Genomic DNA, 138589 nt, shown 5'->3' on the forward strand with positions numbered 1-138589 from the left:
CTGTGGAGCACATCTAATCTTAGCACTTAGGAGGTAGATATAGGAATATCAGGAGTTCGAGGCTAGCCTCAGCTGCATAGCAGGTCTGAGTCCAGCTTGGGCTATCTGAGACCCTGTCTTAAAAATGAAAACAAAAACCAACCAACGGAAACAGCAGCAATCAAAAGATGGGAATAAAACAATAAAACTAATTGCCACAGGAAATAGGAGCCCCGTTCCTGGGACGGAAAGTGGAAAGGTGCAGCTCACACAGGTTGTGGGGAGAAGGGTCATACTCAGGAATAGAGCCCTCAGCTTCAGAGGGGCTCTCGTTATGACAGAGGACAGTGTCGAGCTCACTACAGGGCACTCCTTCTTCCTGCAGTGATCTCCTTGCCTACCACATACCGTGGGCTGATACGGGGCCTGTGTGGAAACTATGACAAGGACCAAAGCAATGACTTCATGTTGCCCAGTGGAGAGGTCACCTCAAACGTCCACGTCTTTGGCAACAGTTGGGAGGTGAAGGTGATACATGCCTTCTTCCGATTCCCAAGGTGAGGGCTGGGGATCAGGGAGATGAGCAAGACTCTCTTTCACGGGAGGCATAAAGGGTTGAGCATAGGACCTCGTGCATGCAACCACTGAGCCACACTCCTCACCCATTACTGGGAATAAAAGTACTCATTACCGAGCCACACCCCCAGCCCCTCACTGGGGTATTCTAGGCAGGGGCTCTACCACTGAGCCATGCCCCAGCCCTCACTGGGGGATTCTAGGCAGGGGCTCTACCACTGAGCCACGCTCCCAGCCCCTCACTCAGGGATTCTAGGCAGGGGCTCTACCACTGAGCCACGCCCCCAGCCACTCATTGGGGGATTCTAGGCAGGGGCTCTACCACTGAGCCATACCCCAGCCCCTCACTGGGGGATTCTAGGCAGGTGCTCTACCACTGAGCCACACCCCCAGCCCCTCACTGGGGGATTCTAGGCAGGTGCTCTACCACTGAGCCACGCCCCCACCCCTCACTGGGGGATTCTAGGCAGGTGCTCTACCACTGAGCCACGCCCCCAGCCACTCACTGGGGGATTCTAGGCAGAGGCTCTACCACTGAGCCACGCCCCCAGCCCCTCACTGGGGGACTCTCTTCAGGTAACCACTCTCTAGCTGGATATCTCCTAGCCAGCAAGTCTTTTCCGTTCCCTTTACCCTCTGGTCCTCAGCACTGAGGCACCTTCTGTCACTTGGTCTATTTATTTGGGAACAACTGCTCATTGGAAATACCCATGGTGCCTTGTCCCTCCCTCTACCTTTCTCTGGACTTATCCTTTCTCCTTCCTGAGCCTCACGCAGCCCCTTCCCCTTCCTACTTCAGGGCCCTACCAGAAGAAGGGAGAAGAGAGGAAGAACCTGACCTTCTGCAATCAGAATGCAGCCCAGAGCAGACAGCACTCATCGGCAGTACCCAGGCCTGTAGGGTGCTGGTGGACCCCCAGGGTCCCTTTGCTGCATGTCACCAGATTATAGCTCCAGAACCCTTCAAGCAGTGAGTCACAGGCCCAGTACTTAGAAGAGCATTCCGGATTCCTGCTGTTTCTTCCGGTTTTCTTCTCCGACCTCTCTAGCTCTGCTGGCTTGGTTCTTTTCTCTCGTGACCTTAATTCCTACTGACTCCCTCACTCTGTCCGCTGTCTCTCTACAAGCAAATGGCCCACCCCCAGCTCTACCTCTAGCCCACAGACTTTCTGTGTGAGGTTCCAGGCTCCTCTTCTCTATTTTTAATGTTTTATTCTGATTTACTAGGGCCTCATGTAGCCCAGGCTAATACATACCTAAAGATGACCTTGAACGTCTGATCTTTCTGCCTCCACCTCCCAAGTGTGGGATTATAGGTGAGCACCACCATGTATACAGGGGATGGAATCAGAGCTTCATACATGCTAAGCAAATACTCTACCAACTAAGCTGCATCCCCATCCTGCTTGCTTTTATCTGTCTGTCTGTCTGTCTGTCTGTCTGTCTATCATCTATCTATCACCTATCACCTATCTATCTATCACCTATCTATCTATCAATCATCTATATATCATCTATCTATCTGTCTGTCTATCTATCATCTATCTATCACCTATCTATATCTATCTATCACCTATCTATCTATCATCTATATATCTATCTATCTATCTATCTATCTATCTATCTATCGCCTATCACCTATCTATCATCTATCTATTGTCTGTCTATCATCTATCTATCTACCTATCTATCACCTATCTATCTATCATCTATATATCATCTATATATTATCTATTTATCTATCTATCTATCTATCGCCTATCACCTATCTATCATCTATCTATTGTCTATCTATCATCTATCTATCTACCTATCTATCTATCACCTATCTATCATCTATATATCATCTATTTATCTATCTATCGCCTATCACCTATCTATCATCTATCTATTGCCTATCTATCATCTATCTATCTATCTATTGCCTGTCTATCATCTATCTATCATTTATCATCTATCTATCATCTACCTATCACCTATCTATCTATCTATCTATCATCTATCTATCTACCACATCTATCTATATCTATCTATTATCTATCTATCTATCTATCTATCTATCTATCTACCTATCTATCGGGATTTGTGGGGGATATCTACATACCATGTAAATTTGTGTAGGTCACAGATCAAATTCAAATGTCCTTCCAGAGCCATTCACTTTGGTTTTTATCTCTTGCTTTCTTTCCTTTTGTGTAAGTGTGGATGTGAATATGTGTGGCCAAGGGACCAGAGTTGAAAATCAGGCATCCTGACCTGTCACACTCTTCCTTCCTTATTCCTTTGAGACTGAACCTCTCTCACTGAACCTGCAGCTCACTATCTTTTGACCAGGCTGTGGGAGAGCAAGTGTCATTGATCCTTCGGTCCTCACTGTCCACAGAGCAAGGGTTTGAGGCATGTGCTTGGGATTCAAACCCAGATCCTCATCTTGAACAGCAGATGCTTTTACCCAGTGAACATCGCCCCAGCTTCTACTGCTGGGACCTTCCTGGTATCACAGGGTTTCCTGGGGAGGCAGTGATGGGGGCATTGGTGGTTGCGGTGGCAAAAGTACCTTACTTTTGCTACATTTTTTTCTTTCTTTAACTCTTTGCTATTTTCAGGTCTAATGCAGCTGACTTCTGGTAATTAACTCCTGCTGTTCCACAGCAGGGCATTAAGGAAAAAGGCTTAATTGCTAGGGCTGTTTGCTTTTTGGCTCAAGAACCCCTGGTCAGGCCAGAGGCTTGGAGTTTGTTTTCTCTTCCTGAGCCAGAGAGAAGAGAGAAAGGAGAGTTACCATCTTAGAAAAAACACACTCTCTGGATGTACAGGAAATGACTACACTCCAATTCCTATTAGTGCTTTTAGACAGAAAGTTCCTTGTAGATAAAATGTTACAGAAAAGGAGAGTTACAAAGGGAGGCCAATAGTGAGTTCAAAGCAGTGCTTCATTCTATCAGCTCATTATAAGTTCAAAGCAACAGTTTCACGTGCCCTTGCTTTATCATAGTGCACACCTGTGGCTTCATTCTTGGCCCTGACCTAGAATGAATGTTTTTCCTTGATCACAAATATGTTCCAAGCCTATTTCTCTTCTTAGCATAATTGTGAAAGCTCATTGTATTCCTTATTTTGCTGTATTTACTTCGTATTCTATGAGGAGGGGGCACATTCTATTCTTGATTCTGACTTTATTATGTCTTTCTGGCAAAGCAATTAAAACCATCTTCTTAAAACTTTATTTGAATCAGATTAGAAATTCTATGAAGTCATTAATTCATCTAAACAGCATTAATTTATGAAGGTTCGTCTTCAAGTTGATCTGCAGGAAATTTCCTTAATAGGGTGGGCTGATGCTATGTAATGCTGACATTAGGCGATGTCACAGGGACAGGACAGGCATAGCAGCAGTCTCTGAGGATCCTGCATTTCAGAGTGTACCCATCGCAGGCCATGCAAAATGGCGGTCCATCTCCAGAAAACTCACTTGCATGCCTTGGTCTTTCCTAGATGGCTTCTGACATTCTACCTTGTTTTCTGAGAAGAAGTTTCTAACTCAAACCCAAAGCTTATAGGCTAATCCGGCTGGCCAGTGAGTTTCAGGGACCCTCCTGTCTCCCCTTCCCAGCACTGAGACTACAAACACAAAGGCATCACCACACCCTGCTTGTTCTTAACATGGATACTGGTAATCAAACAGGTCTTTGTTCTTGCAAGGCAAGCGCTCTGTCAGCTGAGCCATCTCCCAGTTCCCAACCTCTCACCTGGGTCCTTTATCAGCAAGGCTTTTCTCTTTGGCTGCCCTCTCTAACGGCACCTGCTACATCCATCCCCTTCTACCCCAGGCGCTGTATATCGGATATGTGCACTGGCTGGAAGACCAAGGAAGAGGAGGAACTGCGATGTCGCGTCCTCGGTGGCTACGCCATCATTTGCCGGGATGCAGGTGCCAACATGACTGGTTGGCGGGACCAGGCACACTGTGGTGAGGCTCTGACTCCTTAGCCACTCTACCCCTGGTTCAATTCTGCTGCTGCTGCCCGCCGCCCTCACCACGGCCTTCTGGCCTTGGCCTTGGTTCTTCCACCCCCAGGTTCAAGACAACTGATTCCAGATGGACCCTTCTCCCACCCACTCCTCCACTGCCCAATCACATTCCTCCTCCTCCTCTGCCTCATATTTTTGTTGTGTTTTCTCTTCTTTTAATTTTTTCATATGTGCATGTGTGTGTGTGTGTGTGTGTGTGTGTGTGTGTGTGTGTGTGTTGTTTTAATGTGTTTTTGGGTGCGTAGTGCATATGTGTGGAGAACAGAGAATAGGAGCCATTTACCTTGTACTTTTGTTTAGGGGGGCAGTTACATGTATTTGTGTGTGTGTGTGTGTGTGTGTGTGTGTGTGTGTGTGTGTGTGTGTGTGTGTGCATGCACGCGTTGGTTCTCTTCTACCACGTGGGAGGGATCTAATGTAGGCCACCTTTACCAGGTCTTACTACCCACCTTGGTGTTTTGAGCCGGGGACTCTGTCTCACTAGGACCCAGAGCCTAGTGATTATGTTAGGCTGGCTGCCTAGTGAGTCCCAAATGTCCCCAGGTCTCCCTCGCCAGAACTGAGATTACCAGCCCATGACACCACACCTGGCTAGGAATTGAACTCAGGTCCTCATGCTTGAAGTACTTTTTTTTTTTTTAAAAAAAAGATTTATTTTATTTTTGAGTACACTGTAGCTGTCAAAGGGCATCTGATCCCATTACAGATGGTTGGGTCGGGCTGGAGAGATGGCTCAGAGGTTAAGAGCACTGACTGCTCTTCCAGAGGTCCTGAGTTCAATTCCCAGCAACCACATGGTGGCTCACGACCATCTGTAATCAGACCTGGTGCCCTCTTCTGGCCTTCAGGTGTATATGCAGGCAGAAAGCTGTATGATGTAGACATAATAAATAAATGTTTTAAAAAAAAACACAGATGGTTGTGAGCTACCATGTGGTTACTGGGAATTGAACTCAGGTCCTCTGGAAGAACAGTCTGTGCTCTTAACCGCTGAGCCATCTCTCCAGCCCTGCTTAAGGTACTTTTACTGGCTTAGCTATCTCTCAGCTCCTGGTTTATGCTTGGGGGTGGCTTTTTTAAAAAGATTTTATGTGACGTATACTTATGAAAGCTTTGTCTGCCTACATTCTGTGTACCATGTGCAACCAGTCATACCCACAGAGGCTAGAAGATCTCCTGAAACTAGAGTTCAGGAGGATGCTGAGCTGCTGTGTAGGAGCTGGGAATCGAACCGGGATTCTCAGCAAGTGCTCTTAACTGTGGAGCCACCTCTCTAGCTCCTGTTTTTGGCTCTTGGAGACAGAATCTCACTCCATAAACCTAGCTAGCCTCAAACTCATGGTAGTCTTTCATCTAAACAGCATTAATTTATGACGGTTCGTCTTCAAGTTGATCTGCAGGAAATTTCCTTAACAGGGTGGGCTGATGCTATGTAATGCTGACATGAGGCGATGTCACAGGGACAGGACAGGCATAGCAGCAGCAGGAAGCAATCCTGGGATGAAGTCTCTGAGGATCTTGCATCTCAGAGTGTACCCATCACAGGCCATGCAAAATGGCGGTCCATCTCCAGAAAATTCACTTGCATGCCTTGGTGCCTACCCTTCCAGTCTTCATCTGTTTCCATTTTGTCTTGTGCCCCAGACAAACTCTTCAAACAGACCTGGCCCGCTTGTTCTGGACTCCCTGTCGGCAGGGATCTCTGTTGGGTGACCTTATCCCCCCCCTCTTTCTTTTTCTTGCCCACTAGTCCCTTTATCTGTTTGGACCCAAGCCAGCCAGCTCCTAACTATGTTTCTGTCCCCTCAGCCATGACGTGTCCTGCCAATACTGTATATCAGAGCTGCATGACTCCCTGCCCAGCATCCTGTGCCAAATTTGTGACCCCCAAGGTCTGTGAAGGCCCCTGCGTGGAAGGCTGTGCCAGTCTCCCAGGCTACATCTACAGTGACACACAGAGCCTCCCAGTGACGCACTGTGGCTGCACCACCAATGGCATCTATTACAAGGTCCGGATGGCAGAGAAGCCTGGGAGCCCAGGTGCAGAGAATGGGATGCCGGATGAGTCTAGACCGTCTCCTGTCTTCACCTCCTCTCTTCCAGCTGGGTGACAGCTTCGTAACTAACAACTGCTCCCAGCGCTGCTCCTGTGCAAGCCGAGGGATCCTGCTGTGCGAGCCCTATGGCTGCAGAGGTGGAGAGTCCTGCATGGTGGCCAACTTTACTCGAGACTGCTTCCGGGGTGAGCCTGGGTCCTTCTGGTCTCCAAAGCTAGGGAAGGGATAGCCTCCCTCTCCCCCTATCCTCCATTGGCTGGGGTTCCTGCTTGGTCTCGGGAAGTCTGCACCTTCCTTTGGAGGGAGGGGTGAAGAAAAAGTATTTATTACCTGACATGCAGCGCTTGCCCAGAATCAACCTCAACCCTTAAGTGGTGGAAAGTATGACACCCCACTTTAAGAGCCATGAAAATAGGGTTGCATCCAAGCGTGGCAGTGGGCACACCTTTAATCCTGGCACTCAGGAGACAGGGGCAGGCAGGTCTCTGTGAGTGTGGTCTGGTCTGCATAGGAGGTCAGACAGGAGTACATAGTGGGGACCTTGTCTCTCTGAAAGGGGAGATTCCAAGGCTAGAGAGACAGTTTGTAAAGTGCTTCCTGCACAGACCTAAGGGACCTGAGTTGGGTCTCTACAACCATGTTTAAAAAGCTAAGCACGGCTGACAGTTGGCTCAGGGTTAAGTGCGCTTGTTGCTCTCGCAGAGGTCCCAGGTTCAGTTCCCACTACCCACACCATAGCTGCCAACTGCTTGTAACTCCAGTTCTGGCCTCTGGGGGCACCAGATACACACGTGGGACACAGGCAAACACAAGCAGGCACTCACACACATAAAGTGGATCTATACGGCTTGCCGGGCTTTCAGCCTAGATGAATCGGTGAGCTCCGGGTTTCCGAGAGACCCTGTCTCTAAAGAGGACAAAGCAGATGGCAACTGCGGACTGACCTTCACATGCACACGCACATGCATCCTAAGGCACACACACACAGAGAAGGAAACTGGAGGCTCCAGGCAAATTCTCCAGACCCAGGGTAGCAGAGCTAAGCGTAGATTGCCATAGATTGCTGAGTGAACCCCAGGTCAGGCTCCAGTGACTGCTGCCTTCTCCTCTGGGGCCTGTCCCTCTGCCAGGTGTCTCCTGCACTGTGAGTATCCTCTTTTTTTTTTTTTTAAGATTTATTAATTTATTATATGTAAGTACATTGTAGCTCTCTTCAGACACACCAGAAGAGGGCATCAGATCTCATTACAGATGGTTGTGAGCCACCATGTGCTTGCTGGGATTTGAACTCAGGACCTCTGGAAGAGCAGTCAGTGCTCTTAACCGCTGAGCCACCTCTCCAGCCCTGTGAGTATCCTCTTGGTACCCACTCACACCTTCTGCCCTTTCAGACAGCCCGTGTCTGCAGAACCCTTGTCACAATGATGGCCGGTGTGAGGAGCGAGGGGCCGCCTTCATCTGCCACTGTGACTTTGGTTATGGAGGAGAATTCTGCACAGAGCCTCAAGATGTCACCACCAGGAAAAAGCTAGGTAACAGCCACTTCCCCATATCGTAATATCTGTTATATCATAGGTTTTGATAGAGATGACATGGATAACACATAGTATTAATCTATCACAAGATATTACATATAATAAGCAAGATATCATAGACAGTGGCCTACATTATATACCATATATGATATATAAGGTATATAATTACATCTCACATATACAGTTTATGGTTATATATAAATATTTTGGGTGTTAAATGTGTAATGTATAAATTATGTTAATATGCTATATATTTTAGATAACATGAGTAAGATACTATTAGTTACGTAATATTTCCATATAATATTATATTTTACATACATGTTGTGGAGGTTGGAAAACAACCCAAGGAGAACACCCTCTTTCCTTCCATCATGTGAAACCCTCAATCTTTTTGTCGGAGCTGAGGACCGAACCCAGGGCCTTGCACTTCCTAGGCAAGCGCTCTACCACTGAGCTAAATCCCCAACCCGAAACCCTCAATCTAACTCAGGGCTCTAGCCTGGTGCCAAGCGCCTATGCCTCTGTCTCACCAGGTCATGTATTTTACACTACATAACATATGTGTAACATTCAGGGACAGTGGCACAGGTTCGTAATACTACTATGTTGGTGGTGAAGACAAGAAGATTGGGAGTTCAAGGCCATCTTCAGCTATATAGTGAGATTGAGGCTAGCCAGGTTATATGAAACCTTGTATCAGTTAAAACCCCCTAAAATATGTATTACATAATATTACATAGAAAACGTAATAGAGATGATGTCGCTGTGTGATCCCCAAAACAGCATGACAACAGTCCTCATGGTCCTTCTCCCATCTCCGAATGGAACAGTCTGGAATCTTCCCTCTGAACCCTACCACTCCTTTTGTGGTGGTGGCAGTGGTGGTGGTGGTGGTGGTGGTGGTTGTGTGTGTGTGTGTGTGTGTGTGTGTGTGTGTGTGTGTGTGTGTATGTATGTATGTGTGTGAAGAGAGGGAGAGAAGGAAGGAGGGACGGAGAGGGGGAGTGATCAGTGAGGTAGGAGGGTTGGTTGCCCTGAGCTCAAGGCCAGTCTGCCTGGGCTACATAGTGAGTTCCGGGATAGCCTAGGTGCGAGCAAGGCCCTATCTCAAAAGATCAAGACAGCATGTGTGGGAGAGCTCCACACGACACCTGGCATGGACAGCCCTTGTGAAGTCCTGTGGGGGCTGTGACTGGAAATAGTAAGGACTACTGAGTGAGAACATTCAAACCTTCAAGTCCCTAAGCCTCCTTGAGGGAAAACTAGACCCCCAGAGATCTAGGAGGACAAGATGCCTTCCTTAATCTAACAGCAAAGTACCAAAAAGAGGTGCTACTTCCAATATCCCCAGTCTCCCGCCCTCTCACTGTCCCTGTTGTGCATGGGGGAGGGGGAGTGAGTATGCACAGGCACCGTATGCATGTAGAGGCCAGGGGACAACCTTGCATATGGATGCTGAGATATCTTATTTAAGACATGGGCTCTTAGACAGGCTGGCTCAGGGGTAAAGGTGAATTTGATCCCAGGGCCCCACAGAACTGCAGGTTATCCCCTGGCCTCCACAGGAACATGCTCATAAACACACACACATGCACGCACACACACACATGCACGCACGTGCACATGCACACATGTGTGCACATGCACACACACGCATGCAAACACACACACGCATGCAAACACACACTCATGCACACACACGTGTGCACACACACACATGCACGCACGCACACACATGCACACATGTGCACACACACATGCATGCACGCACGCACTCACGCACTCACACACGCATGCAAATACACATGGTCTTCACCTCACATCTTGCTCTTGCTGGGACCACAGGCTTGCACTACCACAACCGGCTGTGGTATCTGTTCTTGTTGAGGTAACGTTACCCACCGAGCCAATGCCCTGGTGCCTTTGCTGTTTCCTTTCAGAAGCATCCAGCTTAGTGGCCATCCTGCCAGGGGTGCTTGTGATGGTGTTAGTCCCGGTCCTACTGCCCAGAGTGTATGTTTACATGGCGACAAGAACTACCATGGCGAGGAGGAGGAGGAAAGGGTAAGTCCCGGTCTGGGGAGGACGTGGGGGAGGATAGTTGATGGGTGGGGCCTAATGCACACAGAAGCCGTGCTCCCCATCTGTTCCTCACTTCCTCTAGGGAGAAACTGTTGAGACGAAGTATACTTAGGCTGGAGGACACAGGTGAGAACCAGACCTGGGGCTATGTGAGTCCTAGCCAAGAACTGAGTCCTCCTGCAACGTGGGTGTTCTTGCTTTCTCCTCAGATGTTCCAGAGCCTACCTTCAAAGCCACCGAGTTCTGAGTTGTCCTCAAACAGAGAAAAATATTTTATTTTTTTAAATAGCTTTTGTTTTAGGATTGTTATTGTGGGGGGGGATGGGCACGTGCCTGCCACTTGCATGTCTGGAGGTGAGAAGACAACTTGTGGGAGTCACTTCCTTTACTTTGCGGGACATGGGGCTCGAACTCAGGACACGAGGCTTCACAGCGAGCACCTTCTCCACCGAGATAGGCCCAGGCTTAATGTTTTCAGTATGAGTGTCTCCCTGATTGTGGTGGAGGCAGCGAGTCTGAGAGCTGAAGAGAAATGGGAAAGGGAGACACGTGTGTGTGGATCCCTGAAGGTCGAGTGCTGTGCAGGGAAGTCCCGGGGGAGAGAACCTCAGGTCTCAGGAAGGAGAATGTCACCAGTCACGAAAGCTACAGTCAGAGCCTGTTCAGCTCTGGTAGGGCACCAGCAATGGAAGGCGGAAGAGGCAGGGAGGGAAGGTTCTGGAAGGAAGAATGAGCAGGAGAAAAGACTTCTTGTACCCATCTTTTTTTTTTTTTAAGACAAGTTATTACATTGCTGAGAATGACTCTGACCTCCTGATCCTCCTGTCTCTGCCTGTTGAAATTACAAGTATATATCTCTACACCTGGTTGACGCTAGGGGCAGAACCTGGGGTTCTGTGCATGCTAGGCAGACACTCCCCCAACGGAGCCACTTCTCCAGCTCCTGTAGTGCATCTCCTTTACCCATTTAAAATACACATGTATGTGCATGTACATATACGTGTTCATGTGTGTACAAGCGTGTCCAGGCGTGACACCATCCCTGCAAAGTCAGGGACATATGCTCCCCCCCAGACAGGGAACCAACGATGAACCAGAGTAGTGACCCCCCGCCCCCTGCAGTCCAGAGTGGTGAGCGAATGAACCTGCTGGGATCATTGCAGGATATAGTGAGCGGCAATTCACGGCAGCAGAAATGACCCAAAGGTAGCTGTGATGGCTTCCGAAAGCGGAGCCCTGGTGCTCACTGCACAGCCTGCAGGCAGCTTGATGGGTTGAAGGGTGTCTCTTCCGGGCAGCTCTGCCTGTCTGAGAGTGCTTCCGGCAGTCCACGCTGTTCATATAAACTTGGGAAGGAGCGACCCAGTGCGTTCTGTCGGTTTGCATTGTTTACTTCCTGGGCCTCCAGGAGCTTCCCTTCACTGTGCACGTTTGTGACGTCGTGCTCAGAGGACAGCCTCTGCTGCCGCTCCTCAGACCCCTTCCACCTTTCTTTGAGAAAGTCTCTCACTAGACTCTGACATGGAGTTAGGCTAGCTGGCCAGCTGGTTTCCATGGATCCACCCGTCTGTCCTCCACGATCGTTAGAGTATGCATCATAATAGCGGGGCCACTTACATGGGTTCTGGGAACAAGCCTCAGGTCCTCATTTATGCGACAAGCACTTTACCACCAGAGCCATCTCTCCAGTACCCCGGTGGGATTTTTTATTTTTACTAATGCTCACACATACACGTAAAATAAATAAACTTTAAAGAAAGAGAGAGACAGAGAGACAGAGACAGAGACAGACACAGAGGTCTGAGTGTGTTGAGTCAAGGAGGACATGCCCAGGGAGATATTATTAATCTGTGTGACAAGCATAGCTTTGGAGAACTTTCCTTTTTCCTGTTGTCAGAAGACAAGTTCTCCTTTTACTATGAGGGGCTTCGGGACCAAGCACAGGTCTTTGGCCTGCTGGGCCATCACTGCCACGTTTAGGGAGCTAAGTTATTTTTTAAGGTGGCCTCAAGCTTGCTATATAAACCTGGCCTGGCACTCACTGAGCTGAATGGACTTAGCCTATGAGTTCTTCCACTAGAGGGAAGCAAGGGCATCCCTCACTCTTCCTTCCCCAGTGTCTCTAAGGAGCCCTTCAGGAGGTTACTATGGGAACTGTGGGTGGAGTTACAGGCTCCGGGAGCCATTCTCACAACCAGGTAGAAGTAACCACTGCTTCAGCCAAAGGAGGCCAAGGTGTGTAATTTGCACTCTGAGAGTTTGTGTCTCCTGGGTTAGTCCTTACTTGGGGTAATGAAGGGGAAAATCGAGGCTGTAATGAGGACAACCAGGCACGCATTAGACTGTAAGGACCTCAAGAAACAGACTTGGGCTGGAGAGATGGCTCAGTGGTGAAGGGCACCGACTGCTCTTCCAGAGGTCCTGAGTTCGATTCCCAGCAACCACATGGTGGCTCACAACCATCTGTGATGGGATTCAATGACCTCTTCTGGTGTGTTCTGAAGACAGCTACAGTGTGCTCATACATAAAATAAATAAGTCTTTAAAGAGAGAGAGACTTGGCCTGAGTGTGTAGTCAGGGAGGACACACGCCCAGGGAGATATTATTAATCTGTCTGTGTGACAACCATACCTTCGGAGACCTTTCCCGAAACCAGCCAAGCCCACTATGAGTATAGGAAAGGGCCCAGGACAGGAGTGGGGCCTGCCCTGCATGGGCCTGGTTTCACTCACTAGGACATCGTAAATCCCCTTACACAGGAAGGGACAGTGCCCTCTGCAGGTTAGCCTCCTGCCTGGGGCCGTTTCTCCACTTGGCCTTAATCTTCCTTTCTTCCCTGTAGCAGCCCTCCCTGAAGGTCACTCTATCTAGCCAGGATGTCTGTTTGGCAGTGAAAGGCAGTTGGCTGGATTAGTGTCCCCTGGGACACTCCCCTTCCTGGTAGCAGTGAGCCCCTCCCACCCTCCAGAGATATTAAATGTCACCCAGGGAAAGGAGACAAAGGACTTAGTGTGATTCATGCCACAATCCCAGCATTCCAGAGGCTGAGGCAGGAGGATAGTGAGTTCCAGCCTGTCCGGGGTTAAATAGCAAGCCCTGGTTTGCAAAATTACAGGAAGGGGTAGAGGGTTCTGGAGCCTAGTTCAGTCAGCAAGCAAGCTCTAGGATCAGGGTTCTGTTTGCAGTGGAAGAGGGGCCAATGGGAGTGGTGGTGTGGGCTTACCATTCTAGAACTGTGGAGGGAGAGAAGAATGCTAGCCCACCTGGCCAGCTGCAGGGCAATGAGAGAACTTGCAGAGTCTCTGTCTCACTCTATGCATGTGCACACGCGTTCATGCACGAGGAACTGGAGAGATGGCTCCGTGGTACTTGCTGCTTACAGAAGACCAGAGTTATCTTCCCAACACCCATGTCAGACAGCTCACGACAGCCTAAAACTCCAGCTCCAGGCAGATCAAGAATATACTCTTCTAGCATCTGTGGGAACCTATGTTCACATGGACATACCTCTCCCAACACACACCCATGCACGCGCACACACGCAGGGAAATGGTAGACAGGAACACTGCCTTCGGACCACTGTGCTGTGAGGTTCTACACCGCTCCACATTAACAGCACTGCAGTGAAAAGGCTGCACTCAATCAGGCTAGCCCGCGTCCTGACCTGCCCTTGCAGGTTTCCCATCGGCAAGGCATACCCAGGAGCAGAGGGGGCTGAGAAAACACTACAGTGGGGAGTGGAGAGGCCGGAACGGGGACGGACCCCATCCTCCTCTTCCTGTCTGGGAGGGAGAAGTTAGGAGCAGACACAGTGGAGCGGCTCCCTCTCCCCTTCCCAGGAGGCCAGGCAAACCTGCCTGGACAGCATCTTGAATGGGGGAATTGTCCTGCCAGCTCCCTGGCATATGCACATACATGTGAGGGCCCCTTCAGCCACTCCCCATCTTCCTCTTCCCCCACAGCCAATGCTGGCTCTCCCATTACCGCTAAACCAACCCTGTCTACATCTGGCCCAAGTCTGTGGACACCTAACTGGACCCCCACTGTCACCTGTGTGCCCTCACCCCCATCCTTTTAAAGTAGTTCTAGGACAGGACTATGGGCTACAAGCTTGCCTTCCCTCACACAACCCCCTGCCAGAGCTAAGGAAGACAGAGGAGGGGCAGGAGGTGGCAGCCCCACCCCGGAGGTGCCTGAGGCTCTTGGCAGGGGCAGCTGGAGCAGTTAGAACCAGCTGCCAGTGACTCACCTCCCACCAACCCAGACAAAACACCTAGGGCTGGGAACCAACACCCAGCACCTCCCCACACCATAATCCCACCACTAGACCTGACCCCCTAGGGGGGTCCCCTATTCTCAGAATTCTGGTCTCCCCAGCTCCCAGTCACCCTCGGTACTGAGACAGATCCCGTTTTCTTTTATTTATACAAAAAAAAGTTTCTTTTTAAATATAATTTAAGAACCCCCTTCCAAGCACCGGTGTCTGCCTCCTGTTGACCGCCGCCACCCTCCTGTCCCTTTTACAACATCACCCCCCCCCTTCCCTCCACTCACAACACAGCTTGGGGGCACTTAGGGGGAGGGAAGGAGGAAGGAACTGTCTGAGGCTATGGCATTTCAAAGGCACTGCTCTAGAACATGTTAACGGGTCCTTGTTCCCAACAGGAGAGATTCGAACCAGGTACCCTTCAACGCACGAAATCTGGACAAGGGGGGTGGGGAGGGAAGAGAAGGAGGAAAAAAAAAATAACAAAATAAAAAATAGTAAAACTCCAGAACCTTCAATATGAAGGCAGATGAGGGAAGGAGCATTTACAAGGGAAAATGATTGCCTTTGGTGGTGACAGCAAGTTGGGACATCAGACTCCAATGATTACATCACCGGGTCCTGACAGCCCCGTCCTGCCTTCTGGGACGGCATTTTCCACTCCCAAGTTGGCAGGCTGGTCACCTTTTCTCTTTGGTCTGCAGGGACATGCCCGTTGAGGTGGAAGACGCTTGAGGAGAGAGCCCTCTGGGAAGATGGGAGATTAGAGACGTAGGGATGTTCTTTGCCCAGTCTTGAGGGAAAGACTCACTGTTGAGTTTGGGGTTTCCCGCCTGGAGGGCACCCGTGTGATTCTTCCCATCCCATATGGCACAGTTTCCTCAAGGCTGGGTCTCCAGGATTAACAGCTCCTACCCCTTCTGTTCAAAGTGCAATCCAATGGGAAGCTGTGACGAGGGGGAGGGGCTCATCTTGTGAGTTCCCACCCAACTCTGCCCCCCTCAGCTCTGGGGTGGTGAGCCCTTGGAGGTCAGAACTGCTGGGCTGGTCCTCCTGTCCCACCGGGGGCTCCTGGCTTAGCTTGGGACTTCATATGCTGCACACTGGCTAAGATTTTCTTCTGGTGTCCTGCCAGAGTGACTCCAATTCGGAGAAGGTCCCTGTGGAAAAATAGAAGGCTGAATGAGTCCAGGGACCAGCCAATCAGGAAGTCCGCAGGAGGAGGACCTTAGAGTAATCACCAAACCTTTACTGAGCAGCCTTAGGAGAGGAAGGAAAGGGAAAGTCGTCCAAAAGATGTTAGGGGGAAGAGGCTGCAGCAGAGACTGCCTTGGAGGGGAAAGAAATACAGAAAGGGGCCACACGGGTAAAGAGCTAGGGCTTAAAGGACTCAATGAAGATGTTAAGAAGGGACTAGGGGGCTGGAGAGATGGCTCAGTGGTTGAGAGCACTGACTGCTCTTCCTAGAGGTCCTGAGTTCAAATCCCTGCAACCACATGGTGGCTCACAACCATCTGTAATGAGATCTGATGCCCTCTTCTGGTGTGCATGAAGACAGTGACAGTGTACTCACATAAAATAAATAAAATTAAAAAAAAAAAAAAAGAAGGGATCAGGGGACCTGCCTGGCCAGATGTCTTCTGGAGTTTTGTTTTGTTTCATTTTTAATTTTACATATTATCTTAACTGGTTATTTGAGATAAAGTATTAACGTGTAGCCCACGCTAGCCTCAGTTGAAACCTCCTCCTGCCTTAAGTCTCTCAAGAGCTGGGAGCACACACGGTGGTAAACTACCTCAGCCACCTCCTCCCAACGTAAGTCTGTCCCTTTCCCCCACGTCCAAAGCTAGGGTAAGCAAAGGCCTTGGGAGAGAACCAGAGAAGGGAGGAAGGAGGCACTCCAAGTACAGACAGGCACGAGAACAGTTATTTGGGAGCTGATAGAATCATAAAACCATTTATCATCGAAGCTGGGAAGGGATTTCCAAATCTTAGCCCCATCCTCTCCTTTTATGGTGGGGAAAGAGAGCCAGCGTTGACACGTTACCCTGAGAGCTGCGTTAGGAATGTAGCTAGAAGCACAAAGACAGAGACAGGCTGGAAACGGGAAAGGAGATGACCCAGGCTCGAGGAGGCTCCGGAGTGAACACTAGCCGGCCACTGCTGTTCCGGGAGGATCCAGGGGCTCGGCCTCAGTCATGGTTTGTTTGGTGGGCAGCTCTACGCAGAGCTGGGCCATCAGTATAACCAAGCAACCTTGACATTGAGCTCAGAGGTCTCTACTGAACGTGAGGGTCTGACTCAGCCTCCTATACCCGATGTTCCCAGGCACCATCTGCGTTCTGGACCCCCACTGTGGTGCTTTCCACTTACTCGGCAGAGATCTGGCTGACCACCTCAAAGGAGCCGAATCCAGCCGCTGCAAAACTTTCCTCGTATCTTCCCATCTTGATGGCTCGAAGCCACTCGCCCACAGAACCAAAAGCAGAGTAGTGAGGCTGCCGTTGGTCCAGGAGTGGATGTGAGGCCCTGAGAGGTGGGGAGGATAAAGATGGAGAGAAATGCTAAAGTCAGACAGCTATCACATCAGAGGGCTCTGGGAAGACCAACACAGACCAATCCCTATACAGTCAAAGGGATGGACTCCAAGGCCACTTAGAAGGGTTCTTGGGTTGTTCTCTGGGATCCTCACCCGCCATTCTCCCTGGCCACGATTTTGAGGCTAGCGGGATTCCGGATCATCTTGTCCAGAGCGCTGACCACCTGGGGGAAGCGGGGCCGGGCATTCCGGTCCTTCTGCCAACAGTCCAGCATGAGCTGGTGGAGGGAGGTGGGGCAGTCTGGGGGAGGGGGCAGCCGGTAGTCCTGTTCAATAGCATTGATCACCTACAACGACAGGGAGGACTGGGTGAAGCTGGCTTGAGAGAACCATTCACCAAAAGAACCATGGGTACCCTAAAGCCTAGATCCCTGGGTCCCAGGAGGATGCAAACTGCCTTGGCTGGCAACGCTTCCCCACCCAGCCCTGCACCTCTTGAGCTCCAGTCTAGCGTGTAACCTCCTAACCCTGCCCTCCCCATACCCAAATCTAACACTACTACATCCAACTCTGTGTGTTCACGTGTGGATGTGCATGTGGAGGTCAAAATTGCATGTATGTATGTACTAGTGTAAGGGAGGGTTGCACACACACAGTAGCACATGTGTAGAGGTCAGAAGACTGAAGGAATCAGTTCTTTCCTTCCACTGTGTCGGTTCTGGAAACTGAACTCAAGTTATCCAGAGTTAACTTCTAGTTCTTCACTTTCCTTTGCTTGCATATGCAATGTGTGTAGGTGCCTGTGTGTGTGTGTGCTCACATATGTGTGTGTCTGTGTATGTGTGTGTGTGAGTGTGCATGTGTGAGTGTGTGTGTGTGTGTGCCTGTGGGTGTATGTCCATGTGTGAGTGTGTGTATGTGTGTGTATGCGTGTGCCTGTGTGTGTGCATGTATGAGTGTGTGTGTGTGTGTGTATGAGCAGGTGTGTGAGTATGTGTGTATGTGTGTGAGTGTGTGTGTGCATGTATGAGTGTGTATGTGCCTGTGTGTGAGTGTGTGAGTAGATGTGTATGTATGTATGTGTGTGTGAGTGAGTATGCATGTATGAGTGTGTGTGTGCCTGTGTGTGGGTGTGTGAGTGTGTGTCTGTGTAGGTGTGTGTGCACATGTGTGAGTGTGTGAGTGTATGAGTATGTGAGAGTGTGTGTGAGTGTGTCTGTGTATGTGTGTGAGTGTATGAGTATGTATGTGCACGTGTGTGTGAGTGTGTCTGTGTGTGTGCACATGTGTGAGTGTGTGTGTGTCTGTGTGTGTGCACATGTGAGTGTATGTGAGTGTGTGTGTGTGTGTGTATGTGTCTGTTGTCGTCATCAGTCACTCTCTGCCCTATATATTGAGGCAGGGTCTCTTTTTTTTTTTTTTTGGTTCTTTTTTTCGGAGCTGGGGACCGAACCCAGGGCCTTGCGCTTCCTAGGCAAGCCCTCTACCACTGAGCTAAATCCCCAACCCCAGGGTCTCTCTCTTGAACCCAGAGCTTATTGATTCCTAGTCTAGCTTGATCCAGATCTTCTGTCTCTAGTGTCCCAGTTCTGGAATTACAGACCAGCTCCCCCACCTCCCTCATGGGTTCGAGTGAGGGCTGGGGACCTGAATTCCAGGCCTCCTGCTTGTCTTACAAACACCTCACCTACAGGACCAGCTTCTCAGCCCCCCACCTTGTCTCTCACTAAACCTGGAGTTGACTGACTGACTATGCTGGTGGGCCAATCAAGTTCCCCAGATATGTCTGATCTTCATCCTCACATGGCAAGATGTGTACTCGCTGAGTCAGCTGCCCCATAGTCCCTGCAGCCAACTCTTGGATGCAAACATCCGTGTGCCCACACACAGATGGGGAAGAGTCTGGGAACCCTATTCCCCCACTCCCGTATCCAGGATACGAGAGACTATCCTGATCGAATGTCCAGGAAATCTTGGCGTGACCACAGAACACTTACGTCCTGGTTGCTCATGTCCCAGTATGGCCGTTCCCCAAAAGACATGACCTCCCACATGACGATCCCATAGCTCCAGGCATCACTGGCAGACGTGAATTTCCTGAAGGCAATGGCCTCAGGGGCGGTCCATCGGATGGGAATCTTTCCTCCCTGTGGAAGAAGGTGGAAAAGGTGAACACAGGCAACAGCAGGAACCGGGACAGCATCCAGGAGGGAGAGGGTCGTCAACTTGACAGAACCTAGACTCTTCGGGACAGCCTGGTGCCTGAGAGGGATTATCCTAACTGGGTTAAATGCGGCGGGAGGACCCAGCCTAAAGCAGACAGTGCCAATCATTCCCCGGGCTTGGGCCCCTGCACTGAATCCAGATGACAGAGCGAGCTGGCCATACGCATTCACTATTTGTTCTATTTTGTGACTGTGGTGCGATGTGACCACCTGCTTCCAGTTCCTGCTGCCTCAGCTTTGTCACCGTGACGGGCTGTCCCTAGTACCGTGAGTTCAAAATAAAACTATCTCAAGTTACCTTTGTCAGGATATTCTTTTTTTTTTTTTTTTTTTTTTGGAGCTAGGGACCGAACCCAGGGCCTTGCGCTCGCTAGGCAAGCGCTCTACCGCTGAGCTAAATCCCCAACTCTGTCAGGATATTCTATCACAGCCATAGGAAAAGAAACAAAGACGGTCCCTCTGCTCCTCCCCTCACCTCCCCCACCCATCGGCAACTCTGCATTCCTCAACTTCCAGCCCCCACGCCCCCGTCCTCTCTCGTCTTGTTTTGTGATGTTCTGTAGAAACAGTCACGTGCCACCCACGCATGCCTCCAGCTCCCTAGCTCCTCCCCACGTAGCCAAAGACGAGCATCTCTGATCCTCTCAGCCTCCACCTCCTCTGTGGTTGGATTACAGGTGCACAGCACCGTGTCTGGTTTGCTTGTCTTTCTACCTAGGATCCACCCAGATAGCCCAGGCTCAACCTCCTTTGCTCGGAAAGGATGACAGGTGTCATCCCAACTGCTACTTCTCCCAACTGGTCTCCTGTCTCTCTGGCCTCCAGTCTCCCACCTCCGTAGCTGTTTCCTCACATCGGAAGCTGGTTTTCCTTCGGCTCGAACCTGTATTCTCCCCCGGGGAGCAAAGCTGTCAATGCTTCTCCCCGTGGTTTCTCCAGCCAACCCACCTCTCCATGTGAATGCTTAGCTGGTACCCCTGGCCCCAGGCTCACCAGGGAACTTGTGTAGGTGGGATCAGAGGAGTTCTCCTCCAGGAATCTGGAGAGGCCAAAGTCGGACACCTTGCAGACCAGGTTACTGTTGACCAGGATGTTCCGAGCGGCCAGGTCTCGATGGACATAGCTCATTTCGGCCAGGTACCGCATGCCTGAGGCGATGCCTCTCAGCATGCCCACTAGCTGGATGACCGTGAACTGCCCGTCGTTCAGCTGGAGAGGAGACAAGAGAGAGAGAGAGAGAGAGAGAGAGAGAGAGAGAGAGAGAGAGAGAGAGAGAGAGAGAGAGACAGGCTTGTTCAGGATGAATGGCCGGGGGGTACCCTCGTCTCTCCCTTCACCACAGCCGTCACTCATGCACCACCTCCAGGCTCACCCACAAGGCAACGCGGTTCTCTCAGGCAGCCCAATGGGTCTGCCTAAAGGTTCCCGGCTATAGCAACACCGTAGCACATTTTCTCATCACACCTCATATTGGGGTTTTTGCTTTTGCGACCAAGTTTTTGCTTACAGCCCTGGATGGCCCAGAATGTACGGCAACCCTCCTACATCCATCTTCCAACCGCTGGAGATACAGCCATGAATCAACCATGCCTCCTGTTTTCTTTCATTTTAAAGATGTATGTTCACCACTCCCATATTATAAAGAGATGATATATATATATATATGTATGTATATATGTGTATGTGTATATATACACACATATATATGTATATATACACAAATATATACATATATAAATGTATATAATATATATATATGTGTGTATGTATTTATGCTTTATATATCTCTGGCTGGTTAACTTGGTATTTACTCCATGGCCCAGGCTGGCATTGGAATGTTCATTCTCCTGCCTCAGCTTATAGGCGCGTACTGCTGTGTTCTGCTTCTAATCAGCACATCTAATTATTTATTTACTTTGAAAAAAACCTTTTTTTTAGACAGGGTCTCAATATGTGGCCCAAGCCAGCCCAAAGTTGTGGCAATCCTCCTGCCTCAGCTTCCCAAGTTCTGGGATTATACACATAAGCCATCGCCAATGGCTTCAGCTAACATTTTCATTCTACCGAAGTCCTTAGATTTGATAGGCAGAGTTGGGCCAGTTGGGAGTGAGTGTACTCGGAGCTGCCTGTCAATGGGAAAAAGGCCTCAGATCAACTGTGTGTGAACACAAAGAGAACAGGACAACGTGGAGGAACACTGTGACAAAGAGGAGGTCTGGTGCCCGACCTTGATGTGCTTTCATTTTGCCTTCATGGTTAACCAACCAGAATAACAAAACTCAATGGAGCCCATCTGGGTTTAACTCGGGATGCAGGGGACCCCCCCCCCCCCGGAGCTCTGGAGGGAAAAACAAGGAGGCTGCATCCAAAATCTGCATTTTTTTCAATGATGACAACTGAACCTAAAAACCTCAATAAGCAGTCTACCACTGAGCCACGCCCCCAGCCCCTCACTGGGGGATTCTAGGCAGGGGCTCTACCACTGAGCCACGCCCCAGTCCCTCACTGGGGGATTCTAGACAGGGGCTCTACCACTGAGCCACGCCCCCAGCCCTCACTGGGGGATTCCAGGCAGGGGCTCTACCACTGAGCCACGCCCCCAGCCCCTCACTGGGGGATTCTAGGCAGGGGCTCTACCACTGAGCCACGCCCCCAGCCCCTCACTGGGGGATTCTAGGCAGGGGCTCTACCACTGAGCCACGCCCCCAGCCCCTCACTGGGGGATTCTAGGCAGGGCTCACCACTGAGCCACGCCCCAGCGCCTCACTGGAGGATTCTGGGCAGGGCTCACCACTGAGCCACCCCAGGCGCCTCACTGGGGGATTCTAGGCAGGGCTCTACCACTGAGCCACGCCCCCAGCCCCTCACTGGGGATTCTAGGCAGGGGGTTCTACCACTGAGCCACGCCCCCAGCCCCTCACTGGGGGGATTCTAGGCAGGGCTCACCACTGAGCCACGCCCCCAGCCCCTCACTGGGGATTCTGGGCAGGGGCTCACCACTGAGCCACGCCCCAGCCCTCACTGGGGATTCTAGGCAGGGGCGACCACTGAGCCACGCCCCAGCCCCTCACTGGGTGATTTTAGGCGCTCTACCACTGAGCCACAGCCCAACCCCTTCCCTGGGGATTCTAGGCAGGGGCTCTACCACTGAGCCACGCCCCCAGCCCCTCACTGGGGATTCTAGGCAGGGGCTCTACCACTGAGCCACGCCCCCAGCGCCTCACTGGAGGATTCTAGGCAGGGGCTCTACCACTGAGCCACGCCCCCAGCGCCTCACTGGGGGATTCTAGGCAGGGGCTCTACCACTGAGCCACGCCCCCAGCCCCTCACTGGAGATTCTAGGCAGGGGCTCTACCACTGAGCCACGCCCCCAGCCCCTCACTGGGGGATTCTAGGCAGGGGCTCTACCACTGAGCCATGCCCTCAGCCCCTCACTGGAGGATTCTAGGCAGGGGCTCCACCACTGAGCCACGCCCCAGCGCCTCACTGGAGGATTCTAGGCAGGGCTCACCACTGAGCCACGCCCCAGCCCCTCACTGGGGGATTCTAGGCAGGGGCTCTACCACTGAGCCATGCCTCAGCCCCTCACTGGAGGATTCTGGGCAGGGGCTCTACCACTGAAACACATCCCCAGTCCCTCACTGGGGATTCTAGGCAGGGGCTCTACCACTGAGCCACGCCCCCAGCCCCTCACTGGGGGATTCTAGGCAGGGGCTCTACCACTGAAACACATCCCCAGTCCCTCACTGGGGGATTCTAGGCAGGGGCTCTACCACTGAGCCACGCCCCCAGCCCCTCACTGGGGGATTCTAGGCAGGGGCTCTACCACTGACTGAGCCACGCCCCTAGACCCTGCAATAGAGAGTTTGTAGAGCCTATATGAGACCCTGGTTTCAATCTCCAGTTATGTTCAAAAGTAAGTCAATCAAATAATTCAGTCGCTGTTCAAGATCTGGTTTGGATTTATTTCATGTCCTAAACTATTTAGCTCTTTTTTCTAGAGGTAGAGTCTTGCTATGCAATACAGTCTAAGCTGGCCTAGAACTGACTTTACATCCCAGGCTGATGTAAACTCACAAGCTTCCTGCCTCAGCAACTCCAGTGCTAGGACTGCAGGCATGATTTCTGCTTTATCCTGTTTTCCAAGCCCAGCTCTCCCTGCCTCCTCACCCCCCCGGTCCCCGCCTCCCAGGGATACGCAGTGGTTGTGAAGGTGGGTGGGGTGGCTCACCCGCAGGAAAGAGTCTAGGGCTCCATTCTCCATGAATTCTGTGAGGATCATGACGGGCACGCTGTTAGTGACCACACCCTCGAGGCGGATGATGTTGGGATGCTCGAACTGACCCATGATGGAGGCCTCGCTCAGGAACTCACGTCTCTGGCGCTCCGTGTAGCCACCCTTCAGGGTCTTGATGGCCACACAGCTCTCCTTTTTCCCTGGTGCCTTCAGCCGACCCCGGCACACCTCACCGAACTCACCTTCAGTCACAAGGTAGAGGGTCAGTTTTCCTGCTGCTCTGACCCATTTGTTTTCTTCTCACCGCCCAGGTTTCTACTTTTTGGTGTATGTGCCTGTGTGTGTGTGTGTGTGTGTGTGTGTGTGTGTGTGTGTGTGTGTGGTGTATGTGCATGTGTGTGTCATGTGTGTGTGTGTGTGTGTGTGTGTGTGTGTGTGTGTGTGTGTGGTGTATGGGCATGTGGGTGCACCTGTGTGTGTGGGTGTATGTGGTGTGGGTTTTGTGTGTGTGTTGTGTGTGTGTGGGGGGGTGGATGTGCATGTGTGTATGTATGAGTGTGGTGTATTTGTGGTGTATGTGCATGTGCGTGCACATGTGTGTGTGTGTATGTGTGAGCATGTGGGGTGTGTGTGCGTGTACAAGTGTGTGTGAACGTGATTGTGAAATCTGGCATTTTCTTCTACCTCTCTCACCTTTTTTTAAATTTTTGTAATTATATTTATGGTTATGCATGCATATGTACATGTGTAGGAGAACGAACATATGACGTTCAGAGGACAATTTTCAGTAATTAGTTCTCTCCTCCCAGCACGTGGGTCCCTCACAGGTCATCAGCCTTGGCTGCAGTCACCTTTATCCTGAGCCATCCTGTAGCCCTGGCCAGCCCGTAACTTGCTATGTAGACCAGGTTAGCCTCAAAACAAATGAGTACCCTGCCTCTGCCTCTTGAGTGCTGGAATCAAAAATGTGTGCCAACACACCCAGCAACCCACTGATTTATTGAGGGAGGGTCTCTCCTTGAACCCAGACCTTATCAGTTTGGCTAGGCTGATGGGCTGGCCAATGAGCACCACAGACTGTCTGTGTGTCCCTTCCGCCCTCCCCACCGTCCCCTCCTTCCCCCACCCTAGAGCTGGGATTACAGGCACATGCTGCTGTCCTCAGCTTTTCCACATGGGTCTGGGGATCGAACTCAGGCCCTTGAGTTTGTACACCAGATGCCTACTGACTGACCCACCTTTGAAGCGCCCAATCTCTTCCTCTTACCTGCACCAATTACCTCTTCAATCTTGACATAGGAGACATCGATCTCTTTGGCAAATTCCCTCACTGCCTCATTAGGGTCTTCGTAAGTAAAGGGATCAATGTAGACCTTGGTACCTGAGGAGTCGCACAGGAGCCCATTAACCAGGAAGTAAATTCCTCCGGACCAGGGTGTCCCGTTAGCCCACAGTTCCTGTCCCCCTGCCTATGTCCCACATACCGTGCCCGATGAGATACTGCCCATGTTTATCGGAGTACTCGACTTCCCTCCCACTGCTCTGCTTCCTGTAGCCATGAGAAAAGAAGCAAAACGTAAACTGAGTCATACGTCTCTATGCCCACAGAGAATGAAGGAGTCGGGGTCTGGAAATGAGAATTGACAGGTGGGAAAGGCAGGAAGGTTTGCTCTATGGACAGCGGTTCTCAACCTGTGGGTGGAGACTATAAAGGGGGCCAAACGGCCCGTTCACCGGGGCCGTATATCAGAAATTCTGCACACCAGATATTTACATGACGATTCATGACAGTAGCAGATTTACAGTTACGAAGAAGCAACAAAAATAATTGAATGGTTGGGTGTCACCACAACAGGAGGAACTATTAAAGGGCGCGTCCTTGGGCAGGTTGAGAAGCACTGCCCTAGGGTGTGTGGCCACCCACGGGAGTTTGCAGGCCAGAGTCTTTACCTGAGGCAGAGAACTGCAATAATAATGACCACCAGGACCAGGACCACGCCCACAACCGCAGTGCCTGCAATCAGGGCCAGCTGTTCCCGCCAACTCTCGCTCTCTGGGGAGAAGAGGTCAGGTAAAGATGAGAATTCCCGACTCCCTAACCCCACCATCAAGCAATGATCTGCGGTCTCCTGAGCCGACTCCCATCTCAGCCCAGTACGAGCCGAGTGACTAATGACCTCAGACCAAGGACAATGGATGGAGTGTCCAAGCTTTGCTGCAGTCAGTGATGTTGGGGGAAGGTTTTGTTTGTTGGTGTGTGTGTGTGTGTGTGTGTGTGTGTGTGTGTGTGTGTACGCATTTGGAGGTGATCAGACACTCAGACACGACTTTTATGTGTGTGCTGTGGATCCAAACTTAAGTCCACATGCTTGCCTGACCAGCACTTTATTAACTGAACCATCTCCCCTCCATGGACATTTTGATTTTGTTTTATGACGTGTTTTGGTGTCCTTAACAAAGAAAATCTTGGGGTTGGGATTTGGCTCAGTGGTAGAGCGCTTGCCTAGGAAGCGCATAAGGTCCTGGGTTGGTCCCCAGCCCAAAAAAAAAAAAAAAAAAAAAAAAAACAAAGAAAATCTTATTTGGGTAAGAGTCTGAAGGTGATAGCATACACTTATAATCCCATTCAGGAGGCTGAGACAGGAGGATAGAGAGTTTGACACCAGCCTGGGCTACAATAGCAGGTTCTGGTTCAGCATAGGCAAGTTAGCAAAACCCTATCTCAAAATAAAAATAAAGGGGTTGGGATTTAGCTCAGGATAGAGCGCTTGCCTGCAAGCGCGAGGCCCTGGGTTCGGTCCCCAGCTCCAAAAAAAAAAGTAAAAATAAAAATAAAAATAAAAATAAAAATAAAGGCCATGATATAGTTCAGTGGGAGAGTGCTGGGGTAGCATACGCACGGTCTGTCAGCACCGAGAAAAATAAAAAAAGTGATGCTCTATGTCTGTAGCCCCAGCATTTGAGAGGCGGAGGCAGGGGGATTGCCAAGTTAAAGCCCAGTCTGTGCCACACAATGACACTCTATCCCTAAATGATCAAAGGAGGGTCTGGACAGATGACTCATCAGCTAAGAGCACTGGTGGCTCTTCCAGGGGACCTGGGCTCTCCATATATACATATGTGCAAGCAAAACACTTACACGCATAAAATAAAATCTTTAAAAGCATAAAAGATAAAGAAAAGAAAAGGGATGGAAGAAAAGAGAATATTAAAAAAAGAAAGAGGCCGAGTATGGTGGGGTACTCCTGTAATCCCCAGCCCTTGCAAGGCAGAGGCAGGAGGATTGCTGCAACTTTGAGTCCAGCCTTGCAAGTTCTAGAACATCTCTGAGGCTACTTAGCAAGGCCTTGTCTCAAAAAACCATGGGGCTGTTTAAAATTTTACAGAGTTAAGCCGGGCAGCGCTGACGCATCCTTTAATTCCATCCAGCATTTGAGAGGCAGAAGGTAGGCAAATCTCTGTGATTTTGGGGCCAGCCTGATCTACAGAGCAAGTTCAAGAACAGCAAGGGCTACACAGAAAAACCCTGTCTCAGAAAAACCAAACAAAGGAAAACAAACAAAACAAAAAGCGCTTCACCTCCGAACTCTGTGAGAGAGGGCAGATGGTTTTCCTCATCTTATTGGAGGGAAAAGGAACTCATAGGTCACCTGCCGCTAAGGATGAAGAACCCAGTAGGCTTCACAGACAGAGCGTGGATTTAATTTCTCTATTCTAGGCTCTAGGCTGTCTCTGCGGGCCAGGGCTTATCAATGAAGGATAAAAGCGAGGCACCTGACTTTGCAGTACTGAAGAAAGTCGTCCTTGGTGTGGGACAACCCTCCCCACCTCCACCGGAAACCCCAAACTCACCATCCAGTTGAGTCTGACTGTGATGCTCTTGGCCAAAGGGACCATAGCCGGCCTCGGACCGTGCACGGACCTGGACCAGGTAGCTGGCTCCCCGCTTCAGCCCCCGGAGCTCAGCTCGGTTTTCTGATGTCTTCAGGAAACGTACACTGCTAGGGCCCTCTGCGCCCTGTACAGGAGGAGGAAGGAATCGGCTGTAAGATAGTCCCCCTTCTCTGCTGCCTCCCCCACCCCCACTCACTCCCACTTCATCCTACCGCGTGGCATCATTTAATCCTGCTAGTTTTCTCTTTGGGGATGCTAGAACTCAAACCTAAAGCATCTCCATGCCAAGCAAGCAGTCCATCACAGAGCCACGCCCCCAGCCCCTCACTGGGGGATTCTAGGCAGGAGCTCTACCACTGAGCCACGCCCCCAGGCCCTCACTGGGGGATTCTAGGCAGGTGCTTTACCACTGAATCATTCTGACAACCCTTTACAGTGGTTCTATGTGCCTGGTATATAACTATATTTTATATATATATATTTTATTTAAAATAAAATTTTATATTTATACATTTATTTATTTATTGTTTATATATTTGTTTATTACATCTCTTTACTTGTATATATTTTATAACTATTTTACAGATAACTGTTTATTACACCTCTTAACTTATATATATTTTATAACTATTTTACAGATAACAGTCACTGAGGCTTAGAGAAGCCTGAGGGCTGGCCTGTGGTTGTAGAGTTAGGCCTGGAACTGCACTGCTCACCGGATGTCTTCAAAACCTGGTATCCCAGCTCTGGTTCAATGCCCACCAGACCCCCTACCTGGGACAGAGCCTGGAACAGAGTCTTACCTTCTCGTGATACTTGACCTCGTAGTCCAGCACGGCTCCACTGGGTGCTCTGGGGATAGCCCATGACAGGATCAAGCTGCTGGGTGAGGACCGAGTGACTCGGATGTCGGACACCGCGGGAGGCACTGCCGGAGAGAGAAACCCAGTGCGCCCTGCTGCAAAGTCTAGCAATTAACAGTTTCCAATTCTTGCCCTACTCGCATCCCCGCAGTGCTGGGGAGGCGGTCAGGGCCCTACATGTGTGAGGCACACGCTCTATCTACCACTGGGCCAGACCACAAACCCTAGGGGCTTGCTTTCCTAATTCCTCCTCCAGGGCTACACCTCCATGAATTAATCCATCCTGAGGAGCTGGGGATGGCTCCGTGGTTAAGAGCACTTACTGCTCTTGCAGAGGACCCAGGTCTGGTCCCAGCACCAACACCCGGTAGCTCACCACAGCCTGTAACTGTGGTTCCGGAGGATCCAATACCCTCTTTTGGCCTCCCTGGGCACCTCCACACGTATTGTTCATACAAACGCATGCAGGCGCACAGACACGTATAAATTAATTCATCTTTGAAAAAATAATTCCCTTTGAGCACGCTGGAGGTGGAGACAAGAGAACGCTGAGTTTGAAGCTAGCCTGAGCTACACGGCAAGCTGCTGTCTCAAAAAGAGGAAAAAGGACAAGAACCAGTCCGGGTCTGGGACGTGGCCCAGTAAGCAAATGCACAGGCATTTGGACCTCCAGCACCCAGGTAGATGCTGGGCAGACATCTCAGTCACTTGTAATCCCAGAGCACAGGCGGCAGAGTCAGTAACTAAGACCTCCTTTCTCTCTGTGAGGCAGAGTCTCGAGTAGTAGCTCAGGCTGGCCTTGAACTTTGGAACTTTCTGCCTCCGATTCCCAAATACTGGGACTATGATTATAAGTACGTTGAGCCCCCCTTTCTCCATCTTTTTTTTTTTTCTTTTTTCTTTTTTTCAGAGCTGGGGACCGAACCCAGGGCCTTGCGCTTGCTAGGCAAGCGCTCTACCACTGAGCTAAATCCCCAACCCCCCTTTCTCCATCTTTTAAAGTTTATTAGAGCACAGTAACTGTGCAGAAGGCTTAGCTATGCCATTCCCATATGAACACATAATATACTTTGGTCCCACTGTCCCCTCTATACCTTTAAAAATCATTACTTTCTGCCGATGGGTGTCACGTACTAGCTGAGGATAACCTTGAACTCCTGATTTCCCTGCTTCCACTCCCCAAGTGTTGATTTATGTGGCACTGCAGTTCTAACTAGGGTCTTCCACATGCTCAGCAGGCAGTTCATCAACACCTTCCCCATTTGTCCCCTAGTCTTACCTTCACGGTCAGTGGTGACATTGACAGGCTCAAAAGGAGGTGGTCCGGTGGCTAAGGTAGACACACCATTCAAAGCAGCAACCTCAAAGGTATAGGTGACATCAGGACGCAGCCCTCGGATTGCCACCCAGGGCTCAACCAGGTCTCGAGGACCGGGGTCGAAGGTCAGGTCGCCACCACAGGGCAAGCAGGAACCCCCAGGACGGCATTCTCGGCAGCGTACAGCATAAGTGAGGTCCTCTCGGCCTCCAGACTCAAGGGGGGCACTCCACTCCAGGCGCAGGGAGGAACCATTCAGATGGTGAACTACGCTTCTTGGAGCAGAGGGTGGGGCTGTGGGAAAAGAGAATCAGGTAGAGCGTAGGAGGGGACGACCCTAAAGGACAGTCACACTAATCTTCTGAGGTGTTAGAGGTAAGGTTAAAGCTGGGAAGCATAAGGGCTGTCTCCAGCAACTTGACACAACCTAAAATCACTTGGAGAAAGTCTTGACAAGATACTGTCTATGTTACGTATGGGTGTGTTAAGTATGGCCTATGGGTGTGTATGTGCGGGATTCTCTTGTTTAAGTAAGTGATATGGGAGGACCCAGCCCACTGTGGGTGGCACCATTCCCTACAAAGTAGGTCCCGAACTTTGTGAGAAGAGAGAAATCAGGCTGAGCACAAGCAAGCAAACAATCAAGCAAACGTGGGTACATTCCTTTCTCTCTGCTCTTGACTCTGGGTGTGATACGACTGGCTGTTCCTGCCTTGACTTCCCCGTGCCAATGGACTACATCCTGGAGTTACGCTAAAATAAACTCCTTCCTCCCTTGTTTCTTATCATGGGGCTTTACCACTGGCAACAGAAAACTGTATCAGGGACCAGGCAGAGAGTCCACACTCTCTCCCCAATGAGCTACACGCAGGGTAACATCAGATGTCCTTCACCCGTGGACAATGGAAGCTTACTGGTACAAGGCGAACTGCGGGGATCCGAGCGGGCCCGGTAATACCCAATCCGACACAGGCAGACAGCAGACCCAATGTTATTAGAGTGGCTGTTGGCTGGGCATGGCAGGCAGGGCTCTTCTCCTATTTGGGGCTTGAAGGTCCCCTGGCCACAGGCTGAGGGAGAGAACAAAGACGTCTATCAAAACAGAACAGAACTGAAGACCAGGAAGATGGCTCAGTGCCTAAGAGCACTGGCTGCTCCTCCAGAGGACCTGGGTTCAGTTCCCAGACCAGGAAGTGCCTTACGAACATCGTCCAGGGGATCCAGTGGCCCCTTCTGACCTCAGGCACAAACAGAGCGCACAGACATATACACTACATGCAGGAAACACACACACATAAAGCTTAAACAAATTTAAACTTTAAAAAGAATCTTCCAACTCTGAAACAAAACCAAAACCTGCATGCAGAGCTCAGGAATGAGTGAGAGTCTGGCCAGGAAAGAGGGGGTAGGGGCTGGAGAGATGGCTCAGCGACTAAGAGCACTGACTGCTCTCCCAGAGGTCCTGAGTTCAAATCCCAGCACCCACATGGTGGCTCACAACCATCTGTAATGAGATCTGATGTCCTCTTCTGGTGTGTCTGAAGACAGCTACAGTGTACTCATATATATTAAATAAATAAATAAGTCTTAAAAAAAAAAAAAAAGAGGGGGTCATCCCTCACTCTGCTTAACCCTGACCGTGGCAGTCTGGTGAGACCCTCTCATACTATTTTATTAATAGACTTATAGACTGCATCTGATATATCCTGACCTCAAATTCCACATATCGCCAGGTATAACCTTGTACTTGTGATTTATCTGTCTCCGCCTCCCAGGTGCTGGGTTTACAGCTGTGCACCATCACATCCAATTTACAAGGTGGAGAGGATGGAGCCCCAGGGCTCTGTGCACCCTAGACAAGCTCTCTATCACATTCTCAGCCATCAGATTAATTTTAAATGCATGCTGCCAAATATATAGAATTACTTCAAAAAATGCAAGATAGCTAACATATGACGTGTGAAGCATTAAGAAAGCCCGCGTGAGTGTAGAAGTCAGACATTTTCCCATCCTGTAATTACAGACAGCCCTTGGAAGCCAGAGGCAAGTTCAAGGCCAGCCTGAGCTACATAGTGAGACTGTCTCAGAAACAAAAATAAGGGCTGGAGAGATGGCTCAGAGGTTAGGAGCCCCTCTTGCAGAGGACCAGAGTTCAGCTCCGAGCACCTATATTGGATGGCTGGCAGCAGCAGCAGCCTGCAATTCCAGCCCCAGGGGAGATACAATGTCTCAAGGACACATGACCTCACATATACAAACCATTTGAAATATAAATCCTTTTCAATTACAAAAACAAAAAACAAACCAACAACAACAAACACCCAAAGAAGAGACAAGCCAGTCACAGCAACAAGCTCAGGAGGCTGAGTTGAGAGGGAGGATCCACGAGCTGGAAAGCAGCCTGTGCTATAAATCCAGACCTAATCCCAGTACAAAAACAAAAACCACAAACAAAATACCAGGAGATACACGGAAGGCCTTAGGACCTCGGCAGCACGGAAGTCACCAGCAAAGACAATGTTTTAGCTTGCTGCATCACCCAGAATGGACTTTGCAAAGTCCTGTGTTTAGGATGGTATGTAAATCCTCAGACCCCAATCCAAACGCACGGATGTTGCCAACATTCCAAAAGTAACGACTGGCTAATTTTAGGTGGACATTTGTGAAAATGAAGTCATTTACGGGACGGCAAGCTGGTTCAAGGGGTAAAAGTACTCGCCACCAGGTCTAGTGACTTGACTAAACGCCTGCGAGCTGACCTCTGACCACACTGGGGGATTGGGGGGGGGGAGAATAGACAGCACAAGCCACGCCCCCTAAGGAACATACACACAAAACAAGCAAATCTCTAAACAAAACAAACAAATGAAAATACAAATGCAAAGCTCTGAGTTTGAATCACGGGCACCTGCATTTAAAAGATAATAATGAATATGGAACAACAAAACCCAAAACCCAAACCAAATCACCCCACAGGGGAGGGGGGAGGGCGCGGGGGGGGGGGCGGAAGATGTAGCTCTGCTCCTACAGATCGTGGTTCAATGAGCGCTGCCAAAGCATTCCAGGGACAGAGATCCCATTCACATCAGCAAATGAGAGGACATTTACAACAAATAAAGTATCCCAGCTGCTGCTCAGTGACAATCGCTTAAAGTAGGACGCTTCAAAGGCTAGATAGAGGTGCCCACGAGTCTGGCCCCCGGGATCCACTTGGTGAAAGAGAATGGACTTCCGACTGTTGTGCTCTGGCGTCAAGAGCCTACTACCAATGAATTAACAGAAATCTAAACATTACTTTCTACTGTACTAAGATAAAATCGGGAGAGGGGGTAGCCCCAAATCCTAAGGGATGAGAGCAGGAGGACACGCGCGCTGGCCCCACCTGAGACAGTGGGTGGGTACTCCCGTTCTCACCTCTGCACACTTTGTTCCCTTCCGCCGCCTCGTACCCTGGCGCGCAGCTGCAGCCCGTGACCTGCTGCTCAGCCCACTGACCATCTTCCCTGCAGTAGAGGCTGGGGCTGGGGCTGGCCGTAGGGACGGCATTGGCCACGCAGCTACCTGCCACTGGCACCACGAGCTCCCGAGGCACCGTCTCAGGGAAGTAGGTCAAGTTCGTGACCAGCCGGGAGCACTTCTTATAAAAGAGATGTAAGGAGAGCAGGGCCATGCAGGCTCCTTGGTCCTGGAAAGCCAGGTAGAAGCCGGCTTTGCTGAGAGGACCCAGGCGCAGCGTCTTGATGTTAACTTTCCCTGTTGCTTCAGCTCCAGGGCGCTTCCGAGTCAGATGTTCCGCGGCCACCGTGTCCACCTGCCAGGAGAACCCAGGTTTATCACCACCGTCCCAGGTCCTCTGGGATCTCTGGTGGACTACCTTCTTCACAGATCCCTTCAACCGTCTGTCTCACCTCCTGTGGAGAGCCTTCCTTCTACCCTCCAATACATGATGTGTATTTCGTGTGTGTGTGTGTGTGTGTGTGTGTGTGTGTGTGTATGTGTATGTATAGAGAGAATATAGAGGGGGCTGGAGAGATGGTTCAGTGATTAAGAACACTGACTGCTCTTCCAGAGGTCCTGAGTTCAATTCCCAGCAACCACATGGTGGCTCACAACCATCTATAATGAGATCTGATGCCTTCTTCTGGCGTGTCTGAAGACAGCTACAAGTGTACTTATATATAATAAATAAATCTCTTAAAAAATATAAAGACTATATATAAAATGCATATGTAGAATATAGAAAATATACATACAAATACATATATGTGTATATACATACATGTATATAAAATGTATATATACATATACATGTATATGTATAATTTATATACAATATGTGCATATGTGTGTATATATATAAATATTATGTATTCACATGCAATATATATTCATGTGTGTATTTCATATATGTGTATACACATACATATATACACATATACAATATATTCATATATACATATATGCACATGTATATGTATGTACATATATTTACACACACACACACACACACATACACACACACACACACACAAATATGCAGTCTTCTGTAGTCCAAGCTGGACTCAAACTTGCTATGTAACCAAGGTTTTTCCAAGACAGGGTTTCTCTGTGTAGTCTTGGCTGTCCTGGAACACACTCTATAGACCAGGCTGGCCTTGAACTCAGAGAGATCCCCCTGCCTCCACCTCTCAAGTGCTGGGATGACAGGCAGGCACCCCTCTACTTATTTAGGCAATGCTTCGAGTCTGGCCCCAGCCTTGTGACTGCTGAGCGGCACAACTGAGCAACTGGCCCAGCACGACCAACACGCGTCTGCACGTCTCTGCACACATCTGCCTTCCACTAAAGCTTGCTGGGCTACACTTCTTCCACTTTGTCCTGCCTCAGTTCCCCAATGATTCATCTGGTCTGGGAATATTCATTCGTAGATACCTGCGCATGACCTCAGAGGCACAGAGAAACGAAAGAATCACGGACAGATCGATCACTGTGTGGGGCAGGAGCCAGGGCGGCCGCCCACTCTGGAGCCTAAGATTCTCACCTCAGATGCTGGCACTCCATGGGAAGTCAATGACTCGTTCTGGGTGAAGATTTGTAAAAATAAAGATCATCTTTTAGGGGTGGGGAAGTACGTAAGTTGGTTCATGAGGCCCTGGGCTCATCTCTAACACACACCTGTAATCTCAGCACTGAGGATGCAGGGGCAGGAGGAACAGGAGTTTATGGTCACCCCTGGCTACATAAGAGAATTTGAAGTCAGCCTGAGCTGTATGTGAGATCTCAAAAACCAAACACGGCCTAGAGAGATGGCGCAGCAGCTAAAGGCATTGGCTATTCTTGCAGAGGCCCAGGGTTCAATTCCCAGCACCCACACAGTAGCTCACAACTGTCTATATAACTCCAGTTCCAGGAGCTCTGATGTCCTCTTCTAGCCTCTCTGGGCATCAGGCACGAACATGGTGCACAGACACACACACATATGCAGGCAAGCATTCAGACACAGAAAATAAAAACAAGTAAGTTTTAAGATATATATGTGAACAAAAACCTGACCATGGTGGCACATGCCTTTGACCCAGCAATCAAGAGGCAGGCAGACAGATCTGAGTTCAAGGCTAACTTGATCTACATAGTGAGAGAGGAAAGAAAGAAAGAAAGAAAGAAAGGAAGGAAGGAAGAAAGGAAGGAAAAAAGAAAGAGAAAGTTAACAAAAACAAATCAGAAGGAAGGAATAAAAGACAAAGAAAACCCACAAAGGTTGGAGGGATAGTCAGCACTCAAGAGCACATACTCCTCGTACAGAGGAACAAAAACCGGGGCTGGTAAGATGGCCAGGGAGGTAAAGAGTGCTTGCCACTAAGGGGAAGAATCTGAGTTCTATGCCTGGAACCCAAGTGAGAGGAGAGAACGAGAACCAACTCCTGAGAGTTGTCTCTGACTGACCTCCAGGCTATCACTGTGGCATAGTCATGCATGCACACAATACATACTACATACATACATACACATATATGTATACATATATACATATGCACACATGCACACATAAAGATGTCAGGTATGATGTTATATAACTGTAATCCCAACACTCGGGAGGTGGAGGCAGGAGAATCAGGTGTTTCAGGCTAGCTCAGGGTTCCGACTGTCCTCAAAGTCCAGGTTTTGGTCCCCTTTATGGGTTAACAAAATGGAGGAGCTAAATCCAAGGATTACTTTGAGTTCAGTAGTTTCAAAGCCAATCTGGGCAGCACAGCCATAGCTCAACTTTTAGGGAGGCAAGGTGTGGCTGGTGCTGGAAACTGGAATTTAAAAGACAGGGCTGGAGCAATGGCTCAACAGTTAAGAGCACTTGATCTTACAGAGGACACGGGTTCGATTCCCAGAACCTATGTGACATTCCTTATGACTATCAGTGACTCCATATACTGGAACAAAACACTCATGCACATAAAATAAATCAAAGAAGTAGAGAAATAAGAAAGGCATGGTGCTGCACACCTTTAATCCCAGTGCTCGGGAGACAGAGGCTGGTGGATCTCTGTGATTGAGTTCCAGGACAGCCAGGGCTACAGAGGTAGACTTTGTCTCAAAATACAACAAAGAAATGAATAAAAAGACAGCCACGAGCCAAGTACAATGGCACCCACCACTCAGGAGGTAGAGGCAAGAGGATCAAGGCCGGCCTTGGTTGTGCAGCGAATTCGAGGCTAGCCTAGGCTACACAAGACCCTGTCTCAAGAACAAAGAAAGCACAGGTGCGAGCTTTGTGTGGAGGAACCGGAAAGAAGTAAGAAGTAGCAGGCGATATCCAGATCCGGGCGTGTGGGAGGACCCAATATTGACAGACATGCAAATGAGTACAGAAGGGCCCAGAAGTGAGCAGGTCCGCGGGCAGGTCTGCCGAGATGTCGCGCGTGATGTCGTGAAAGCAGCTTGAGTTGGACCTCCCTACACAGGAGAGGCAGTTCACCTGTACTCTTCCCTTCTATCCACAACAACTCCAGCACTTTCTTCCCTAGACTTAACTGCTTGTAGCCCCGTCCATCCGCCAAAGGCCCAAGAGAGGCTGATGAGCCCCACTGTGGTACCTTGATGTAGGGGTTCTCCATCCAGGCCGGCGTGTGGGCCGTGGCAGTATCGGCTTCGCTCTCATAATAGAAGACGGTGAATGTCTCCTTGCAGGAGCGACTGGCCCTCGGCAGGGACAGGCATTCCATCATGGTGAAGCGTATCGTGGCATACACGTGGACAGCACCTCGCCGTGGGACCCAGCCAGTGCGCAGCCAGTGTGCCTGGCCCCCTGGACGCTTCATGTCGCACACCTCATAGGTGCGCACGCTGTGCTGTTCCTCATCCAGGCCGCTTAGCTCCTCCCACTGTGCAGAGACGGGAAGCTGTCAGTCAGGGCCTCTAGTTAGGGTCAGAGGGGCTACAGGAGACAAGTATCTCGAAGTGTTTCTGTGCAACCTCCTGCCTCAGCTCCCGTCCAGCTCTTACCTGGCCCTCTGCCTGAGGGTAAGTCACCCATTTCAGATCCGCCGTCTCCAGTTTTGTGTTCAGCAGGGTCTCTAAGACAGAGAGACAAAGTCAGCCCTTGGGGGAGGTGCGTGAGAGGTAGGGCCAACAGGTTGCTGGGAACACACGGGAATGAGAGCGAGTGGGTTGTCGTTCTAGTTCCCGGAGGCAGCAAACTATTCTCTTGGGCCAAAGAGATAATCACACTAGCCGCCAAGCCTGCAGACCTGAGTTTCATCCTCAGGACCCACATGGTGGGAGGAGAGAGCCAACCCTCACGTGTTCTGAGTGTGACCCACAAGATAACTCTTCCTCTTTGTCTCCCACCTCACATAAAGGAAATCATGTGTGTATGTCTGTGTGTGTACAGTATCTGTGTGTGTGTACAGTGTCTGTGTATGTGTGTGTATGTGTGTGTACAGTATGTGTGTGTGTACTGTGTCTGTGTATGTGTGTGTGTACAGTGTCTGTGTGTGTATGGTATCTCTGTGTGTGTGCGTGCGTGTGTGTGTGTGTGTACAGTATCTCTGTGTGTGTGTGTGTCTGTGTGTCTGTGTGTGTGTGTACGGTATCTCTGTGCGTGGGTGTGTGTATGTGTGTGTGTGTATACACGGTATCTCTGTGTGCATGTGTGTGTGTGTGTGCGTGTGTGTGTGTGTGTGAGTGTGTAAAAACCTAAAGTGTGTGTGTGTGTGTACAGTGTCTGTGTGTGTGTGTGTGTGTGTACGGTGTCTGTGTATGTGTGTGTATGTGTGTGTACAGTATGTGTGTGTGTGTACTGTGTCTGTGTATGTGTGTGTGTGTGTGTGTGTGTGCGTGTGTAAAAACCTAAAGCATGTCTTCAGGCTTGGAGGTAGCATTCCCTGATGAACCCGTTCACCTGCCCACTGCCCTGTCCCCAGTGCCATCTCCACCATCAGCAGATGTTGGGCACTGGACAGCTTCTAGTTTTCCCCGGAAGGGGCTGTAATCAGAAAAATGAGGGAAACCCATGCTGGAAGTTAAAAAGTGCACACAACTCAGGAAGCCCGAAGAAGGTCGCTCTTGGGCTGAATCTCGGCATTTGCCAGAGAGAGGGTCAGGGAAGGCAGGGCATGCCTCAGCTACGGTGCTTGCTCTGTGTGGTCAGTTTCTAGGCTTCACCCCCAGCATCTCAAAAGAAAAGAAAGAAAGTTCTGGGCCTGGTAGCACATCCCTGTGATCCCGCCAGCGCTTGGGAGGTGGAGACAGAAAGATGAAGAGTTCAAGACCAGACCCTACCACATAGTGAGTTTGTCCCTAGACTGAATTACATGAGATCTTGTCTAGAAACAAAAAACAGGACAAACCCCTGGTCCTGGCCTTGCCCCTTGGGAAGAAGCTAAGGTTTCCTATAGGCCTGTCTTAGGCTCCACACTCCCTCCCTTTCCTAAGTGCCAAAATTGGCTTCCATCCCAACTCTATTCCTCATCCCAGTCCCTGCCCCCTTTTCACACCAGACACCCCAATCCTTCAAGGTGAAGCCCTCGCCCTAGGCAGAGCACCTCCCCCACTCGCTACCACCAGAGAAGTAAGTTCTGGAATCCTGGACTCTTGGGTTCCCGCCTCGCAGGTCTGGCGAGGCCTCGCCACATCTGGACTTGGTTAGGAGAAAGAAAGGAGGAGGTTTTAGGGGTGGGGGGGCTGTGCGTGAACACACCTGGCAGGGCTCTGGGATCATTTGAGGGGAATAGACATGGTGCTGACCCAGAAAGGGATTAGGAGAAGTGCAGAGACCTCTGGCAATACAAGGGGTGAGGTGGGGGTGGGGGAGAATTGGGGAATCCCCTGGTGAGGATAGGGCAACCCGGGAGGGAGCAGGAGTCTGGGAACCACATGGGTGTTGAGAGTGGGCCTCCAGGGGAGCCAGCAGAACACCTGGGACCCGGTCCCGCCCTCCCCTTTGGCGCTTTGAGAGGAGTGCCGGAGTGCGTGCTGAGAGACAGGGTGGATGAGGGAGGCATCACCTCAAAGTTCCCAGTGATGTCTCTGGGTGTAGGGGGCAGGCAGGAACCTGACCAGCTGAAGGCAAAGCCTAGGGGCCCCTCTCCTGGGTGGCAGGAGACCGCAGAGCACATTGGGGACAGGATGCCCAGGGTTCTGGGAAGGGGGTGGATAGAGGCTGCCGTCCCCACCCTCCATTGTTCCAGCCTGGATAGCGTTTTCCTGTCTCCAATTTACACACTGTCTGTGCTTACACACAGGCAGCTCTTCAGCCTGCTCAGCTGAACTCAGACTCACTTTCCCTGCACCTAGATCACACCTGTTGGCCTCCAGCTCACTTCGGTCCACCAGTTCCCAGGCCCACCTCTCTCACCTCCAGCCCTCCAGGGCTCCATTTCCGGGTTGACCTCCCCTCCCCTTCCCCCTCCCCCCCTCTCAGTTTACACCTTCTTTAGGGCACATGGCCTTGGATAAACTAATTAACATCTCTAAAGCTTCACTTTGTCACCTGTAAAAATAGGGAAACAAGAATTTGCTTTTTTGCGGGGGGGGGGGGGAGCAAACGACAGTAAAATAAATGCCCTTGGCACAGCTGTAGGGAGGGGCTTGAGAACCGTCCAGGTAACACACGTGAGGAGGGGCATTTCCTGTTGGCATCTGTCTTTCCCTCCAAACACACTTCATGGGTTCTCTGCCCATTTGACTTCCTCCTCTCCAGGAGCCCAAGGCCTTTCCTCACCCCCACCCCATTCCCACACTTTGATCAGCCCAGAACAGCACTGCCCAGACTAGTGCGAGCAGGATTTTCCAAACTCCTTTGATTCCTTCCAACGCTTCAGCAAGCGACGCCCCCCTCCCATGCATGACCCACTCCCCAGATACGCCTTTGATTCTAAGCAGCAAGGGAGGTTGTGGGGGAGCCGAATTCATTGAAAAGAGATTAGGGAAGCAGAGAAGGGGAGTTACGAGTCCTGTGCAGCCCCAAGAGGGACTGTGGAGCTAGGGGCTCACAGATCTGAAGAGGCATTTGGAGAGGAATACAGAAGGAAAACACACACACACACACACACACACACACACAGAAATCTGAGGCGGGCCAGGAGGTGGCCAGCTGGGGTGAATTAGGGCGACTCAGGCCGGTGTTAGGCAGTTTCTGTGGGCTTGCGTGGTTGGAAGAAAGCCACAGCCTTGGGGAAAGTTGAGGTCTAAGTGACATTTAAAAGGCTGGGGTACAGCCTTAAGAAAAGCAAGAAAAGAGAGTCCGCACGCATGCACGCACGAGGTCAGTAGGCTGGCCAGCCATTTGGGAGTTTATGAGTGAGGCAGGAGATGGGGCCATCCTGACTGAGGTGTGGGGTTGAGGTGTGAGTCCAGGTGTGAATGCTAGAGAAGTGACGGTGGGGGTCGCTTTACGGCCTGGCCTAGTTGGGGTCTGCCTCGACTGCCAGTGCCCCTTCAGGAACTTTCCCCTGGAGTTTAGCCAGAGGTGGAGGGGGGGATAAAAACTTTGGGGGATAGTTCTGAACATTAGGGTGGACAGGAAAAGGAAGGCTGTCAAGGGCCTTTGGCATCAGGATAGAGAGTTTAGAAGGCTGGGTAAGGGGAAGGTCCCGGGTCTGAGCTCTCGACTCCATCTCTTTCCCAAACAAAAGAAAAACCCCACTCCCCGCCAGGCCGCCTCCTCCCCGCCCCCTCCCGTTCTAGTGCTATTGGTCCGAAGTGGTTAAGGGGTGCCGGAGTTGGGAGAGAGAAAGAACAGCTTCTACACTCTAAGGCACAACTTTAGGGACCCCAAGAACAGGGGGCACCTCCAAGGAAACTCACCTTCTAAAGCAGTGGCGAGGGAAGCCCAGCACAGCAGCGCTCTCAGCTCCATGGCGCCGCCTCACTTTGGCTGAATACGATCCGAGTTTGGGGGGCCCTGGCCCCCCCAGGTCTGACCCTCCCCTGGGCGGGTGCACACCGACTCTGCAGCTGGGACTTTCCGTCGGGGGCCTCTCAGCGATGGCCCATGCGGGCGCGCCGGGCACCCGCGCTCAGGTGCGGCCCCCACGTCCCCGCCGCAGCGCGCGCGCGCGGGGAGGCCAGCCTTAAGGGGGGACGTCCTGGCAGTGGCCGTCGCTGGGCGGGCGGAGATCCGGACGTGGCTGAGAGTTAGGGGTCCCTTCGGGGCTTCGGAGGTCCCGCCCTGGCTGGCTGGGGTAGGCCGATTGCTCGCGATCTTGCTCGCTCCCTGGAGTGGTAGGTGGCTCTCGCGCCGCCAAGCTGAGTGCGCCGGTCGCGGTCAAAGCGGGTAGGAGCCAAAGTGGGGACCGAACAAGAGGGAGGGAGACAGGCTGGGCCAGGGCTGGGCCGAGTTGAGACTGAGTCGGGCGGCGCCTGGCCTAGGAGGGAGGGGCGCATAGGAGGCGGAGACAGTCCCGTGTCAGAGTCCCCCCCCCCTCTACCCCCGCCCCATCTTCCAACACCCTGGAGCCCGGGCTTCTCTGGGAGGAGGGTGGGCAGGGGAGCTGATTGGCTCCTATGCTGCTGAATAATTCATGAGGGGGGCGACCGAACAGTGCTTGTCGGGAAGTTAGGAGAAAGTTTGCAAGAGGGGGAGGGGCGGCCTGTGTGGAACTTAGGGACTGTCCAGGGGTGCTGGGTGTCCCATACCTACTACCTTTGATTGTGCATGTTGGGGCAGAAGCCCAGGAACCCTCGGGACTGGCTTGAACCTAGCAGGCCTCATAGATGTGTGCGTAAATGCGCACACAACACACACAAAGCCTGCTCTGACCTTGCAGCGGGACCTGAGATTCCACATCTGGATGCGCCCCCTGCCACCTAGTTGGAGCAGGGGATTGCATTTAGGAGGAGAAGGTTAAAACTTTGCGTTTGGGTACGGAGAGTTTCCCAACGGACCTCCGGACCCCAAGCAACAATCCCAGCTCGGATATCTTCCGGAGCGAGCACTCTCACAATCCTAGCGTGCATGTTAAGTACTGGAGACACACTGTGCGAGCAACCCAACGCTGGAAAAAGTGGTTTGAAACCCAAAGAAGTATAGAAGGTGTAAATAAAAGGCAGGCGTGTCATAGAGGGTGAGGGATCTCCATAACACCTCATTCCATTTTTTTAAAGGAGGGGGACACTTCCCCACTGCCTGCAGCCTTGACCTCCAGGGCGGGATGGGGGGGGCGGGGGCGGGTAGGGACCACTGTGGCTCTTTCCTGAGGCTGTTTCCTGTCTGGCTCTTAGGGGCCCTCGGGATGACAGGGAGGGCCCTTCCTTTCATTTGCTAACACCCCTTCTCATCCATTAGTTTGAGGGGAGGGTCCAGGAGAGATGGTTTCCCATCTACATCAGGTCTCCGATAGTGCCCGGCGCTGGGTGGTTGGATGAGAGAGGTACTGCTACCTAAGTCGGTCCCTTAAGGGCTGCAGTAAGGAGACTTTAATTTAAGGTAATTAGTACAGGGTCTGGAAACTCTGAGGTAGGAGTCTGGGGCACCTGGGAGTCTGCCAAATACCCTAAGCATACCCGCCCCCAGAGGACGCGGGAGACCTGTGATGACCTCTTGTCCCTGTGCACTTATCTTCCTGCCGCAAGTAGTGCTCCCCACCCCCTGCCCTTCCTCACTGCCCTGCCTGGGTCCCGCTCCGGGGTGGGGGGTCAGCCAGGGCAGGAAACAGCCGGCTTGGCTGGAGCCAGGCTGACCGGCTAGATCTGGGAGTCCCCTCCTTCTTCCCTATGCAGACTCAGGCTCCCCTTCTCTTATCCACAGACACCCCCCCTTTTTTTTTTTACAGCTATCCGTCTGCATCCAGGTCCCCCAGTCTTTCTGAGTCGTGGCTTGTTCTCACCCTAGGAGCCACCATCATCGGCCCTCTTTAAGCCTTTGATTGCTTAAAATTTTTACATTTAGTGGGATAAGTGATTCATTAGTATGCAGAGAGTATGAACGCCTCAGTAGTGGAGAGACAGACGAGAAGCTGGATGAGGTGAGAAGGCATAAAGGAAGGTGCTGTGGATGAGACCCCGCTGAAAAGATGAAAGAACCCACCAGACTCCGCCTCAAACAGAAGACCACAGTGTATCAATAAGAATGACTCCTGGGCTGGCCTCTCTACTGCTATCAGGAGAGAGTTTGGAAAACAGCTTCTCTAGTACCCAGAAAGCTCCGAGTTCCATAGACCCAGTGTGGTCATACTCCCTTTAACTTGGAAGGAAAGTGGGACCAAGTTGCAGACTGGACTACATTACACACACACACACACACACACACACACACACACACACACACACAGATGGTGAAAATCCCGTGATTTCCCTTTTCCATGCAAGTGACGCCCGAGATCTTTACTCCCCTGGTCAGGAAGCACCCTCCATTTATCCTGTGTGTATGAGGTCATTCCTTCCCCTCTCAGACCACCAGAAACTCTGCAGCCAGCACCAAGTCGCTCAGCTGTCTGCTGCAGGTGAGACCTCGCATTATCACAGAGTCAATGCTTGTCCCAAACAAATCAAGTGCCCTCAGTGGTAGGGCACTTGAAGGGACAGAAGGATGGCTCTGTGGTAAAAGTACCAGCTGCCTAAGCAGACAGCTTGGGTTTGAATTCCAAGATAACCATAATGAAAGGAGAAAACTGATTCCCAGAAGTCGTCTGTCATCTGACCTCCACGGAACACTGCAGCATATACTGGTTCCCACCTAACGCAATAAATACATAAATAAAAAATATAATTACGAAAAATTTTAAAGGCGTTGGAGAGAGGGCTGAGGAGTGAAGGGCACGTGTTGCTTTCCACTGAGGATGCCAGTGGCTTCGGTTCCTAGCACCTACATGCTGGTTCACAACCGCCCTTAACTTCAGTTCCCCAGGATCCAATGCCCTCTTTGGACTTCTGTGGGCACCTGGCACCCACGTGGTGCATAGATGTGCAAGCAGGCAAAACACTCTTGCACGTAAGACAAAATTGAATAATCCGAAAAAATGAAAACAAACCAAACCGTGGGGCCCTTCGCTGACTTCACACTTGCAGGGCTAACCGTCACCTGGTGCCAGCCCACAGCAATCAGACGGTCTACACTGACAGGCCAATAGCTGTGCGTACGCAGTCTCCCTTTTTCTAGCCCAAACAAACGTCGATTATTTTTATACAGTTGAGTATGACCTTGAACATGTGATCCCCTGCCTCCAAGGCCTGAATGCCAGGGTTATAGACATGTACCATCCCCCCCCCGCCCCGATTTATTAGGTGCTCAGGATTGACCACCCCCACCCCTCCACCCTGATTCCCCAGCTGCAATCTCCCCACCGCATCCCCCATGTGTGTGCATGTGTGCATGTGTGTGTGCATGTGTGCGTGTGTGTGTGTGTGTGTGTGTGTGTGTGTGTGTGTGTTCTCTCTCTCTCTCTCTCTCTCTCTCTCTCTCTCTCTCTCTCTCTCTCTCTCTCTCCTCCCTGAGTCACAACCCTGGCCTAGCAGTCCCCTTCCCATTGTGACAGTTTGTTTTAAGCCCTCACAGAGATAAGGCTTTTCCTAGACGTAAACTGGGCTTAGTGGTGCAGGCCTGTAATCCCCGGCACTCAGGAAGCAGAAGCAAGATTGCTGGGATTTTGAAACCAGTTTGCCCTACCTAGTGAGTTCTAGGCCTGTCAGTAAAATAGTGTCTCAACAGAAGATAAGGGATTGGCTCGGGGAGAGGGGGGATTGTGTGAGGTGTGGCGGGGAGGGGGGACGGGGAGAGGAGGCATGAATAAGAACAAAGAATATAATGACAAAAGTATACATATGGAAATAACAAAACTTGACTTTGTAGAATAAAGTTAAAAACTTAATAAGACATTGACAAAATGGCTCAAGGGATAAAAGGGCTTTCTTGCCTCGAAACTTGACGACGACCTGAGTTTGAGCCGCAGGACCCACTACATAGTAGGAGAGAACCCCACAAAGTTGTCCTTTGATCTCCATACACACACACACACACACACACACACACACACGTGTGAGTACACACCCACAGACACACATACACACTCCAGAGGTAATAAAAATGAACCCCCCCAAACCGATAAGAACAAAGCAAGGGGAAAAGTTGCTGTGCATTTGAAATAACAGAACAGACTAGCCACGGGGCCTCCTACACTCTCTAAATGGTGAGACACCCGCATCTGCTGCAGCCCAGCCACTCCTCTCTTGGCTCACTTAACCCCAGGGAGTCCAAAGTTCCATGAGGTTTAAACTACAGCGCCCCTCACCTGCCCGCCAGATTTGGCGGCCCTAGTTAATGAATACCACCACTTTAAACGGATTTTTCTTGGTGGTGGCTTCAGTGTGTGTGTGTGTGTGTGTGTGTGTGTGTGTGTGTGTGTGCATGTGTGCACACGAATACACACACTTCATGCAGAGGCCAGAAGCTGATCACAGGTGTTTTGTTCTATTGTCGTTACCCCTGGTTTTGGTGACATAGTTTCTCACTCAGCCTAGAGTTCTAACGATGGCTACACTGGCTGGACAGAGAGCCTCAGGGACTCTCTCCGTGCTCCCTCCCCTACCCCGTTGTGCTAAGGTCACAGGTATGTGCCCCCTTGGCTTTTACACCTGGTGCAAAGCATCAAAACTCAGGTCCTCAGGCTTGCATGGCAAATGCTTCCCCCACTGAGCTATCTCCCCCGAACTACACACACACACTCTTTATTTTTCTCCTGTTGAGACACAGCCCCATATATCCCAGGGTAGCCTAGAAACGAATGTAACTGAAAATGGCTTCTAACACACGTTCTTCTCAGTGGTGATATTACAGGCATGCACTACCTCACCGGGCTTGCATGGAGCTGGGGATTGGGAGATTGAACCAGGGCTTTGTGCATGGGAGGCAAACACTCTATGTCCTCAGCCCATGACAGTTCTTCGGTGAACAGCCCTCTGTATTAGCATCAGTTTTCCTCACTGTTAATTACAAAGACAGCGGCTGCTCACATATCCTAGGCTGGGTTGGAACTCTCTGTGTAGGCAAGGGTCACTCTGAACACCTGATCCTTTTGACTCTACCTCCCCACAGCTCCCATTTAAAAAAAAAAAAGAATTTGATAGGGCCAGGCATGGTAGTCCAAGCCTTTGATCCCAGCACTTGGAAGGCAGACACAGGCAGATCTCTGTGAGTTCAAGGCAACCTAGTCTACAGAGCGAGTTCCAGGACAGACAGGGCTACATAAAGAGCCCCGTCTCAAAAAACAAAACAAAACAAAATAAAAAACAATAAAAAAGAGGTTTGTAGACTTATTGACATTGCTGAACTGAGTTGTAGAGCTCAATGAACCTTTCCTGTTTTTGAGACAAAGTCTTGCTGTGTAGCCCGCACTGAACACACTTGAACTCACGACTCTCCCGTCTCCACATCCACCGAGTGCTGGAATTGCAGGTATGAGGCATCATGCCCTCCCAAATACTTTACCAAAACATTTGTTTGATGTTTAGGGAAGGCACGGGTGTGTGCGCACACAAGGCAAGAGCAAGATATGGAGATCAGTAGTGACTTGCCAGAGGTGGTTCTCGGGGCTGCAGAGATGCCTCCCTGGTTAAGAGTAACTGCTGCGGGGGTTGGGGATTTAGCTCAGTGGTAGGGCGCTTGCCTAGCAAGCGCAAGGCCCTGGGTTCGGTCCCCAGCTCCGGAAAAAAAAAGAAAAAAAAAAAAAGAGTAACTGCTGCTCTCCCAGAGGACCCAGGTTCAGTTCCCAGCATTCCTATGATAGCTGAAAACCACCCTTAACTACAGTTTGTGGGATCCCACTTCCTTCTCTTATCTCCATAGCCATCTGGCATGCCCGGAGCACACATACATACAGGCAGGCAGGACACTCATATACATTAAAAAAAATAAATAAATAACTTGGTTCTCCCCTTCCACCACGTGGGTCCCAAGGACCGGATTCAGGTCTTGTGGCTTGGTGGCAAGCACCTTCACTGGCTTAGCTATCTCAGTGGTTCTTTATGTTTGTTTGAGAAAAGGTCCTCTGTGGCCCGGCCTGGCTGGCCTCAAACCCTTTATGTAGCAGAAGCTGGCTTTAAACAGCTGCTGTTGCCTTCCAGATGCTAGACTCATAAGCTATGAGCCACCGCACCCAGCAAACAGTACATATCTAACAGGAAAAAGGAGCAGAAGACAGACGTCACACAGAGGCAGCTGGTGACATGGCTCAGTGGCCGGTCGCATGCCTGTCCTGTACAGTCTTACGTTCTATGGCCAGCACAACCAGTAACCAAACCAAACCACCACATCCCACATGAGGAGTGTTTATAACAGATACTGCTTTTCTAGGTAGTGTAATAGGTATGTCAGTGAAACACTTAGACATTTATAGGGGCCGGAGAGACAATCTCTTGCTACTCTTGGCAAGGACCCGAGTTTGTTCCCTGCACCCACATTGATGACACTGTGATGAAGAGCACTGGCTTCTCTTCAGAGAACCTAGGTTCGATTCCCAGCACCCACACAGTGACTCACAACTGTTAATAATTTCCATTCCAGGGGGTCTGACGTCCTCTTCTGGCCTCCCAGGGCATTGCACTCACATGGTGCACAGACATACGTGCAGACAAAACTCTCATACACATAAAATAAAATAAATACCTTTCTTCCTTCCTTCCTTCCATTTTTGTTTGTTTAGTTGTTGTCTTTTGAGAGAGAGAGAGAGAGTCAGAGAGACAGAGAGACAGAGACAGAGACAGAGAGAGACAGAGAGAGAGAATTCTCTATGTAGTCCTGGCTGTCCTGGAACTCACTCTGTAGACCAGGCTGGTCTCGAACTCAGAGATCCACCTGCTCTGCCTCCCAAGTGCAGGGATTAAACGCGTGTGCCACCACCACCACCTGGCTATAAATATATCTTTTAAAAATGGTTTATAGGAATGCTCTGTCTGCACGTACACCTGAATGCTAGTAGAGGGCATCAGATCTCAGTACAGATGGTTGTGAGCCACCATGTGGTTGCTGGGAATTGAACCCAGGCCTGACCTCTGAAAGAGCAGCCAGTGCTCTTAACCACTGAGCCATCTCTCCAGCTCCTCTAAATACATTTTTTTTAAAAGTTGCAATTGGGGGTGACTTCCCAACTTATAGAAACTTGAAGAAGCATGTACAGACCCGCTCCTGATCTGTCTTCAGCAAACCTTCTGGAATACGACATAAAGAAGGCTGCCACAGGGGTTGGGGATTTAGCTCAGTGGTAGAGCGCTTACCTAGCGAGCACAAGGCCCTGGGTTCGGTCCCCAGCTCCGAAAAAAAAAAAAAAAAAAAAAAAAAAAAAAAAAAAAAGAAGGCTGCCACAGAAACTTCCTGAACCAGAAAAGACTTTTAAACCAGCAGTTTAAAGCAGTTTAAGAGCCTCGAAATGAAGCAAGAGCCAGGCAGGGTGCTATAACCGTCCACATCTTCTTGAGACACAGACAGCCTACCCTGGAGTGGTACAAATGAATCAGTCCCCAGTGGACTCGTTCATGCCGGCCATTAAAGGTGCTGATTATTACCAGCAAGGGTCCACCAGGACATCAGAGACTGGAGAACGATAAAGAGGCAGGCATTGCTAAGAGACATGATGGTGTAAGAGGTGGTGTTTGATGCCCACGTCTCAGGGCCAGGTCAGACTATGTTAACCAGAATTGAAAAAGAAATTAATTCGCCAAGGACCATGTGCTGGGCAGTTGTCAACTTGACACAAGCCAGGGTCAAGTGGGAAGAGGGATGTTCCATTAGGACATCAGATTGGCTTGTAAGCAAGTCCATGGGGAACATGTGCTTGGTGAAAAATATATCTAAGGGGGGAGGCTAGTCCACTGTGGAGGGTACCTCCCAGCCCCGGGCAGATGGTCTTAGGATGTATAAAAAAGGGAAGCTGAGCAAGCCGTGGATAGCAAGCCCGTAAGCAACATTTCTCCATGCCTTTACCATGGTTCCTGCCTCTGCTTGACTTCCCACCCTAACTTTCATTCAGGGTAAGCTCTATAAATATGGGGAGGTAAACCCTTTCCTCCCCAAGTTGACTTTGGAAATGGTCTTTATCATTAGAAAGAGCAAGCTGAAGGCAGGTGGTGGTGACACTTGAGTGGCAGAGGCAGGTGGATCTCTTGGAGTTTGAGGCCAGCCTGGTCTCACGGAGAGAGTTCGGGACAGTCAGGGCTACAGAGAAACCCCATCTCAGAAAACACAGAGGTGGGGCTAGCGAGATAGCTCAGCGGTTAAGAGCACTGGCTGCTCTTCCAGAGGTCCTGAGTTCAAATCCCAGCAACCACATGGTGGCTCACAACCATCTGTAATGAGATCCGATGCCCTCTTCTGGTGTCTGAAGACAGCTACAGTGGGGAGGTGGGGGAGAGAGACTGAGTGACTAGTCCAGTGGGGTTCTAGGGCTTTTGCTGAAGGCCACAGAAGGACACAATCTCTAAGAGGTAGGAGATGCTTCAACAGCCAGAGATGGCTTAGACCGGTTATAAGCAGATTAAAAGGAAACAAGTCAAACATCTGTGGGCAGATTTTCATTGAGCCAGAGTCTCTAGGGGGCAAGTTGACAGAAGATCAAATAATGATGTTGGTGAGAAGCCCATAGGACTGAATGAGCAGCTTATCGTCGGGGTTAAAAAATACAACAAACAAACAAAACCCTGCCAGGTACGGTTGGTTTCTTCCGCATTCCGGGGGGTGGGGTGGGGGGGGGGGGTAGGTCTCTGGGGATAGGAGCCTTCCAGACACTTTCCTAATGGAGTGGCCAAGAACAACTGCAGGTAAGGACCAGGCGCTGTAACTGAAAAACCTCATGTTAAATTGTGGCTCTATTGGTCTTCTCCGAATTACCATTCGGAGACGTCTATGGGCGAGAGCACGTGTTGGAGGCAGGTGTGTCTGGTTCCTGGTGGCCGTCGGAGTATAAGAGGCAATTAAACATCAGTTGGCAGATAGAGAAAGAACAGGTTAAATGTTAAATGCAGGTTAAAGGGATTAAACGTAAGCTAGGAGTGGGCAGGCTTCCCAACGCACTATGTATATTTCATTCAGGGGCGGGGTTTGTTCGTCCAAACAGCCTCCCTCAGTAGCCAGATGTTGCCTATGGTGGGGGGGGGGAGACACTGGCTATGCCTGCAATCTAGAGCTTAAAGGAGGTGGACATACCATAGCCCTAAGGAATACAGGTTTACCCTGAGAAAACAAATGCTGGTCAACCTTTGGCCCTAAGCCAAACTAAGCATCCCTTAGCTGACCCCTCAAGCTCATCAGAGGCCCTGAGAATACACCACGTTTAAAATAACAGTTGTAGGGGTTGGGGATTTAGATCAGCGGTAGAGCAATTGCCTAGCAAGCGCAAGGCCCTGGGTTGGTCCCCAGCTCGAAAAAAAAAAAAAAAAAAAAAAAAAAAAAATAACAGTTGTAGCCAGGTGGTGGTGGTACATGCCTTTAATCCCAGCACTCTGGAGAAAGAGGATTGAGACTCCGGACAAACATCTGAGGTGCATATTTTACCAAAGCAGACCTGGCCTCCAGGTTTTCCCAGCATCCCTCAGTCCCTACCTGACATACTCAACCCTTTATCCTGAACTTTCCATTTATATACATATATATTTATATATATATACACAAATATATTTTTATATACATGTGTTTTATATATTCTATTTATATATTCTATTTTATATATTAAATACAGATAAATATATATTTTTTTTTAAGAAGACATATTTATGAGGCTGGAGAGATGTGCACAGTGGCTATGACCGCTTACTGTTTTTGCACAGGACCCATGTTTGGTTCCTAGCACAGACACAGTGGCTCACAGTCCTCCGTAACTCCAGTTCCAGGGGATCTAACACCCTCTTCTAACCTCCATGAGCATATACGCCCACGTGCGTGACGATTTCCTTTAGCAGCCAGGAGATTTCACTGGATCCCCTGGAACTGGAGTTACAAATGGTTCTGAGCTACCATGCCTATACTGGGAACTGAAACCAGATTCTCTGTGAAAGCAGGAAGCTCTCTTAGCCACTGTGCCGTCCCTCCAGCTCATAGTATCACCTTAGTTTCTAATTTGTGTTTGTTGATTGGTTGGTTTTTCAAGACAGGGTCTCTCTGTGTAGTCCTGGCTGTTCTGGAACTCGCTTTGTGTACCAGGCTGGCCTCGAACTCAAAATCCACCTGCCTCTACCTCCAGAGTGCTGGGATCAAAGGTGTGCATGCACCTTTCTAATTTCTATGATTGCTTGACCCTTGATCAGAGCAATGGTTATTTCTCCAATCCTACTTTTCACTATGGGATGGAGGCTCAGGGCTTTGCATGGCTGTGTTCATGTTCATGTTCGTCTTCTGTTAAAAGGTTCCATTATTGCTGGATAACATAATGCTAACCCTTAAGTGGTTTATAGGCTTAGAGATCCATTGGAGAGACTTGTGAACACACTTAACAGCCAGAGAGAGGGCTCCTCGGTTAAGAGCACTGGCTGCTCTTCCAGAGGACCGGGGTTCAGTTCCCAGCACTCATGTGGCAGCTCACAACTGTCTGGAACTCCACTTCCAGGGGATCCAGTGCCCTCACACAGACACACATGCATTTTACATTTTACACCAGTGCACATAAAATTTAAAAGTCATAGGAAAAAAAAAGATGTGAACTCAGTTCACAAAAGGATTTCAGTGCTGGTGCAGCTGGGAAGCACTAGGTTGAGAAGCCAGGTTGAGATGCTTGAGACCAAAGAGAAGCCAGGAGGAGTGGCTCCAGTCTTTAATGGCAGCACTTGGGAGGTCGAGGCAGGAGGATTGTCAAGAATTCAAGGGCAGTCTAGCTAAAGAGTGAAACCCTGTCTCAGTAAACAAACAAACAAATAAAATAACAGACTCCGTAACCCAGCAATAGGAGGTGAGACAGGAAGATCAAGTTCAAGACCACCCTTGAGTATATACTGAGTCCAAGGACAGTCTGACCTCCATGAGACCACGTGTCAGCACACGAAATAAATCCAAAAGGTAAGAATAGGCTTGGAGATGGCTTAGTGGATAAAGTGCTCGCTATAGAAGCATGAGGACCCGAGTTCAAATCCCCAGCACCCACGTAGTCCACATCTGTAATCACTACTTTAGCTCTACCAGGGAAATGACAGAAAAAGACAGAAAACACTCCAGAAGCTTAAGGGCCAGCTATCCTGGTGCATACACTGGTGAATGACAAGGGAGACCCTGTGACCAACAGGGTAGATGTGAGGACAAATGCCAGAAGCTGTCCTCTTACCACCACATGAACACCATAGTGCTCACATATCCACATTCATGTACACAAACATACATGTACATGTAAACACACACACACACACACACACACACACACACACACTAAAATAAATAAAAATAAAGAGAAAGGCTGGCCTGATGGCTCAGCAGGTTTGATCCCCCAGGCTCATGGTGGTCGGAGAGAACTGACTCCCCCAAGTTCTCCAGTGACCTTTACTCACAAGCCATGACCCAGGCTCAAGGCTGCATCTAAGTGTGCTCAAGCACACACGCTAAGTAAGGACATTTAAAAAGAGGCTCATGACCGTCAAAGGCACGGAGACCAGCTGACCCCCTGTTTCTTCTGTTGGTGTCAGCACAGAGATGGGCAGATGTCCCACCTGCAAGGCTCTAATAGCCCCTCAGCCCCGTCTCACTGCCAGGAGGCCAGCCCAAGTTGAGGTGCCATTGTTTGGTGAGGCAACACTTTTTCCAACTCTCTCTGTCCCTTTGTCTCTCTGTCTGTCTCTATCTCCCACCCCCCCTCCGCTCACCCCACCCTCCCACCTGTCTTGGTGTTTTGTTTTGGTTTTTGAGACAGAGTTTCTCTGTGTGGCCCCTGGCGGTCCTGGACCTCTCTCTGTATAGATCAGGTTGATCTCGAACTCAATCGATGTCTCTACCTCCTGAGTTCTGGGGCCAAAAGCATATACCACCACACTGGTATATGCAGCCTAAGCTAATACTTCCCAGTCACTGTTAAAAGGGGCTGGTTCACCGCCTACCACTGCTAAGAAGCCTCTTCACCTTGCCTTCAACCTCATCAGAGAGGAGAAGGGACCTAGGTTGCTGTTGGGATATCAGAGAGTAGAGAGAACCTATTAGAACCTAAGGAGGAGAACAGAATAAGGCAGAGAGCTTGCTGGTGTGTGTGTGTGTGTGTGTGTGTGTGTGTGTGTGTGTGTGTGTGTGTGTGTGTGTGTGTGTTAGAAGAAGAGGGAGGCTGAGAGACTGGGGGCCAGAGTTTAAGGTGGCAGGGGATTGGAAAGGTGGAGCAATGGGAGGGTGGAGGAGAGTTAGTAGGAGGCTCATTGTCCCGGTGTGGGGAAGTCTTTTGTTTCCTCTCTTCCCTTGGCAGCCTGTCAGGATGTGAGGCCAAGCCCCCCTCCCATGCCAATATCTCCGGCCCCAACCATTAGACTGCTCTTTCCTCTACTATTGTGTTACTGATGGGAAAGGGGGCGGGGCAGGGGCCGGCTGGAGACAAACTCTGGTTGGGATTAAGAACTATTAGTGGTTAGGGGCTAGCTTACCGGGAGTTCTAGAAGGACCTAAAGAACCAGAGCTGGCTAGGTCAGCTTGGCCGGGTAAGATCTGTGTTGGGGAGGAGCAGGAAGCCAGGCCCCGGGTGGGGCCACCACAGAGGGTAGCAGGTCGGGCCAGGGGGAGGTAGGCTGGGTCCCAGAGGAGATGACGCAGGGCTTCAGGCGTCTCCCAGCCCCCACTATTCTTGTCTGGGAGCCAAACAGCACACCTGAACCCCAAGATTGCCCCCACCCCCTCCATTCCCTGAGGTTGACATCACCCCAGTAAGCTTGCAAATTCAGGTGTCCCTGGGCTCTCTAAGGTTCAGTTCCCTTGATGCTCTCCCTCCTTCCCAGGATCTAGTAGGATCCATGGAAGAACCCTGGAATGCCATTCCTCCTGCTGCTCCCTCCTGGACTTTTTTTTTTTTTTTTTTTTTTTTTTTTTTGCTCCATCAGCTGTCCTGCAGGAAGGGCGCCCTGCTCTGCTTCGCCTCCCTTCCCGAGCCTTTTGTTTGCTGGGTTTTCAGGAAATTGGAGGGGTGGTGGCCAAGGGCTCATCTGCCCTAGGGACTGGACATGGTTGTAGTGGAGGGGGTAGGGACAGAATCACCAGACTCTGGGGAACTCACGGTGGGAGGGAGGGAGGATTGGGGACATCGCCAGGAAACTATTATAAGAGGTCTCTTTCGGAGGTCCGGGTTGATTGGACTTCCTGATCGGACAAGGAAAGGATTGATTTGTGTGTGTGTGTGTGTGTGTGTGTGTGTGTGTGTGTGTGTGTGTGTGTGGTGTCTGAGAGGCTGGGATGACATGAGGTCACTTTAATAACTTGGCAAAGTGTTGACACAAAGGGGGAAGAACAGTTATTGAATGCCACAAGTTCATCCTCCTGCAGGACTCCTAAGAAGTGGGGAGGTAGCACGTAGTCAGATCGCGCCGCCTCTGAGGTTTAGGTGTTGCTTTTGTTTGTTTGTTTTTTTTTTTTTTTTTTTTTTAATTTAAAAAAAAAAAAACTAGAGAAAGGGACGCCCAGCGCCTAGACCCAGAATTCCCGCCTTCCCAGCATACAATCGCAGAAACTACGCCAGTGTGGACGCTCTGGCACATGAGCGTCCTCTCGTTGATTGCCCTCTCTGAAGCCAGCCTGGGCGCCGCCACATTCCCTTCCTAGAGGGCGGGGCCTGTGCAGTCACGTGAAGAGTAAGACTGGTTTAGGTTTACAGTGGAGTGGGGAATCAGTTTCTACAACTGCAGTCTACAGGAATGACTATCTATCTCTCTATCTCTCTATCTATCTGAGACAGGTCTGGCTATGTAGTCCAAGCTGTCCTTAAACTTGAGGCCCGCCCACCTCTGTTTCATCAGTTCTGAGATAAGCCACCATGCCCAGTTTGAGGCTGGTGGGTGACTTAATTCTGAAAGGGGAAAAGAGAGATTTAATAACCAGATTAATCCTGTGTTGTGGTCCTGGACAACGTGTTTCTCTTTCAAAAATTCTTTACGTGGGGCTGGGGATTTAGCTCAGTGGTAGAGCGATTGCCTAGCAAGCGCAAGGCCCTGGGTTCGGTCCCCAGCTCCGGGAAAAAAAAAAAAAAGAAAAAAATTCTTTATGTGTTTTCTTGTTTTGCCTGCATGTATGTGCCTCATGTACACACACCCCAGAGTTCAGGAGAAGGTGCCAGGTCCCCTCGAACTGGAGTTACAGATGTTTGTGAGCCACCATATGGGTCCTGGGAACCAAAGTAAATCAAGTCCTCAGTAAATCAAGGAGTGCCCTTAACTGCTGAGACATCTCTCCAGCCCTGGGCAAAATATTTCTCAACTGACCTACGTCTGTATCTGAAGTGGAACAGAATTTGACCCAAAGGTTAAGGCAGCAGAGTGTATGGATGGAGGACAAGGACAACTGCTCCGACAGCTAATCTTCACTGTTAGCTTGACAGGATCTAGTGTCAACAACGAGGTGAGCCTCTGGGTAGGTTTGTGAGCATTTTCTTTTCTTTTCTTTTCTTTTTTTTTTTTTTTTCCGGAGCTGGGGACTGAATCCAGGGCCTTGCTGGGGACTGAATCCAGGGCCTTGCGCTCGCTAGGCAAGCGCTCTACCACTGAGCTAAATCCCCAACCCCTTGTGAGCATTTTCTAGATAGCATAACTGAGGTGGGGAGACATAGCCTCACTGTCGCCTAGCATCTTATTGTAGGCTGGGGACTGAAGGAAAAGAACTGAGCTGAGGACCAGCATCCGTCTCTCTCTGCTCCCTGACTAGATCCAATGTGGCCCAGGTGCGTCCTACTCCAACAGTGAGCTAGAATAACCGCTTCCCTGGGCTGCTTTCGTTACAGAGATCAAGACTGCTCATCCAGTTCCAGCCACCCTGAGGATGTTTGCTAGCCCAAGAGAATGGTAGTCCTCTTGTAACAAAAGCAGCCCTTATGTCACTGAACAGTCACCTCCTCGGCTGTTATCGTAACCCAATCAGTGTTATCTTCAGCAAAGCTACTGAGAGACTAATCAGATTTTGACCCAAAGGTTAAGGCAGCCAAGCAGCAGATGTCATACAGGGACCTTGGGTTCCCAGGACCCACATGGCGCCTTGCAAACATCTGTAACTCGTTCCAGGGGACCTGAAGCCTTCTCCTGACCTCTTTGGGCACTGTGCATGCACATGGGGCACACACAGGCTGCTGGGTGGCTTCCAGAGGCTCTGATTGTTAATCGAAGTGAAGCTAATTGGGACGGATATGGACTGGCATGTTTTTAAGCCCAGCACTCAGGAGGCAGAGACAGGCAGAGTTCAAGGACAGCCTGGTCTACATAGTGAGTTCCAAGCCAGCAGAGATTACATTAGTGAGACCCTCTGTTTAAAAAAAAATAGAAAAAGAAAAGCCAGAGGGTGGCAGCTCCTCCCCCCTCCTTCCTCCTCCTTCTCATTGCTTTGAGGTAGGTTCTAATGTAGACTATGCTGGCCTCAAACTCTCTATGTAGACAAGGACGACCTTGAGCCCTCAGTCCTCCTGTCCTTGCCTTCTGAGCGAATGGTGGGGTTATAAGCAGGAACTACCATGACCAGTATAGTTTATTTGGTTTTTCCTCTGTTCCAGGGAGAGAGGCTTGTTATGAAAGGATTGCCCTGATAGGCCCTCCTGACACAGGAGCTGATTTTGGGCTGCGTATTGAAGACGTTTCGCTGGATGAAGTTTTCCCATGGTAACAGTTAGAGTCTCCCTAGTGCTATAATACCGGCGTATTTATACCTCTGAGGTTCAGTTGAGTGCCAGCAGGAGGGTCAGGAGTTCAAGACCTACCTGGGCTACATGAAACCCAGTCTCAAAAAAATACCAGACAAAACCACACTTAAAATACAATCAAGAGGGGCTGGAGAGATGGCTCAGCGGTTAAGAGCACTGACTGCTCTTCCAGAGGTCCTGAGTTCAATTCCCAGCAACCACATGGTGGCTCACAACCATCTGTAAAGAGATCCGATGCCCTCTTCTGGTGTGTCTGAAGACAGCTACAGTGTACTTATATATAATAAATGAATAAATCTTAAAAAAAAAAATACAATCAAGAGCCGCCAGATGTGGTAGATCATGCCTTTCATCTCAGCTCTTGGGAGGCAGAGGCAGGGGGATCTCCGAGTTTGAAGGAATAAGGCCGGCACGGTGGTGAGATACCTATAATTCCAGCACTTGGGAAGTAGAGGCAGGACGCTCAGGAATTCATCCTCAGCTATGCAGCCTGGGTTACTTAGGAGCCTGTCTCAAACGATCGCACAGACCAAGTGGAGGACCAGAGCAGTTTTTATTTTCGTAGTCATCATGGGGCGAGCCACATCTGAGTTTTAAGAAATTCCAAAAAAATCACCAAATACTATCTGAAACATGGGTAGCAGCAAGGATGTCAAATGTGTCCTTGGTAGAGCCACAGTGGGTGTGGGAGGCTGTGCCCACATATGTTCGTATGCACGTGGAAGCCTAGGTCAGGTGTCTTTCTCAGTAGCTTTCTACTTTATTTCTTAGGATGGTTCTCTCACTGAACTTGAAGCTCACCAGTGCAGCTAAGCTAAGCCCCGGGATCCTCCTGTCTGCCTCCCTAAGTTCATGTCTCCAAGGAGGACCAGTGAAATGGCGCAGCGGGTAAAGGTACTTGCTGCTCCTGCAGAGCTCCCAGATTCGGTTCCCATCAGCTATGTGGTGGTTCACAATCATCCGTACCTCCAGTCCCAAGATCGAGTACCCTCCTCTGACCTCCATGGGCACCAGGCACACATGTGACGCACATACATACATGCAGACAAAACGCTCACAACATTTAAAAAACAAAACTATTTAAACTTTCCATCTTCAGTTCCCTAATCTAATGAAACCACAATAGTAGCAGCATGCACGCATTGAACGGTTATGCATATTTAATACGATACTGTGTGAGGGGAAAAAAAATCACTGAATATGTATGCATTGGACTAAAGAGTCAATATGTTAAGGCTTGCATGTACTGTAGCATCAGTTAGTGTGCCTGACTGACGCTGTGTGTTTAATCTCGGGGCGGGGGTGGGGACAGTGCTTTTTTAGGAAAATAAACATTAGCATCAGGCTGTGCTGTTACTTATCTGTAATCCCGACACATGGGAGGTGGAGGCGGGAGGATCAGAAGCATGAAGCAATGTATTGAACTGGGGCTAGCCTGGTCTACATAAAGAGCGCCTCCCCCCCCAAGTCTCCTGCAAAAGAAAACGGGAGTATACGAAATTAATTCTCCACTGCTCTTCTAGAAGGGCTGTCATAGTTAAGTCCTGTTTTATAGGTGAGGAAGCGCCGTTGGTAAGACCTGTAAGGGTTGAGGAGGAAACACCAATTGGAGTTTGGGGGTCACAATTACACGTTCTTAGACAGGCACAAAAGCAAGCAGGGTTACCTGCTTATTCACCCGGACCAGCGTCTGGATGGAGGTTCACGGCTCCCTCCGGTGGCCGAAGAGAAGAGCGCAGCCTACGGGCTGAAACTGGACGAGGAGAGGGTCTCATCTGGACGTGAAAGGGACGAGACTGGAAGCCCGAGGACATTCTGGGTCTCCGGAGAAACTGGAATAGTACGACTACGGAAGGCGCCGACCGACGTCGCTTGCTGTTCCCGAGTACACACCTGAGTCAGGTGCCGCGGTTCCGCCCACTCCACTTTTCCGCAGTCGTCACGCGCCCCTTTCAGATACTCCTGGGGACGCCTCGGAGCTCAGTTGCAGTCAGACCCGCATATGCTAGTCTGTCGGTCACGGGGGCCTCTGAGGATCGTGACCCACTACGTTGCAGAAGAAAACCCCAGACGCACGTGGAAGAGTTTGGTAAGCACAGGCAGCTTAGGAGAGTATGGGCGGGGCTTGTGCGTAGACCACACCTTTGGGGCGGGGCTTGAATCCGGACCAATGGGACGCCTTGCTAGGGAGGGCAGGCTCCGGGCCTGACATCCCGGTAGCCCGCTTGCTTTTTCCGGCTCCCTCGCCCCCTCGGTACATAGCGGAGCCCACCCCAGGCGCGTTGGGATCACACCGGAGCAGCTTCGTTTCTAGGGTGGTGAGTGAGCACCCTGCCGCATCCAGCGGCAGGGTGCGCTTGGCCGTCCGGAACCAGATGCCGGGCCCCCTAGGCATCCAGTTACTGGAGCAAGTGGACAAGAGCGGGTGGGTGGGGGAGGAGGACCCTGGGGACCCTGTGTGGCGTGATGCCAGGCGGCCTGCGTTTGTGTTTGGACAATCGATGGCTCTGTTCGGATTGATAGAGTTTGGAGGGCTCATTGTAGAGATTAGAAAAATCTGGTCAGGACTGAGATGGGGTGAGGGACAGGTGTGATGGAGGGTGGAGCTTTGAGAGGTTTGAAAGTTTCTTGTTGCCCATGTGTGAGATGCTGTATTGGGGGTACCGAGAGGTGCAGCTTAGGGCTTGGGAGGAGGTGTTTACTGGTAGTAGCTAACTTCCCTTTGGGGAGAGCTTCTTCCCCTCTTGTTGCCACTTAAGGAGAGACCTATTTGACAGGGGGATCTGTGTCCCTTTCGCAGAGCCACTGCTACCCCTAGTTTCAGTGTCACGGAGGACAGCACGGTCCCTAAGATCTGAAAGTGGTCCTGATTACTTAAACCCCAGAGTCTGAGAGTGTGGGGAAGTGGCTAGGATAGTTCTGAGTTTCTGTGCCCTGTGTGTATGTGTGTGGGTGTGTGTGTATGTCCGTTCTTTGTAATTCTCCTTTTGAGGAAGCTCTGAGTGTTTAATTGGGGTTTTGTTTAGGGGGAGAGGTTCTGTGGAATTGCTATCCAGCCACTAAAACCTCTTTTTACAGGTCACCTAGCCCTTTTGTGGCTTCCTCTGCTGGCGCTATGGCCAGTGAGAACTCCCCTCTTTTGGCCTACCGGCTTCTGGGGGAAGAAGGGGCTGCCTTCCCTCCCAATGGAGCCGGAGGATCTGGAGTGGCATCAGCCCGCAAGCTCTCCACCTTCCTGGGTGTGGTGGTGCCCACGGTCCTGTCCATGTTTAGTATAGTCGTGTTTCTAAGGATTGGTGAGTAGAGGGAAGAATTACTGGGAAGGGGCTGAGGCCACGGATGAACCCTAGTGCATGTGGGCAGATGGAGGGTGGAAGGACAAGACCCCTTGTGGCCTCGTGTGTGGCTCTGCTGTAGGACTCAGCTGCCCAGTGGGCTGGGGGTAGGGAAAGAGGACTGTAACCAACCATCCCTTGTGACCAGCTTTTGTCCCCCTGTTTAGGGTTCGTGGTGGGCCATGCTGGGCTGTTGCAGGCCTTGGCCATGCTCCTGGTTGCCTACGTCATTCTGGCACTGACAGTCCTCTCAGTGTGTGCCATTGCCACCAATGGAGCTGTGAGAGGGGGCGGAGCCTACTGTATCCTCAAACCTGGATGGGCTGGGTCTGGGTTGTTCTGTCCTCCAAGGTTCAGGAGGGGAAGAGGCCAATGTCTTCTGTCTGAATATAGGCCAAATGCTAATGAGCAGGGGGTCGCAGGTAAAGGCGACCAGCACTCTTGTCTTCATGTCTGGTCTCCTAACAGTGATAGCAGTTAACATTTTTAAGTGCAGAGAATGTATGTAGCTCAGTGGTAGAGTGCTTGCCTAGCATGCATGAAGTTCGGGGTTCCATCCCCAGTTCTTTCCCCCACTCTGACAACCACAACCACAGAAACACCCAGTGATAATCATTCTACGGATGAGGAAAGTAGATGCTGGGTGTGGAAATGCAGGCCTCGCACCCTAGATACCTGGGAGATGGAAGCAGGAGGATTAAAAGCACAAGAGTACCCTGGGCTACAGAACGAATTTGAGGCCAGCCTGGGCCACAAATGGAGACCTTGTCTCAAAATCAAAAAAATCAAGAGTGGAGCACGGTGGGTGATACACACCTCTAATTCTAGCACTGAGGTGTGGAGGCAGGAGGATGAGGAGTTCCAGGTCATCCAACCCATAGTGAGTTGGAAACCACCAGGGCTAATTGAGACCTTGTATCAAAAATCATACAGAGTGGCAGCTGGAGAGATGGCTCAGCGGTTAAGAGCGATGGCTGCTCTTGCAGGGGTCCTGAGTTCAATTCTCAGCACCCACATGGCGGCTCACAAGCGTCTGTACCTCCAGTCCCAGATACTACACCATCCTCACACAGACACACATGCAGGCAAAACACCAGTTTACATGAAATAAAACCCAAAAGACAATCAAGCAAAATAAAGAGTAAGGGGAGAGTGGGGGAGGGGCCCAGGGTAGAGAGCTTGCCTGACGGGAGTGAGGAAATAGGGCAGGTTGTGTATTCTCATCATTCGTGCAGGGATACGGGACTTAGGCGCACCATTGCTGGCGACCGAGCTGATACTTGCAGAAAACCTGAAGTGAAGTCGCCGGGACTTAGGGCCCTTTCCTCCATTTCGGTTTCTTTTCCCTTAACGCTCAACCCCTGCTTCCACTTTTAGTTATGATCAGCAGGACTCTGGGGCCGGAGGTGGGTGGCAGCATCGGCCTCATGTTCTACCTGGCTAACGTCTGTGGCTGTGCTGTGTCCCTGCTGGGACTGGTGGAATCTATCCTGGATGTCTTCGGGGCTGGTGTGTGTTCCTCCCAACCTGGGCTGGGTGCTGCTGGGCTTCTCGGGGTCTGGGATTGTGAGATCATGTCTCCCAAGACGCGCCCGCTGACTCTTCTCAGATGTACGGGCAGCCGAGTGCTTGTCTCCATCCCCGGGGGAACTTACTGTCCCCAGGCATGTCCAACCTGCAGCCCTCTGGCCACATGTGGCCGAGGATAGCTATGAAAGCCCCCAATACAAAATTTTAAGTTTGCCTCAAACACTAGGTTCTTTTTTAAGATGTGCATACTTTTCTCTCTTCTTTCTGTTTTGGGGGTGGGCGTGGGTGGAGTATACATGTGTGATGTGTGCATGTGTGCACGTGTGACGTGTGCATGTGTAGGTGAGCCTGCTCGAGTATGCCTCTCTAGAGGCCAAAGGTCAGTGTTGGCTATCTCCCCTTGTTGCTCTTTCCTTTGTTCATTTACTTGTAAATATCCACTAATTTGTTTTTATTGCTGTGTGTATGATAGGGGGACACACACCTACCGTGGCTTGAGTGTGGAGGTCACGGGATAAATTTGTGGAGTCAGTTCTCTCCTTGAGCACAGTGATTTAGAAAAGTCAGAAATAACTCCTAAGCCAGGCATGGTGGTGCGAGCCTTTCGTCCTAGCATTTAGGAGGCAGCGTATCTATGTGCACATATACGTATATATGGGGTTTATTCGAGTGACGTACAGGCTCTGGCTCAACAATGGCTGCCTATGAGTGGAAAAGCCAAGAATCGGTAGTTGTTCAGTCTGTGAGGCTGGGTGTCTGAGCTGCTCTTCAGGGTAAACCAGAACCCCGAGGAGGTAGGCTTTACTGCCAGTGAAGGAGTGGACTTGCTAGCGAGGATGAGAAGAAGCAGGCAGAGAGAGAGAGAGAGAGAGAGAGAGAGAGAGAGAGAGAGAGAGAGAGAGAGCGCGAGAGCGCACATCCTTCACCCATGTCCTTTATATAGGCTGCCAGCGGAGAGTGTGGTCCAGATTAAAAAGTCTTATCTTCCTACCTCCAAGATCCCCATTAGAAGTGGCTCTTCTGAAAGGCAGTGGTAGCACACACCTTTCTTTCATCTCAGTACTTGGGAGGCAGAGAGAGGCGGGTTTTGGTGAGCTCGAGGCCAGCCTGGTCTACAGAATGAGTTCCAGGACAGCAGGACTACACAGTGAGACCCTGTCTCAAAAGAAAAAGGCTCGTGTATCTCAGACCATCCTGAAGATAACATTGAACTTCTGAGTCTCCTGTCTCCCTCCACCTTCCAATAGTTAGCGTGTGGCACCATGACTGGTTTTAATGTGGATGCTGGGAATGAAACCCAGGCCTTTATTATGCTAAGCAAGCCCTCTACCAACTGAACTACAGGTACAGACTGTGTGTGTGTGTGTGTGTGTGTGTGTGTGTGTGTGTGTGTGTGTGTGTACCATGGCCTTCCTGTGGAGGTCAGAAGACAGCTTGTGAGAATTGCTTTTTTATTGTCCCATGTTGGTCTGGGGCATTGAACTCGGTTTGTTAGACTTGGCAACAGGTGCATTGCCTCCCGAGCCATCGAGACTTTTTTAATATATATATATATATATATATTATATATGTATATATATACATATATACATATATACATACACTTTGGGAAGTTCTCTTTGGGGAGCAGGATTTATCAAGGACAATGTCATGTTGCAAAGTCAAAAGATTGGACATGCCTGGTTCTAGTCAGAGAGACCAGCCTGATTAGCAGGATTGGTCCCCACCAAGGGAGGTCAATGATGCTGGGATTTCCTGAAAAGCGATATAGGATAAATGAGATCTCTAGTAACAGGTGGGTGGACGGGGTCATAGTTGGGGCTGGGCATCTCGGGGTCCACAGCTTTTAACTCAATCCTGCCTCTCTCCAGATGTCACAGGCCCCAGTGGGATCAAGGTTCTACCCCAGGGTTATGGCTGGAATCTGCTCTACGGCTCCCTTCTGCTGGGCCTCGTGGGTGGTGTGTGCACTCTGGGAGCTGGTCTCTACGCCCGAGCTTCCTTTCTTACGTTCTTGCTGGTTTCTGGCTCCCTGGCCTCGGTGCTGGTCAGCTTCGTGGCGGTGGGACCCAGGAATATCACGTTGGCTCCTCGACCAGGCACCAATGGTTCCTCCGTGCCACCCCGGCATGGCCACTTCACGGGGTTCAACGGAAGCACCCTAAAGGACAACTTAGGTGGTGAGTTGAACACTGGAGTGCCAGGGGCCTTGTGTGAGAGGTGGGCCTTAAAATCCCTGGAGGAGGGGCCGGGGAGATGCTTCAGCAGTTAGGAGTGCCCAGCACCCGGGTAGGGCAGGTCATAGCTCCAGCTTCCTCAGGGGATATGACGTCATTTGCAAGCCTCCTGGAGCACCTGCACACACATGGCCTACCCTGTCCCCAGCCCCATGATAAAATATGCAAATAAGTCTTAAAAACAAGAATCCCTGGAGGCACTACTTGCCTAGCATACACAAAGCCCTGGATTCTACTCCCAGCACCGCAGAAACCACTCAAAGTGGTGCATGCCGGTAATCCCAGCCCTCAGGAAGCGGGGGCGAGAGCATCGCAAGTTTGCTGTCACGGTTGGCTTCACAATGGGTTTGAGGCCAGCCTGGGATCCAATGAGGCCCTGTCGTGAAACAAAGGAAGGAACCGACTAAGGGTGGAGAAGGGAGACCTAACCTTGATTTCGGGCTGGGGAAGGCACCAACAAGACCTGCAGGTACTCTGAGCTGGGTGGGTGAATCCGGGTAGGAATACTGATCCCCCATGCATCACCCCACAGCCGGCTATGCTGAGGACTACACCACAGGGGCCATGATGACGTTTGCCAGTGTCTTTGCTGTCCTCTTCAACGGCTGCACTGGCATCATGGCTGGGGCCAACATGTCAGGTGAGAGTCCGCTCTTGGGGGTGTGGTCTGGGGGTGTGGTAAGGCTGCTGGCAGGAGAGGTGGGTGTGACTGAAGGCTGGCCTCTCTCTCTGCTCCTGCTCCTCCAGGGGAGCTGAAGGACCCCAGCCGGGCAATTCCTTTGGGCACAATCATCGCAGTCGCCTATACCTTCTTCATCTACATCCTGCTCTTCTTCCTCTCCAGCTTCACTTGTGACAGGTACACAGTGGTGGGAGGTGACAGACCCTTGTTAAGGTTGGGTGTGTTGGAACAAGATGGTATGCCGGGTTACCACAGGTTGGCCAGTAGGGTGTGGGGCTGAAGGGACAGGTGAACATAGCCTTTCCCATTGGTGCTGGTGGTGCACACCTTTAATCCCAGCATTCCTGAGGCAGGGGAGGTGGGTCTCTGAGTTCAAGGCCAACCTGGTCTACAGAGTGAGTTCCTGGAGAACCAGGGCTACACAGAGAAACCCTGTCTGAAAAGAAAAGTGTGTGTGTGTGTGTGTGTGTGTGTGTGTGTTTGTGTGTGTGAGAGAGAGAGAGAGAGAGAGAGAGAGAGAGAGAGAGAGAGAGAGAGAAGGAAGGTATCAGGTATCCCTCCTCCCCTCATTTCTTATTTTTATTTGTTTGTTTGTTTTTTGAGGCAGAGTTTCTCTGCGTAGCCTTGGCTGACCAGGAACTATGTAGACCAAGCTGGCCTCAAACTCACAGAGATCCTCCTGGCTCTGCCCCACCATTGCCTGGAAGGTTGAAAATCACCGCCCTGTACATAGCTGAGGCTGGTCCAGAACCTGAGATCCTCCTGTCTCCGTTTCCTGAGTGTTAGGATTACAAGGCCCCTTCTAGGACCTAGGTCTAGCAACACAATGTCACAAGGACCTTTTCTTATGAGGACCTTGAGACAGCAGCCCTTCCTCCTTCCTTCCCTCCTGGCTAGAGCCCTGCTTCAGGGAGACTATGGCTTCTTCCGTGACATCAGCTTGTGGCCCCCACTCGTGCTGATCGGCATCTACGCCACGGCCCTCTCAGCCTCCATGAGCTCTCTCATCGGTGCCTCCAGGATCCTGCACGCCCTGGCCCAGGATGACCTCTTCGGTGTGGTGCCCTCTGGGTCTGCCGAGCTGCTCTGGGCATGTCCTCCTGGGTCTGTCTCCGTCCCCTTTAGGCCCAGACTGATGTGTCTGCTGTGTTTCTGTTTTTACAGGTGTCATCTTGGCACCAGCCAAGGTGGTATCTGGAGGGGGTAACCCCTGGGGCGCTGTCCTGTATTCCTGGGGCCTGGTGCAGGTGAGTGTTCCCTGGAGCTGGCCTGCCTTCCCCTCTAGCTATCTGACTCAGAAATCATCTTAGGTCTGGATCAGAATGAAAATGCGGACGTGGGCCAGGATAGTGGCGTATACCTGCAGTCCCGATTTGGAGGCAGAGATGAGGGAGTGCATTGAAACATTGAGGCCAACCTGAGTTACACAATAGGACCCTGCCTGAAATTAAATAAATAACATAAAATGGGTAGTCCAAGACGTAATCCTAACATGTAATCAGGAGGCAAGGGGTACACGGACTGTAGCAAGTGTGAGCCAGGCTAGCCAATCAGAGCAAGGCCTTGTCTCATAAAAACAAAAGCACACAGACACACATATACACACACACAGCGATAGACACACAGACACACACACATATACACACACACAGCGACACACACAGACAAACACACACACACACACAGATGAGAGAGACAGACAGACAGACAGACTGGCACACCCATTTGGTGCACTGGCATTTCCTTTTATTTATGTTGAGACCATCTCATTTTGCAGCCCTGGCTGCCCAGAATAGCCTAGAACTCATAAAGACCTGCCTGCCTCTGCTTCCCGAGTGCTGGGATTAAAGATGTGCCTGGCCTCAATTAATTTATTAATTTTACTTTGCAGTCCGAGGGATCAAATCTAATATCTTACACATACCAAGCCCTCTACCACTGAGTTTTATCCCCCACCCTTCATCTATTTGTTTTACTTTTGAGACAGGGTCTTTCCATGTAGCCCAGGCTAGTCTTAAACTCACTGTGTAGCCCAGGCTGGCTTACAACTCTTGCCTCCCCTCCTGAGTTCTGGGAGTGCACTGGCATTTCACGGTGTACCTTGACCTTTCTTGGGGGACACTAACATTTTGTGGAACTTTGTGTGGGTAATCTGGCTTTATATAGAGTTCCTTGGCACCTCTTTGGGTACACAGACATTGCAGAGAGGTACGTTGGCATTCTGGAGATTATATATGTGTGTGTGTGTGTGTGTGTGGAATTTGGGGATAAGCTTGGTCTTGCATACTTGCACATCTCAGGCTGGCCTCAAACTTCTGATCTTCTTGCCTCTACCTTGTGAGTACTGGGATACAGGTATGCACTACCATATCTTGCCTGTCGTGTATGGTGCTGGGGATTGGTCCCAGGGCCTGGTCCCAGGGCCTCGTAAGTGCTAAGCAAGCAATCTGAGTGCAGAACAATGTCCCCAGCTTTGCAATGGCAAAGTTTTTTGTGGTTTTTGTTGTTGTTGTTGTTGTTGTTGTTGTCTTTGAAACAAGGTCTTACTCTGCAATCCTAACCAATCTGGAACTTGCTATGTAGACTGTCCTGGAACTCCCAGACTTGGGGACTCCTGGGATTGTGGGCCACCACACCTGGTCGAATCCCTCCCATTTCCTCCTGTGTATGGACACGGGTGCCCAAACTTGAGTGCGCATATGTGCATGCATGTGTGTAGAGGTCTGAGGACACCTCGGGAGAATCGATTCTCTCCCTCCAGTGTGTGAACCCCAGGGATTGAATTCAGGTCGTCAGGAAACGGCTTTCTCCACTGAGCCGGCTGGCCAGCCCTTGAATGGGCACTTTGGATTAATGCTTATGTCTTGATACTTTCCCAGCTGGTGCTGCTGGCTGGGAAGCTGAACACATTGGCTGCTGTGGTCACCGTCTTCTACTTGGTAGCCTATGCTGCGGTAGACCTATCTTGCCTGAGTCTGGAGTGGGCTTCCGCCCCTAACTTCCGGTGAGAAATAAAGATGCCTTAGAGAATGAGGAGGAGGAGGAGGAGGAAGAGGAGAGGGAGGAAAAGGAGGAGGAGGAGGTGGGGACGGAGGAGGAGGAGGAAGAGGAGGAGGAGGAGGGTGAGTAGGAAGGATGGCGTCTCAAGGGGGCGGGGCTGCAGGCTGGAGTGAGTGACAGGCAAGTGCTGGGGGCGGGGCAGACCTGAGTGCTTTTCCCTCTTTCTGTCTGCCCATCCCAGCCCCACCTTCAGCTTGTTCTCCTGGCACACCTGCCTGCTTGGGGTGGCCTCCTGCCTGCTGATGATGTTCCTCATCAGTCCCGGGGCCGCCGGTGGGTCCCTTCTTCTCATGGGCCTGCTTTCCGCCCTTCTCACCGCTCGAGGAGGACCCAGCAGTTGGGGCTATGTCAGCCAAGCCTTGCTTTTCCACCAGGTTGGGGACCTTGAGGAAGGGTGGGTGGTAGTCTTGGGAAGCTTCCTGCTCCCACCCCTGGGGTTGGTGTTTCTGTCTGAGAAGAACTGAATGGTAACTGTTTGCTGGTCCTCCTCCTCCCCCTCCTCCCCTCCCTCCTCCACCTTCTCCTCTTCCCCTTCCTCCTCCTCCTCCCCCTCTTTCTGCCCACCTCCTCCTGCTTCTCAGGTACGGAAGTACTTGCTCCGCCTGGATGTCCGCAAGGAGCACGTGAAGTTCTGGCGGCCTCAGCTGCTGCTCCTAGTGGGAAACCCTCGGGGTGCCCTGCCTCTGCTGCGCTTGGCCAACCAGTTAAAGAAGGGGGGACTCTATGTGCTGGGCCATGTCACTCTGGGAGACCTTGGTAAGTGACTTTCTTGTTTTCTCTTGATCTCCTCTCCTCTGTCTCAGACACCTCTTGTTTCTGTTGAGACTCATGCAGGCTTTGAACTCTAGGAACTAGTAAATGATTTAAATAACCCAGTATGTTGCTGAGCTACATCCCTAGCTCTTCACTGGGGGATTCTAGGCAGAGGCTCTACCCCTGAGCCACGCCCCCAGCCCCTCACTGGGGATTCTAGGCAGGTGCTCTACCACTGAGCCACGCCTCCAGACCCTCACTGGGGGATTCTAGGCAGGGACTCTACCCCTGAGCCACGCCCCCATCCCCTCACTGGGGATTCTAGGCAGGGGCTCTACTCCTGAGCCACGCCCCCAGCCCCTCTCTGGGGGACTCTAGGCAGGGGCTCTCCCACTGAGCCACGCCCCCAGCCCCTCACTGGGGATTCTAGGTGAGCACTCTACCCCTGAGCCACGCCCCCAGCCCTCACTGGGGATTCTAGGCAGGGGCTCTCTCATTGAGCCACACCCCCAGTCCCTCACTGGGGGATTCTAGGCAGGGGCTCTACCACTGAGCCATGCCTCAGACCCTCACTGGGGATTCTAGGTGAGCACTCTACCCCTGAGCCACGCCCCCAGCCCTCACTGGGGGATGCTAGGCAGGGGCTTTACTAATTTGAAATAAAGTCCCAACTCTAGTAAGAGTAAATGATCTTGACCAATATTTGTTACCCCTACCCCTGTCTCTATCTCTGTCTTTCGCTGTCTCTCTTTGCTTTTCTGTCTCTCTCTTTGCCTTTCTGTCTCTGTCTCTGTCTCTCTGTCTCTCTCTATCTCTCCTGTTTTTCAACTACTGAGGATTGAACCCAGTACCTTGCACATGCTAGGCAAACACTTCACTACCGACCTATATTGCCAGTCCTCGTTTTTGTGAGGTAGGTTCTCTCTGTAAAGTCCAGGCTGGTCTTGAATTTATCACCTTCCTGCCTCAGTCCCTGGAGCACTGGGGTGAGGTGTGTGTCACTATGACTGGCATCACCTGCCTCCTTTACTTTCTCTGCAGACTCCTTACCATCAGACCCTGTGCAACCACAGTATGGCGCATGGCTGAGCCTGGTGGACCTTGCCCAAGTGAAGGCCTTCGTGGATCTCACCTTATCACCCTCTGTGCGGCAGGGGGCTCAGCATCTTCTACGGATCTCTGGTCTTGGTGAGCTGCTCCTCTCTTGCTGTCCTTAGGCTCCCTGAGTGTCCCCTTCTATCTCTGCACCCTTCCCCTCTGGAATCCACTAGATTGTAGATTGCAAAGGGAGCTCACTATATAGTGCAGATAAGACAGTAGCCAAAGATAACAGGAGTAGACCATCTGACAGTGGCCACATTGTCTGACTGGAGATATGGCACAGGCAGGGCATGACATTGTGGTTGGATTAAAATAGTTACATTTAGCTGGATGGCTGTAGCACATGCCTTTAATCCTAGCACTTGAAAGGTAGAGACAGTTGGATCTCTAAGTTCCAGGCCAGCCTGGTCTACAGAGTGAGTTCTATGACTGCCAGGGCTACACAGAGAAACCCTGTCTCAACAAAACAAAACAAACAAAAATTACATTTAACTGTGCATGTGTTTGTGTGTGTGTGGTGTGTGGTGCATGGTGTGTGTGTGTGTGAGTGTGGTGTGCATGTGTGTATGTGTGGTGTGTATGTGTGAGTGTGGTGTGTGTGTGTGTGGTGTGTATGTGTGTGTGGTGTGTATGTGTGTGTGGTGTGTATGTGTGTGTGGTGTGCATGTGTGTGTGGTGTGCATGTGTGTGTGGTGTGCATGTGTGTGTGTGTGTGTGTGTGTGTGTGGTGTGTGGGTGTTGGGTGTGTGGGAGTGTGTGTGTGTTTGTGTGTGGTGTGTGTGGAATGTGTGGTGTATGTGTGTGTGTGTGTATTTGAGGTGTGTGTGGTGTGTAAATGTGGTGTGTGTGGTGTGTGTGTGGGGTGTGGTGTGTGTGGTGTGTGGGGTGTGTGGGGCATGTGTGTGTGTGTGCATGTGTGTGTGGTGTGTGTGTGTGTGTGTGTGTGTGCATGTGTGTGGTGTGTGTGTGGTGTGTGTGTGGTGTGTGTGTGGGTGTGTGTGTGTGTGTGGTGTGTGTGTGTGGTGTGTGTGGGGGGGTGTGTGTGTGTGTGTGTGTGTGTGGGTGTGTGTGTGTGGGTGTGTGTGTGTGTGTGTGTGTGTGGTGTGTGTGTGTGTGTGGTGTGCATGTGTGTGGTGTGCATGTGTGTGTGGGGTGTGTGTGGGTGGGTTGTTTGTGTGGGTGTGTGTGTGGTGTGTGTGTGTGTGGTGTGTGTGTGTGTGTGTGGTGTGTGTGTGTGTGGTGGTGGTGTGCATGTGTGTGTGGTGTGTATGTGTGTGTGTGGTGTGTGTGTGTGGTGTGCATGTGTGTGTGGTGTGCATGTGTGTGTGGTGTGCATGTGTGTGTGGTGTGTGTGGTGTTTGTGTGTGCATGTGTGTGTGGTATGTGTATGTGTGTGGTGTGTGTATGTATGTGTGTGTATGTGGTGTGCATGTATGTGTGGTGTGTATATGTGTGTGGTGTGTGTATGTATGTGTGTGTATGTGGTGTGCATGTATGTGTGGTGTGTATATGTGTGTGGTATACATATGTGTGTGCTGTGCATGTGTGTGTGCTGTGCATATGTGTGTATAGTATCCATATGTGTTGTGTATGTATGTGTGGTGTGTGTATGTGTGTGTGTTTGTGGTATGCATGTGTTTGTGTGTATATGTGTGTGTTTGTGGTATGCATGTGTTTGTGTGTTTGTGTGTGTGCATTCCTGTGTGTGTGTGTATGTATAAGCATGCCACAGTACATGAGCAGAGGTCAGAAGACTGCTTTAGGAATCAGTTCTCTCCCTCTACCATGTGATTATTAGAGATTGAACCCAGATCATCAGGATTAGCCACAAACATCCCTAACCCACTGATCCATCTTGCTGACCCCAGTTTTGTTTTGTTTTTAGCTAAGGTCCAGTGGAGCTCAGGCTGACTTGGAACTCACACTGTTGCCAAGTTTGACCTTGAACTACATATCCTCTTGCTCGAGATTACAGGCATGCAATACTATGCCCACTTTATAAGGTGCTGGGAATGGAACCCAGGACTTTTTGCATGCTGGCTAAGAACTCTATAAGCTGAGCACTGTCCTCTGCTCTCTCTCTTTTTTTAAGCAAAACTTAGAGACCATTTGGGCTCTGGAGAATATTTTGGAAAATTGTTTGAGGCTTAGACTGTCCACTAAAACAGAATTTCTCCCACCCAAATGCTAACTAGGCTTAACCCTGCTTAGTGTGTGAGATCCAGCAAGTTAGGAGTGGGTATCCACAGATAAACCAGATGGTTGCTAACCACCAGAATTCAGAGAAAGCAAAACCACTGAATACTGATGTGGTCAATCAACTGAGTAAGGCCTGCAAAGGCTCTGTAGTAGGGAGGCCAGGGTAATGGCTTACGCCTGCATTCCTAGCACTTGGGAGTCAGAGGCAAGAATTCCAGGCCAGCCTGGGCTTTACAGTCAGACCCTACTACCAACAAACAATCAGGGTAGCAGGAAGGAGGAGTGTGGGGTCCCTGTGTCACAAAGGATGCTGAGGTTGTATGAGCGTGATGCTTTCAGATAAGTGGAGTATTGCCAGATCTGTGACTCTTCCTGGTCCTTGCTCTTCACTGGGGGATTCTAGGCAGGGGCTCTACCACTGAGCCACGCCCCCAGCCTCTCACTGGGGGATTCTAGGCAGGGGCTCTACCACTGAGCCACACCCCCAGCCTCTCACTGGAGGATTCTAGGCAGGGGCTCTACCACTGAGCCACGCCCCCAGCCCCTCCCTGGGGGATTCTAGGCAGGCGTTTTAATAATACTTTAATTCTAATAATAGTTTACACTTCAGCTTAATTTAAGCTTTTTTTTTTTTGTTTTTTTTTTGTTTTTTGTTTTTTTTTTGGATAAGACTATCATTAAATTGTCCAGGAAGACCTTGAATTTGAAAGTTTTTTTTTTGGGGGGGGGTGTTGAGACAGGGTTTCTCTGTGTATCCCTGGCTGTAGACTCATAGGGCTCCGCCTGCCTCTGCCTCCTGAGTGCCGAGAATAAAGGCCTGTGCCACTCTCTTCGGAGACCTTGAATTTTAGATCCTTGTGCTTCAACCTCCCACACAGCTAGGATCACACATCTACACCGGCAGGCAGTCCAGCTGTGTGACTCACATGGCTGGGCCTGCAGCCTTGTACCCCAGGCACCTCTGATCCCAAGACTAGTATGTGTCATCTGAGCAAACACATCCCTCTCCACCTGCAGGCTGTCAGGTCAAAGGTCAACAAGCATTGAACTTCGTGCTGCTTGGTGCAAAGCAGGGAGGGCTCTGGTCGAGCAGGGAGGGCTCTGGTAGAGTGTAGGGTGGCAGGTGATTAGTTTACTTGCAGGGTCAGCTGAAGTTCCTTCCTGCTAAGAGGATTGTGATATGACTCAGTACCATTTACCCCTGGAGCACCCAAGGGTCTTAGCTTTTCTTCTGCAAAGGGACCATTAGCCTAGAGAAACGCACCCAGAGGGAGATGACTGCAGTGGAAAGGAAAAGTGTGTCTGGAGGAATGGCCTACCAGGTATAGCTGTTGCTGTGCAAGTAGAAGGACTTATGTTCAGTTCCCCAGCACCAAGTCAAAGCGGGGTACCTCTGGGCACATCTAATGCCAGCATTGGGAAGATGGAGCCAGGGAGGCTCTTGGGGCCAGCCAGGCGATGAGCTGATTCTGTCAGACCCTGACTCAAAAAATAAGGCTGGCAAGATGGCTCTGTTGATGTGACAACCTGAGTTCAATTTTTGGTACCCACATAAAGATAGGAGAGAACTAATCCCATAAAATTGTCCTCTGATCTGCACATGAATACCTTGGCATACATGCTCACCCACCATGTACAACATAATGATGATGGTGGTGGTGGTGGTGGTGGTGGTGATGGTGGTGGTGGTGGTGGTGGTGGTGGTGATGGTGGTGGTGGTGGTGGTGGTGGTGGTGATGGTGATGGTGGTGATGATAGTGGTGGTGATGGTGGTGGTGGTGGTGGTGATGGTGATGATGGTGGTGATGGTGATGATGGTGATGATGATAAAGGTAGAGACCAGGTATTGGGGCACACACCTTTAACCCCAACACTTGGGAGGTACAGGTCAGCCAGGTATACAACAAGACCTTGTTTCAAAAAAGAAGGGAAAAAAAGCAATTAAAAAGTTGTTTTTAGATGGGGTGTTACTAAATCGTCTAGGCTGAATTTGAACTCATGATGCCCCTGTCTTTGCTGCTTGAGCGCTGGGATTACTGGCATGAGCTACCATATCCTGGAAGTGAAGTTTTCTGAGGCAGTAGTATGGTGAGTTCTGGGTCAGCCTGGGCAACATAAGGAAAATCTGATCTCAAAAAAAAAATAGAAAAAAAGTAAAATTCCAGCGATTATGGTCAGGAATTTGAGAGGCTCATACTTATCGACTGCCCCACTGGGACTTCTCAGACAGATCTGGGTCATTGAGCTTGCTCCAAGCCCAGCTGGAAGGTTAGAGAACAGCCTCTAATGTGAGCAGACACTCACCTTCGTGCCCAGGCCCTTCCAGGCCTGAGGCTTTAGGCCGGTGACTTCATCGCGTGGGGCCTGAGGTTGGTTCCTTATCTCTAAAAGGGGCAGAATGAACACTACTTATCTCATAGTGTTACCACAGGGTTCAAATGAGGTAAATGAGTGCTTTCTCCAGGATGTGGCCTCTGATAACCAGAGGCTTTCTGCTTCCTCTGGGTACTAGGCCGCTGTCCCTGGAGCGGAAGTAGAAGGAAGAGAGCTGCAAAGACTAGCCTATCGTCCCGTCCTCCCCTTTCTGGGACTGGGATATCTCCGCTGGAGATTGACATCGTGAACTTGAATGGTCAGGCTCTCTGATTTTTATTTCACCCAGGCCTGGTGATGCAGGCTGTATTCCCAGCTACTCCAGGAGGGCTGCAAGTTCAAAGCCAGCCTGGGCTACAAAAGAAATCTCATTTCCTCAGTGGAATTCAACTTGAATCTCTGGGGTTTTGCTTGTTTGTTTTCTGGTTGAGACAAGGTCTTGCTCTGTAGCCTAAGCTGCGTGGAACTCACTTGTGTGTAGCCTAAGCTGCCTAAGTAGCCTGAACTGGCATCAAACTTAGAGCCATCCTCCTGCTTCAGCCTCTTGGTTGCTGGGGTTACGGGCTAGAGTCATCGTGCCTGGTTGAAACGGCCTCTCCTGACATGAAAAAGATGCGTTGCCTAAGGCCTGTGGTTGATGCCAACCAACCTTAGCACTAGGAGAACCCAGAGCTGGGGCTGGAGCTCATTGGTAGAGCCCTGAGCTCCCTCCCAACACTCAGTGAACTTCATGGGGGGGCGGTGATGAGTACCTAGAATCCCAGCACTTGGAGGAGGATGTAGAAAGATCAGAAGTTCAAGGTTACCTTCTGACACTTAGAGTTCAAAGAAAGCCCAGGATGCCTGGGACCTTGTCTAGAAAACCAAAAACTGTGAGTGAGTGAGTGAGTGGGTGGGTGCATGCGTGTGTGCATTTAATCCCAGTGCTCAGGAGACCGAGGTAAGTGGATTTCTATGAGTTTGTGCTTTGCTGGGTCTACATAGTGAGTTGCGGCCCAGTCAGGGCTGTATCATGAAACCCTGCCTTAGAATGATAAAATCAAGCAAGCAAGTCAACAAACAAAAACCCCCCTTCCTCTGAAACAAATAAACAAACAAAAACCTAAAGGAAATTTAAGATGGGGCTTGGAATATAGCTGTTAGTGATTGAGGTTTACTCTGCAGTACCACTCCCTGCAAAGGGGGAAGACATCCTGAAGTGAACTTTACCTATTTAAAGTGGAAGAGATTATTCCGAGAGATAGTCAAATAAATGCATGTGAAAGTGTTTTAGCAAAGCCAATTCACTGTGCAAACTGTGTGTATACTGTTTGCTGTAAGGGCCTCAGCCAAGGAGGATGTCATACCTCATGGCTGACCTAAGTGTGAGTGGGCGCGTTTTATGTGGTGTAAACTCAGTCCTCAGCCTGATTTCTGTTCCTTCCTGCCTCCCTTCTCTGCCCCTAGGCGGCATGAAGCCCAACACGTTGGTGCTCGGTTTTTATGATGACGCCCCACCCCAGGACCATTTTCTAACAGACCCAGCCTTCTCTGAGCCTGCAGAGGGCACCAGAGAGGGCGGGTCGCCAGCCCTGAGCACGCTGTTCCCTCCACCTCGGGCTCCTGGGAGCCCCAGGGCTCTCAGTCCTCAGGACTACGTGGCCACGGTGGCAGATGCTCTCAAGATGAACAAGAATGTGGTTCTCGCCCGAGCTTGTGGGGCTTTGCCCCCGGAGCGGCTAAGCCGGGGGTCCGGTAGCAGCGCTCAGCTACATCATGTGGACGTATGGCCCTTGAATCTGTTGAGGCCCCGGGGTGGACCTGGATACGTGGACGTCTGTGGCCTTTTTCTGTTGCAGATGGCTACCATCTTAAGCATGGTGCCTGCCTGGCACAGTGCCCGGCTCCGGATCTTTCTGTGCTTGGGGCCCAGAGAGGCTCCTGGGGCAGCAGAGGGAAGGCTCCGGGCCCTGTTGAGTCAACTCAGGATCCGGGCAGAGGTGCAAGAGGTGGTGTGGGGTGAAGGGGCTGAGGCTGGGGAGCCTGAGGAAGAGGAAGGGGACTTTGTGAATGGTGGTCGAGGAGACGAAGAGGCAGAGGCTCTAGCTTGCAGTGCCAATGCCCTGGTGCGTGCCCAGCAGGGACGAGGCACAGGAGGAGGCCCTGGGGGACCAGAAGGAAGGGATGGAGAGGAGGGACCCACCACAGCCCTTACCTTCCTGTATCTTCCTCGACCTCCTGCTGATCCTGCCCGCTACCCTAGATACCTGGCACTGCTGGAGACCCTGAGCCGTGATCTGGGTCCCACCCTTCTTATTCATGGTGTCACTCCGGTTACCTGTACTGATCTCTGATGCCTGTGCATACAGTGTTGGATAGATAGAGAGGGCCCAGGCCCATTCTCAACAAGGGACGCCCTCCCCCGCCCCCAATGGGCCCTGCCCTTTGGATGATGTTTTAAGGGGACCTCGGGTCTCCTTTGGGCGGCGAACGGACATAGTACACTAATTCTAGGTGGCTGCCCCATTGTAGGGGAGGACATTGCGGCCCTGTTCCTGGTCTGCCTACGCTTCCTTCACTGGTGCCTTGACCAGAGGGGCTGGTCTCTTCTGTGACTCTAGGCTACCTCAGTGTCCCCATCCTGGCCACAGACGCACCGCCTCCCTCTCCCCGACTTCCTTGGGTGGTGATGTTTGTGTTTTGTTTTATTTTTCTAACTACTGACCATAAATAAAAGACCAAAACACTATGGGCTGGTGGAGCACTGCTGGTGGGTAGATGAGAGGGAGCCGGGTGGGAAGGGAGAGATCTATGAGGGGGTGGAGACTTTCAGAGTCCCGGCCAAGAGGCTGCCACGTGCAGGACTGGGGCAGGGATCTGAGAGAATTGCTGGGCCAGAGCCTCTCGGAGAGGCCTGCAGCCCACCCTACGGCTTGGCTCCGGAGGAGGGCGGTCCTCACTTAACAGGAGGGGGCCAGAGAAAGGAAGGATCGTAGAATAAGGCTTGGGGGACCACGTGACCCTCCCCAGGAATGTGGTGACGTCAGGGGGCGTGGTCCTCTCCAAAATTGGGGAGGAAGGGAAGAAAAAAAAAGCCAGAAAAAGTTTCTTTGCTGGAGTCCCAAACGGGGCGTGGGGCTGAAAGGGAGGGAAGGGGCTCAAGGCCCCGGCCGCTGAGCTTGTGGGGGTCCTGACCTCTGTCTGGAGTGGAGCAACCCTATTCCAGACCATGTCCGGGCCCACCTGGCTTCCCCCGAAGCAGCCAGAGCCCTCCAGAGTTCCTCAGGGGAGAGCGCTGCCCAGAGGAACCCTGGGGCCGCCAACGGCCCATGGAGCATGTAAGTGTCCCCCTCTCCCACACCCGGGAGTGGCAGAAGAGCCATTGGCCACTTTCCTTAACCTTTTCTTCCTTGCCTATCTGCTTCCTGCTGTCCCTTCCCCAAGCCAGAGGCCCTTGCTCTTGTGCAAGTTTCCCCAACTCTTGGTCCATCCCCAGACTCCCAGGTACGTGACGGAGAGCTGCCTGAGAAAGGCGGCTTTAACCAGGGTACCCTTCTCCGCTCTCACCTCCCGTCTCTCCCTTTAGCGCTCCAGCCTCACCCCAGGGTCAACTTTTGCCCCCTCCCACCTGAACAATGTTATCAGCCTCCGGGGGTACCGGAAGATCGGGGGCCTACTTGGGTGGGATCCCATGGAGCAGCCCAGCGCCTGCAGGTGAGAATTGGAGGTGAGGGTAGGATCAAGGTGAGAGAAGGCTAGGTAGGGGTTGTGATCGGTATTTGTTCTTCCTGGTTTGGCTCTGTCTCAGGGGCTCCCTCCAGACCGGGGAGTCATCCACCCTGGAAGTCTGGACGCTGAGATAGATTCGCTCACCAGCATGCTGGCTGATCTGGACGGGAGTCGCAGTCATGCCCCTAGGCGACCAGACAGACAGGTGATCTCCTGTGTTCTGTCTCTCCTGTGTCAGCCGATTCTCTTCTGTAGATTCTCAGCCTCAGTCCGCCCTCTTCACTCTCCGCCCACCCTCTTTGCAACTAATAAATAACTGGTTCAAGGAATCATGAACTTCCTTCTTGTTAGGCCTAACCCATGGGAACTTGACAAAAGTCATGGCTCCCCTGAGATTCCACCTGGCGCGCATGGATCTTGGATCTGGCCTTACTGTTTGTGCATTGTTTGTCTTCCCAGGCTTTTGAGGCTCCTCCACCCCATGCTTACCGTGGAGGCTCCCTGAAACCCAGCGGAGGTGCTGTTCCAGCCCCGATGCTCCCAGTATCCCCCTATGGTGGACCTACTCCAGCCTCCTATGCTACCGCGAGCACTCCAGCTGGTCCCGCTTTCCCTGTTCAAGTGAAGGTGGCTCAACCCGTGAGAGGCTGTGGACTGCCCAGGCGGGGGGCTTCGCAGGCCTCTGGACCTCTTCCAGGCCCCCACTTTCCTCTGACAGGTCGTGGTGAAGTCTGGGGGGCTGGCTATAGGAGCCACCGAGAGCCAGGACCAGGGGTTAAGGAGGGAGCTGCTGGAGTTCATAACCCTGCAGGAGGAGGAAGAAGAGGTGGGCATGAGCCTCAGGTAAGCCAGGGGATGTGGGCACGGCGGTACCTGGTCATCGTAGGTAACTGGCCGTTGGTTAGGTGGTGTGGAGGCTGAGGGATTAAGATACCGTTTTTAGGAGACGCAGTTCAGTTGGTAGAGAGTTGGTAGAGTCCTTTTTTTTTTTTTTTTTTTTTTTTTTTTTTTTCCGAGCTGGGGACCGAACTCAGGGCCTTGCGTTTGCTAGGCAAGCGCTCTACCACTGAGCTAAATCCCCAACCCCGGTAGAGTCCTTTTTTATTATGTAGGAATCCCAAGGTTCTAGACCCAGCACTGTATAAACAAAGCATGGGGGAGGTAGAGGCAGGAGGATCAGTAAATTAAGATATTTGGCTACATAATGAGTCCCAGGCCAGCCTAGGCCATATGAGACACGCTCTCAAAAATAAATATAAGTCAGTCGTGGTTTTAGGGTACTTAGAGGTCAAGGATTACGATGTCCAAAGGGAAGGGGCTTCCTTCCCTTGTCAGCCTGGGAGATATTCTCAGAGGAAATTTCAGGGTTCCTGACCTTGTGGGTTACTTACGGTGTCTGAGGTAGAAGCAGCACTGCAAAGCCCTGTTTCTCACTGTAGGGCCCCTTGAGCCAGCCTCCAGAGGAGGAGCTGGAGAGACTGACCAAGAAGTTGGTGCATGACATGAACCACCCGCCCAGCGGGGAGTACTTTGGTGAGCTGACCAGCTGGGTAGGATGGGAATGGGGAGGGGACAGTGGATCCGGTGTCCTGGGTCTGTGGAGACTGATCTCGTTCCTCTCTGTCCTCAGGTCGGTGTGGTGGCTGTGGCGAAGATGTGGTTGGTGATGGAGCTGGGGTCGTGGCCCTGGACCGTGTCTTCCATATTGGTTGCTTCGTGTGTTCTACCTGTCGGGCCCAGCTCCGAGGCCAGCACTTCTATGCCGTGGAGAGGCGGGCGTATTGTGAGAGCTGCTATGTGGTGAGCGGTTGGGCTGTGAGAGGGTGTTGCCAAATGGAGTGTCAAGATTTGACAGGCAGGTTTCTATCCAAGAGAGGGCCAGGTACTCAGTTGGGTGGGCCCGGAAGCTGGGGATTCAAGCTGAGGTACAATGAACTAAGTATGGTGGCTCAGGCCTGTCTGGAGGAGAACATGGGCTACAAAGCGGGTTGGAAGCCAGCCCGAGGCACAGGTTTCCGAAGATTGATTGATCCATCAACCAAAAGAACACTTTGCGTTTTGTCTCTTGGATTGCCCGTTTGCCGTTTTGAGAGAATACGTCATGTGTCCCAGGCTGGCCTGAAACTCTTAGGTATTTATAGCTAAGGAAGACCTTGGGTATGGGGATTCCAGGTATGGGCCACCAGATCTGTTCTTTGTGGTGTTAGGAATGGAACCCAGGGCTCTTGCATGCCGGACAAACACTTTACCAACTGAGCTACAACCCCAGATTCAGGAATGAGTTAAATGTGGACACGAGCTGGAGGAGACGAGGAACAGCTCGTGCTGTTCAAGTGGGTGGCCACCTTCCTTCCTTCCCTCCTTCCTTCCCTCCTTCCTTCTTTCCTTCCTTCTTTCCTTCCTTTGAGACCGAGTCTCACTACGCAGCCTAGGCTGGTCCTGAAGTTACAGTCTTCCTGCCTCGGCTTCTGAGAGCTGAGAAACCAGATGTGTGCCCAGCTAGAAGGCATTTTAGAGTTGAGGTAATTTGTAAAAGCCTCACAGCATTCCTCAGAGGCAAGCATTACTGACTCATCTCACTGAAAGAGGAAGTGTGCGGAGACCAGATTCCTTGTCTAGAGGCTTCAGTGCCCGTATGAAACCTCAGAAATGCTAAGTCCACCTTCCACTGAATGCTCTGCGGGGAACTACACACACCACGTGGTTGGGCAGAGAGTACGCCTTCCTGGCTGGAGTGGCTTTTCCCCCTGACCTTCCTTCCTCTTTCCTATTAGGCCACGCTGGAGAAATGTTCCACATGCTCTGAACCCATCCTGGACCGAATCCTGAGGGCTATGGGGAAGGCTTACCATCCCGGTTGCTTCACCTGTGTGGTGTGCCACCGTGGCCTCGATGGCATCCCTTTCACAGTGGACGCCACCAGCCAGATCCACTGCATTGAAGATTTCCACAGGTCTCAGAATGCCTACTCTGACCTATTTCTTCATGTCCCAGGGTCTGCCTCTTCTTTTTCTATCTTTTCATTCTCTCTCTCTCTTTTTTTTTTTTTTTTGACACTACTTTCTTCCCCAAGACCGAAACACATCTCTTAGCTCCTTCTCTCACACACCCTCCCACCCCCCCAGCCCCTTCCACTTTTATTGGGCTCCATTATGAGCCTCTTGAGGGGTTGGGAGGGAGGGATCTGACAACCTCTTTGGTTCCCCTCCCGTGCAGGAAATTTGCCCCACGGTGCTCAGTGTGTGGTGGGGCCATCATGCCAGAGCCAGGTCAGGAGGAGACAGTGAGAATTGTTGCTCTGGATAGAAGTTTCCACATTGGCTGCTACAAGTGTGAGGTGAAGAGGTCACCGGGCAAGAGCAAGAGCTTTGCAGAGCCTGGGAGGCTGGGGGAAAAGCACGGTGGGAAAAGTCACAGAAGAGCTCTCAGACTAATAGAGGTTTTGTTTCTCCTCACAGGAGTGTGGGCTGCTGCTGTCCTCTGAGGGAGAGTGTCAAGGCTGCTACCCGCTGGATGGGCATATCTTGTGCAAGGCTTGTAGTGCCTGGCGCATTCAAGAGCTCTCAGCCACCGTCACCACCGACTGTTGACTGCTCTAAGAAGGACCTGCTGGGATCTCAGTCCCCCTCTGTCACCTCCCCTGACATCTACCCTTAGTGTTTGCACCAAATGCTGTCTCTTCTCCCTCCCTTCATGCAATAATAATCAGTGGAGTGTTTAAAAGCTCTTGCAAGTCTGTTCTTTCATTGGAGTCTCTAGGATGAGGCTGGGTAAACCTCGAACCCCAGCACTCAAGAGGCAGGGACAGACTCTGAGTTTGGGGCCAGCCTGGTCTACATACCAAGTTCCAGGACAGCCAGGGCTACGTAACAAGACCCTGCATATATTTTGTTAACTCTCATCCTGTACTTTTTTGTTGTTACGTTAAATTAAATGAACCCATTTATAGTAGGCTAGGGATATCTCAAACGGTTGGATCTCTACTGGTCTTTCAATTCCTTCAAACTTCTGTGGCAGATACAACAGAGGAAGTGGTGTTGGCAGGTCACTGTTCTCATGTAGAAACCACAGTGCCGGATGCCAGTGGCCTGTTCTTTTCATCTTGCCGTCGCTCCAGAAGGAGCAGATGATCCTGATGTGCTCATCGATTTCAGTGTTCTGTGCCATTTTCCAGAGGGAGGCATTGGAGCGGGTCCTCTGTTTACTGATGATGCTGACCTGCTTGGTACATGTAGCCACAATGCTGTGACGTAGGCCAAAGCCAGAAGATAGTTTTATAAAGGACAAATTGTAAAATATCCCAGGCTACCCTTGGATTTGAAATAGAGCTGAGATAGCCGAGGTTGTTCTTGAACTCTGGATCTCCCTGCCTTCATTTCTCCAGTGCTGGGATTGCTGGAGTGTGACACTGCTTCTGGCTACATTTTTTTTGTGGGGGATGGGCCAGAGACTCAAACATGTGTGCTCCACTATGTTTTCCTCTTCTTGAATTATGTGTGTATGAGCTGACTGTGGTGGCGCAGGCCTTTAATGCCAGCACCCAGGAGGCAGAGACAGGCAGATCTCTGAGTTTGAGGCTAGCCTGGTCTACAGAGGGAGTTCCACAGAGAGACAGCCAGCCGGGGCTACCCAGAGAAACCCTGTCTTGGAAAAGTTAGGAATATAGGTATCTGTGTATGGATGTGTGGGTGTATGCACATTTGAGTTCGGTGCCCTAGTAATCCAGAAGAGGTCATCAGATCCCTAGTGACTGGAGTTAGCAGCCTGTGAGCTGCCAGACATGGGAGCTGGGAATCCAGCTCTGGTCCTCTGCAAGAGCAGGAAGTGCTTAACCACTGAGCCATATTCCCAGCCCCGTTTGGGAAAAGTTTTTGAGACAGGGTTGCAGTGAGTTGCCAAGGCTGGCTTGGAACTCGTCCTGCAGCCCTTGAATTTGATTCTGTGTTTACTTACCGAGCAGCTTGGGTTATAGGCTTGTGCCAACATAAATGTCTATACTAAGTTTCTAAAATGTCCCCTTGTAAAGACACCTTAATAGATGCTGGGATTTTTTTTCTTTCTTTCTTTCTTTTCTGGGAGCAAGACTGTGGCACGCTCCCTTGTTTAGCTCAGTATTCTATTCATGGAGAAGGGCTTAGTGTTATCTTCGGGAATTGGGAATTTCAACTGGGAACCAGTGGATACTGGTGGTTGATTCCAGGCTGCAACGTAAAGACTCCCATCAGAGTATTGGGCGTTAAGATTGAGATTTACACGTTTTGCATGAGTATCAGGTTCCTCTGTCCAGAAAAGCAGGAAGAACGCATTTTATAGGCAGACTAGATTTCTGCAGAAGAAAATGGTGGGAGGAGATGCCTTTAAAATGGTTGCTTCTATGCATTTTTCCCTAGACATCCATCGTCTCCAAACCCATCGACAGCGTGAGGAGGGGGCAAATCCGCCCTTGGGGAGGTCAAGAGGTGCCCTACCCCAGGGATCCTGCAGAGCAACCTCTGAATGCAAACTAGCTCCTACGGAGGAGGCATGTGGGGAGCAAAACTTAACCTCTCCGCTCTCCTCACTTTCAAACAGGAACGAGCACGTCCTGAAGGCCTGGCTTGGCCCAGGTCAGCTTCCGTAGCTCCTAGTGCTGGGCGAGTTTGTCGCAAAACCGCGCGAGACTTCCGCGTCTCCACCCTTTTCCCGTCATTCCTTTAATCGCTCTTAGTTTTAGTTTGGTCGGGGGTCTTGTTTGTAGTTGGAGGCCGAGCTCCGTGGGTGACGTAAGCTGCGCGCGCGACTCCTCTAACCCTCCGCGGTCCCGCTCTCATCTTTCCATTCGCCTCTGGGCTGAGAATCCCTGCGTCTCCTTCAAACCCTCTTTGCGGTCCATTGTCGCGCGTTCCGGTCCGCCCGGAAAACAAGCCCGCCGGCGCGCGCTTCCAACGGCCCCGACCGCTGCCAGGTGGGGGAGGGGAAGCAAAGGCCCGGGTGGCGGGATCGGAAGGAGAGGACTGTGCCCGGGGGCTTCGGGGGTGGACAAGGGGGAACCCCTGGGGACAGTGAAACTGTCGGAGCGATCGCCCTGCCCGGGATGGCAGGCCGGCCTCGGCGGGAGGGAGGCGGGCGTGCTGCCCCCGGGGGACTGTCCCTCCACTGGTCCTTGTTCATCATCACCGTGTCCACCCGCCGCCGGGCCCCAGGCCTCCTCTGACAGCACCATGGGTGACAGTGATGATGAATACGATCGAAGACGCAGGGACAAATTTCGAAGGGAGCGCAGTGACTATGACCGTTCCCGGGAAAGAGATGAAAGACGGCGAGGGGACGATTGGAATGACCGGTGAGACGGTCCCTCCCCTCCGTGCCCCCTTCACCCCGCACCACCCTTCTGCGCTACAACTTTTTTCCGTTTCCCCTCATCTTTCTTGATTTTTCCCTTACAAAATCTTGTTAGGATGTAATCTACGGTCGAGCCATTTCTGTAGTCCAGTCTGTTCACTGTTGGCTCAGATTTTGAGCCTTTAATTTTTGAGTCTGAGGCTTTAAGATCAAAGCTACAGTCAGTATTAGTGGTGGACAGGAGCTCCACACAGCTGGTTGGACCACTGTGTCTTCCGTGCAGGCTACATAGGGTGACCCTATCTCAAACCCAGGTAACAGGAAGCACAAACTGATCAAAGCCTTAGGACTAAGAATCTGAGTAGGAAAGAGTCTTTATATTGACATCGGGACTTTGCATTCTTCTACCCCATGGAAAAGATAGTTTCCTAACAACCCGATTGGCCTGAAACTTGTAGGTAGCTGAGGATGACAGTAAACTTCTGCTTCTGTCTGCCTTTTCCTAATGCTGGAATTATGGGAATGTTCTACCACATTCTGTTTAAGAAATTTTTGAAGGGATTTTTAAAAACAGGTAATTGAGATGAGAAGAAATGTGGAAGTTTGTTTCTCTTTTATAAAAAGATGTTTATGGGGGGTTTGCTGGAGAGATGGTTCAGCTGCTCTTCCAGAGGCCCTGAGTTCAATTCCTAGCAACCACATGGTGGCTCAGAACCATCTGTAAATTTGATCTGATGTCCTCTTCTGGTGTGTCAAGGACAGTGTGGTCATAAACGTAAGATAAATAAATAAATCTTAAAAAAAAAAAAAAACCTATTTAGTGAGTTAACTGAGTTAAAAGATTTCTTTATTTTTTTAAAATTAATATTTTTTGAGTGCTTTATCTGCATGTACATCTGCATGACAAAAGAGGGCATCAGATCCCAGTGGAGATGGTTGTGAACCACCCCATAGTTGCTGGGAATTGAACTCATGACCTCTGGATGAGCCACCAGTGCTCTTAACTGCTGAGTCACCTCTGGAGACAGATTTCTTTAAAGGAATTTGAAGTGACTTTTTGTGATAGAATTGAAGAGGTTGAGACCAGCTAGGGCCACATGGTGAGACCCCCTTCTCAATAAATAAGTAAATATGAAATTAAGGAAAAGTCTGCCAGTCAGCACTTAGAAAACCCTGGAAAAGATGAAGCCTAGTTCCTGTGTGACAAGTATGGGTGTTTGTGATTTATGGAGGCTAAAGGTGTTCTTTCTCTTTGGAGCTGAAGTAACAGACATTTGTGAGTGGCTTGCCACTTGTGCTAAGAGCCAAATATGGGTCCCCTGCAGAAATAGAAAGTGCTCTTAACCACTGAGCCATTTCTCCAGGCCCTAGCACATTTTTAAAAATTAATTATTTAATTTTTGGTATGTTTTTCAAGATAGCATTTCTCTGTACAGCCTTGGGTGTCCTGGAACTTGCTGTGGGCCAGGCAGACCTTAAACCCAGAGATCCACCCACCTCTGTGTTCTGTGTGCCAAGCACTGGAATTAAAGGTGTACGCCACTAGGCCTGGCAGCTTGGTCTTTTTGTTTTTTAATGTATAAGGATTTTGCCTACATGACTTCTGCGCACTGCATGCGTGCTGTGCCTGTTCCCTGTAGGAAGCCAGAGCAGAGTGTTGTAGCCTAGAGCCAGAACTGACGGGGATCCGAGCTGCAGTGTGGGTCCTAGGAGCCGAGCCTCGGTTCTCTGAACTCCTGAGAGCCATCTCTCTAGCCCCCTTGCACTTCAGTTTTTGAGACAGGGTCTCATGTGGAATAAGCTGAGCTGGAACATGTTGCTCCTGCCTTGATTCTCTTCAGGTGGGAATAGAAGTGTGAGCCACCATGCCCAGCTCTCCTTATTGGTTCTTTAAGAAGAAAATCAAGTTTGCTTTTCTAAGTCTGAAGCTAGTTTAATTGTGTGAGGCCAAAGTGGCTTGGCTACATGGCTGGCACAGATAGGCATGGCCATTGCAGAGGGACAGCTGTTCTGAGGAGCAGATGATGACCATCTATATAATGTTCTGCCGGAGCCACCAGAAGAGTCACTCACCCGGACTTGTAGGGAGTGCCTTAGACGTAGGGTGACGGGAACAGCTTGAGGTCAGTAGGTGACACGGTGCAGAGGGAGTGTATGCTCTCCATTGATGGAATGGTTCCAAACGGTCTAGAGACATTGCTGTTTTTCTTAGTGGAGCTGCAGTAGTGCTGGTTAAGGCAGCTGGTACCTTAGGGCAGAAATCATGAAAAGGATTCAAGCTGCAAGGAAGAGCATCAGTTAGTGTCCGAGAGAGCGCTGGGTTTCAGGATGAGAAGAATGCATGAGAGCATTGTGTGAAGTGTGGAGTAGTCTCCGTCACAGGTGCTTTTCACAGGTGCCGGCTTTCATTGGAGCATTGTCAACACAGGGGCTTCACACTTAGTGTTTGGCAGACATGTGCAGGAAAACAAGCTAAGAGTTGTTAGTAAGAGAAACTTACTGGTAAAAATTCATTTTAGAAAACTTGAATCTGGGGCTGGAGAGATGGCTCAGCGGTTAAGAGCTCCCCGACTGCTCTTCAGAGGTCCTGAGTTCAGTCCCCAGCAACCACATGGTGGCTCACAACCATCTGTAAAGAGATATGCCCTCTTCTGGTGTGTCTGAAGACAGCTACAGTGTACTCATGCATAATAAATAAATAAGTAAATCTTAAAAGAAAAGAAAAGAAAACTTGAATCTGCATCATGAGCTCCACAGTGTCCTGATGTTTAGATGCCTCTGAGGCGAGCAGTCTTGATGCCATGTGGCATGGTGCCCTAGAGAGAGAAATGTCAGGAGCTGTTTAAGGTCTTGTAGCAGTGATTTTAATGTAACAGAACTGAAGGGCATTGAACATTCTAGGCAAGTGTTTTACTCCGAGTCACAGCTCTAGCCTACTGGTATGGTTTTGATGAAACATCTAACATACTTCATGTGTTAGTTTTGAGACAGGCTCTTATGAAGCCCATTTTGTCTCATATACTATGTCGCTCCTCCATTTTTTTTTTTTTAAGATTTATTTATTATATACAAGTACACTGTAGCTGTCTTCAGACACACCAGAAGAGGGTATCAGATCTCATCACAGATGGTTGTGAGCCACCATGTGGATGCTGGGATTTGAACCCAGGACCTCTGGAAGAGCAGCCAGTGCTCTTAACGCTGAGCCATTTCTCAGTCCGCTCCTCCATTTTCTAAGTGCTAGAATTACATTCTGCCTGCCTCAGCTCCTCTTTTTTTTTTTTTGGTTTTTAAAGAGATTTATTAATATTATGTGAGTACACTGTAGCTGGCTTCAGACACACCAGAAGAGGGCATCAGATCTCATTACAGATGGTTGTGAGCCACCATGTGGTTGCTGGGATTTGAACTCAGGACCTCTGGAAGAGCAGTCAGTGCTCTTAACCACTGAGCCATCTCTCCAGCCCCTCAGCTCACTCTTAACAATACCTCTTTCTTTCCAGGAGCAGGCCTCACACCTGTAGTCAGCACTCCTGAGGCATGCAGGTTGGAGACCATACTGGCCTAAGTAGGGAGTTCCAGGCCAGCCTTGAAATGAGAGCCTGTAGCTAAACCCAAAAGGACTGGAACCTTTAATTACAGGAGTCAGAGCTCGAGGACTCAGAATTTGAGTTTCCAGAGAGTCAGGGCTACCTAGAGAGACCCTGTCTAAAATATATGAACAACCCCCCCCCACACACACACACACCAGATACCTAGCCCATCTGTTCAAGAGTGTGAGCATTCTGTCAGCCTTCAAGATTATGTTAACTGTATGCAGAAACCAGAAAGAAAAGCCCAAATTATCTGAAAAGGCCATTAAGTATTTCCTTTTATGATAATATATCTGTGAGGAGTAGTCATTTTCTTCCCCCTTATCAAGCCAGACCTTGAAGAGAACAGTGCTCCTCCATAGCAAGTTCTTGTTGTTTTTGGAGAAAGTCGTTTCATAAAAACACGTTACTACCTTGACATGGTGATAGAGGCCGATAATCTCATCTTCTCTTGAAGCTGAAGCAGGAGGAGCTCAAGTTCAGGATCTGCCTGTAGGGGTAGCCTGTGCAATTCCGGGACACTATGTACTGCCTCGTGTACAGTGAGTCAGGGACAGCCTGTGTATTTTAGGGATATCATCTCAAGTTTTCTGAAAGGGAAGCAGGGCTGGGGCCTAGCATAGCTCAATGGTAGAGTGAATTCGAGTACTGGATTCAGCCTCTGTATCTGCAGAGTAATGTATATTAATGTATATTAATGTATAGCCTTAAGGTTCATAGATGCTGAACACTGGCTTTAATTTAAGGTAGGTGTAGTGACGTGTCCTTGTGATCTCAGCTCTTGGGATGTGGCAGTAGGAGAATAGCCATTCAAAGTGATAAGTAAGCTTTGTTTCTGTAGGGAGTTCGAGGCCAGCTTGTGTTTGGCCCACTGCAGCTGCAAGCTGCTGTGTCTTTGTGTTTGCTCCTGTGCAGTGCTGAGAGTGGAACCAAGGCCTGTGTTTTCTAGGCAGGCATTGCAACTGACGGACAGCTCCATCTCACTCCATCTTTGCTATTCAAACTTGTTCTTCCTTCCAGAGAGTGGGACCGTGGCCGTGAGCGCCGCAGTCGGGGTGAATATCGAGACTATGATAGGAACCGAAGGGAGCGCTTCTCTCCCCCTCGACACGAACTTAGTCCCCCACAGAAGCGCATGCGGAGAGACTGGTGAGGTGGCATCACTTTCTTTTCTTACCCTCAGGTCCCTCAGGCCTCAGCCCTGCTCCTGCTGAAAGCTGGCTGCTTCCTTGCCTCAGTCATCCCTCACACCCAGCGTTCTTTTGTCCCTTTTATCCCTTGGGTGAGAGACCATATCCTCCGTGTGCCCCTTCTCGTGCCCTTGTCCTTGTTCTGGAGAGGTAGTTCTGTTTCCTTCTGTATCTGACTTTTGTGTCCCCACCTTCAGGGATGAGCACAGCTCTGACCCATACCACAGTGGCTATGACATGCCTTATGCTGGGGGGGGTGGGGGACCAACTTACGGCCCCCCTCAGCCCTGGGGCCACCCAGACGTCCACATCATGCAGCACCATGTCCTGCCTATCCAGGCCAGGTAAAGCATGGGGTTCTGGGGAGAAAGGAATTGCCAGGTTTGGGGGGAACGTCTGGGGTGTGGGAGACTATAGTTGGAGCCTGGGGAAGAACAGGTTCTGGGGTGCCTACACGCCTGCAGTGGTGGGCACTTTTCTGACTGGACCCCTCCCTTCCAGGCTGGGCAGCATTGCTGAGATTGACTTGGGTGTGCCGCCACCTATAATGAAGTCCTTCAAGGAATTCCTCCTGTCTCTGGATGACTCTGTGGATGAGACCGAGGCAGTCAAACGCTACAATGACTACAAGCTGGACTTCCGGAGGCAGCAGATGCAGGATTTTTTCCTGGCTCATAAAGACGAGGAGTGGTGAGTGCCCCTGCTTGCCTGCCCCCTTTGCCCTGGCCCCTTTCTCTGGTCTGGCTGGAGGAGCTGCAGCCTGTCCTTGGTTCTCCCCACCATGGCACTTCCTGGGAGTGGGGAAGGGGAGGGAAACACTGTTGGCTGGTGGGATCCCACCCACCTCCTTCTCTGCCTTCCTCACTGGGACACCTCCAGGCAGCTGACCAGAGCTACTTAGCCTCTTGGTACAGCACACAGACTGCAATCCTCTTGTTGGTGTGGGTCCTTGTCATCCCCAGTCACCAGGACCCAGTGTGGCCGTGGTCTCCCAAAGGCAACGAGTGAAGCCAGACAAGAAAAGCCAAGATCTCAGGGTCGTTTGACAGAAAAAAAGAATTTGAATTTTTTTTCCTTATGTGGATGTTTTAATTTTAATCAACCATCTTTTCCCCCCTCCTGCTCCTCCTCCTCATCCTCTTTCTGCTCCTCCTCCTTGAAAAGAGCCAGAACTGGGAACTACACCCGCCCATCGACGGAGCTCGGAGCAAACCCACCTCCACCCCCACCATACCCAGCCCATACATGAGCCCCCGGCTGAGCGGCGGGCGGGGCCGGCCAGGCAGACAGGCAGGGCACCGCTGTGCACAATGCAGTGGTCTAGCTGAATGTATTGCTCAGGCAGCTAGTCAGTCAGGGCCCCCACCGCGGAGGCCCGCGGGGGCGGGGCATCTAGGCCGGTCACCCCAGCCAGGAGCCAGCGGGCAGCCCGCCAGCCAGCATGGGCCCAGGGCGCCACTAGTTAAATCTTGAGCTCTGTTTGACCAAGCAGCCAAGGTAAAGATCCTGGAGGTGATGCCTGCGGCTTTCCTCTCTGCTCAGCCTGTTCTGTCCTGTCCTCTCCTCATGTGCCCTTCTGACTGCCCTGTGTGTCTCTGGGTCACTCGTGCACCTTCCACTCTCTCTGTCCATGGTCTTGCTCTCTGCTAAACACTTCTTGTTTCTGTTTTCTCAACTTGTCTGTCTTTGTTTTGGATTTCGGGGCCCTTATATTTCCCCCATTTCTACTTTTCTCCTACCCTAATTTCTTCTGCCTTTGTTTTTCTCCCCTGCCCTCAGAGGCCTGTTAAAATGTTTGCTTTTTCATGCTCTACCCAGATCCTAACCCTCCAGCCCTCTTCTATTCCATGCCTACCTGAGGCTGTGCAGGCACTTGGCCTTTCTTTGCTCTTTCCTGCCCCTTCTGCCTTGTCTTCCCGTGAGGGGAGAAGGGTGTTCTGCCCTTGGGCCTTTTCTGTCTGGTACACTTCAGGTTTCCTTCTGGCTCCGCCTGGGGTGGAGGGAGTTGGCGGGAACCTCATCTGGGCTTGGCCAGGAGAGGGCGGTTCTCTGGGCTCCTGCTCCCTTAGCTTTTTCGGAAGCTCTGGGAAGGGCGTCTTCTCAGCCACTGCTTCCCAGAGGCTTACAGCAGTAGAGCTGCCTCACAACCTGGCCTTCTCAACCCAGAGCTCTCAATTCCTGGTTCTCCCCCAGATCTTCCAGAGCACGATCTCTGGTTCCTTTTGGGGTGTTGGGTGGTTTTAGTGCACCCCTTTCTTGATTTTATGACCTTCTGTGGGTGTGAGGGGCTATGCCCTGCCATTCTTGGGCCCCTCCCCACATTCAGGTCTTGGCTGTTCATAACTGTTTTCTCTCTCCCATCCTGCTTGCTTTCTTCTCCAGGTTCCGATCGAAGTACCACCCCGATGAGGTGGGGAAGCGGAGGCAGGAGGCCCGGGGGGCCCTGCAGAACCGACTGAAGGTGTTCCTGTCCCTCATGGAGACTGGCTGGTTTGATAACCTTCTCTTGGACATAGACAAAGCTGACGCTATCGTCAAGATGCTAGATGCAGGTATGGACTTAAAGGTCAGCAGGTCTTGGCTGGGAAGAAAACCAGAGCCCTTGGGTTTTGATCTCTGCTGTTGTTATTGGTAGCTGTCATTAAGATGGAAGGTGGCACAGAGAACGATCTCCGCATTTTGGAGCAGGAAGAGGAGGAGGAACAGGCAGGCAAGACTGGGGAGACCAGCAAGAAAGAGGAGGGCCGTGCTGGACCAGCCCCGGGGGATGGAGAGCGCAAGGTCAATGATAAGGATGAGAAGAAAGAAGATGGAAAACAGGTTGAGAGACAGGGCCTGAGGGAGCTGGAAACTGCACTGGGGATGGTAGGGTGGCTTTCATGCAACCAGCAAGAAAGACTGACATTGTCAGAACTGTCTCCTAGGCTGAAAATGACAGTTCCAACGATGACAAAACTAAGAAATCTGAGGGTGATGGGGACAAGGAGGAGAAGAAAGAAGAGGCTGAGAAGGAAGCCAAAAAGGTAAGGTGTGTTTTGCATGAGGCCAAGATGTCGGGCCAGATCCTGGGGGGGGGTCTTGATGGACTACTCCTGTTGCTTCCACAGAGCAAGAAGCGGAACAGGAAGCACAGTGGTGATGACAGCTTCGATGAGGGCAGTGTATCCGAGTCTGAGTCTGAGTCTGAGAGTGGCCAAGCTGAGGAGGAGAAAGAGGAGGCTGGTAATTGTCAATTTCTTGCTTCGGCTCCTTTGTTTTACTGTGTTAGGGGTGTGTGTGTGTGTCTGGGTGTGTGTGTGTCTCTGTGTGTCTGTCTATTTTTATAAACAGTTGGTAATCGTGTATCTCGGCTAGCTCCCAGATAAGACAAGAATGTAAGATTTATTTAATAAACTTTACAGCACAATAGCTGAACAGTACCCTATTCTATTCCTCTAATCTGTTTACCTCCCAGGCAAAAGGCAAAATCCCCAAGATACTTGGATTTTTGTACTGATTTGGTTCTCTGTTCCAGATATGGTCCCATGGTGTCTCACCCCAGACCTCTTCCTCCTGGTGAATCCTCCTTTCTTCCTTCTCTCTCTCCCTCTCCCTGGCTGGGATTGGAAGTCCAGCCCTATTCTAGCCCTGTTCTCTCTCCTGTTTAGCTATTGGCTAATTGGCTTTTATTGATAAGTCAGAGAATAAATGGGGAGAAATATTTACACCCACAATCAGGCAGATACCTTGATTGTATTACTGTGCCATGTCTGGATTGCAACCAGGTGTTGGGCAGAGAAATCAGCATTTGAATAATATAAGGATAATCTTTACACTCTGTGTGTGTGTGTGTGTGTGTGTGTGTGTGTGTGTGTCAGAGAGAGAGAGAGAGATAGAGAGAGATTGATTGTGATTGGTAGGAAGGGGTTTTCTGGGGTGATGTCTGGCTGTAAGTGCTGCTCACACATTGTATCTGTGTCTAATAAAATTGTACTGATGACTACTTCTTGCTTAGAAGAGGCACTTAAAGAAAAGGAGAAGCCCAAAGAAGAGGAGCGGGAGAAGCCTAAGGATGCTGCAGGGCTGGAGTGTAAGCCCCGGCCCTTGCATAAGACTTGCTCTCTCTTCATGCGCAACATTGCGCCCAACATCTCAAGGGCAGAGATCATTTCTGTGAGTGGGCACATTGGTCTTGGGGCAGGGTTGGAGTGAATCCCAGATCCTTGAGGCCTTTGGCGTAGGGAGGCCTGGTCCTTGTGGAGCCCCGCCTGCACTCTGGTTCTTGGGTGCTGGCCTTTCCTTCCTGGGAGCTGAGGGGCACTTGTTTAAGGTTTTAAACCGCAGGGATGAGGGACGGAGTGGCTGAGTCACTGTGTGGGATGAGGGACGGAGTGGCTGAGTCACTGTGTGGGATGAGGGACGGAGTGGCTGAGTCACTGTGGGGATGAGGGATAGAGTGGCTGAGTCACTGTGTGGGATGAGGGACGGAGTGGCTGAGTCACTGTGGGATGAGGGACGGAGTGGCTGAGTCACTATGTGGGATGAGGGACGGAGTGGCTGAGTCACTGTGGGATGAGGGACGGAGTGGCTGAGTCACTGTGTGGGATGAGGGACGGAATGGCTGAGTCACTGTGTGGGATGAGGGACGGAGTAGCTGAGTCACTGTGGGATGAGGGACGGAGTGGCTGAGTCACTGTGTGGGATGAGGGACGGAGTGGCTGAGTCACTGTGTGGGATGAGGGACGGAGTGGCTGAGTCACTGTGGGATGAGGGACGGAGTGGCTGAGTCACTGTGGGATGAGGGATGGAATGGCTGAGTCACTATGTGGGATGAGGGACAGGTGGCTGAGTCACTATGTGGGATGAGGGACGGAGTGGCTGAGTCACTGTGGGATGAGGGATGGAGTGGCTGAGTCACTATGTGGGATGAGGGACGGAATGGCTGAGTCACTGTGTGGGATGAGGGACGGAATGGCTGAGTCACTGTGTGGGATGAGGGATGGAGTGGCTGAGTCACTGTGTGGGATGAGGGACGGAGTGGCTGAGTCACTGTGTGGGATGAGGGACGGAGTGGCTGAGTCACTGTGGGATGAGGGATGGAGTGGCTGAGTCACTGTGTGGCTTTTCTCTTACCTTGCTGCGTCTGACTCTTGCAGCTTTGTAAAAGATACCCAGGCTTTATGCGAGTGGCACTGTCAGAGCCCCAGCCAGAGAGGAGGTGAGAAGCCTGACGCCTTGGGATGGTGTAAGGAGGCGAGGTAGTGAGTGACCACACCGGCTGTGCTCGGGGACAGTGCTGATAAACTTTGTTGTGCAGGTTTTTCCGCCGTGGCTGGGTGACTTTTGACCGCAGTGTTAACATTAAGGAGATATGTTGGAACCTGCAGAACATACGAGTAAGTGTTGGGTGGGGAAACGGGACATGATTGGGCCCTGCATGTCCATTTATTCCCTGTCCACTGATAGCCATGCGGCTTCGCCTACAGGCTTCACTTCTGAGAAGCTACAGTACCGGGGCCATGGCTCGGTCCTCTTTGGGGGGCTTGGGTTTAAGATTCTCTGTAGGGCCCATTCTTCCTGGTGCAGCTTCTGGGGTAGTCATTGGCCTTGTGGATTATTATAGCTCCGGGAGTGTGAACTGAGTCCCGGTGTGAACAGAGACCTGACTCGTCGTGTCCGCAACATCAATGGCATTACACAGCACAAGCAGATAGTGAGAAATGACATCAAGTTGGCAGCCAAGCTGATCCACACACTGGATGACAGGACTCAGCTCTGGGCCTCTGAGCCTGGGACGCCTCCTGCGCCCACAGTTAGTGACTCCCAGGGGATTGTTTCTAGTGTACCCAGTGTCTCCTTGTGCCACCCCTGACCTCATCTGCTCGTTCTCCTCATCCCTTGGTCCTACTGATAACCTCCCGTGTCTCCCACCCGCCTCCCCTTTGTCTGGATTCTGTCTTCTCCAGCCTCCAACAGCATAGTCATTTGTGGGTTAGGATGGAAGAAACTACGAACGCGGCAAACTGTAGGGAAACAGGGTTCGTCAGTGATGCTCATCCTCCCTCTTCACGGTCCAGCTTCTGGGCTGCTCCTCTGCCTCACTGTCCATCTCATCCTTGTTAGAGCCTGCCCTCTCAAAACCCCATCCTGAAGAACATCACCGACTATCTGATTGAGGAAGTGAGCGCTGAGGAGGAGGAGCTCCTGGGGAGCAGTGGAGGACCCCCGCCCGAGGAGCCTCCCAAGGAAGGCAACCCTGCAGAGATCAATGTGGAGAGGGATGAGAAGCTGATCAAGGTGCCCATTGTGACCATCTGGAGCACGTGTCCAGGGGCATGAGTGCTGTGTGTCTGTCTGAGGGCTGAGTGTGACCGTGTGTGTCCCTCCCCCAGGTCTTGGACAAACTTCTTCTCTACTTGCGTATTGTGCACTCTCTGGATTATTACAACACCTGTGAGTACCCTAATGAGGACGAGATGCCAAACCGCTGTGGCATAATCCACGTTCGGGGGCCCATGCCTCCCAACCGAGTCAGCCACGGAGAAGGTACGCGCAGCTCCTCCCTCTGCTGTGGCCTCTCACACCAGCCTCTGTCCCCGTCCCTCCTCTCAGCCTGCCTTTGTCATCCACACAGTGCTGGAGTGGCAGAAGACCTTCGAGGAGAAGCTGACCCCACTGCTGAGTGTGCGCGAATCCCTTTCTGAGGAAGAGGCCCAGAAGATGGGCCGGAAAGACCCAGAGCAGGAAGTGGAGAAGTTTGTCACCTCCAATACACAGGAACTGGGCAAGGATAAGTGGCTATGTCCTCTCAGTGGCAAGAAATTCAAGGTCTGGGATGTAAAATGAATTGGTAGGGTGGGCTGGGAGGTGGGCTTAGATAGCAAGACCCCCTAAGAGAGTGGAGGAGGCTGTTACTGTCCAGTGGTTGGGGAAGGAAGAGACTGCAGCATGCTGTCCTCATCCACTCAGGGTCCAGAGTTTGTGCGCAAACATATCTTCAATAAGCACGCTGAGAAGATCGAGGAGGTGAAGAAGGAGGTGGCGTTCTTCAACAACTTCCTCACAGATGCCAAGCGCCCAGCTTTGCCTGAGATCAAGCCAGCTCAGCCACCTGGCCCTGCCCAGAGTAAGATACGATCTGTGGTGGCCGCCACACCTTTGACTCCTTACTCCTCTTGAGATGTGTGCTCCACCAACCCGCAGGCCCATTCCTAGAATTCTTGTCAGTTCCTTTCCTCCCCGCAGTAATTCATGTTCCTGTCCATGTTGTACTCCCCCCAGGCCTGACCCCAGGACTTCCCTATCCACATCAGACACCACAGGGCTTGATGCCCTATGGTCAGCCCCGGCCTCCCATCTTGGGCTATGGAGGTGAGTGTGCAGGTGCAGTGCAGGGGTTCAGTATTTGTAGGGGCTGCAAAGCTTAGGCTGAGGTTGAGGTCAGTTTTTAGTTCACCCTGGGTCTTTCTCATAGCTGGTGCTGTCCGCCCTGCAGTCCCAACAGGAGGGCCTCCATACCCCCATGCTCCATATGGTGCCGGCCGTGGGAACTATGATGCTTTTCGAGGCCAAGGTTATCCTGGGAAACCTCGGAACAGGTGAGTATGAAAGATGCCCCAGCTGCTTTCCCCTCCTCTGACTCTGGGGACCTCTGTTGACACTGCCTTTCCCCCTCCTGACTCTGGGGACCTCTGTTGACACTGCCTTTCCCCCTCCTGACTCTGGGGACCTCTGTTGACACTGCCTTTCCCCCTCCTGACTCTGGGGACCTCTGTTGACACTGCCTTTCTCTCTCAGGATGGTTCGAGGAGACCCAAGGGCTATAGTGGAGTATCGCGACCTGGATGCCCCGGATGACGTTGATTTCTTTTGAACCAGCCACGTCCCCTCATTCTGCATTGCTGCATCGCTGCATCTGTACCTGTGACCTCTTTATCCTATCAGCTGAGAATTTTTTTGTACGTTATTTTACCTGCTAGTAAAAGAACTTCAGTAGTGTGTGTTAACTGTGTGCAGTATGCCACTTCCGCAAACACGGGCTGCGCCATAGGAAGCTGAATTATGCCAATTTATTACCATTTTCAGAACAGTGTCTTCACCCCGGCTGACCTAGAACTTGTGGGGTATACCAGGTTGACTCTGAACTCAGATTCACCTGCCCGGCCATCATGCCTGACCCAAACTTTTGATGCTGAAAGAGACTTGTCTGCTGTTGGGGGGAGGGCCTGTAAGAAGTAAATAGGTGTCTGATCAGTCTCAGTTCTGGGCTCTATCCGACAGTGCAGACAGGGCGTGTTGGTTCAGATAGGTCTGGTCAAGCACAGGTTGTAGAACGAATTGGAATCAAAGACATGGTTTACCTTTTGCCAGCCCACCCATCCAGCAGCTTGCAGTTCACAACGGTTTTTTGGAGTGCCCCAGTAGTGTGGGTCCAGTATCAAGACATAGACTTCCATATCTGGCCCCTCACAGATTCCCAGCAGGGCCCTGGACTGAGCATCTGCATCTCCTCCCACCATTACTGGGCCCCCACCCGCTGTGAAGTGTGAATAAAGCCGCTCCAGTTCTCCCCTAAGCTCTGCTCCGCGGGGCAAGTGGTACAGGCGTCCCTGAGGTCCTCCAAAGTGCTCTAGACAGAGACTGGCCTCTACACAGCCGATCCAGTTCCGGGAGCCCCGGAACCCGGGGGGCTTGTCGCCCATGTCCTCTAGGGCTCCCTGCAAGGCTGCCAGTCCAGGCACGCCGGAGGACTGGCCCTCTGGCCAGGAGCACAGAGTCTGCAGGGTGCGGTAGCCGCATCCCCAGCCGCGGTCATCCAGTCCATCGCAACCGTAGTGATAGTAAAGGTAGTGGCCTGAGAGGAGAGCCAGTCGGGCGGGATCCTGGCAGGGCACAGCCAGGCCCAGGTGCACGTCCTTTAGCAGCTCCAGGGTGCTCGGTAGAGCAGCTGTCACCGAGGCAGGGCGGACTCCGAGTTCTTGGTGTTTTCTGGGATTAGCTAGGGCAGGGGAACTCTCACCAAACAGCGTAGTAGCAGGAGAGGTCATTCCACAAGTTGACACCGACTTCCGAGCTCTCTAAAAGGCGCCGGCAAACCAGCCTTGCAGCGCAGTCGCAAGCCCCGCCCCTAGGGCGGACCTAGTGCTTACTTCCGCCGGATGCTGCGGGCAGGGTACATCAGTGCTCACCAATCCGGAGGCTTCTGTTCCTAGTGTCTCAGTGACCTGGTCCCCGCCCCAAGTTCCCGCCGGTAGCACAGACTCTAGTAGCTGTAACAGTTTATTGGCGGCCCAGAGGGGCGAAGGCACCGCGGGGAGGGGAGCTCAGCCCAAGACATGCAGAAGATGAGGATCCCCTAGTGGGAGGAAGTCGGGGCGGGGTGGACAGGGCCTGGGGGCTCGGTTGTATTATATCCCAGCCCTTAAATAAATAGTATATACAATCAGGGGCTCGGGCAGGACGGCAGGACCTGGGGTCCCCCAAGGGGTCACAGGTCTGAGCAGCGCTCCTGCTTGCTATAGTGGTCGAACTGGTTCTTCCAGTGCACCATGTAGGAGCTCCAGCGGTGGAACTCGGCCTTCCACTGGCGCTCCGCCTCGTCCAGCGTGTCTACGGCCAGGGCACCCCGCAAGAGTAGGAGGAAGAAACGGAACAGGTCAGGTAGTGGAGATCGGTCGTGAGTGCGCCGGCGTACACGCATTGTCGGAGGCCGAGTGGGGCGGTGGGAAGAGAACAGTGGATGATCCGGAGAATGAAGGTAGAGGTGAAGTGTAGCAGGAAGGAGAGAGGAGGAGAAAAATCACCGGAAGACCGAGGGGAGGGACAGGATCAGAGTGGGAGGAGGGTCCATGGGTTGGTAGGGAAAAGAAAGAAGATACAGAAATGGTTGGCGATTATAAGGCCCATTGGCTACGCCGACTAGCCCCAGATCCTTCTCCCTTCAATATCAGGCTCAAGCTCCAAAGGGTAATTTTACATTAATTAAAAAAAAAAAAAACCAAAAACCCTGTGTTTTTGAATTTTTGTTTAAACAAAGATTCCTGAGTCTGTTCATTTTGTCTCGGCTTGAGAATGGAGTGGGGTGCTATATCCCTGAGAGGGGCCCCTTCTTCTCAGCCACACTCTAGAGTAAGTATGCTCTGAAGCCAGAAAGGGGAAAGGGTTGTATGTAGTTAGAGCCACTGAAGCCCGGAGTGGAGGAGGAAAAGGAAGAAGAGAAGTGACAGGGATAAGGCGGGCCCTGGCCTCGGGGCAGCCTCCCCATGGGCGGGGCTTGGGCAGGTGCAGGGAGCCTCTGTGGCTGGGGGAGGTGGAGAAGAGAGGGATTACATCCTGTGTTTTCCACCTTTTCTCTCTCCCGTCCTTCCAACCCTTGCCGCCTGGTGCATTCCCTGCTTCCCCACCCCGCGCCTACCTGTGGCGCTGAGCAATTTGGGGAGAAAACGATTCCAGAAGGCGCAGGTCTGGGCGCGCAGTCCCCGCCGCACCTCCAATGGCTTCAGGTTCAGGCTCACGTATTGCTGCGCGGCAGTGGTGTACGGTGGCCACTGTGGAGACTTAGAGTCTCGAGGGTCATTGGGGTCTCTGAGGAAGGAAAGGGAAATCTCAGCCTGCCCAGAGGAATAAGGAATGAAGACGTGAATCCTCTTCCTGACTCTGGTCCCTCTTCAGTTCTTCCTCTGCCACCTTTCTTCTCCCTACCGCCTCCAGCCAGCCCTGCTCCTGTGTGTGTGTGTGTGTGTGTGTGTGTGTGTGTGTGTGTGTGTGTGTGTGTGTGTGTGAGAGAGAGAGAGAGAGAGAGAGAGAGAGAGAGAGAGAGAGAGAGAGAGAGTTAATTTGGCAGTGCTTCTTTCTGCCTCAGTTTCCCAGAGTGCGGAGACACCAGGTTCCCTTCTCATTTTAAGTACCTTCCACCCCATAGAGAAGTTTTCTTTCCACTGCACGTCACTGTCTCTTTCTCAACTTTCCTTTGTTTCCTTGTTCCATTTTTTTTTTTATTTTCCCCTTCCATTAAAAAAAGCAATTTCTAGCTTTGTCGTCGTACTACAGGCTTTAAACCCAGCACCCGGGAGGCAGAGGCAGGTTAATTTTTCTGAGTTGAGGCTAGCCTGATCTACATGAAGAATTCCAGGGTAGCCAGTGCTACATAGTGAGATCCTATTTTAAAATAAAAATTCTAGGGTTGGGCATTTAGCTGTGTAGGTTTAAGTACAGTCCTGTATCTACAAATATTACTTTTATTTTGGGTAACACAAAAACTGATGCACCTAAGGATATGTGCTGGGCAAGTAAATACTTTACTGGGCTATGTGCCCCCAAAGCTCTGTCTTCTTTCTCTGTCTTATCTTTAAGATAATATTAATTATCATCATTATTCCCCCAGCTCTGTGAGAGACAGAGACAGAGAGACAGAGAGACAGAGAGAGACAGAGAGAGACAGAGATAGAGACAGAGAGGCAGAGAGAGACAGAGACAGAAACAGAAACAGACGGAGGAGGGAGAGGGACAGAAAGACGGAGGGAGGGAGAGATTTGGAGGTCAGAGGGTAGTTGGTTCTCTCTACCTTTCTGTGGGTTTTAAGGATCCAACTGAGATAGTCGGGCTTGCACAGCAATCCCTTTCACCCGTTGACTACCAGTTGTCTTGCTGTCTTTTAGAGCGCCGGGGCGGCCTCACATCCGTGTGCTTTTCAGCCTCTACCACTGAGCCATACTTCCAGCACTCACCCCATTCCCAGCCCTTACAGGGGCCCTCGCCTTGTAGTCCCTGCTAGTCTGGAACTATATAGATCAGAATGTCCTCTGTCTCCGGTGTACTGGGATTAAAGGTCTCTAGCAGTTTTTGTCTCTTAAGGACTCCCTGTTCTGCCCACATCACCTGTGGCTTTCTCTCCATCCCCTTTCCTTTGTGGGTATTTCTTCCTTTTTTCACAACCATCCGTGGGCACCCCCTCTCCCCTGGGCCCCCAGAGACCATCCCCACTCCAATACCACTGACCCTGTGCGGGCAAAATTGGTCCAGTATTTCATAAGTCGCTGAGCAAAGATTCTCTCCTCCACGGTGTAGTTCAGTGAGGGATCCAGGGGGAGCCCAAAGATGAACTCGATTTCATAGCCATGGGGCACCCCCATCCAGAGGGGCCAAGTCAATGTGGAGGCACGGTGTTCGAAGATGTAGGCATAGACCCGAGCCCCTTGGGCAGCCAGTCGCCCAGCCAGCTGGGCCACAGGGCACACAACGTTGTGGTCGCCTACCACCGCACTCATGGCATCTCTCAGGTGGGCAGGGTCCTCAGGGTGCAGCCAGTCTGTATAATGCAGGACCACAGCCTCGGCCGCCAGGTCACTTGCTTGGGGTACACCGATCCGCACCCCAGCCAGGAACTGGGCCCGGCTGATGAGAGATTCATTGTCTTTGCTGAAGCCTGGGACCCCGTAAACCAGAAAGTAGGAGCCCTCGTCCTTCACCACACCCACCAGCACCTGAGGATAGTTGGAGATGGGGGAAAAGGATGGAGAGATGATAGACAGGCAGACAGACCAATGAGCAAACTAATAGCCAGAGAGACGGACCAATACAAAGCCAGAATTGCGTAGAACGGAGAGCTGGGAAGGGAGGGACAAGGCATGGAGGAAGAAAAAAAAAATTATACCCATAGTTTCTTTTTCGCCTGGCAACCACTTTGGGATCTGAACACTCGGCAGGGAAGAACTGACTTTGGGACCCACAAACTTGGACCTCTAACAGTGGATCTGCGGTAAGCCCTCATGCCTGGGTCCCTGGGAAAGGGGAAGGATGGATGAAACCCAGAAGAATCTGGTCTGCCCCTGTCAGCCATTAGTCACCTGCAGGTCTTGAAAATCTCCAGTATTGATGAGGGCCTCCGGCGTGTCGCTGAGGAAGTCCCCGTCCACCACAGGCACGAAGGAAAACCGGAAGATACTTTCTTGAGGCAGCACATGCCACTCGTGGTCCACCAGGTCCTGAGCGGGCCTTGTCCTCAAGCAGGATATCAGCTCGGTGTCATTGCCACCAGCGCCACCTGGGGGACAGCCCACAAGGCGGGCCAGCAGTGTGGCCCTGCGCCTGGCCTCTCCCGCACTCACAGTGGCCCAGGGCCCGTTGGGTGTGCCACTCTGCAGGACAGCCCTGTGGAAGAGGCTCCTGCTGGGCAGAGACAGAATGTGCATGCCCACTGAGGCTGCACCTGCACTCTCCCCAAACAGAGTCACTGACAGTGGGTCTCCCCCAAAGGCTGCGATATTTTCTTGTACCCATTGCAAGGCAAGCCGTTGATCCAGCAGGCCTACATTGCCAGGGGCGTCTCTGCTTCCTGGTAGAGCCAAGAAGCCAAAGGTTCCCACTCGGTAGTTCATAGATACTAACACGGTTCCCTCAACCTGGGCCAGGAAACGGCCGTCATACACGTCCAAGGAGGATGCTCCACTGTAGAAACCACCCCCATAGATCCAGATGAGGACAGGTGTGGGAGAAGTAGGCCTGGGGTATGGTGTCCACACATTAAGATAAAGGCAGTCTTCACTCAGCTCTCGATTGGGGTTCCACATCTCGGTACCCTCAAACCCAGGGTACAGGGTGTCCACGTATTGGTAGCAGACATTTTGGAAGGTGGTAGCATCCAATATTCCTGACCAGGGCCGCTTGGGCTCTGGTGGCATAAATCTACGTGAGCCCACAGGTGGCTCTGCAAAGGGGATGCCCAGAAAAGCTGAGACTGGGCCTCCAGGGGCCTTCAGGCGGATGCCCCTCAGCTGGCCCCCTCGAACCCTCACCAGCAGCTGTGGGTCTTCCCGGCCCTCAGCCCTTGCCCCTCCTCCCAGGAGGGAGAGGAGGAGGAAGAGGAGTGGAGAAGCCAGGGAGGGTGTATGCAGGGGGTACCAGGGAGGCCTCATGACTGCCAGGACTGGCTGGTGTCTGCTGGGAAAAAGAAAGGCAGAAACAGCTCAGCGGGAGATTAAGAAACAGTCTTGTCCGAGGGTTATCAAGGAGTTGCAGAGGGGTGGGGCAGATTGGTAAGGGGAGGGGAGAAACGGAGTCAAGCTAGGAGACGAGACACAGGCAGACAAACACAAGATCAGACACACACACACACCCATACCATGACAAATGCAGCCAACTGAGATAAGACTGACTAAATACATAGTCTCCCTGGCCCAGCAAGTTTTAAGGCCTCCCATACCTCTCCCCGGCGGCTTGGGCTAAGACCCCTAGTGTACAGCACAGGGTTGGAAAGGCCTTGTGGAGCCCCAGGACAGGTACGGGGCTCTCAGAGATGGGTGGGGTTCAGGAGCTTGCAAGTTATAAGAAAGCACAGCCCAAGCCTCTCCTGCGTTGGCCAAAGCCTTCTGGGGAGTGGGTTGGGCATTCAAGGTATCAGGAGTCTCAGGTTCTGAAGGCATCTTGGAATCTTGTCCAGTCCACACCTTGCCCCACCCTGCTCCGCCTCGTCTTCTTTCTGGTACGGCCGGTTGGTACCCGTTTGTTTTACACCAGCCGCACCCCTCTCGCCTGACTCCAGCCAACTGGCTCACTAGCCCTTTGAGGGGCTCACCAGAACTCAAACCCCTATTGCATCCCCATATTGCAATGCCCTCCGCTGCCAACCGGGAGCAGTAGAGACCAAGAAGAGGCCAGAGCTCCCCGCCCGAGCCTTGGTGTGGGGGTATCTGGAGGATCAGGAGCATCGCAGAGGGGATTGAAGGGCGAGCCAGGACGTCTGTGTTCCGGGAGCTCCGGAGATCCCCGCAGCAAAGGCAGGGGCGCTATTTTGGGGGCAACAGCTGCTGTAGTTCCGGCTTCTCCAGCCAAGAGATCAAAATTCCCCGGGTCGGAACTACCCCCTCCGGGCGTTCACCCATCACCCAGCCAGTCCTGGTCGCCTGGATCTGGGGATAGTGGCCTTGTTGGAGATTAACCAGGAAACCTGAGTGGGGCTAATTATAACTGGGGCTTCCGCTGCGCCTGAGAGAGAGAGAGAGAGAGAGAGAGAGAGAGAGAGAGAGAGAGAGAGAGAGAGAGAGAGAGAGAGACTCCGCAGGAGGGGGTCCTGGAGCTGGCAAGGGGCTCAGTTGGGTAGGGACCCTAATTAGGGTCGCGGCCCTCAGGATGGGGGGGTGCATTCGGGATGTCAGTAACCTGCGCAGTTTGGGCTCCGCCCCAAACAGGGGGCGTCTTCCAATGTCCCCAGACTTTGAAAAGAGTGGGGAAGGGGCCTTCAGGGGGGGGTCCCTGCAGGAAGGGAGCGCAGAGGCAGCGGCCGGCCCAGCGAGCATCATCAGTAAGTATGCAGCGGCTAGCGGGAGTTTCAGAGGAGTGCGAGGCAGAGGAGGGGCCCCTCTGGGCAGGCCCCGCGGGGCAGGAGGTGCAGTACGAGCTCTGTTGGGGGGCTTCGATCGTTCCAGGATCGCACGGTTCCCCCAGAATGCGGATTGGTCTCGAACCGGTGGAGGGTCCCGGGTGGGTTGGGAGACTCACCTGAGGCGGCCAAGCCGGGCCGGGTCGGGCCGCGCCGGGAGCTGGAGGCGGCCAATGTTCCCCGGCGCAGGCTGAGCCGACAGTGACAGCCGCCTCCGGCCCCCCGCACACACCCCTCCGGGCCGCACGGCGCCCCCGCCCGCCCACTGTCTCCGCCCCCGCCCCTCCCCGCTCCCCCGGGCTGCCACCTCCCCTTCTCCCTCCCGTCAAGTCCCGAGACCCCGGGGAGCGGGGGCCCAGACACACTCCAGTGGTGGATTCAGACAGACCCACAGACCCGCAGACCCGCAGCGGTGGGGCAGACACCCACGTGACAGACGGACCGCAGCCTGCGGAGACACCAGACACCGCTCACGCAGGCGACAGTCTCCTGCGGTGACAAGTCACAGACAGACCGACTTTCACGGACGGAAGGACACACTGACAGCTCTAATCCAGAAATATCAGAGGCCTAATGCTTGAGCATCTGTAACCACGACAAAGCACGGGGCGGGGGGTGGGGGCGGTAATAAGAGAAGAGACACGAGAAAGCCTGGCTGAGGACCCCCTCAGCTGACACTGGTAGAAAAGATGACGTGGTGGGCCATCTCTGTGGAGACGAAATGACACCTGTGGGAACAGATACAGAAACATAGGCTCTTCCTTATAGGAAGAGACCCCTGAGGGCAAGAAGAGGTGACACGGGGACAGCTGAGAAGCCAGGCCACATAGTGGAACGCAGAAGGCTGTGGGGAGAGGCTGCACTCTGCAGTAGCAGTGGAAACTTCCGGAACCCCCGAGGGTGGGCTTGAGCTAATTCCCCTGACCGGTGACCTCCGGCTGTCATCACAAGGGTCCGGCCAGGCTATGACATCACCGGGCCAAGCTTTCATTGGTCGTTGTGGCTAGCAGGTGGGAGCGGCCTGCCCTTGGAGCCCCCAGCCTATTCGAGAGTCCCTTAGACCACACGCCCAGCCTTCTAGCGAGTCTCCCACCTAACTGCACCCGAGTGACGCTGGGAAGTATGCAGTTTTGTGCCCACGCGGGATCACTACGTGAAAGGGACAACTGGCTCACGGGGTGGGTGGGGGCATCTGGAGCCTGCCGGCCGCTGCTGCGTGGGTGACTGGCCTGCACGCGCGAGCGTGGGGACGTGCGTGCGCGCACGCGATGTGGGGCGCTGCGTGGATCGATGGGGGGTAGGGGGACACGTGCACGCATGCTCGCTGTGGACGCCGGGAGCTTTCCTTCGAGCCCCAGACACTCATGGTCACTTCCTCCGAGCAAGGGGCAAGGGCGCGCTGTCTTGCAGAAGGCTGGCCCAAGAGACACCAGCGCAGAGTCCAACTTCACCCAGATGTGCGATTTTTATTTCTCCAAACTGCGACATCCCCCTCTCCCCTCCAACCCTTCTGTCCCTGGAGAACCTGGCCACTGCATGCCGGGAAACTCTTCTGCAGTCCAGCTCCCCCGCGACGGTCCGCGCTGACTTATAACACTATCGCCAGGTGGCGCCAGAGGCGTCATTCCGGCCTTGAGGCCTGGGGTGGGACCAGCCCTTGATATCTCTTTTCTGGTCTCAGGAAAGAGGGACAGACAAGGGTGTGTTACCGTTGCTGTGGGAGGGAAAGAGTCTGACGCGGCTTCTGAGCGTGGTAATGCTAGATTATTAAAACCATGAAGGGAAATGGAAGACGAAAAAGCCCAGTCCTGTCTAGTCTTGAAGCTCAGAGACTTTTAGCCCATAAACAGCGTACAGTTAGTGACAGTGTCTTGTTCCTTTGCCCCAATTGTTCCAAAAACAGGTGACGCTGGGCCATTTAATCTCTTGACCTTTGTAATTACGAGTTCGTTGCACCGAAGGAAAGATCCTGGGACAAGAATAAGCTATCTGGGGTTGGGATTTAGCTCAGTGGTAGAGCGCTTGCCTAGCATGCCGAAGGAAAGGTCCCCAGCTCAAAAAAAAAAAAAGAAAAAAAAAAAGAATAAGCTATCTGTGGGCCTCAGGGTTATCATAAACCCATAATAGCTTAGATGACTTAGTAAGCAAAAGGACAGGAAGAGGTGGGTGAGGTGACCCAGTCAGTCAAGGCGTTCATCACCGAACATTATAAATGAAGTTCCAGGGGTTGGGGATTTAGCTCAGTGGTAGAGCACTTGCCTAGCAATCGCAAGGCCCTGGGTTCAGTCCCCAGCTCCGGGGGAAATAAATAAATAAATAAATAAATAAATAAATAAATGAAGTTCCATACTTAGAACCAACGTGGTGGAAATAGAGAACCAATTCACTGAAAGGCACCCTACCCCCCATAAATAAGTGTGAGGAGGAGGGAGAGGGGTAGGGGGAGGCGGAGGGGGAGGGGAGGAGGGAACAGCTCTGTGTCAGGGAAACTGGTGTTTCCTTTCCTAGCGTCTTCCTAGGATCTTGTCCATCTTCAGCAAGTGACTTCCAACATACGGTGTAATGAGGATACTGGAGTGTCAGCCATCACACCTGCGCTCCCCCAAAAACAGAATGAATGACATTCTTGCTCCGTTTAAAGCTGTTTCCTGGAAACCGACACACACTCCTTGACTGGCCATGGCGTAATTCTAAGGCGTTGTTTGCTATGAATGAGGTCCAGATATGTTTAGACTCATCTAAAATTGGACTGTATCTGAAACATTGTAGTTACGTCTGACTTATGTATTCTGTGTCAGTGTGTGCAGAGGTCAGAAGGTAACCTGTGGGAACCAGCTGTCTTCTATCACATGGGTCCTAGGGATGGAACACAGGTCTTGGTAGCAAGTCCCTTTAACCACTAAGCCATCTTGTCAGTCCCTTGGCTGTCTTAATAATAGGAAGAAGGAAGACCAGATACTAGGGGACATTATCTATTTGCTAAATTCTAAATGACGCCTTCCTTTGTCTTTGTCATCACAGGCCTGAAATACATCTAAAATCTTCGGATTTGGAAGAAGCCCCATTTCTTTCACAAAATCCGCATTCCAAGTTTGTAACCTGTGCTCCCTTCTAGTTGGTTAGGATTTGAATGGATTCTCATGTCATACCTTGGTTGTCCACTGGAGGGCGCTGTTTGGGTGTTTTTAAGGCTATTAGAGAAGGCACAGAGTGGAGGTCTTTGAGGGCACTGTGGAGTGGGAGAGGTGAAGGACAAGGGGGACCTAAACAGGGAAGTTCTGTTCTGGGGACACTAGGTCCTGACTTAGGCTCTTCCAGGACAGAATGAGAGGGATGGGCTCTGACCAACGTCATCTTAGGTTAGTTCTGCCCAAGACTTGGGGGCTGTCTGAAGCAGCCATGAGTGATTCCTATGAATCTAGGTTGCAGCTCTACAAGAGTGGGAAATCTGAGGCCAGGCAAGGGACATATGTCCCTTACTTAAAGTTGTCCTAAAATTCAAGGGTAGGGGTGTGGTTCAGTGGTAGAGCCCCTGCCTAGAATCCCCCAGGGTGGGGCTGGAGGTGTGGCTCAGTGGTAGAGCCCCTGCCCAGAATCCCCCAGTGAGGGGCTGGGGGTGTGGCTCAGAGGTAGAGCATCTGCCTAGAATCCCCCAGTGAGGGACTGGGGGCGTGGCTCAGTGGTAGAGCCCCTGCCTAGAATCCCCCAGGGAGGGGCTGGGGCGGGGCTCAGTGGTAGAGGATGTTGGTTTAGGATGTGGAAAATTCTGGGTTTTTATTATCCCTGCTCAGCACAGGGAAAGTCAAGGAAGACAATGTCCCATTACTTCAGGAGAAGCCTGAACAATGGATTACTCTTTTGAAACCTGGATGACTGAGGGGGGGGGCGCTGTCTTTTATATAATGGCAGGAATATCACTTTGGAATATCTTTTATCTTATTTAAAATATTGTATTTTGACATTTATTTACAGTCTCCTCTCTCTCTTTCTTTCTCTCTGTGTGCACGTGTGTGTTCACAAGTGTGCCATGTCGCGTGTGTTGTGGTCCGAGGGTAAGTTTTGGGAGTGGGTTCTCTCTTTCTATGATGTGGGTTCAGGGGATGGAACTTGGGTCATCAGGCCTGATGCATGCTGGGCAAGTGCTTTAGCTTTGAGCTATGACTCCAGTGACTGCAGGCATTTGCCATTGTGCCCAGGAGAGGTGAGAGAGCATCATCACGGAGTTAACAGAAGGAGTTTAACTTGGACTTCGCCGGCCCTGAGCCTCTGAGCACATTTTCCCCTGCTTAGCTTCCACTTGTCCGTGGCCCAGTCCTTCTCTGTAGCTTTCCTTTCTCTGGCTCTTGATGCCTTTCCGAGTGAGGATGTAGCATAAAATGCTTGCTGGTGGCCACCTGCTTAGGATTCCCCACTCACCTTGTTGTTGAGCTCTTGGGGTTTCCAAGTGAGTTGGGGAGGAAGGGGAGGGGAGGCAAGTTTGGGTGGTGGAAAGTGAGGCTAAGAAGTACTTATCACTCACTTCCTTTTACCTTCCTGTCTTACCAGGATACCTGTGGCTCTCAGGCCCGCCCTTCGGTCCCTGCCCACTCCAGAGAGTGAGGGGGATTCTTTGTTTTGGAATCAATCTTTGAGAGCAGTTCTACTTCCATTTCTGTTGCTATGGTGAAACACACTAAGAAAAAAAAAAAAAACCCAGCTTAACAGAGAAGGGATTATTTTAGCTCTCTCTACCACTTCAGGCTACTATGCACTACTGTGGGATCGTCACAGTAGGAGGGCACAACCAGTCACGTCACATCCATGGTCAAGACTAGAGACAAAGAGATGCATGTGGTTCACTCGCTTGCCCAGCTAGATTTCTCCACTCTTACACAGCCCAGGGGATGGTGCTGCCCACAGTGGTCTCAGTCTTTCCACGTCAGTTACCTTAAGACAATCTCACAGGGATGCTGGCCAACTCAGTGTAAGTAATAGACTCAGTGTAACTAATCCCACACCGTGAGTCTTTTCTCAGGTGACTGTAGGTTGTGTCAAGTTGACCCTTAAAGCTAGCCATCATAAAAGCCACGGGGTCCTAGAAAAATGAGGAAAGGCCCTCGGAAAACACAAAGTTAACCCCAGTTCTCCCTCCAGAGCTGGACATCCTGTATCTGCATCCCTCCCTAAAATGCTGAAGACACAACATCTTTTAATCCCCACCCCCAACCCCCACTGAGGCTCAAGAGAACCAGAGAAGTAGAGAGACATATAGATAGATTCAAAATGAGGGAAGAGAGCGGTTCTGGTTTTCACAAACCTAGACATAATCTGGGTGGGAAACTCAGTAGAGGAACTGCATCCATTAGATTGACCGGCAGGCATGTCCGAGGGATATTTTCTTAATTGCCAACCGATCTAGGAGGGTTCAGACCACTGTGGGTGCATGGATACATCTGGACTGTGTAAGAAAAGCAGCCTGAGGAAGCTAAGACAGCAAGCCAGAAAGTGGTGTTCTTCCGCGATCCGTGCTTCCGTTTCTGCCTCCAGGTTCCTGCCTTGGTTTCCCCTGATGACGGACTGTAACCTCTAAGCCAAGTAAACCCTGTCCTCATCACAGTTGCTTTGGGTCAGTGTTTTATCCCGTTTTCTGTTGTGTTTGGACATACGTGGATGGCGGGCATGGGGATGTCAGGGATCATCCTTAATTGGATCTATCTTATTCCTTGAGGCAGGGTCACTCAATCAAACCCAGAGCTCACCGATGTGGCTCCTCTTACTAACCAGGCAGCCTACTACACACACTTAGCATTCACCTGGCACCTGAGGTTACAGACTATGGCTCTCACGCTTCTACGGCCAGCACTTTAATCATGGAGGCATCTTCCCATCTCTGGGAAATACTTTTCTGAAGTCACAGAAGGGGTGGGTAATTCATTACACACCCTGGCTTCAAGGTTACAGTTCTTCCATAAAGTCCAGAACTTACTACCTGATGACACTTAGGCGGTAAGCAGTCATTATCTGTGGGTGATGTCTTTGCCTGTTTTGGCTTCCTGCCTATTCGATTGCCTTGATAATGAAGGTTGACCTCAGAGATGGTCTTAGTAAGAATGAAATGAGATTGTATTTAGTGACCTGTTTGTGGAGGGGTTGGTTAGCAAAGGAGATCCCCACCATGCCCTAATACAGAACCAGCAATGGGTCAGGGCCACTCAACACCCCACCTTGGTATCCCTAACGTCACAGAAATGCTAAGCTAGGAGCTCTCGCTGGCCCAAGGATGCCAGGCCACACACAAGGCCAACTTTGCACACTCCCCCAGTTAAGGCAGGGGAATCTCAGACGGGTCCTCCCTTTCTTGTGCCTCTCTGTGTGCATACTGGATGTCTCTAGAGCCACAGCCAAAAGTCCTTTAAGCAACCCAGGCTTCCGATGTGATTCTCAGTTGGCCCGCTGACACCTGTAGACCAGGCTGGGAGTAGCTCTGCAGCTGTGACCGTGGATAGCACTTCATGTGACCTCAGTTAGCTGTTCCCAAGCAGACATCCAAGACGCACAGCTAACCTGTAAACAGAAACCTTGTCAGGACGCTCAGAGCCTTTGGGAACCTGGGTTCCGGGAGCAGACAGCAAGCCAGGGATGCATTAGGAGGTCCGAGTCCCTGCTCTTCCATTCAGTTTTGAGAGGAATTTTGATTTCTTTGTTCTGGAGACACCATTTCCTGTAGCTCAGGCTATCCTTGAACTTGCCATGTAGGCAAGGATAGGCCACGATTTCCTGGTCACAGTGTGTACCAATCAAACGACGAAGGTCGCGCCATCCGGTTCTGCTGCCCTGTTGCGGTTGCTTGGGCTGTTCTCAGCTCTCTGTCTTCTTTCTCCACAATCCCCGGCTACCTCGGCCCTCGGCAACACAGCTGAGCTTCCCCTAGCTGTGACCAGGGTCCAGAGGTAGTGACCAAAATAATTAGCAAGTGATGTCTAAGATGACTGCCATGCTCTGCCAGGAACGAATGCTACTCTGCCCCTTCTCTAACTTTGATGCAGAGTATGATTTTCATTGGTTGTTTTGTCTTCAAAAACTCTGGATCGCTGAGCTCGGATGTCCTCTGCTTCCCTTCAAAGGAGGAAAAAAAATAAGGCAGGCTCTCAACTTTTAATTGGCTTAATCAGCATGATTGTCAATAATCATCTCTAATGGATAGTTATGCTGCCACACCCAACGTATGTGGCAACCAGCAAGCGCTCTACCCAACGGAGCCACATCCCCAGTCCTCTAGTTTGTGTGTTTACTTATTTATTTATTTAGAGACAGGGTCACCAAGGCTGGCTGGAATTCACAACCCTTCCCCCGCTCAGCCTCCCACGAGAGGGGATCAAAGGCGTGTGCCCCGCACCCAGCATAGTTTCTCACTGCCTAACTTGTTCTTGTCACTCTGCCTAGGGAAACTTGGTTGTCCCGATGGCCCAATGTTCCTTTGGTGTCAAAAATTAGGTTTATTTGGGGACACTTCAAAGGACAGTAGGCTAGGCAGTGACAAGAGTTCTACTTGCAATTATATTGTTTTTGTAAATACATTTATTTATTTATTTATTTATTTATTTATTTATTTATTTAGTGTGTGTGTGTGTGTGTGTGTGTGTGTGTGTGTGTACACGAGAGAGAGTACCACAGTATATGAGCGTACGATTGGAATTCAGAGGGCAGCTTTCAGAAGTCAGCTCTCTCCTCACCACGTCGGTCCGAGGGATCAAACTCCTCATGTCCTTAGACCTGGCAAAACGTGTCTGCACCCGCTGAACCGTCTTGGTGGCCCGTTACATAATTCTACATCAGCCACATCTATCGACTTTGATCAAAAGTTGTTCGTGAGCTCCCTGCCCTCCCCTACCCCCCCGCTTCCTGTCTTATCGTTAGCGTTTTATTGTCTCTCTAAGTATTTACCTTTGTACTGCTAAACCATTTAATCTATTTATTAATCGACTAAATCAGCTGTCATTCAGCCCTGTGCCTCTCCGGGAAAACTCTCCGTGAACATTCCAACCTCCTTAATCACCAGTCTGACTTCTCGAGGCAACCCCAGGGACTATTTTTGTCCTGTCCAGGTTTGATTGCGAACTTTCACATTTACTTATGTATTTAGCAAGGGGAGTGGCACATGTGTGCTGCAGCCCGCCTGTGTGAGGTCAGAGGATGAATTTTGAGAGTCAGTTCTCTTTTTCCATCATGTGGGCTCTGGGGAGTCTGACCTCAGGTTGCCAGGTTTGGTGGCCAATGCCTTTACCCACCGAGCGAGCCTTCTCCCTGTCTCTGTTGTCAGACTTACTAATGTATACTTTACACACACACACACACACACACACACACACACACACACACTCACACATGCACACACGTATAGATTACCTCCCCCTGATCCTCCACAAGATCTCTCTGTAGCTCTCGTTGTCCTGGAACTTTCTGTATAGACCAGGCTGGTCTCAAACTCACAGAGCTCCATCCCCCTGCCTCTGCCTCCCAAGTGCTGGGATTAAAGAGGTTTGCCAACACCGCTATATTACCTGCTTCCTGACTTGGTCCTGGGAATAGACTTCAGGGTTTGCAGACACAGTGCTGTGTCACTAATGTAACCCAGTTAATTATCCTGCTATGTTATTTCTTTTGGATTTTGAGAAAAGTTTTGTAATATAGATCTGGTTGGCCTTGCCCACAGTAATCCTCCTGCCTCTGCGCTCTGATTGTTGCAGTGTCACCAACATGCCTTTTTTTTTTTTTTTTTTCTTTTTTTCAGAGCTGGGGACCGAACCCAGGGCCTTGCGCTTGCTGGAAAAGCGCTTACCCCTGAGCTAAATCCCCAACCCCCCCTTTTTTTTTTTTTTTTTTTTTTTGAGAAAGGGTCTCATATATCTCCTCATATATCTCAGGCTGGCCTGGAACTTGCTGTGTAGCCAGGAATGACTTCAAACTGATCCTCCTGCCTTCACCTCCCAAGTTCTGTGATCATAAGGAAACAAGCCTGTCAGACCGTGGTGACACAGGCCTTTAGCCACAGCACTCGGGAGGCAGAGGCAGGGGGACCTCTGTAAGTCTGAGGCTAGCCTGGGCTACAGAGTGAGTTCCAGGAGAACTAAGACTACACAGAGAAACCCTGTCTGGGGGGGGGTCGGGGGAGAGAGAGAGAGAGAGAGAGAGAGAGAGAGAGAGAGAGAGAGAGAGAGAGAGAGAGAGAGAGGAGTTTGGAATTACCCGTGCCTCACATTCAGCAGCAAATGCACATTAGATCCTGTACATGTCTCAGATTTTTTTTCCTCTTAATTTAAAAGCCATGAGCTGGCAAGATGGCGGCGCAGGGAGAGGGGCTTGTCCCCAGTCCTGATGACCTGAGTTCAGTCCATGGGATCCACATGATAGAAGGAGAAAACCCCCTTCCCATGAGTTATTTTCTGACTCCCACCCGTGTGCTGTGGCATGCACGCACAACACGCTCACCCCAGAATAAATGAAAATGTAAGGATTATAAAAAGAGAGAGACAGTGGCTAGGCCAGGTTTTGCAACACCTCTCTCTAATCAAAGTTCTGAGGAGGCAGAGGCAGGTAGATCTCTGAGTGTGAGGCCAGCTTACTCTACACTGTGGATTCAAACCTAGACAGGCTTTGTAGTGAGGCCCTGTCTTGAAAACAAGACAGGGGGATCTTGGACTTCTGTGATTCGAGGATTTTGATAATTTTATTTAGGTTTTTCAGTGGGTTTGACATGTGGCTTTCCCTATACTCTTACGACCCCTTTTATCTCTTCAGAATTGTTTAGTGATTTGAGTCTTCTCGACTCTTTTATTTCTTAGTCCATCCATCTAAATAACGTTTGGTCAAGTTTGCTGATGTCCCAAAGGACCAAGTTTTGAACTTCATGTGGTAGATTACCCATGCAATTTGCTCTCTGTTGCTGTGGTAAAATACATTGGCTGAAAACAACTTGGGGAGGAAAGGACTTGTACAGTTTACACTTATAAGTCACAGTTCTGTTGACGGAAGTCCAGGGCAGGAAGCCCAGGTAGGGACCTGGAGGCAGGACCCATGGAAGAATGCTCTTTGCTGGCTCCTCTGCCTTGCTTACAGGCTCATGCTCAGGTAGCTATTTACACAGCCCAGGACACCTACTTAGGGAATGACGCTGCCCACGGTGGGCTGTCAATTAACAACCAATACAACCCCCACAGGCATACCCACAGGGCAGTCTGATCTAGGCAACTCCTCAAGTGGGGTTTGCCTCTTCCTGGGTGACTCAAGTTTGAGCATGAAGTTTATATCTATAAAATCACAGCACACGGCGGTAGAGGCAGGAGGATTAGGAGTTCAGTCTCATCCTCCACTATGTGTACGGAGTTGAAGGCCAGCCTGGGCTACATGGTACTTTGTGTGAAAGGCAGCAAATAATAAAAAAAAAAAAAAAACAAACAAAAAAACAAAAAACAAGAAAGAAAATTTCAGTTTTGGTTCCTTACTGATTTTCGTTCTTACTTCCTTTCTCTTTTCCCACCTCTTTTTCCTTCTTTCTTTCTTCTTTTTTTCTTTTTGGAGCTGAGGACCCAACCCAGGGGCCTTGCGCTTGCTAGGGCAAGCGCCTACCACTGAGCTAAATCCCCAACCCCCCCTTCTTTTTTTTTTTTTTGAGGCAGAGTATCTCTCTTCCTCTCTCTCTTTCTCCAAGACAGATTCCGTCTGATCCTCAGAGTCTCACTACCAACCAGGCTGCTGTGGAGCCCACTACACTGCCTTTGTTTTGTGGCAGGGTTTCCCAAGGAAACCTTTAAGCTTATGAACATCCTGCCTTATCCCCATAAGTGCTTGGATATAGAACCATTTGTGTGTCACCATAGTGGCTTCAGCCCTGTATATATCCTATATATGATGATATGTATAATATATATGTGAGAGAAATCCCTCTCCCTCTTCCCCCACCTCTCTCTCTCTCTCTCTCACACACACACACACACACACACACACACACACACACACACACACACACACACACACACACACTGAGAAAATGCCCCACCAGACTGTCCTGTGGGCAAGCCTGTGGTGCACTTGTTGTTCAGTGACTGCCGTGGGAGGGTGTAGCACACAGGGGTAGTGCTACCCTGTGTGGGTGGTCCTGGGTGCTATAGGAACTCAGGCTGAGTAAAGCCGTGGGGAGCAAGCCAGTAAGCAGTGGTCTCCCATGGCACTGACTGCCCTGGAGGATGGACTACACTCCCGTGAGCTGGGATAACCCTTTCCACTAACAAGAGGCTTTTGGTCTTGGTGTTTTATATCACAGCAATAGAAACCCAAGACGCCTGGTTACAGTGAACATTAACTATGTTGCGCTGTTTGCTCTAGCAGGAGCCACCCAGTTCAGGGATCATCGCTCCTGCTGCAATGTGCAGGGTGGGCAGCTATAACATAATTCCTGGCTGCCCACACTCTGGGAGGAGGAAGACACTAAGCAGAAGAGGACAGCACCACAGAAATCTGAGACCCGACGCCCAGTTCAGTTTCTGCTCGACTTTGGGAAAACTCAGGCTGCCTTAGGTTGCCTTTCAAAGTCTCTCTGAAAAAAACAATTAGGCATGAGAGCCGTGTTTGCGCAAGCCTTTACTGCAACTCATAAATCCATAAACGACGTCAGTTCACGGCTTTAACTCACTGAACGCGTCTTTCTGAGAGGATAAGCTCTGTGCTTAACTTTATGAGGTTATTAATCCTTACCAGAATCAGGAACAGTAGATAATGCTGATCTTGTATGGCTGGTGGAAGCTGGCCTTAAGCACCCCGGAGTTAAGCACTTGGTTCTGTACTAAGTGTCAGGAAACATGAACAAACAACCGAGCACTACCGATTGGTTTTCTGAAATTAAAAAATAAAAGTATTAGATTTTAGGTAAGATGTTTCTATCTCTCTCATAGATATGTACACATATTGTACATATATCCAATTGTCCTGTGTATGTATATGTATATATATGTGTGTGTATGTATATATCCTATGTATATGATAATATGTATAATTTCTGTGTGTGAGAGAAATCTCTCTGTCTCTGTCTCTGCCTCTGTCTCTCCCTTTTTCTTTCTCTCTCACACACAAACCAGAGGATACTCATCCATTAAAGTCCTTCCTATTCTCTGCTGGAGTTCTTTTTAATTTTTCCTTCATAAACATATATATTTGCTCTGCTATACACGAATACACACACACACACACACATACACAAAGAGAGAGAGAGAACAGACGGAAAACAAATAAAAAATTCATATAATGGAAATGGGTTGTGGTATAGTCTGCAAATATATCTTTACTCTCAATAATGCCCTTTTTCTTTTGAGACAGGGTCTCACTGTGTAGTCCTGGCCGGCCTGGAAGTTTCTACACAGACCAGGCTGTTTCCTGTCTCACAGGCTTGCACGAGCCTCTGCTCATGGAGCGCTGGGGTTAAGGTATACGCACCACACCTGGCCTCTCGATATTGCTTCATTTTATGATGTCGAGGAAGCCATTTGTGGTGGCACATACCTTTAATGCCAGCTTTGGGAGGTGCAGTTCAGGGCCAGCCTGGTTTATGTGGGGAGTTCTAGGACAGCTAGCATTGCATAGAGAGACCCTGTCTCAAAACAGACAAAAACAATGTGAAAGGCTAGTAAGATGGCTCCGCTGTTCAAGGTACTCGCGGTCAAGGCTGATCCCCGAGACCTACACGTGACGGTAGAGGATTATTGACTCTCTCAAGTTGTCCTTGGACCTTCACACGGAAGCTATGGTATTTTCACTCCGAACATGCAAACAAACATGTATAATTTTTAAAAAGAGATGCTGAAGGCTGGCACAGCGGTGGTGTATAGTTGTCACCTTGACCTTCGGGACGTAAGAGAACCAGCAGTTCAGGGCCAGTCTTGTCTACGTAACATTGTTTGAGGCCAGCCTGGGCTATGTGAAACCTGACTCAAAGCTACAACAAGAGCCAACAAGATGCCCGGGTGGGCCATGCTGCTTGGAACCAAGCCTGACGATCTGGGTTTCATTTCCGGGGACCCACACAATTAAACGAGAGCATTTACCCTCACAGTCTGTCCTCTGATCTCCACACATGAACTGTGATAGGCAGCCTCCAGCAGATATAATAAAAATTAAACAACACACAAAATAAAATGAAATGTATTGGTGATTTTATTCTAGCATCTTTAGTTTTTTTTAAATTATTTTTTAAAATTACTCTGTTGTCTTGCACTCAGCCCAGATACTTTTTACTGTGGTCACAAAATGGCCAGAAAGAGACATGAGTTGAAACCATCTGTGATCTTGACATCTAGAGGAGCTTGTGTTGAAACCATCTCTTCCCCATTGGTAGAAGCCTCCTAGGATATTTCCGTGAGCACTGTGATAATTTTAATTGTCAATTTCACACAGCCTAGAACCATTTGGGAGAAAAGCCCCAATAAGGGGATCATCTTCCTTGGATTGGCCTGTGCATGTGTTTGTGGGAGATTGTCTTAAGTTTATCAACGTGGAAAGATCCAGCCCACTAAAGGTGGCACCATTCCCTAGGTAAGGGGTCCTGAACTGTGTAGAAATCAAGCTAGCTGAGCACAAGCAAGCAAGCAATTTTATACCCACAATTCATTTTGCTCTGCTTTCGACTGTGGATGTGGTGTCACTAGCTGTCACAGGATCCTGCCTTGGCTTCTCCACAGTGATACACGGTGGCATGGGATTGTTAGACATTAAACTGCTTCTCTCCTAAGTTTCTTTTTCCCGGGCAATTTTATCACAGAAATAGAAAACGAAACTAGAGTAAGCAGCTTGCCAAACCTGCCCAAAATCCAAAGAGGACTCTCCTTCTTTCAATGTGATCTTGTGACATTGTTGTCCAGTTTCTCCAGCACAATGAAGAAATGCTCCTTCAACAGCTCAGGGACTTCACCAACATCCTTGACCAAATGAAGTTGTCTCCCTGCCCAAGTTCCTGAAAGGGAGTTTTCCACAACAGGTCTCATTTGTATAGCTCTGGCAAAGATTACCAGGGACTCCAAACCATCTGCCAGTGCCACTGTAGGAATTACAAGTTTTTAACACTTAGTTAAGTAGCATATATGCATATGCTGTATGTGTGTGTGTGTGTGTGTGTGTGTGTGTGTGTACACATGTGTGTCTGCACATGTGTCAGTGCATATGGGAGGGTTCCTATGCACTTGCGTGCCCATGTATGTGGAGGCAATCCAAGGTTGATATCTGGATTCATCTACAACAGCTCTTCTACTTTACTTAATGAGGCAGGGGATCTCAGTCAAACCCAGAGTTCGCTGACATAGCTAATCTTGCACTTTGGCCTGCTCTAGGAATCCCTTGTCTCTGCCTCCCAGGGCTGGAACCACAGGTGCCTCTTTCTCTCCTGAAATTTCCATGAGTTTCTAGAGATCCAAATTACTGTCCTCAAGCTTGCAGAACAAGCACTTTAAACCACTGAAACATCTCCCCACACCCACCTTATTTCCTTGAGGCAGGTCCCTCACTGGACCAGCTTGACAAGTGGACTGGGCTGGCTAGCCATTGGGCCATAGGGATCTTCCCATCTCTATCTCCCCAGACCTGGGGGTTACCAGTGTGCACCATAGTACCTGGTTTATTTCATGTGTTCTGAGTGTTGAACTCTGGTCCTTGTGTTCATAGTTTATCCACTGATCAATCTCCCCAGCCATCACTGTTAGAATCTTGATTAGCAGAAACCATTATTGCCTTAGGAATCCCATCTGTGTTATATTGTCTTACTTATCAGAAATATTTACTTTCATTTCCTGGACCAATTGTATATCCCTGCCTCCCTGATAGCAGACTTGGCTTATGACTTCCATTGGCTCTCCCTGATATCTATAATATCTTTGTCTTGTCTCCTTGTCCTATCTGTTCCAGGAAAAGCACACAACTTGTTTTAGCTATCAGAACATGTGATGGACACACAACATCATTAAACGTAAACATCCTTTTAAAAAAGGAATGTTGATCACAATGGCTAGCTTTTATGATCAACTTGGCACATTCTAGAATCATTGGGGAGGGGAACCTTAATGAGATATCATCTGCTTTGCTTTGGCCTGTGGGGCATTTTCTTATATTAATTGATGTGAAACGAGTCAGTCCACAGTGGGCGGCACTATTCCCTTGGCAGGGGATCCTCAGCTGTATAAGAGTAGAAAAATTAGTCAGATCCAGTGAGCAAGCGAACATGGATACATTTCATTCCCTCTGCTCTTGAGTGTGGACTTGATACAAATACCTGCTTCAAGTTCCTGCCTCCACCTCCCTACAGTGATAGATTGTAACACGGAACTGTGAACCAGATAAACCACTTTCTTCCCTAACTCACATTTTGTCAAGTTAATTTATCATAGCTATGGAAATGCAATCAGGGCAGTAGTTTTCCACCTGCTGTGAGATAAACAGCATCTCTCAAACAGGTTTCTCCATTGTCCTAGATCCCAGAGGTGGGGGACAGACACTGGGGTGACTAAATTGCATGAATAGCAAACTTTTGTGCTTGGGCAACACGGAGCCTAAACGGGCTGTGTGTTACTGTGACATAACCTGACATTTCCTAAGTGATCCACCAACTCTCAGAGCACTCGAGCTCTCATTTTACCAACTGAACTATCTATCCATCCTTTAAACATTTTTTTATTTGAGGGACTGGTGAGATGGCTCAGTGGTTAAGAGTGGGTACCACTCCTGCAGATGATCAAAATTTATTCTCAGCATCCATGCTGGACAGCTCACAACTGCCTCTAATAACTCCACCTCTGGGAGAGCCAATGTCCTCTTTGCTCTTCTGGGGCACTTGACCCCACATGTAAGCAGACGCCTTTCACATATATACATAATTAGCAAATAAAAAGTAAATCATTAATGGTTTTTATTACTTTTTATTAGACTGATCACTAAGGAGGCAAGTAGATTTATTTTTAAGAACTGTGTGTGTGTTAGGAAGGGCTCACGTGCACTGGCACTCATATATAGGCCAGAGGGTAGCTTTCAGAATTTTCCCAGTCTCCCATCATGGAGGCTCCAGGGATTGAACTCTAGCCTTTAGTCTTGGTGGTGAGCACTCTTATCCACTGACCCATCTCACAGGCTCTGGTCTTTTTTGTTTGTTTGTTATTTATTTTGATGTGGTATCTCATTAAATGGCCTAGTCTGGTCTAGAACTTGTCTTGTTGACCAGGCTGGCCTCCTCAGACTTCTAGTGATCATCTATAATCCCGGCCCTTGGGAGGCTTGAACTACATGAGAGATTCTGTCTCAAAAAAGCCAGAACAACGAAATCTAAGACGATGACACATTCTCTGTAGCTGTGGAGACTTCTCGCTGGCTAAAGCAATGCCCCCTGTGCCCACAAGCATGAGGGCTGGAGTTTGGATCCCCAGAACACTCATAGATGCAGCCCGCAATTCCAATCTTAGAAGATTGGGGTCCCCAGAGAAAGCCAGACTAATCATATCAGTGAGCTCTGGGTTTGACTGAGCTACCCTTCCTCAAGAATAAAGTAGAGGGGTTGGGGATTTAGCTCAGTGGTAGAGCATTTGCCCAGCAAGCGCAAGGCCCTGGGTTTGGTCCCCAGCTCCGAAAAAAAGAAAAAAGAAAAAGAAAAAGAATAAAGTAGAAAAGAAACTGAGCATGATCCCTGATGTGATTTCAGTCTCCATATACAAGTACACACATATGTATGAATATCCCTGTACATATGTCTATGCACATGTAAAACATGTATGCCACATACATGCACAAGTGAAGATGGAAAAATGTATCTATTTCTTATGTAACCGGGGATTGAACCCAGTGCCTTGTGCATGGTAGGTTAGAAGGCTACCACTAAGTTATACCTTCAACCATAAATTATATTTTCTCTAATTACCTTCAAACACACAGAGAAACTACACTTTGTTTTTTATTAATCATTTTATTTGTTTACATTTTCAAATGATATCCCCCTTCCTGGTTACCCCCCCATCCCATCTCCCCTCCCTGCCTCCCCTTTGCCTCTGTAAGGTGCTTCTCCACCCACCCACCAAACCAAAATCAAAGAAAATACACTCCCTAATTATTTTCAAATTGTCAAACGTTAACAAAGGTGGATGTGGTCAGGACAGATTTAAAAGACTTAGACCTTGTCTCAAAAAGGAAAGGTACAGCCGGGCAGTAGTGTCACATGCCTTTAATCTCGGCCCTCAGGAGGCAGAAGCGGGCCAGCCTGGTCTACAGAGTCAGTTCCAGGACAGTCAAGGCTACACGGAGAAACTCTGTCTCAAATAATAATAATAACAAAATGATGTATTCATTTAATTTTTTTCTATTTATGACTCTGTGTGTGTGCGGGTGTGCATGCGTGTGAGAGAGAGTATGTGTATGAATACAGTTATTTACAGAGGTCAGAGGGGGAACCAGATTTCCCAAAGTTGGGGGGGGGTTCACGTGATTCCGACCCACTTTACGAGTGTACTGGGAACTGAACTCGGGTTGTCCTCTGATCGCCACACTCATGTGTCATCTCCGGATCAGTGATGAGGTGGAGCACCTCAGAGGGACAGGCCGGAGGAGGCTGTCACTCATGTCATGGCTCCATGGGAGGAAGTGGGAAGATGTTGGGGTTTGCCTTTGTGGGTGTGCCCCGATACCTCAAAGACCTCCTGATAAGCCTCAACGTGTGTATTAGCTACCAAATCCCTGACATAAACTAACGAAGGGGAAGCATTTTTTTTTTGTTGAGATGACTGTTTTAGAGGGCCCAGAGCATTGCTGAGGGATACGGTGTGGTGCGGGAGTCTAGGAATCCAAGGGAGAGAGACAGACAGAGGCCTGGGACAATATCTCCAACAAGGATCTGCCCCAGTGACCTACTTCTACTTAGGTCCTTCCACCCCCTCCCCCTCTCTCCTTCTCCCCCTCCTTCCTGTGTTCCGTCCTCCCCTCTCCTTCCCTCCTCCTCCCTTTCACTATGTACTCCAGACTCGTCTGGAACTCAATCCTCCTGTCTCCACCCTCCCCAGACGACATCCGTGCCACATGCCTGGTGTCCCTGCCTTTTCCTTCTGAGTCAAGCATGGTAGTGTACAGTGTGACTATTCTATGATTTCCTGGTGGCACTCCCCACTCCCAAGCCCCGCCAAGATTGAACTAAGGGTCTGGATCAAGGTACACACTCGTTGCCCTCATCATCTTTTAGAGTGGCAATAACCCAATTTGGGTTGCTGCTGGTTTTTGTTTTGTTTTGTTTTGTTTTGTTTTAAGTTGGAGCTATAATTAACCAGAGGGTCACAGACATTTGTGGGAATGCTTCCTTGAACGGAGAAGAGGGTGGATGGGAGGTTGTCGGGTTAGGGAGTCATTTAGCGTGCACATGCGCATCTGAGTGTATGCTCGTGTACCACATCCGTGCAGCGGTCGGAGGAGAACTTCAGATCCACCGGAACTGAAGCTACGGATGGTTGTGAGCCAACCCATACAGGTGTTGCGAAGCAAACCACGGTCCTCCCCAAGAGCAGTGCCTGCTCGTAATTGCTCAGTGGCCTCCCCGCTTCTCATTGAGAATCATGATAGATGGACTGCGGCTCTACATGCGGCTCAGCGGTAAAGTGCTTGCAAGCATTCTGGAGGCCGCAGGGTTTGATCCCCAGTGCCACTCAAATTTTAAAAAATCAAATCACCTTGTTTTTATTTTTTAGAACGTGTTCCTGCAGTTTCGCGTGTGGTATAAGCTGAGCGATGTACTCTGACTGTATTTCTTCCATGGTCCTCTCCTGTCTCCTCCCCCCCCCCCACCAACTCTTCCTCCCACAAAGCCCCTCCCCACTACCCCCATCCCCTCCTCCCCAACCCCCCACCCTCACTCCCCTCACTTTCTACCTTATTTTTCCAGACATGGTCTCTCCGCGATTTAGAGCTCCCACATGGGTGATTCCCCAGCCGCGGTGATGCAGGCCTCAGGCCTCGCATTGCCTTATGGGCTCTGAGGGATTTGAACTCTCCCGCCATTGCCTTCAACACTAAACCTGCACCTCCCCCCCCGCTCCCCCCTCCCCACCCCCCGTGGCTAAGCTGTCTTTCCTTTCCTGGGATCCAGTCCAGCTCTACGGGTTAAATTCTGCATTGTTCCTCAGAGTCCCGCAGCTGTGGAGAGAGGGCAGGGGGGACTTGAAGCAAAGCAGAAAGGCTGACAGCAAGCCGAGGCTTCAGGCTTCGTTCTGGTGTATGCTCTACAGGAGGTAGCGGGAGGAAGGCGGCGTCCTTGGAAAGGATGGAGCCGTGGGGGACAGGCAGACTAAGGGTGGGGCTCTCCCACCTGGTCCCTAACGGGCCTGCCCTAGCTTCCTGTTCCCTCCCTTAATACAGCACTGAGGTCCGGGAGAGGAGAGGGAGGTTGCGCAGCTCAAAGGTGAAAGTGTTCCGTTTTCATGCCTGGCAGGGCCAAAACCTAGTCTGCTGAGTTGAGGCCAGGATCCAGGGCTCCCGGCTCCCACAGTTTCCACACGTGGCTCTGGATCTGGTTCTGCTCCCACACGGCTGACGCTCATGTTGCTGCTCACTCTCCTCTGGCTCCTGAGAGCCTCCCCCGGGGAAGCAGGTGAGGGGGGGGGAGCTTCAGGGAGAGAGGGGCTGGTGAGACCCTCGGGACCCGTGAGCAAGAATGGGGTGGGAGTTTGGGGGTGAGGCCTGCGGACCAGGAGGAGCCGAGGCAGGCTCGATGGGGAGAGGTGCAGGGTTCTGCTGCTCTCACCTGCATCCCAGAGGGCAGCAGCTGAGCAGAAAGCGCTGCCTGGATTCCGCTCCGCTCGCTCTCTGTTTCCCCTCCCTGCAGCTGTCGGCACTCCGCAGTGCCCCCCCCAACTCCAGAGCCCCTTTCAGGGGGAATTCTTCCTCCACCTCCTGACACCTTTGCCCTTTGTATCTTCCTCCTCCTCCTCCTCCTCCTCCTCCTCCTCCTCCTCCTCCTCCTCCTCCTCCTCCTCCCTCCTCCTCCTCTTCCTCCTCCTCTTCCTCCTCCTCTTCCTCCTCCTCCCTCTTTCCTCTTCACTCTCTCCCCTTTCTCTTCTCCTCACTCTGCCTTCTGCTTCCCACCTCACCTTGGGAAACCGGGCTCTCCCAGGTCGGAGAAGTGCAGTGGTTATACAGGGTGTAGGAGAGGCTTCCAGGCTGGAACACCAGCATCCCTTCACCAAAGTGGGGGGGGGACAAGCAAAGGGAGAAAAAATAGTGTGGCCCCAAGACTCCACAGTGTGGGGCTCGCTCCTCAGGAGATGGGGATGCCTGACGCTCACTCTCATTGTGGCGTCTGATCTTCAGTGCAGTCATACATAGCACACGGTGTTATGTGTAATGAATGAAGGGGTTCGAGCCAGGGGTGTTGGCGTATACCTGTAATCCTAGCATTCCTAAGCCTGAGGCAGGATGGCTGAGGGCACCGAAGCTGTGATTGACAGTTTTGCCAGGGAGAGATAAATCTATGTATTTGGAGAGAGACGAAGGAAGCTTGTTGGGCCCGGGTGTGGCTCAGGATATAAAGATGCTTGCTGGCAAATCTGAGTTCCATCTCTAAGGAGAGAGAATAGATACTCCAAAGTTTGGCTTCCACATTTGCCCTGTGGGTACATGCTCCCTTCCTAATACACGTAATAAGATAAGATAAGATAAAATAAAATAAATAAAAAGAGTTTGTTTTGATGCACCAAGTAAGCCAGTAGCCGGGAGAGAACCACTATATAAAATGTGTATCCCTCACTGTATGTCACAGACCACGGAGGCCAGAGAACACAGTGGAACTGAGGTTACCTCAGTGGCCTTAAGCTGCCTGACGTGGATGCTGGGAACCAAACCCATGATGTCAGGAAGAGCAGCAGCCGCTCACACACACCGCGCTGTCTCTCCAGCTCCTTAAGTGTGCGTTTCTGTGCTCACTGCAGATCTCCAAGCCTTGAAGTCACCATATCCCACGCTTTTCCGCTCAGACATCTCTTTCTGGATGCTTCCTCCTCTTCTAGGTCCCTTCACGTCTCCGTGGTCCTCTCTGCCCATCTCTTAGTCTTAGCAGTCTGTGAACTCCCCGTCTCTTGCTCCCCTTTGGAATTCCCTCAGCCCGGCTCTGGAGCTCCCCTAATTTGGAGAGAAAAGGCAGGGGTTGGTTAAAAGATGGGACCCAAAACCCAAGAGGGCTGGAAGACTCCAGACAACAGTAGAGGGGAAGGGAAGATGGGGTGTGGGTAAGAAAGGAGGGGAGACTGGGGTCGGGAGGAGGATCGCTTTTATTTGGTACTTATTTGGCGCTTATTTGGTACTTATTTGGTGCTTATTTGGTACTTATTTGGCGCTTATTTGGTACTTATTTGGTGTTTATTTGGTACTTATTTGGTGCTTATTTGGTACTTATTTGGTGCTTATTTGGTACTTATTTGGTGCTTATTTGGTACTTATTTGGTGCTTATTTGGTACTTATTTGGTGCTTGCTTTGTGGACATGAGGACTGGAGACTCAGTACTCATGTGAAAAGCTGGGAGGAGCTGTGTGTGGCTGGAAGTGCAGCACTCGGGCCAGAGACAGTGGATCCCGAGGGTCTGCTGGCCAACAATCTAGTGTAGCTACAACAGCGAGCTTCCAGTTAGTGGGAAACCCTTCTCAAGACATTAAGGTAGAAGGCAGCAAAGGAAGACATCTGGTGTGCTGCTCTGGTCTTTGCATATGTACACCTGCACACTCAACATGCATGTAACACACACACTGCATACACATAACACACACATTGCATGCATGTAACACACACACTGCATATACATAGCACACACATTGCATACATGTAATACACACACATACACACACCATACATATAACACATAGAAATCACATATATCACATACACGAAACTCATGTAACACACATGAATCACATACATATAACATACACACTTACAAACCACATACACATAAAACGCATACAAACCACACATACATAACATACACACACACACAAATCATACACATATAACACACACACACGAAACACAAACACATAACATATACACACAAACCATACACACACAGCACGCACAAAACCATACACAACATGCACACACAAACTACATGCATATGACAGACACAAATATACTCATAACACATATGTACACAAAACACAAACAACTACATTCACATAACACACATATAATACACACATACGTAGACTTCACATACATAACAACCCCACCACCAGAAAAAACAAACAAACAAAAAACAGACAGGCAGCCAGGAAGAAAGAAAGATAGAACAAAAGAAAGAAAGAGTAAGCTGAACTTGGACGCTCAGTAACCATTAAGGAACTGAGGGATCCTAACCCCCACGGCCCCCAAACTCAAAAGGTCCCAGCTGTGAGTTCCTTCCATAGGAGACGCATGTTCTTTGTAACATGGGTGTGGAAGCTATGAAGTGCCCCCTACAGTGATGCTAATGGAGTGACTGATGAATTCACCCTTGGATTCCTCTGCTCTGTTAACACAGGAACTCCATCCATGACCACAGCCGCCTCTCCCTCACGTATGCTTGGTGCGGAAGCAGCCAGCACGGCTCTCAGCAGAACACCGCATGCTGGGGGTACACCTCAGTGGCTTCTCAGCCCTCACCAGTCCCCTAATCCAGCTCTCAACAGTGGGGAAGACACCCCCAGGACTGCTGGTATGACCAGCAACTTAAAGCTCACTTACAAGTCATTACTCAGTCCTGACACCGTGACAGCCCCGATGTCCAAGTTTGTCATGAAGGTTGAGACCAATCCTCCTACTGTCTTGGTCTACATGTCCACCACCGAGTGCATTCCGGTCTCTGGCTTCTCAATCATCACCTCGCACCCCACCACGACCTGTGTAACCATGACCTATGTACCCTTCACCAATTCTTACACCACCACTCCCAGGACTGACACATCAGTGACAGCCATCACTACTACATCACCTACCGTCTCTGTGGGAAAAGTGACCTCATCCATGACCTCTGCTTCCACTGTCACCGACATGGGTGGCACACCCACAATAACGTCACCACCTCCTTCTTCTGTCTCAACCATACACACAACCCAAGGTGCTCTGACTTCTTCTACCACGGGGACCACAGGAATGACCACCATGACCCCAACAGGTATTCATACAACATGGCTGACTTATCAGTCTGCTACCGTTCCTCCTCAAATTCCCACGAAAACCTCTTTAACGACCGTAACGGATAACACTGCCCCACCCAGCACCACAGGCATTATTACCAAACCATTTCCTACAGCAAGCAGTTCGCTCAAAACAGAAACTTCCTCCACCCGTTCCCTGGGTTCCACCAATAAATCAACACTGATTACTTCTGTTGCTAAGGAAAGAACCAGTCATTCAGGTGAGCCATCTGTGGGGGTGACAATAATGAGCTCTGGGAAAACCACACATAAGCCCATGAGCAACACTCCCAGAGAGGTTGTCAGCACAGCTTCTTCTTACCCACCCACACCTACGACATCATCTGCCAACACGGTGACGATTTCCGCATCCAACATGGCTACCTCAATGACCACCAGCCATGTGATATCACCACCAAGTATGTTTCTGCCATCTGCTTCTTCTGATATTGACTCGACCTCCAAAACACCCACACCTGGGACGACCTCAATTTCCAGTTCCTCAGGACTTGTGGAGACTTCCAGAGCCACAGACATACGGTCTTCCCATGGTCCAGACATCCCTACCACAGTATCAGCAGCTACCAGCCACCTGCCTGTAGACACGACAGGTTTCGTGGCTACAATGACGAGTCTCGGGTCAGCAACAACAGCCTCCTATGGGACACTCACATCTGAAACCTTGCCACCTAGGGAAGACACCCAGACCCCTACGAGGACAAGTCTCACCACATCATCTGTGGACAACACTGTTCCGTGGGGCACCACAACAGACTTCACCTCGGCCCAGGACGCTCCCAGCACGCTGGTAACACACACCAATTTCATTCCATCTTCCTCCACATCAGAGATCACTAGTACACTTCTTAACAAATCTCAGCCCTCCACTTCCAGTGCGCTGCCTACGCTTTTGAGTACTGGAAGTTCTGGAAACACAAGTACCCTTAATACAAGTGTTCCAGTCACATCCACACTCTCTCCATCCATCCTTCCCGGCAGCTCTGGGACCCCACAGATGGACAGTGTCCCCTCACCTCCCACCATCACCCAGACACTGCCCTCCACACCTGAGTCCACCCAGACGCCCACAGCCCTCACAACACTCACAGCCCCCACACCCTCAGGGCCTCCTCCTCCTACCTCAGCGGTGACTGGGACAGATCACTCCCCCTTCCCCAGCCACGCTGCCACATTTCCTGGAGACACCACACTGGATCCCACCACAGACCTTCCTACGGATTCTCTCCAGACAGAACTCACCACGACCCCTCCGACCCCTTCTTTAGTTGACTCTATAGACCTGTGGCTTTCTGAGCGATCCAGCCCGCCCTCTCCCCTGGGCACTAATGTGATCACGTCGCCCACAGGTAGCATGCTTTCCTCTTCTCCTGCCCCAGACACACAATCTGTCACCACTGGCATGGTATACACCACCCCTTTCGCTACCTTAACAACAATGCTCCCAATTACCAGTGCCGTGTCTACAGCAGTGTCCCAGGTCAACTCCCCTAGCTTTCCAAACACCACTGTTGGACACAGCACATCAGATACCACCTCTCCTACAACCACCACACGCACACTGACCCCTGACACCCCTGTCACACCCACCACGTGGCCCACCACAGAAACATCCGGAACGGCTACCACACGCTCTGTCACCACAGCCACCCCGACAACTTTGCACAGCACTCCTGGCCTCACAACCTCAGACAGTTACTCTACGCACAGGACGTCCACAGCTACCTCTGCCTCACATCCCAACACCCCTGGTACTCTAGAGACACTCACATCTATAGCCTCATCGTCTCCTAGTGTAAGTCTCTCCACAGTCACAGCCACAGACCTCCCTTCCTCATCCACAGGAAACAGTGGTTCACCTATTGTGATACACACCTCACCCCACACGCATTCCAGTATATCCACAACCCACACCAGTATCACCCCATCTTCCCTTCTTGTCAATAGCACAGCAATAACAACACCGGTGAGTACCCCCGAGACCGACACACCGAGTACAGCAGCTGCTTTTGGAAGCACTGAAAACACCCAACCACATTCTCTCCCCGTCAGCATGCCTGCCCTAACACTCTCCACATCGATGGCTGTCAGTTTGGGGAACACACAGACAGAAAGTACAGCTCTGAGCAACCCCCATACACTGCGCACAACAACAGAATGGCTTCCAACACCCACAAGCACCCCATCTACAGAGCCTCTTTTAACCACTGCCCGCCTGACTCCCACCACAGACCTCCTTACAGAATCTCTCAGGACGGAAATCACAGCCACGTCCCAGATCACGTCTCCACTCACACCCTCCGATCCACCAGTGAGCACCAAGGTGGATACTTCACCTACTACCACTGCTCTGTCCTCTGTGTCTATCTCAAGCATGCATCCGGTTACCACAGACATCACACACAGTGCCCTGTCATCCACCTTGGAGACGGCATTCCCAGCTTCCAGTGCCTTGTCCACAGGTACATCTCAGGCCACCGACTTCAGCTCTTCAACCAATGCCATGACGGCGTTGACATCGGAGATCTCCTCTCCACCCTCCTTCACAGACACGCTGGCCCCTGACACTTCTTTCACATCTACCTGGCCTTTGCTACCCACCTCAGAAATAGCCAGGACGTCTACCACACATTTTGTCACCACGACCACCCAGACCCTATCTCTTGTCACTTCCGGCCTCACAACCTTCAACATCTACTCCACAGATAGGATCTCCACAACTCCTACCACTTCTGGTGTGAGGGACACAGGTGCACCTACAGCTTCACCTACCATGGACGTCTCCACCATTCCAGCTACATCTCTCATTACATCCTCTACAAGCGACGCTGTCCCACTGGTCACAACAGACATCCCCCCAACCCATGAAGGTTCTATCACGTCAACAGCCCACACCACACATGTCCCTTTTCTTTCAAGCTCCCAGAACTTGGAAACAACACCATTTATCACTTCAACACCTCCGGCACCCAGTAGGACAGCTACACCCTCAGGCACTGGAAACAACTCGAGTCCATTTGCCACAAACCTTCCAGTCACATCTGCATCTTCGTTGTCCCTCTCTACTGGCAGAACAGGAACCAGCCAGACAGGTAGTACACCCTCATCTTCAACCTTCCCCCATTCTCTTGACACAACAGTTGACTCCACCCCAACACCCACGACCACCAACACATTCACAAAAGCCACAACCATCAAACAACCTCCTAGTAACCCACCAGTGACTAGCGTCTTCTTCACCACCATTATGACACCCACTAGAAAAGCCACAATGACTTCCCCCACAGACCTTTCCACCTGGTCTCTGATGTCAGAAGTGGCATCCACAACGTCCAGCAGCTCTTCCTTAGCCCCATCAGATACATTGACTTCTGGGAAATTCAAGACCTCCACCTCACCACACACAAGTGGGGTCCCATCCTCGACATTTGTCCCAAACTCACAACCAATCACTGCAGACAGCACACATACTCTCCCACTGTCAACCTTGGTGACAACACTCCCAACTACCAATGCGACATCTCTAACCACACCTCTAATCTCTTTCCCCAGCTCTCCAACTAGGTCAGTTACAGAATCCGTACCCCATTACACATCTCCTTCCTACACCACGGACACCACTGACAGCTCTTCAACCACCAGGCCCTCTCAGCTCACTTCTGTGACAGAGGAGACGGTTACCACACACACGGCTACCCAGGCCACCTCCCTCAGACTTTCCACCTTTACAAACGTAGAGAGCTACGTGACTGACAGCACATCTGCGGTCTCCTCCTTACCTAGCACACACCCCCTCACCGCCACAGCCTCATCTCCCACCCCCACATCCATCACGGCTGAGCCATTGGTTACGACAGGAGGCGCTCACACCCTCAGAGCCTCCAGCACTCCACTAACCCACGGCCTTTCTTCCTCCATGCACTCCAGCACGGAAACACAACTCGTGAGCACACAACACACCCCGTCCACCAGTACAACAGATAATCCCTCAAATACAGGAAACCCCAGCAGTCAGCCTGTTACAAGGACTCCAGGGATAACTGCATTCTCCTCCTCCATCTCTGCCAGCAGTGCTCTGACTTCCACAGCAAACGGGGTTCTGCCCTCTGTGTCTGACTCAAGCACAAAACTAGTCACAGCTGGCCCCACACACAGGACACCAATATCGGCCTTGGAGACCACACTCCCAGTTACACAAGCGACATCTGCAGCTACACCTGAGGTGACCTCCTCCAACTCTGTCAGTAGCTCTGTTTCCCATTCCCCATCCCACACCACCTTTCCCACCTCCACCTTAGACACAAGGACAACAGACACCACTGCTGCAACCACCTGGCCCTCCATGTTCACTTCAGAAACAAGCAGGGCTGTCACCACACAGATGACCACCATGGCAACCCTGCCTCCCTCTCACAGCACTCCCAGCCTCACCTCCTCAAACAGTCTTCCCACTGTCAGCTTGTCCACAACTGACATCTCTTTACCTCCTGTCAGTTCAGACACCACAGGGACCCTCACACACACAATTCCATCATCACATAGCTCAGGCCTGCCCACCATGACAGACACAGCTCTCACCTCCTCATCCATGGGCTTCACGGCGCCCTTGACCACAGCGTCACACACTGCCACCCTCACAGTTCCCAGCCTGTCTCCTACTGACTCCACCCCATCTAATCCCACCAGCGGGGACACTGTAACCACTCTTGACCACACAGCCCACACCACGAGCAGTGTGACAGCTGTCCCCTTCAGTACTGGAAACTCTCCACCTCCCCTTGCCTCGAGCTCCCCTGCTGCATCTGCCTTCTCCTCAACCATCTCTGCCAGTACAGTTGGGACCACACAGAGTGTCAGTGTCCCCTTAGCTCCAACCATCACCCATACACTGCCCTCCACACCTGAGTCCACCCGGACGCCCACAGCCCTCACAACACTCACAACTCCCACCTCTGTAGAGACTTCCCTTCCTCCCTCGGCTGTGACTGGGACAGATCAACCCCCTTTCCCCAGCCTCGCTGCCACTTCCACTGGGAAAACCACAGAGAATGCTGCCACAGGCCTTCCTACAGAGTCCCTCACGACATACACAGCCGGGAGTTCCCCAGTCACATCCTCGGTCACTGTCACAGGCCCACTCACCTATGGCAGATCCACAGTGTCTTCCCATGTCACCTCCGATATGGGGACCTCACACACAAGTACAGCACTGTCCTCTATGTCTGTCTCTGGTTCACAGTCAGATGCCACTGGCAGTGTGTCCAGCTCCCCATTGTCTGCCTTGGTGACCTCACTCCCAAGCACTAATGCCACATCTGCAGCTACACCTCAGGTCACCTCCCCCTACTCTGTCAGTAGCTCTGTTACCCATTCCCCATCCCACAACACCTCTCCCACCTCCACCTTAGGTACAAGTTCCCCAGACACCTCTGCCACACCCTCATGGCCCTCCACGCTCCCTTCAGAAACAAGGAGTGCTGTCACCACACAGATGACCACCATGGCCACCACTCCCAGCTGGCCCAGCCTCACCTCCTTAAACAGCTACCCCACTGTCAGCTTGTCCACGACTGACATCTCTTTACCTCCTGTCAGTACAGGGACCATGAGGACTCTCACATCCACCATTCCATCAACACATAGCTCAGGCCTGCCCACCATGACAGACACAGCTCTCACCTCCTCATCCATGGGCTTCACGGAGCCCTTGACCACAGCGTCACACACTGCCACCCTCACAGTGCCCAGCCTGTCTCCTACTGACTCCACCCCATCTAATCCCACCAGCGGGGACACTGGAACCACTCTTGTCTACACAGCCCACACCACGAGCAGTGTGACAGCTGTCCCCTTCAGTACTGGAAACTCTCCACCTCCCCTTGCCTCGAGCTCCCCTGCTGCATCTGCCTTCTCCTCAACCATCTCTGCCAGTACAGTTGGGACCACACAGAGTGTCAGTGTCCCCTCAGCTCCAACCATCACCCATACACTGCCCTCCACACTTGAGTCCACCTGGACACCCACAGCCCTCACAACACTCACAACTCCCACCTCTGTAGAGACTTCCCTTCCTCCCTCGGCTGTGACTGGGACAGATCAACCCCCTTTCCCCAGCCTTGCTGCCACTTCCACTGGGAAAACCACAGAGAATGCTGCCACAGGCCTTCCTACAGAGTCCCTCACGACATACATAGCCGGGAGTTCCCCAGTCACATCCTCGGTCACTGTCACAGGCCCACTCACCTATGGCAGATCCACAGTGTCTTCCCATGTCACCTCCGATATGGGGACCTCACACATGAGTACAGCACTGTCCTCTATGTCTGTCTCTGGTTCACAGTCAGATACCACTGGCAGTGTGTCCAGCTCCCCATTGTCTGCCTCGGTGACCTCACTCCCAAGCACTAATGCCACATCTGCAGCTACACCTCAGGTCACCTCCCCCTACTCTGTTAGTAGCTCTGTTACCCATTCCCCATCCCACACCACCTCTCCCACCTCCACCTTAGGTACAAGTTCCCCAGACACCTCTGCCACACCCTCATGGCCCTCCACGCTCCCTTCAGAAACAAGCAGGGCTGTCACCACACAGATGACCACCATGGCAACCCTGCCTCCCTCTCACAGCACTCCCAGCCTCACCTCCTCAAACAGTCTTCCCACTGTCAGCTTGTCCACAACTGACATCTCTTTACCTCCTCTCAGTTCAGAGACCACGGGGACCCTCACACACACAATTCCATCTTCACATAGCTCAGGCCTGCCCACCATGACAGACACAGCTCTCACCTCCTCATCCATGGGCTTCACGGAGCCCTTGACCACAGTGTCACACACTGCCACCCTCACAGTTCCCAGCCTGTCTCCTACTGACTCCACCCCATCTAAGCCCACCAGCAGGGACACTGCAACCACTCTTGTCTACACAGCCCACACCACGAGCAGTGTGACAGCTGTCCCCTGCAGTACTGGAAACTCTCCACCTCCCCTTGCCTCGAGCTCCCCTGCTGCATCTGCCTTCTCCTCAACCATCTCTGCCAGTACAGTTGGGACCACACAGAGTGTCAGTGTCACCTTAGCTCCAACCATCACCCATACACTGCCCTCCACACCTGAGTCCACCCGGACGCCCACAGCCCTCACAACACTCACAACTCCCACCTCTGTAGAGACTTCCCTTCCTCCCTCGGCTGTGACTGGGACAGATCAACCCCCTTTCCCCAGCCTCGCTGCCACTTCCACTGGGAAAACCACAGAGAATGCTGCCACAGGCCTTCCTACAGAGTCCCTCACGACATACACAGCCGGGAGTTCCCCAGTCACATCCTCGGTCACTGTCACAGGCCCACTCACCTATGGCAGAACCACAGTGCCTTCCCATGTCACCTCCAATATGGGGACCTCACACACGAGTACAGCACTGTCCTCTATGTCTGTCTCTGGTTCACAGTCAGATGCCACTGGCAGTGTGTCCAGCTCCCCATTGTCTGCCTCGGTGACCTCACTCCCAAGCACTAATGCCACATCTGCAGCTACACCTCAGGTCACCTCTCCCTACTCTGTTAGTAGCTCTGTTACCCAATCACCTTCCCACACCACTTCACCCACCTCCACCTTAGCCACAAGGACTACAGACACCTCTGCCACACACACAGGGCCCTCCATGCTCACTTCAGAAACAAGGAGTGCTGTCACCACACAGATGACAACCATGGCCACCACTCTCAGCTGGCCCAGCCTCACCTCCTTAAACAGCTACCCCACCGTCAGCTTGTCCACGACTGATATCTCTTTACCTCCCTGTCAGTTCAGACACCACAGGACCCTCACACACACAATTCCATCTTCACATAGCTCAGGCCTTCCCACCATGACATACACAGCTCTCACCTCCTCATCCATTGGCCTCACGTCTCCCTTGACCACAGTGTCACACACTGCCACCCTCACATTTCCCAGCCTTTCTCCTACTGACTCCACCCCATCTAAGCATCCCACCAGGGACACTGGAACCACTCTTGTCACAGCCCAGCCCACAGCACTGCCTCTGCTCTGACGGGAAACACCCTGTTCAGTCCCTGGGCACGAGGATTCCGGTCACTCCTGTGTTCTCCTCAGCCGCCTGGAGGGCAGCACTCCTGGGACTACACAGAGGGGACATGAGCCTTCAGCTCCAACACTTCTGCACACATTGTACACAACTGCTGTCTCCACCCCCCACCACCCACGATCACAGACTCCCTCGTCTCCAGAAGGGAGCCCTCCCACAGCAGTGAGTGGAGCAGGACGGCCGTCCTCCCCAGCCCAGCTGCTACATCCAGTGGGGAAGCCACACTGACGCCCCATACAGACCTCACCACAGAATCTCCCCAGACACAAACACCTCCCCGCTCCACCAACCACGTCTTCAGTCACCCACACTGGTACTCTGGCTTCTGGCTCTCCTATCCCTTCTTCTCCAGGGACCAGCAGTGCTCTGACTTCCACAGCAAACGGGGTTCTGTCCCTCTGTGTCTGACTCCAAGCACAAACTAGTCACAGCTGGCCCCACACTCAGCACGACGACATCTGCCTTGGAGACCACACTCCCAGTTACACTAATGCCGACATCTGCAGCTACACCTGAGGTGACCTCCCCCAACTCTGTCAGTAGCTCTGTTTCCCATTCCCCATTCCACACCACCTTTCCCACCTCCACCTTAGACACAAGGACAACAGACACCACTGCCACAACCACCTGGCCCTCCATGTTCACTTCAGAAACAAGCAGGGCTGTCACCACACAGATGACCACCATGGCCACCACTCCCAGCTGGCCCAGCCTCACCTCCTTAAACAGCTACCCCACCGTCAGCTTGTCCACGACTGACATCTCTTTACCTCCTGCCAGTACAGAGACCGAGGAGACCATAACACACACAATTCCATCATCACATAGCTCAGGCCTGCCCACCATGACAGACACAGCTCTCACCTCCTCATCCATGGGCTTCACGGGCCCTTGACCACAGCGCACACACACTGCCACCTCACAGTTCCCAGCCTGTCTCCCACTGACTCCACCCCATCTAATCCCACCAGCGGGGACACTGGAACCACTCTTGTCTACACAGCCCACACCACGAGCAGTGTGACAGCTGTCCCCTTCAGTACTGGAAACTCTCCACCTCCCCTTGCCTCGAGCTCCCCTGCTGCATCTGCCTTCTCCTCAACCATCTCTGCCAGTACAGTTGGGACCACACAGAGTGTCAGTGTCCCCTTAGCTCCAACCATCACCCATACACTGCCCTCCACACCTGAGTCCACCCGGACACCCACAGCCCTCACAACACTCACAACTCCCACCTCTGTAGAGACTTCCCTTCCTCCCTCGGCTGTGACTGGGACAGATCAACCCCCTTTCCCCAGCCTTGCTGCCACTTCCACTGGGAAAACCACAGAGAATGCTGCCACAGGCCTTCCTACAGAGTCCCTCACAACATACACAGCCGGGAGTTCCCCAGTCACATCCTCGGTCACTGTCACAGGCCCACTCACCTATGGTAGATCCACAGTGTCTTCCCATGTCACCTCCGATATGGGGACCTCACACATGAGTACAGCACTGTCCTCTATGTCTGTCTCTGGTTCACAGTCAGATGCCACTGGCAGTGTGTCCAGCTCCCCATTGTCTGCCTGGTGACCTCACCCCAAGCACTAATGCCACATCTGCAGCTACACCTCAGGTCACCTCCCCCTACTCTGTTAGTAGCTCTGTTACCCAATCACCTTCCCACACCACCTCTCCCACCTCCACCTTAGCCACAAGGACTACAGACACCTCTGCCACACCCTCATGGCCCTCCACGCTCCCTTCAGAAACAAGGAGTGCTGTCACCACACAGATGACCACCATGGCCACCACTCCCAGCTGGCCCAGCCTCACCTCCTTAAACAGCTACCCCACCGTCAGCTTGTCCACGACTGACATCTCTTTACCTCCTGTCAGTTCAGACACCACAGGGACCCTCACACACACAATTCCATCAACACATAGCTCAGGCCTGCCCACCATGACAGACACAGCTCTCACCTCCTCATCCATGGGATTCACGGAGCCCTTGACCACAGCGTCACACACTGCCACCCTCACAGTTCCCAGCCTGTCTCCTACTGACTCCACCCCATCTAAGCCCACCAGCGGGGACACTGCAACCACTCTTGTCTACACAGCCCACACCACGAGCAGTGTGACAGCTGTCCCCTTCAGTACTGGAAACTCTCCACCTCCCCTTGCCTCGAGCTCCCCTGCTGCATCTGCCTTCTCCTCAACCATCTCTGCCAGTACAGTTGGGACCACACAGAGTGTCAGTGTCCCCTCAGCTCCAACCATCACCCATACACTGCCCTCCACACTTGAGTCCACCCGGACACCCACAGCCCTCACAACACTCACAACTCCCACCTCTGTAGAGACTTCCCTTCCTCCCTCGGCTGTGACTGGGACAGATCAACCCCCTTTCCCCAGCCTTGCTGCCACTTCCACTGGGAAAACCACAGAGAATGCTGCCACAGGCCTTCCTACAGAGTCCCTCACAACATACACAGCCGGGAGTTCCCAACCACATCCTCAGTCACTGTCACAGGCCCACTCACCATGGCAGATCCACAGTCCCTTCCCATGTCACCTCCGAGCATGGGGACCCTCACACACGAGTACAGCACTGTCCTCTATGTCTGTCTCTGGTTCACAGTCAGATGCCACTGGCAGTGTGTCCAGCTCCCCATTGTCTGCCTCGGTGACCTCACTCCCAAGCACTAATGCCACATCTGCAGCTACACCTCAGGTCACCTCCCCCTACTCTGTTAGTAGCTCTGTTACCCAATCACCTTCCCACACCACTTCACCCACCTCCACCTTAGCCACAAGGACAACAGACACCTCTGCCACACACACAGGGCCCTCCATGCTCCCTTCAGAAACAAGGAGTACTGTCACCACACAGATGACCACCATGGCCACCACTCTCAGCTGGCCCAGCCTCACCTCCTTAAACAGCTACCCCACCGTCAGCTTGTCCACGACTG

The 138589-nt window shown here is 51.2% G+C and overlaps 10 protein-coding genes across 16 annotated transcripts in view; 7 read left to right on the forward strand and 3 right to left on the reverse strand.

Annotated features, from left to right (window-relative positions):
- Zan (zonadhesin) overlaps positions 1 to 10532 on the forward strand; it is a 108548-nt gene extending 98016 nt beyond the window's left edge. Inside the window, 9 exon segments of the mRNA XM_032886423.1 lie at positions 365 to 536; positions 1355 to 1525; positions 4386 to 4525; positions 6397 to 6596; positions 6691 to 6829; positions 8036 to 8176; positions 10123 to 10246; positions 10347 to 10390; positions 10474 to 10532. Of these exon segments, the coding sequence (XP_032742314.1) occupies positions 365 to 536; positions 1355 to 1525; positions 4386 to 4525; positions 6397 to 6596; positions 6691 to 6829; positions 8036 to 8176; positions 10123 to 10246; positions 10347 to 10390; positions 10474 to 10511 (1169 nt within the window). The 3' untranslated portion in view covers positions 10512 to 10532.
- A 4130-nt stretch (positions 10533 to 14662) lies between these two features.
- On the reverse strand, positions 14663 to 41467 carry Ephb4 (EPH receptor B4). 2 transcript variants are annotated; one of them, XM_032886425.1, is made up of 17 exons: positions 40910 to 41467; positions 37106 to 37176; positions 36697 to 36984; positions 33023 to 33419; positions 30523 to 30678; positions 29570 to 29902; positions 28231 to 28355; positions 27386 to 27551; positions 25484 to 25586; positions 25018 to 25082; positions 24801 to 24914; positions 23528 to 23775; positions 20290 to 20505; positions 19069 to 19218; positions 17225 to 17418; positions 16906 to 17061; positions 14663 to 15692 (listed from the first exon to the last, which is right to left on the reverse strand). In XM_032886425.1, the coding sequence occupies exons 1-17, from the start codon at positions 40959 to 40961 to the stop codon at positions 15563 to 15565; spliced, it is 2964 nt and encodes a 987-aa protein (XP_032742316.1). In that variant the 5' UTR covers positions 40962 to 41467; the 3' UTR covers positions 14663 to 15562. The 2 variants fall into 2 exon arrangements, with proteins under 2 accessions (XP_032742316.1, XP_032742315.1); XM_032886424.1 differs by having other exon boundaries at positions 28231 to 28382.
- Positions 41468 to 59056: 17589 nt separating this feature from the next.
- Slc12a9 (solute carrier family 12 member 9) lies at positions 59057 to 76869 on the forward strand. Its single transcript, XM_032886436.1, has 14 exons — positions 59057 to 59189; positions 59950 to 60167; positions 60374 to 60508; positions 61584 to 61715; positions 63608 to 63916; positions 64506 to 64613; positions 64721 to 64832; positions 65553 to 65710; positions 65820 to 65902; positions 67535 to 67659; positions 67897 to 68089; positions 68297 to 68471; positions 69510 to 69656; positions 75588 to 76869. The coding sequence occupies exons 2-14, from the start codon at positions 59987 to 59989 to the stop codon at positions 76472 to 76474; spliced, it is 2745 nt and encodes a 914-aa protein (XP_032742327.1). The 5' UTR covers positions 59057 to 59189; positions 59950 to 59986; the 3' UTR covers positions 76475 to 76869.
- A 480-nt stretch (positions 76870 to 77349) lies between these two features.
- Trip6 (thyroid hormone receptor interactor 6) lies at positions 77350 to 81576 on the forward strand. Its single transcript, XM_032886438.1, has 9 exons — positions 77350 to 77458; positions 77707 to 77834; positions 77929 to 78054; positions 78309 to 78692; positions 79289 to 79382; positions 79480 to 79649; positions 80624 to 80802; positions 81066 to 81186; positions 81308 to 81576. The coding sequence occupies exons 1-9, from the start codon at positions 77350 to 77352 to the stop codon at positions 81437 to 81439; spliced, it is 1443 nt and encodes a 480-aa protein (XP_032742329.1). The 3' UTR covers positions 81440 to 81576.
- A 1939-nt stretch (positions 81577 to 83515) lies between these two features.
- Positions 83516 to 96938, forward strand: Srrt (serrate, RNA effector molecule). Of its 4 annotated transcripts, none has more exons than XM_032886426.1 (20): positions 83516 to 83793; positions 84032 to 84171; positions 88784 to 88912; positions 89151 to 89297; positions 89455 to 89643; positions 91336 to 91505; positions 91589 to 91773; positions 91878 to 91976; positions 92061 to 92175; positions 92948 to 93105; positions 94089 to 94150; positions 94250 to 94328; positions 94556 to 94744; positions 95056 to 95229; positions 95325 to 95478; positions 95567 to 95760; positions 95902 to 96058; positions 96202 to 96303; positions 96407 to 96530; positions 96730 to 96938. In XM_032886426.1, exons 2-20 carry the CDS (start codon positions 84050 to 84052, stop codon positions 96803 to 96805), a joined length of 2625 nt encoding a protein of 874 aa, XP_032742317.1. In that variant the 5' UTR covers positions 83516 to 83793; positions 84032 to 84049; the 3' UTR covers positions 96806 to 96938. The 4 variants fall into 4 exon arrangements, with proteins under 4 accessions (XP_032742317.1, XP_032742319.1, XP_032742318.1 ...); XM_032886428.1 differs by having other exon boundaries at positions 96428 to 96530; XM_032886427.1 differs by having other exon boundaries at positions 96214 to 96303.
- Positions 96939 to 96979: 41 nt separating this feature from the next.
- Positions 96980 to 98117, reverse strand: Ufsp1 (UFM1 specific peptidase 1 (inactive)). Its single transcript, XM_032886434.1, has one exon. The coding sequence runs from the start codon at positions 97977 to 97979 to the stop codon at positions 97233 to 97235; it is 747 nt and encodes a 248-aa protein (XP_032742325.1). The 5' UTR covers positions 97980 to 98117; the 3' UTR covers positions 96980 to 97232.
- An 81-nt stretch (positions 98118 to 98198) lies between these two features.
- On the reverse strand, positions 98199 to 104535 carry Ache (acetylcholinesterase (Cartwright blood group)). 3 transcript variants are annotated; one of them, XM_032886433.1, is made up of 5 exons: positions 104428 to 104531; positions 101778 to 102870; positions 100930 to 101414; positions 99347 to 99516; positions 98199 to 98541 (listed from the first exon to the last, which is right to left on the reverse strand). In XM_032886433.1, the coding sequence occupies exons 2-5, from the start codon at positions 102843 to 102845 to the stop codon at positions 98420 to 98422; spliced, it is 1845 nt and encodes a 614-aa protein (XP_032742324.1). In that variant the 5' UTR covers positions 102846 to 102870; positions 104428 to 104531; the 3' UTR covers positions 98199 to 98419. The 3 variants fall into 3 exon arrangements, with proteins under 3 accessions (XP_032742324.1, XP_032742322.1, XP_032742323.1); XM_032886431.1 differs by lacking the exon at positions 98199 to 98541 and adding an exon at positions 98920 to 99232 and having other exon boundaries at positions 101778 to 102867; positions 104428 to 104535; XM_032886432.1 differs by lacking the exon at positions 98199 to 98541 and adding an exon at positions 98920 to 99232 and having other exon boundaries at positions 104428 to 104532.
- Positions 104536 to 122664: 18129 nt separating this feature from the next.
- Positions 122665 to 132507, forward strand: LOC116885904 (mucin-3A-like). Its single transcript, XM_032887220.1, has 3 exons — positions 122665 to 122938; positions 126850 to 131762; positions 132481 to 132507. Exons 1-3 carry the CDS (start codon positions 122902 to 122904, stop codon positions 132505 to 132507), a joined length of 4977 nt encoding a protein of 1658 aa, XP_032743111.1. The 5' UTR covers positions 122665 to 122901.
- Positions 132508 to 132704: 197 nt separating this feature from the next.
- LOC116885905 (mucin-3A-like) lies at positions 132705 to 135685 on the forward strand. Its single transcript, XM_032887221.1, has 2 exons — positions 132705 to 133577; positions 135641 to 135685. Exons 1-2 carry the CDS (start codon positions 132705 to 132707, stop codon positions 135683 to 135685), a joined length of 918 nt encoding a protein of 305 aa, XP_032743112.1.
- A 1656-nt stretch (positions 135686 to 137341) lies between these two features.
- LOC116885907 (mucin-3A-like) overlaps positions 137342 to 138589 on the forward strand; it is a 14558-nt gene continuing 13310 nt past the window's right edge. The window contains exon 1 of the mRNA XM_032887222.1: positions 137342 to 138589. This exon is cut by the window's right edge and continues 5685 nt beyond it. Coding sequence (XP_032743113.1) covers positions 137575 to 138589 — 1015 coding nt within the window. The 5' untranslated portion in view covers positions 137342 to 137574.

Source organism: Rattus rattus, chromosome 16, assembly GCF_011064425.1.
Source record: "Rattus rattus isolate New Zealand chromosome 16, Rrattus_CSIRO_v1, whole genome shotgun sequence".
NCBI classification, from domain to species: domain Eukaryota; kingdom Metazoa; phylum Chordata; class Mammalia; order Rodentia; family Muridae; genus Rattus; species Rattus rattus.

Excerpts from the sequence above, each read along its gene's own strand:
- Ephb4 (XM_032886424.1), bottom strand. The coding sequence starts at position 40,961 with ATGGAGCTGAGAGCGCTGCTGTGCTGGGCTTCCCTCGCCACTGCTTTA. Across the intron at positions 19,219-20,289 it reads CCACCTACACAAGTTCCCTG|GGAGGAAAGATTCCCATCCG; the intron begins GTGAGCCTGGGG and ends CTTCTTCCACAG. Across the intron at positions 15,693-16,905 it reads GTCAGCCAGATCTCTGCCGA|GGACCTTCTCCGAATTGGAG; the intron begins GTAAGTGGAAAG and ends ATTTTTCCACAG.
- Slc12a9 (XM_032886436.1), top strand. The coding sequence starts at position 59,987 with ATGGCCAGTGAGAACTCCCCTCTTTTGGCCTACCGGCTTCTGGGGGAA. Across the intron at positions 68,472-69,509 it reads TGTCACTCTGGGAGACCTTG|ACTCCTTACCATCAGACCCT; the intron begins GTAAGTGACTTT and ends CTTTCTCTGCAG. Across the intron at positions 69,657-75,587 it reads TCTACGGATCTCTGGTCTTG|GCGGCATGAAGCCCAACACG; the intron begins GTGAGCTGCTCC and ends CTCTGCCCCTAG.
- Trip6 (XM_032886438.1), top strand. The coding sequence starts at position 77,350 with ATGTCCGGGCCCACCTGGCTTCCCCCGAAGCAGCCAGAGCCCTCCAGA. Across the intron at positions 78,055-78,308 it reads CTAGGCGACCAGACAGACAG|GCTTTTGAGGCTCCTCCACC; the intron begins GTGATCTCCTGT and ends TTGTCTTCCCAG. Across the intron at positions 80,803-81,065 it reads TGCATTGAAGATTTCCACAG|GAAATTTGCCCCACGGTGCT; the intron begins GTCTCAGAATGC and ends CCTCCCGTGCAG.
- Srrt (XM_032886426.1), top strand. The coding sequence starts at position 84,050 with ATGGGTGACAGTGATGATGAATACGATCGAAGACGCAGGGACAAATTT. Across the intron at positions 91,977-92,060 it reads CTGAGAAGGAAGCCAAAAAG|AGCAAGAAGCGGAACAGGAA; the intron begins GTAAGGTGTGTT and ends TTGCTTCCACAG. Across the intron at positions 94,329-94,555 it reads GGAACCTGCAGAACATACGA|CTCCGGGAGTGTGAACTGAG; the intron begins GTAAGTGTTGGG and ends GGATTATTATAG.
- Ufsp1 (XM_032886434.1), bottom strand. The coding sequence starts at position 97,979 with ATGACCTCTCCTGCTACTACGCTGTTTGGTGAGAGTTCCCCTGCCCTA.
- Ache (XM_032886431.1), bottom strand. The coding sequence starts at position 102,845 with ATGAGGCCTCCCTGGTACCCCCTGCATACACCCTCCCTGGCTTCTCCA. Across the intron at positions 101,415-101,777 it reads GAGATTTTCAAGACCTGCAG|GTGCTGGTGGGTGTGGTGAA; the intron begins GTGACTAATGGC and ends AACTATCCTCAG. Across the intron at positions 99,517-100,929 it reads ACCAATTTTGCCCGCACAGG|AGACCCCAATGACCCTCGAG; the intron begins GTCAGTGGTATT and ends TTCCTTCCTCAG.
- LOC116885904 (XM_032887220.1), top strand. The coding sequence starts at position 122,902 with ATGATAGATGGACTGCGGCTCTACATGCGGCTCAGCG. Across the intron at positions 122,939-126,849 it reads GCTCTACATGCGGCTCAGCG|GAACTCCATCCATGACCACA; the intron begins GTAAAGTGCTTG and ends CTGTTAACACAG. Across the intron at positions 131,763-132,480 it reads AGGTGACCTCCTCCAACTCT|AGACTTCCCTTCCTCCCTCG; the intron begins GTCAGTAGCTCT and ends CCACCTCTGTAG.
- LOC116885905 (XM_032887221.1), top strand. The coding sequence starts at position 132,705 with ATGGGGACCTCACACACAAGTACAGCACTGTCCTCTATGTCTGTCTCT. Across the intron at positions 133,578-135,640 it reads CACTCACAACTCCCACCTCT|CCGCCTGGAGGGCAGCACTC; the intron begins GTAGAGACTTCC and ends TGTTCTCCTCAG.